This window comes from Lepisosteus platostomus, chromosome 4 (genome assembly GCF_059453375.1).
Source record: "Lepisosteus platostomus isolate fLepPlt1 chromosome 4, fLepPlt1.hap1, whole genome shotgun sequence".
NCBI lineage: Eukaryota > Metazoa > Chordata > Actinopteri > Semionotiformes > Lepisosteidae > Lepisosteus > Lepisosteus platostomus.
In genome coordinates this window covers 8,981,888-9,103,783 of record NC_142614.1, presented here as the reverse complement: position 1 = coordinate 9,103,783, position 121,896 = coordinate 8,981,888, and the positions used below count along the sequence as shown (strand labels likewise).

At 48.9% G+C, this 121,896-nt stretch overlaps 13 protein-coding genes and 1 long non-coding RNA gene across 36 annotated transcripts; 9 read left to right on the top strand and 5 right to left on the bottom strand.

The window, feature by feature from the left end:
* Positions 1-3,093: 3,093 nt before the first annotated feature.
* On the bottom strand, positions 3,094-31,834 carry bcl6b (BCL6B transcription repressor). 4 transcript variants are annotated; one of them, XM_088628208.1, is made up of 13 exons: positions 26,613-26,669; positions 18,871-19,041; positions 16,217-16,293; positions 14,471-14,692; positions 13,686-13,907; positions 12,307-12,522; positions 10,932-11,133; positions 10,171-10,415; positions 9,503-9,639; positions 8,764-8,931; positions 8,071-8,201; positions 7,066-7,203; positions 3,094-6,605 (listed from the first exon to the last, which is right to left on the bottom strand). In XM_088628208.1, the coding sequence occupies exons 4-13, from the start codon at positions 14,683-14,685 to the stop codon at positions 6,465-6,467; spliced, it is 1,815 nt and encodes a 604-aa protein (XP_088484334.1). In that variant the 5' UTR covers positions 14,686-14,692; positions 16,217-16,293; positions 18,871-19,041; positions 26,613-26,669; the 3' UTR covers positions 3,094-6,464. The 4 variants fall into 4 exon arrangements, with proteins under 4 accessions (XP_088484334.1, XP_088484332.1, XP_088484335.1 ...); XM_088628206.1 differs by lacking the exons at positions 18,871-19,041; positions 26,613-26,669 and adding an exon at positions 30,978-31,834; XM_088628209.1 differs by lacking the exon at positions 18,871-19,041 and having other exon boundaries at positions 26,613-26,742.
* trip6 (thyroid hormone receptor interactor 6) lies at positions 25,594-43,916 on the top strand. Of its 13 annotated transcripts, none has more exons than XM_088628218.1 (11): positions 25,594-25,738; positions 29,145-29,194; positions 32,785-32,992; positions 34,300-34,454; positions 35,768-35,881; positions 36,774-37,391; positions 38,074-38,164; positions 38,372-38,541; positions 39,432-39,610; positions 40,141-40,261; positions 40,422-43,916. In XM_088628218.1, the coding sequence occupies exons 3-11, from the start codon at positions 32,788-32,790 to the stop codon at positions 40,551-40,553; spliced, it is 1,785 nt and encodes a 594-aa protein (XP_088484344.1). In that variant the 5' UTR covers positions 25,594-25,738; positions 29,145-29,194; positions 32,785-32,787; the 3' UTR covers positions 40,554-43,916. The 13 variants fall into 13 exon arrangements, with proteins under 13 accessions (XP_088484344.1, XP_088484348.1, XP_088484352.1 ...); XM_088628222.1 differs by lacking the exon at positions 25,594-25,738 and adding an exon at positions 26,991-27,028; XM_088628226.1 differs by lacking the exon at positions 25,594-25,738 and adding an exon at positions 27,004-27,022.
* A 1,329-nt stretch (positions 43,917-45,245) lies between these two features.
* Positions 45,246-47,104, bottom strand: sst5 (somatostatin 5). The gene is made up of 2 exons (XM_088628234.1): positions 46,927-47,104; positions 45,246-45,659 (listed from the first exon to the last, which is right to left on the bottom strand). Exons 1-2 carry the CDS (start codon positions 47,059-47,061, stop codon positions 45,474-45,476), a joined length of 321 nt encoding a protein of 106 aa, XP_088484360.1. The 5' UTR covers positions 47,062-47,104; the 3' UTR covers positions 45,246-45,473.
* Positions 47,105-48,018: 914 nt separating this feature from the next.
* LOC148672470 (uncharacterized) lies at positions 48,019-52,990 on the top strand. Its single transcript, XR_015935786.1, has 3 exons — positions 48,019-48,224; positions 49,870-50,019; positions 50,420-52,990. It is a non-coding gene; the product is annotated as an uncharacterized LOC148672470 (long non-coding RNA).
* Positions 52,991-53,203: 213 nt separating this feature from the next.
* On the top strand, positions 53,204-57,581 carry LOC148672469 (uncharacterized). 2 transcript variants are annotated; one of them, XM_088628205.1, is made up of 3 exons: positions 53,204-54,189; positions 54,378-54,656; positions 56,240-57,581. In XM_088628205.1, the coding sequence occupies exons 1-3, from the start codon at positions 53,679-53,681 to the stop codon at positions 56,857-56,859; spliced, it is 1,410 nt and encodes a 469-aa protein (XP_088484331.1). In that variant the 5' UTR covers positions 53,204-53,678; the 3' UTR covers positions 56,860-57,581. The 2 variants fall into 2 exon arrangements, with proteins under 2 accessions (XP_088484331.1, XP_088484330.1); XM_088628204.1 differs by having other exon boundaries at positions 53,205-54,189; positions 54,375-54,656.
* A 3,402-nt stretch (positions 57,582-60,983) lies between these two features.
* Positions 60,984-64,293, top strand: LOC148672468 (uncharacterized). 2 transcript variants are annotated; one of them, XM_088628202.1, is made up of 3 exons: positions 60,984-61,143; positions 61,975-62,395; positions 63,846-64,293. In XM_088628202.1, exons 2-3 carry the CDS (start codon positions 61,997-61,999, stop codon positions 64,221-64,223), a joined length of 777 nt encoding a protein of 258 aa, XP_088484328.1. In that variant the 5' UTR covers positions 60,984-61,143; positions 61,975-61,996; the 3' UTR covers positions 64,224-64,293. The 2 variants fall into 2 exon arrangements, with proteins under 2 accessions (XP_088484328.1, XP_088484329.1); XM_088628203.1 differs by having other exon boundaries at positions 61,006-61,147; positions 61,979-62,395.
* A 2,648-nt stretch (positions 64,294-66,941) lies between these two features.
* Positions 66,942-69,194, top strand: LOC148672467 (uncharacterized). The gene is made up of 4 exons (XM_088627269.1): positions 66,942-67,100; positions 68,037-68,100; positions 68,658-68,930; positions 69,133-69,194. The coding sequence occupies exons 2-4, from the start codon at positions 68,091-68,093 to the stop codon at positions 69,192-69,194; spliced, it is 345 nt and encodes a 114-aa protein (XP_088483395.1). The 5' UTR covers positions 66,942-67,100; positions 68,037-68,090.
* A 2,749-nt stretch (positions 69,195-71,943) lies between these two features.
* On the bottom strand, positions 71,944-78,258 carry LOC148672466 (uncharacterized). The gene is made up of 4 exons (XM_088628200.1): positions 77,488-78,258; positions 74,597-74,676; positions 73,600-73,749; positions 71,944-73,090 (listed from the first exon to the last, which is right to left on the bottom strand). The coding sequence occupies exons 1-4, from the start codon at positions 77,657-77,659 to the stop codon at positions 72,629-72,631; spliced, it is 864 nt and encodes a 287-aa protein (XP_088484326.1). The 5' UTR covers positions 77,660-78,258; the 3' UTR covers positions 71,944-72,628.
* A 2,098-nt stretch (positions 78,259-80,356) lies between these two features.
* LOC148672465 (bolA-like protein 2) lies at positions 80,357-83,398 on the bottom strand. Its single transcript, XM_088628201.1, has 3 exons — positions 83,170-83,398; positions 81,856-81,953; positions 80,357-80,699 (listed from the first exon to the last, which is right to left on the bottom strand). Exons 1-3 carry the CDS (start codon positions 83,230-83,232, stop codon positions 80,600-80,602), a joined length of 261 nt encoding a protein of 86 aa, XP_088484327.1. The 5' UTR covers positions 83,233-83,398; the 3' UTR covers positions 80,357-80,599.
* A 228-nt stretch (positions 83,399-83,626) lies between these two features.
* Positions 83,627-90,027, top strand: slx1b (structure-specific endonuclease subunit SLX1B). The gene is made up of 7 exons (XM_088628191.1): positions 83,627-83,873; positions 84,655-84,861; positions 85,453-85,504; positions 85,812-86,129; positions 86,972-87,099; positions 87,591-87,678; positions 88,511-90,027. Exons 2-7 carry the CDS (start codon positions 84,689-84,691, stop codon positions 88,538-88,540), a joined length of 789 nt encoding a protein of 262 aa, XP_088484317.1. The 5' UTR covers positions 83,627-83,873; positions 84,655-84,688; the 3' UTR covers positions 88,541-90,027.
* A 1,926-nt stretch (positions 90,028-91,953) lies between these two features.
* On the bottom strand, positions 91,954-100,918 carry LOC148672463 (uncharacterized). Of its 4 annotated transcripts, none has more exons than XM_088628199.1 (7): positions 100,786-100,918; positions 98,943-99,132; positions 97,355-97,465; positions 96,320-96,373; positions 94,340-94,498; positions 92,827-92,949; positions 91,954-92,335 (listed from the first exon to the last, which is right to left on the bottom strand). In XM_088628199.1, the coding sequence occupies exons 2-7, from the start codon at positions 99,060-99,062 to the stop codon at positions 92,261-92,263; spliced, it is 642 nt and encodes a 213-aa protein (XP_088484325.1). In that variant the 5' UTR covers positions 99,063-99,132; positions 100,786-100,918; the 3' UTR covers positions 91,954-92,260. The 4 variants fall into 4 exon arrangements, with proteins under 4 accessions (XP_088484325.1, XP_088484322.1, XP_088484321.1 ...); XM_088628196.1 differs by having other exon boundaries at positions 100,748-100,886; XM_088628195.1 differs by lacking the exon at positions 100,786-100,918 and adding an exon at positions 99,975-100,122.
* A 29-nt stretch (positions 100,919-100,947) lies between these two features.
* LOC148672462 (uncharacterized) lies at positions 100,948-105,281 on the top strand. 3 transcript variants are annotated; one of them, XM_088628192.1, is made up of 7 exons: positions 100,948-101,083; positions 101,869-102,031; positions 102,156-102,263; positions 102,942-102,995; positions 103,525-103,695; positions 104,821-104,943; positions 105,063-105,281. In XM_088628192.1, the coding sequence occupies exons 2-7, from the start codon at positions 101,921-101,923 to the stop codon at positions 105,153-105,155; spliced, it is 660 nt and encodes a 219-aa protein (XP_088484318.1). In that variant the 5' UTR covers positions 100,948-101,083; positions 101,869-101,920; the 3' UTR covers positions 105,156-105,281. The 3 variants fall into 3 exon arrangements, with proteins under 3 accessions (XP_088484318.1, XP_088484319.1, XP_088484320.1); XM_088628193.1 differs by having other exon boundaries at positions 100,952-101,083; positions 101,907-102,031; XM_088628194.1 differs by lacking the exons at positions 100,948-101,083; positions 102,942-102,995 and having other exon boundaries at positions 101,694-102,031.
* A 4,392-nt stretch (positions 105,282-109,673) lies between these two features.
* On the top strand, positions 109,674-111,326 carry LOC148672461 (zona pellucida sperm-binding protein 4-like). The gene is made up of 7 exons (XM_088627268.1): positions 109,674-109,973; positions 110,049-110,236; positions 110,314-110,411; positions 110,486-110,613; positions 110,691-110,880; positions 110,968-111,115; positions 111,192-111,326. Exons 1-7 carry the CDS (start codon positions 109,760-109,762, stop codon positions 111,324-111,326), a joined length of 1,101 nt encoding a protein of 366 aa, XP_088483394.1. The 5' UTR covers positions 109,674-109,759.
* Positions 111,327-113,894: 2,568 nt separating this feature from the next.
* LOC148672460 (zona pellucida sperm-binding protein 3-like) lies at positions 113,895-120,240 on the top strand. Its single transcript, XM_088627267.1, has 9 exons — positions 113,895-113,898; positions 118,264-118,571; positions 118,642-118,760; positions 118,836-118,939; positions 119,038-119,215; positions 119,297-119,414; positions 119,528-119,657; positions 119,913-120,038; positions 120,125-120,240. The coding sequence occupies exons 1-9, from the start codon at positions 113,895-113,897 to the stop codon at positions 120,238-120,240; spliced, it is 1,203 nt and encodes a 400-aa protein (XP_088483393.1).
* Positions 120,241-121,896: the final 1,656 nt, after the last annotated feature.

Genomic DNA, 121,896 nt, shown 5'->3' with positions numbered 1-121,896 from the left:
CTCACACCAGGGACAATCCAGGAGCCCATTAACCTCCCAGCATGTCTTTGGACTGTAGGAGGAAACTGGGAAACCCGGAGCCACCAGAGGAAATCCATGCAAACTAGGGGAGAACATGCAAACTCCACCCAGACAGAACCCCTGTGTGGATGCTGCACATTGGTGGCGGTGGAGGAGAGTCCCCGTTACCTGTAAATAGCTTTGAGAGGAGTGTCCAATAAAGTGCTATATAAGTGTAAGCGATAATTATTATTAACCCCAGGTCTGGAAGTGAACCCAGTGCCCTAACCAGTGCACCACTGTGCCGCTGGTGACTCAACTGTTACTCAGCTCCTACAACGGGCCCAAGCTTGCGTGATCACCTTCCCATCCTGGGGTGTTATTGTACACTTCGGCTTTGTGTCGAGTCTGGTGCGCACTGCTGATCCTGAAGGGATCTCTCACACCTTCTTCGCCTCTGGTCCGAAGAGCTCCCAGGAGAACGTGACGCTACCTGAGAGAACCGTGTCGCAATGGTGGACTAATCTGCTCATTCCTGCGCGGGAGGCTGCTGGCGTACGCCCTGGCCAATAGATTAGGAACCCACACTCCCGCAGTGTGGGTCCCCAGGAGAAAGACTCACCTGGGGAAAACTCCCCCCTCTCCCACTGTTAAACTGTAGACCGCAAACCTAAGCTCATGGGCCAATATATTAGGACCCCCCCAGCCAGACTAGGCTCATGGGACGGGTGTGCTGGGTCAATGAAGAGGCTGGATTTGAGGACCAGAGGCCAGAATTCCTTCCCCAGACAGAACAACCTGCTGGATCTCTATCCCCCTGAAAACGGGGACGACGGGTGGAATCATGCAGTGCACCTCCCTTTATCTGTTCCCAGCAGAAGTTGATCCCCTCGGAAGAATGGATCAGGACTGGGCTGCAAAATGTGCATACTTTAAAACTTTCTCAAAGCGACAAAAGCACGTTGTTCCGTTTGTTCTGTATGGGGGGGTAGGGGGACCCCAATACTTCAACCAGAAGAAAGTGCTTATTCCCATCCAGTGGGAATCAATCTGCACAGAGGACACAGAACCTCTTCCTCCCTTCAGCACAGCTCTGCCAGGAGCAGGAAATCAGCGCACGTTGGGAAACACCAGCGGAAGACAGCACAGCTTTATTGAACGAGTGCATGAGAACAGAGAACAGGCAACAAAGCCAGCTTTGCGTAACTTTCAGTAACCAAAAAACACAAAGTGAAAAAAGCAGCACTTATGAAAGAAGACATACAGTAAACCACATGGCCAGGTGCACCAGGACAGGGCTTTTGACTCCTATACTTCAGTGCAGGTCATGAAATGGGACAGTATGTCAAACAGCCCAGATATTATGTAGCTACGTCTCGCAGAAGCAGAATGTTATTTTTTTTTTTTACAATTTCCTCTTTTCACTTAACTTCCTTAATGAAAGTTTACCACAGTGAATTTGCCTGTTTAACCTGTTTGATTTACCGGCAGTCCATATGTAACCACACTGCTCAGTGCTTTCCATGCTTTTACCAGGATTGTACCACACTTTGATAGGCTTTACTTTGCTTTTACCATGATCTACCACAGTAAACTTTTTAAGGGTTGCCTGACTCAGTTTCCTTGTTCTCCGTTGTCTGTCTTCATGGTGTGTGCCCGAGAGGTGAAAAACACCTGCAGACAGAGCGGTCTTGCACCATGACCAAAGGAAGTGGCGTGGGGAAGAATGTCAAGGTTGCACGGTGTAACACAGATTTGCCTCCCCAGCCCACTACCTTCATTTTCTGAAGTCTGTTGACAAAGACAAACATAACTGAAGAAAAACACAGGAGAATCACACAGGACACAGGTAACCAGGAAGTAATTAAGGAGTAAAGAGTCAAAAGCAAAAGACTCCTTTGAAAGCTAAGAAAATAGAAAAAATAGCTTTTCTAAAACGTACTAAAAATAACAAACTGGCTAAAAGAAAAATCACACCGCCTCTTCACAGGATGATAATACCATAGGAAAGCACAGCAAACCAATGCAAAATGTGGGCTGAACTCACAATAAGCAAAATGATTGACATTTTAGCATAAAATTGTCAGTAGGCTGGGAATCTGTATAATCTGAGTTGCAAAGAATTCCCATTGAGAAACCATTTCCTGAATTTCAATCACGCGAATCAAGGGCATCCTGGCCACATGGTGCCCCACCCAGACAACAGGGAATCGAGCTACGCCAACAGCACGAGGGTGTGACGCCACCCAGCTTTCAAGGGGGTGATGTCATCTCTTGTAAGAGGCGTGTTGCTGAATGAGCCCCATTAGATCAGTTCTCAGAATGAAACACAGAACCAGCTCCTAATAGCACGCAGAACTGGGGGATAGCCAGGCATCTCGAGATGGAGCGGAGCAGGTCAACTTCTCCTAACGAAGCAAATCGAGTCACGAGGTCGAAACACTCCCGAGAGTTTCGTCCCCCGGAACGCGGGGTGAAAGAACACATTCGCGCAGTTACAAATCCCACACGCACCCACAAGCCACTGCACAGCCACACTGCCGACAATGGCAAATCATCGCAGGTCTCACACACAATTTGTTTTTTACGAGTTGTACTCTCACAGATATCAAAGATACCTTGTCTTTGGCCAGCAAAATATTTTTCCCCCATCCATGTACAGTATATATTATTTTTAAATCATTTATACTGAAGCTAACAGCATTGCTTTCAAAGCATGTTACCTTTAAAATAATATTTATATATTTGTATAAAAAGGTTGGACTCCTAACCCTTTCTGCCTTGAAGGTACTGAAAGAAAGAAGCCCGTGGCGCAGCCCGCTCCAAGTGTTTTAAACACAGATTGGAGGGATTTCAGGTTGAGCTACAAGAGTTCATCAACGTCTTCTGGGTAGACATGCTCAAGGGATCCCGGATCCAATTTCGCCACAGTTAATATGACCTTTTGGATTAAAGACGTTTTGCTAAAACGTTTGCGGGAAAATGGGAGCAGCTTTACACAAAGGGCGGCGGGGGTCGGGAACAAGCCGGACAGCCAATACCCTGGCTTCTTTCGAAAACAGCCTGATGGAATGCTGGGACCAGACAAACATGCAACAGGAATGTTTGTGACTCCATTTTTCCCATTTCATTCTTTCAGCTTTAGCTCTCCGGCGTGTAACACTCGATGCTGGCTCACATTTTCTACGCAAGCTTTAAAATCGATCAAAATCTCGCTCTAGGATGCCAGAGCCGACAATTTCTTCAGTCGCCTCTCTGAGAATTGCGTCATGTTCTGACCCAGCACAGTAGCAATGATTGGTTTGGGTTTTCTGTTTCCCACCCCCGCCCGGCGGTTTTGCCCCAGTTACACTGTCCCAAGAAAGGTTCTTCCCGCTGTGTTTTTTTTCTGGGCTTAGCACGGAAAGCTGGAGAAAAAGAAGAAGAGAAGGGAGAGCAGTCTGAACAGAGTGGGTGCTTTCCCTCCACGGTGATTTTCTCTCGGTTCCACAGGCAGACAAGGGGTAGGAATGTCTATTTACATCACAATGTACAGCAATATCGTAGAGGGCTCCAACAGTGGCCACCTGGCTCCACAGTGCTGGTAATGTTGACATGTCTCTTCCTGCAGGAGTGATCATGCTGGCCACTGAGCCAAGTCCTCCAGCCCTTCCCGAATAAGGGGGGACTGCAGTCCCAACTGACCAGACCACTTATTCACTCTCAGTAACAAAACAAACTAATTGAAATGCTGATTCTTTCCAGCCCTGAAATATAACCAGAGCGTCGCGGCTCCCTTTCAGCAGTGCGACCTTGTTCGTTGGCCTCGCTGACGATGGCTGGAGCAATTTAGCAGCTGGAGCTGATCGGAGAGACTGACTCGTTCTGTCAAGGAGGGGTTGAGTGCAGTGGGGGGTGGGCAAGGAAGGGAATCGATGTGGGATGGATCTTTATAGCAAGGGAGCTCACAAAAACAACCATAACAGATTAATTCAAATAAAAAGTGAAAAAAAAAACAGTAAAACTACAAGTGGAGTAGGAGGTTCCCAGCCAAGTGCCTTACCACTTACTTTTAAGAGTGTTAGGAAACCAGGGGGAGACTAGAATGATACCCTGTTTGTTGTGAATGGCCTTTCGTCAAGAAATGAGTCGTCTCATTTAACAGGTTAACAGGTCGGGCAGTTTCTGGGTAAGGGGCCGTTTGTGCGACAAGCAGCTTTTCTCAAAAGGGTTGTAGGGCCCCAGTTTTTGCTGCCAGAGCAATGGCCGATCCATCCCAGCATGCCGGGCAGGTCAGAGGTCGCCAGGCTCACTCGGTCTTCAGCCACGAGCAATTTTGAAACAGGCCAAAAAAAAGAAATGGAAGCCATCGTGACATAAATAATGATTCCATGGGGTGATTCCAGACAGGAATGGTGCTGGAAAGAGTAAGAAGGGGGGTGGCCCAGGGTTTGAGGAAGTTAAACACTGGTATATGGGTTTCCTTCTGCAGTGATCTGGGGTCCCTTTTGCACGGTGGGGGGTGGAAATAAGTAATTGTGAGTCTAGGGAAGAAACTAAAAGAAAAGTGATTTTAAAATATCATCATAGACGTAAACAAATATCATCATCATTTGAAAAGGGGACCTAGGAACTAGGGTGAAAAAGACACTTCTGTGACAAAAAAAAAACTGACCTGTGTGGATCTTGAGAGCTAGAGTTAGGACCCCCCTCCTGCAGTAACATGTGAAGTATTGTAGCTTTGGGGCGCATTCCACCACCCCTCAAACCTCGGAAACTCAGGATAGTGGAGCCAGGTGCCGACTGATCTCGGAGTCTGTGTGTGTGTGTCCTGGGGGGCAGAGAGTAGGCAGTATATCGGGGGCGTGGCTTCTTATCTAGGCTCCGCCTGCGGAGTGTGATGTCACCCAGAGATAACCGCCTCCCTCCCCCCAGGCTTCTAACAGCTTGTCCCCCTTTCCGCTGGCCTGCTGGCCTGCGCTCTCTGTTGGCATCTCCCCTTCAGAAGATCCAGAAGGCCTTGTTGCCCCTCCTGTGAGGTTGGGAATTTCTCGAAAGCATAATGCGGAGAAAGACCCGCAGAGATCAGCACAGGGGAGGGAGCATCAGGGGACAGAGATGAGAGGAAAGCACAGACTGCGATTCCTGATCTGACCCCGTGACCTCAGGAACCCCCATGACACACACACACACAGCAGTAAGCTTACACCAGAACAAAATTCAGTCTAGACAGTATAAAATTTCTCCCACACTGAAGACTCCAGCCACAGATCCCAGGGACTCTTCACTCAGCGCTTCAAGGATCTCTACAGGCAGGGAGACCTTCCTGCCTTACAGATCAGATCAGTGGTCAAGACTTATGGCAGTCAGTCACTCACAAAAAAAAAGCACTCGGGTGGCACTGTGCAGATTTTGTGGGCAATGAACTATGATAAATCGTGCAATTATTAATTATTGGACTTCCCAGCCTGAGTGAAGCCCCTGGGCTTCTGTCTGTCTCTCCAGCACTCAGTACTATGAACCCATGACCCAAAAACCCTTCTGCGGCAGAGAGAGAAGCCTTTGTTCTGACCCCTATTCCCCTGCTGTTTGCAGGCCCGCCCCCTCGGGGGCTGTCCTTACCCCCTGGCCCGCCCACCTGGGGCCGGGCTCCCCAGCGCCTGACCGGAGGGAGAGTGCTGATGGGTGGAGCCGCGCGTCCTGCGCTGACATCACCACCCAGGAAGTGGGCAGAGAGCCAGGCCTTGTTGCCTGCCAGCTGTCGCCCGGGGAATCCTGCTCACAGGCGGCCGTGGTGTGACTCCGGGTTCCATCTTGCGTTGTCAGGGGCGTTGAGCACAACCTGAAGATTCTGTTTTCTGATCGGTCGCCGAGCAGCCGGGGAATGATGGATTGTACAGTTTCCCACTCCCACTCCGATGTCCTGGTTCCCTTCACATGGAATAAACTATTCCAGGTTTCAGCTATATCAATAGCTCTCTTCCAGGTTCTTCTCACACAGTCTTCCTCCAGCTTTTCTTCCTTTACGACGGTTCCATTTAAATTCCTCATCCCATACACAGCTGTGTTCCACCACCTGTGTCTAGACTAACTGTATATTCACCTTCTGATCTGAACAGTGCAGTGACGCCAGGTCTCATCTATAGTTCCTTCCCAATCCAGTTTTATTCCAGCTCCTTCCCTCGGAATAGGGCTGCATTCCCACTCTGGAACAGCTCCCTTCTGGCTCCTGTCCCTGTCGGGAATCCAAACCATTCTTCCCATTTCCCCCCTTTAACACTGAACAATATAGCAAAGGGTCCATCTCCTCACCGAGGAGCGGGGGAACACTAGGGGACAGTCCTGCGCGGGTTGGGACACCTTGACCTCTGACCCTGCCCGAGCGTGGCAATGATCACCTGTGCAAACCAGGTTGGGGAAGGAGCGGGAGGTCGGGCCCGTGTGTCCGTGGGGGCTCAGGGGTCAGAGGGTCGCGGCGCCGGGGATCAGCAGGTCTCCAGGATGGTGCGGTAGGGGTCGGAGAGGACCTTGTAGCGGATCTTAGTGTTGGTGACAGCCCCGTGTTTCTGCCGCAGGTGGAGACGCAGCTGGCTCTTGTGCCGGAAGTGCAGGTCGCATTTTTCACACTGCGAGGCAAAGGAAAAACACACACACACACACACACACACACACACACACACACACACACACACACACACACAGGGGCTGTAATTAGTATGCAGGGTCATCAGAGCATGAGCACAAAGTGAAGTCTGTTGGTGTGTATGTGTCAATATAACACCTACTGGCATCTCTAGTTAAGCTCTCTGCTGCCCAGTCCCTCAGAGGTGGTCTGCATGTTTGCATGGACTTGAAAACATGTACAGTATGTTCTAGGATGGTTGATGAAGATGAAGAGACACCCACAGAAAATGTCTAAAATGTAATTGATGGGGAAATGATCTGAGTGACTGCTTACAGACCCTGGCATTGGCTGTGTGGGGAATAACACCCTCGCTCCCACCCCCAGTTGGGAATGGAGTGGCCCACCTCTCATGGACCAGAGTTCTTCGCCAGGCAAAGGTCAAAGGTGAAGGGCAGGCTCACCGTGTAGGGCTTCTCTCCCGTGTGGATGCGGATGTGGCTCTTCAGGGTCTGCAGGTGCCGGAAGCGCGTGCCGCAGGTCTCACAGGGGTACGGCTTCTCCCCAGTGTGGATGAGGACGTGGGCCCGCAGGTGCGCCACCTGGATCGACACAGCGCACCTGGCATGAGATATGCATGACCCACATACACAGACGAGCACCTACACATACTGTACACTATACACATGCGCACACACACATACACACAACATATGCACACGCATACCACACGTGCACCTGTGCGCACAACACACGCACACACACACAGACAGACACGTACACACATGCACTCACAAAGCCCCCCTTAATCAGCGTGTGCCCGTGTCTGCTCCTGGGACGGGTGCAGCCCCGCTCTGCCCCAGCGAGGATGTCATGACAGTCACTCGAGGGGTCAGAGCTCTACAGACAGGTTTCCAGGAGGCCCCCTTCTTTAACGTGATCGCTCCTGCTGAGCCCTGTCACAACCAGCAATTCTCCAATCTGCCAGCAGGATCTCTCTCCTGCTCGTATGTGACAAAAGGTTCTTCTGAAATGCTCGGCAGATCACGTGCACTGGTGAAGCCCAGCTGTTGCAGGCCATGGGAGGGGGGGAGGGTGGTATCTACTGCGATAGGAACGATCACGGATGGGCTAGGTGGCATCTACTGTGCCAATCAATCGTCTGGCAGGTGCAGCAGGTCCCACCCGGCCCATTCCAGTCCACCACCCTCACACTGATGACCAATGGTCTGAGTACGAACACATCGCCTGGCAGTGCAGAGAGCCCTCCTTCCAGGACAGAATGGAGAGGGAGTGAGCCACTGGTTTAATTTCTGAGGGCAGGTACATACAGATCTGGTAAGAGGGTTGTGGCGAGCAGGCACCGGTTAACAGCTGGTAAAGATCAAGGGAAGGGCAGGGCTCAGTAATGCCAAGAGTCACTGTCATTGACAGCGGGCTAGGAACTCTCACGCCACAGCGCCTCCTACCTGCACGAAGCGGGCACCGCAGGTGTCGCAGCGGTAGGGCTTCTCCCCGGAGTGGATGCGTGAGTGGGTCTTCAGGTTGGCCGGCCGGTTGAACTGAGCCCCGCACACACTGCAGCGATACGGCTTCTCTCCTGCGGGGGGGCGTAATCACAGCACCAGTCAGCACTGTTACACTGGAGTGACCCTGCTCGGTTTCTCCACTCTTTGTTGTCTGACCCACGGAGCTTCTGAGACAACGCCGGGAATCTACCCATGATGCACTGCCTATAGGGTGGCAGCCCCAGTGCAGCAGGAAATTGCTTCCCCAGCGCACTTCCTTACTGTTCTCTTTCAAAACTTGTTCCCTGGTGCAACACTTAGTGGATTTTCTGCAGAATATCAGAGAGTATCCTAACGAACACTAAACCAGTAAGCAAGGAAACAGTTCAAGCACACTAATGCAATTAATGATGCTCTTTAAGCAGATAATAAATGAGTAATTAACAAATCATTATTTATCTGCCTGAAGACATGTTTTTAACAATGCTATAATTCCTTGTCGCTGTTTCTGCTTCTGGAAGAGATTAATAAAACCCACACACTGCTGTGGGGTGCATGAATGAAGCAACACATAACACCAAACACCGTTGCTGTACCCAGTCAGTTCACGGCTCTTGACTTTGCAACAGAAGACGGCAACCGGCGCATTCCTACCTGTGTGGATGGATTTGGCCCCGCCCAGGTTGCCTCGGTAACGGAATCCTGAGCAGCAACACTTGTTCTCCTGCCTGTCGTCACCGTGGTAACGCAAGGGATGCCCCGGGCTGGCCTGGTCCAGGGGGCAGGGCCGGTGACACAGGGAGCAAGAGTTGGCTCCTCCCACTGGGCGTGGCAGAAAGACAGTAATCAGAACAATGGCAGTATACATTTGCACCAGGGTCTGTAAATCTTGTTACACTATAAATTAATCAAGCACTACTTTGTTGAAAGAGAACACAGTCTTCAGGTGTTATTTGCATTTGGAGTTTCTCGATTCCTGCTTTGGCACCCAAAGAATCTGAGTCTCTATGTACCTCTTAAGGTATATAACAAATGTTACTTAAAGGAGATTATTAGAAAATTTCCAAAATATGTACAACCTGTTTATCAGCTCCTAAATGAGGCTGTTCTCTACTTGCCGTTCCCCCTGTATTCCATTTCCTCCTCTTTTCTGTTATTTCAGAAGCCAATTATGATGAAGGCAGAGGACATCTCTTTAACATTCCTCATTAAGACTTTTAATCTTTACCAATTAGCTAAGCAGGTACGTGGCATCAACATGGTGATCTCACGGCAAAGCAGCACAAACACCGAGGGAACGCAGAGCGTACGGAAATCCTCGATTCCATGCGCTCCTGCGGGCGAGAGACCCAATGGTACTGCCGTGCTGGACCGGACAGGCCCGGGCGCCTACCTTGGGTGCCCTCCGGCAGCAGCGGGGGGGGCACCGGCAGATCCTCTCCGGGGTGGCTGCCCAGCATGTGGCGGCACAGATGGGCGAGGCTCTGGAAACTCTGCTGGCACACCTGGCACCGGGGGCACGCCGCCAGCCTGGAACAGCCACACAAACACCCACACGCGTCAGCGCAACCACTTTCCCACGCCAGGAGCACAGCGCAGAGCTGGTCTTTGCTCGATGGGAGCCAATCCCCTCCGCTACCTGTGGATCACAGCTTGTCGCTCCAGGATGAGACAAACACGCTCTCTAGTGGGGAAATCAAGTGTCTGCTCTTCTGGAGTCGGTCCGCAGAAGAGCGACCAGGCAGATTGCAGTTCTCAAAGGTCAATGACAATGTCAACCCAGTGGAGCTCTTGAGGACCGACAGTGAAGCCTGATTGACTAACCAGTGGACACAAGTCGAAACAAGGAAGTCCATATAAACAGCGAGGACAGGAGGCAGTGTTTTATTCACACTAAGGGTTTTGGGTGCATAGGAGAAGCTGCCCAGCCAAGCTGTTGAAACTGGTGACCTGACTGTCTTCAGGAGCTACTGAATAAGATAATGAACTGAAAGAGCTGAAACGGCATCTCGTTTGCAACCTTTCCTAAGTTCTGGTTATTTCCACGTGTCTTTCCCCTACCTGTCCGGCTGCACCCCCTCTTCCATTTTCCCCGCCTCCTGGGCGGGACTGTCAGAGGACGTCGTCCTATCAGGGCTAGTGGGGGTGTGGCTGTAAGGTTCCGCCCCCTCCTTCACCCCCGCCTCCTCTTCGGGCTCCTCCTCTTTGACGGCGGTTCTTGTACAAAGTGGGTTGAGAACAATGAACTTGTATTTCTTCCAGTTGCAGGCCTTGGGGTCTGGGTTGGGCCTGGAGTCCGACTGGGCCTAACAGCAGACCACAGGACACAGGGGTTAGCGCACTAGAACCTCAATCAAGGCCATTGGAGAAAATTATAAACTGATATCCTCCAAAACCCGTCAGAGTAGGAACAACATTCCTTATCATTGATGTCACGATATCAGCATGCTACTAATGCATATAATATAACAAAAAAAAAGCTAAATTAAAGAAGGTAGAGCCGCACAGTAAACTGTAAACGACTCTTTACGAGTGTGGTGCTGGTCATCTTCACTAAACGGAGGGATCATTGTGCTGTACTGTACATATTCACAGAAGAGCCTGTGCAATACCACAGGGGCTATTTTTGAGATTTTGATGATAGTGAAATCAGATATTTTCATTAGGAAAGGGTTGATGGCAAAAAGCTATCCAAACACCACGCCTCCGTTCCTCTGGAATCTGTTTCCCTTACGGAAGCAGCAGGTCCCGAAGTGTCAACCCCCTGCCAGCGGACTATGGGAAAGGGTGGTGTGGAGAAACGGACAGGTGGCCACACTCACTGCGAGGGGGGGGTGGGGGGTCTGGCTCCCACAGCCGCTAGCCTCTGACGGAGAATTGGGGTGACAGCTGGACCGCGCAGGACTGTCCGGAGCCGGGGAAGGGGACCCCGACGACTCCGCCTCCATCTTGACTCCCTCGGGCCTGGGCTCGGAATTCAGGCAAGACCCCGGGCCTCTCGGGGCCCAGCTGTCGCAGAGGCCTCTGGGAACATAAGTAACAGAGAAGCACAACGTCAAAACCCCACTCTTCTGGCAAAAGTGTCGCAAGCAGCACATGGAAATATCAGCCACTTTCACTTTCCCCTCTGGCTTGAATTGTCAAAATGCTAAATTATTCCTCTGTTACCGACTTCCCAACAAAGCAATAACTGAAAATGTCAAACCAATTCAGTTCAAGCTTTATTATCCTGTAGCAGAAGTTTGCTTAAAAGCACAGCAATACATCAAGGAAGGCAAACATTACCAACAGAGCAGACGGTAGGATAGTGTTGAAGGAGATTAATAATAATAATAATAATTAATAATAATAATTGCTTACACTTATATAGCGCTTTTCTGGACACTCCACTCAAAGCGCTTTACAGGTAATGGGGACTCCCCTCCACCACCACCAATGTGCAGCATCCACCTGGATGATGCGACGGCAGCCATAGTGCGCCAGAACGCTCACCACACATCAGCTATCAGTGGGGAGGAGAGCAGAGTAATGTAGCCAATTCATAGAGGGGGATTATTAGGAGGCCATGATTAGTAAGGGCCAATTGGAAATTTGGCCAGGACACCGGGGTTACACCCCTACTCTTTTCGAGAAGCGCCCTGGGATTTTTAATGACCACAGAGAGTCAGGACCTCGGTTTTACGTCTCATCCGAAGGACGGCGCCTGTTTACAGTATAGTGTCCCCGTCACTATACTGGGGCATTAGGACCCACATGGACCGCAGGGTGAGATAAGAGAGTTTCGTTGCATTGCTTTAGAGAGATTATATGTAAGATATACGGAATATATTTTTGTACATTTTGTAACTATTTATGTAAATATCTTATGATTGTGTCTTTATTGCAAATGTCTGTTGATTTTTGTTTATGTTAATTGCATTTGTTTTGCTTTGGCGACACTGATGGTACTCACCGGTCATGCCAATAAAGCACCTTGGATTGAACTGAGCTGATTATACAGCAGAGGATTGTGACTTTTACACCTTTCACAGTGCAAATTCACAATGGAGGGGGTGAGACACACTGCATGAGAAGCTAGGCTTGACCGGGCCGGTCAGCATGCCAATTCAATGCACATGATCAAGAAGTAGGTTCCATCAGTGTCCGTTAGACATCCCTTCGGTACCACACACTCCTGCCACACGCAGTCGCGCTCACCTTGGTATATCCTTGTGCTGGCCTAGAGGTGCTCCCTCTTGTGGCTGGGAGGACAGCGTGTGCTGGGCTGAGCTTGGCGCCGGCACACCGTTGGCCTGAGCGGCCAGTCCCATGCCTCTGCCTGAGGCGCTACAGGGATGTGCGCCGCCGGCGGGCACCTGCAGGGCCCCAGAGGAGTCCAGCCCAGGGGATCTGGGGTGCATGGCCATGTTCTCGCTGCAGGAGGTCAAGCACAGAAACGGCGCGTCAGAGAAAGGGCTGTCTGCAAACACAACATCCATTCATGACCAGAAAGCCAACCACTCATCATTCTTCGGGGGCAATCCCAATCCAGGCACGGAAATACAGCGAGCAGAGCAGGGCTCCGCACTGGACGGGACACCAGCTCATCGCGGGACAATGCACACAGGGCCACCACAGAGGGATCCCTCTTCGATAACGAAGCACTAACGATCAGAGCTCCTGCCTGTCGATTCATTCCCAGCAGCCTTGCAAACGAAGCGACGTCTCCTGACAAGGTGGCATACTTTGCGGACGGGACGAGAAACACTTGGAGTTACTCGTTTTTATTTCTGTTAATTAAATGGTATCAGCCGAGAGGGGGCGGTCACTGACTTCGTCATACGTCTGATTCAACGCAACCCCTTTCATCTTCGACATCCCAGAGCCACGCAGAGGGAATAAACAGGCCACTCAATGCGAACCCCAGTCGATCCACCCTGTGGCAAGCCCTTGTGACAACCAGCACCTTCACTGCTGTACCTCCTGTGCTGGAAGGCAAAGGCTGGCTCTGCTCTGGGGCTGAGGCTTGACCCCCTGGAGCTGGTGGCGGAGAGAAGATTGCTGGCCAAGCTCACAGCCATCATGAACAACGCCTCTCATCCACTACATGGGACTGTTATCAGGTAGTGGAGCACTTTCAGGAACAGACTGCTCCAGCTACGGTGTTCAAGGGAACGTTTCTGCGGGTCCTTCCTCCCGACGGCTATCAGGATGTACAACACTGCCCTAGGCTAGGACTGCTAGCCCTTCATTAATATACTGCTTATACTGTGGTACTTTCAATCTGTATATACCTATGCGCATTCTGCACATATTTTATTGTTTAACAGTGACTCTTAGCATATTTTGCACACATCTAACTCTATTTATTTTACTTTGTCTTGCTGTACTTATTTTAATTCTTAGTCTCTTCGATGTCTGTTTTTGCTCGTCTTGGGCCGGGCTGCTGTAACACCTCAATTTCCCTTCGGGATCAATTAAGGCTTATCTATCCATCTGTTATCAATTAAGCAATTAGGGAGCTGCCTGTCCCACGGGTGTGCAAGGAAACGGACCGGCGGTGAGTCGTGAGTCATGGGCGGTCCCCTGCCCGATACCTTGCGAGGATGAATGCGCGGCAGGTGTCCGCCACGTGCTCCATCTGCAGGTAGGTGGCGGCGGTGAGCACGGCCCCCACCGTGTGCCGGGACAGGGGGAGGCGGGAGGTGTACATGAAGTCCAGGAGCAGCGAGACGGCCCCCACGTCCAGCGTGGCGGGGAGGGTCAGCACGCTGAGCTCCGCCGAGCCCCGCCGGGAGAACAGGGAGTAGAAGAAGCCACTACAAGGGGGACGAGAGAGAGAGAGAGAGAGAGAGAGAGGAGTCATTACCGCGGTTGCCATCATCTGCCCTGGTGCTCCTCATTCCTCAAGAGCCGCCCAGACTATCTCAAAACTAAGTTTAAATGAGCTAAATCTGTAGGGGGGAATAAAAGGAGGTCATGTAGAAACGTTGAGAACAACAGGTGCTTCTCTACCCTAAGAGTGGTAGGAGACTTGAACGGGCTGCCCAGCCTTGCTGTCATAGTCGATCTACTTTCCCTGTTCCAGGATGCCCTGGAACCCATGGAGAAACAGTGGGATAAATTCCTCGGATTAACCAGCGATTTGCTGCTGAACAAGTTTGTTCCTGTGTTTGTAAAGACCATGTTTGCTCTTTTAGTCTGCCAGATGTAAAGCCAATGGAAAGCCAATCCTGTAACCCTATCTGTAGATGGTTCTGTGCTTGAGCTCTAGTCTAAATTGAAAACCCCTGGGGTGATATTTGATTCAGCCTTAACATTTGACCCACATGTGCAGCATATTAGTAAAAGGGGGTGGGGTGGTGGGGGGGGCCGCCCTCACCTGCAGGCGATCAGCACGGCGCAGTGTGCCCGCAGTTTCATGGTGCCCACCACCAGGGTGGCGTCTGTGAGGATCTGCCGGTGCCGGAGCTCGTTCAGGTTGAGCAGGACGTCGTTGGAGTGCCGGGTGAACTCCTTCACGTATCCCTCCGCCCCAGCGCTGCCGGAGCACTGCTCCTCCGTCCCGTATCCTTCCGCCGCTGACCTGGAACTCATTTCTGTGCTGGGAGGCACAGAGAGAGAGAGAGCGAGAGAGTTTTACTTTTGTGTTTTGTTCATGGGTTAATGTTATTATTTTTCTTTGCTTTGGCAACACTGATTTTACCCATCGGTCATGCTAATAAAGCACACTGAATTGAAATTGAATTGAATTGAGAGAGAGAGAGAGAGAGAGAGAGAGAGAGAGAGAGAGAGAGAGAGAGAGAGAGAGACCCTGACGAAGACCCTGACGAAGTACAGGCTCAGTGACCACAGCCTGGCCATAGAAACTGGGTGACACAGGCAGACCTGGCTGCCCAGAGAGGACAGGCTGTGCTCCCACCGCCAGCGGGGAGAAATAGAGACAGAGGTGCACTTCCTACTGCACTGTGACAGATACTCTGGGATTAGAGAAACATTCTTCCCCGAATTCAGAAATCTAATCCCAGAGTTCCCACACCTGCCAAAACCACAACAGGTCCCAATCCTACTGGGAGAGGGAGGAGGGAACTCAGTTGATCTGGCAGCCCAGTATGTGATCTCCTGTCACAGCCTGAGGAACAGTGAGTCTGTCTCCCAATAATGCTCCAGCCGCCTACAGTATATGTAAATATTTTATGATATGTCTCCGTTGTAAATGTCTGTAATATGTCTGTAGATTTTATTTTACTTTTATTTTTTGTTTTGTTCCATGTTAATTTTATTATTTTTATTTGCTTTGGCAACACTGATTGTACCCATCGGTCATGCTAATAAAACACCTTGAATTGAATTGACTTCAGAGAGAGTGTTACTGAGCATAGAAGGGAGTAACATCTAAGACAGGGGTTCCCAGTCCTGGTCCTGGTGACCCACAAACCCGCTGGCTTTCAGTCCCTCCCCCCTTCATTAGATAACTGAAGCCTCAACTGATCAAATATGTTGCTTCAATAATAATGCAGTTGCTTCTTTATAAGCATTTCATTGCACTTGTAATGCTGAATGCATTTTATTTCTAGACACAAGTTTGGGATTTTATTTCATTTTCAGAATACAACAGTTAAAGCAGGTCCATGTCTCAGAGTGGTTCCGATGAATCTTCTGATTATTAAGTCAAGGAAGGGTTTGATGGCGTAGCCGAGCGACGACTCGGCTGGAACAAAACCCAGCAGGTGTGTGGGAACCACTGCTGTAAGACACAGGTAGCGCAAGCACCCCCTTCAACCCGCCACGCCCCCACTTAGAACCCATGTGGGTAAGGGCAAAGGCGCGGGCATGGGTATTCGCTCCAGATCGCCCCCTTGCCATAAAGCGTTGCATTGCGATATATGATATTACCTTCTGCAATCAAAGCTCATCATAACACCTTCTGGCAGGCTTAAGAAAGGCAGAGGGTGCTCCCCTGCAGCTTGACGGGACTGGATGGGGAGTTTCCCCGATCACAGTGATGTCAGACCCTGGATCCTCCCCAGCTCTGCTGGCAGGGGTACGACAGCAGTGCAGAACGGAGCTGCTGAACGCAATCGATCAGCAAGCGCGATCTGACCGCCGCCGGGCGGGGCCGACTCACCTGCGCTTGGGCTGGCACTGCAGGGGGCAAGCGGCCGGCGGCGTCCGCCGGGTGAGACCAGCTCCCGGGAATCGTACCTAGGGGGCGACAGCGGGCACACGCACTTGTCAGAGCCCCTCACTGGACAGGCACGCGCTCCTGACCCGGTCCCAAGACGCAGGTCAAGACACTGGCTTAATCAATCACGCTCCAGCTTCTGCATATGTGAAGAGACGCAAGGACGTCCAGACACCTCACCCTGCAAACAGCCTCCTTTAACACTGCTTTTCATTAAACATCTAAAGCAAAGGAAGAAATCATATTTAGCATAGGAGTGTTTTAAGACCCTGCTAAATATACAGTACTAAATATACAGTACGCTACTTAAATATTTTGAATGAACCCCTTTAAATTGTAATGTGGGTGAGAGAAACACCATGGACCTTCCTAGAGTAAAACCCCACTTGAACACACGGAAAGCACACTTCCTGACACACTCCTTGGTGAGAGCGTCATTGCACAGTTGCGACATCGATCAGCCAGCCTCAGCTGAAACCCCGGTCTCGAGCACATGTGTGCTGATTCTGCACTTTTATCTTTCCATTGCATTAGAAAACCATCACGGGTCCTCGACTGTCTTAAAATCTAGAGCAGGATAGGAGCCATTCTTCCATTTGAGACCTCAGGAACTCCCGATCCACTTCACTCAGCTCAGGGCTTGCCTCTGCAGCCCTCTGTCCCAGCGCAGAGGGAGAGAGCAGGGACACCGTGTGACGGGGTTGGGTTTTCAGTGCACAGCAGCCCGGTCTGGCATCGCCACTTGCTCTGTCTGTGAAGATCTCGGATCGAGCCAAACGGACACGCCCCCCACCCCCCTGGTTTGTCACACCAGGTGTTCCACGCCAGACAGAGGGGGAAGCACTGATTGGAGGAACCACATGCGTCTCTCTCTCTCCTTGACATTGCTACAGGCTGGCAGGTGCCTCAGCGGTTCACAGGAGCTGCTGGCCAAACCCGAACTCCTGCCTGTGACTGATCAGAGAGCAGTAGACCTGGGGGTGGCCCCAGTGACTGTCCCCCAGTAACTGACTCCAATCTCAGACTGGCTGATTCCCGGGATACAAGGCTCACTGCCCAGACCACGGTGGCCCAACCTGCAGACCTGGATAGCGTGGTGTGTCTGAAAGTTTTCGTTCCAGTTCAGTTCCTCATGACCTTAACGCGCTCGTTACCACCTAACCTGGAGCTCAGAAGGGACCCTGAATGCCAGCAGACACATTCAGGACCTGCAGGACTGGTTAACCCAACACAGAGGGAGGGATTCCGCTGGGGACAGGACACAGCTCCGTGTCCCACGATCCCTCCTGCAGCTGTGCGGGCACGGTGGGCATGCCGGGTGCTTCCCATGACAGCCCCTGCTTTCTTTACACCACAGTCGCCCTCCTCCACCCTTCTTAACCCCAGCAGATACACCCGACAGCTGGGCACTGCAGGACGGAAAACTGGCATTCTGGTGCCTTGGGTGGGGCCGGGGGGCAGATGACCTAATTGTGAAGTCTCCTTTCTTCCAGACACTCAGGACCTTCACAGACACAGATAGTGCAGCAGCACAGAACAGACCCCACAGGTTAAACCGCGACGCTGAGCAAAACTAAAGAACAATAAAAGTCCCGAAACTTGTTCAGGACTGTGCTCCCTGTCTGCTGGGGTCAAGTGAGACCCCCCCCCCCCGCCACTGACCTGTCTGCTGCCGGCCGTCACAGGCACAGCCTTGGTACGAACAGTGCTCACCCACTGCACAGATACTGTTCATCCTGCAACTCACACACACACACAGGCTCACAAAGACACATATTCACCCCAGGAACACACACACACACACACACACGGACAGGCTCACCCCAAGACACACACACACACACACACACACACACACACACACACACAGGCTCACCCCATGAAGAGCTCCACACCGAGAAGCCAGAAACGGCGCCAGAGGCAGGCGACTCTCCCTTCCCCACCCCACCTCCCAGCCTCCTGCCAAGCTCACGCTGCGGGGGAGCACGGGGGCACGGGCCGAGCTCGTCCTGGGACACCTCTCACTACGACCGAGAACAGCTGAACACGCAGCACCAGCGTTTGACGCCACAGTCGCTTCATTCTGCTTCACCCTTCCAGCTGCGGACCTGGACGGCTCACCTCCGAGAGGGAGGACATGCCCAGGCTGGAGAGCGAGCCTGCCAGCCACCAATCCTCGAACCCGACACATCTGCCCATCAATAACGACGATCACCCCTTTCACCCCGAGAGCCCTGGGTGGGGGGCTGGGGGGTGGATGACCTACAGCGCTGAGCAGGACCTCGCTTGACCACGGCACGCAGGGCGGTTCAGCTCCCGGTTCGGAGGGGACTCGCGCGCTGGTGGTCCCTTCGGGTGCTCTCACCAGCACCTTCGGCTTAGCCCTCACTCCGCCGGAGCCCCCCTCCGCCCGGAGCACGTCCCGCCTGGCCATCGGACTGGCCCGCCACCCCCAGACCTACAGCAGCCTCAGCGCAGGACCCCTGGAGCAGGGGACAGGAGGCTCGCAGCCCATCCCGGCTCAGCAGGGTCCTCCGAGGGTCCCCCCCGTCCCGCAGCCCGCCTGCCCTCACGCGGGAGAACGGCCCACCACTCACCCCGACCAGCAGGGACGAAGCGGAGACCCGCCCGTCCTCCGGACCGGGCCGCGCTGAGCGAGATCCAGCCGCCCGCTGGCCTGTGCCGAGACCCGATTCCCAGGATCAGGAGCTGGACCAGCCTCCTCGAGTGCCTGCCTCGACTGTCCGTCTCTCTCTCTCGCCCTCGCTCTTTGGAAGAGGGAAGAGGGGCGGCAGGGAGCGGGGAGGAGGGACAAGGGGAGGGGGGGGGACTCTATATAACGTCGCACAGGAAGCGCAGGGCAGCCAGGACCTCTCGTTTCCCCTTCCCTCGCGGCCCACGCAGGGGCAGGAAGCTCAGCAGGAAAGATCCAGGCCCCTGAGCCTCTTGTATTTTTAGGTCTCCTTGTTTTTTTTTTATACGTGTGTGTGTGTGTTGCAGCAATGGCAGGAAAACAGTTCTCTGTTTTTCTTTCGAAAAAAATATCCCCTGCTCAGGAAAGCTACCGGCCCACTCCTTACCCTCTCCCGCCCGGCCCGTGGTGAGGAAGGGGAAGCCTGCTGAAGTGGGAGCACCTGGATTTCCACTAGGGCCTGGGGGAGAGGGGGCGGTGCTGGTGACAGCACACACTCCTCTCTCGGTAGCGACTGCTTTTCAGAAAACACAACACCGGCTTTTGCGTGCTCGCTTCCATAGCAGCCTTAGGTTTTCAAGTGAAACCGGAATAATGTCTACAATTTTGGTCACCCTATTACAGAGCTGACATTGCTGCTCTGGGATCAGCCCAGAGAAGAGCAACCGGATACGCCCTGGGGCTCGAGGGAAGGACTTGGATTGTCAGGCTGAAGGGACTGGATCTCTTTAGTCTTGAGCAGAGAAGACTACAAGGGGACCTGATACACGTATTCAAACTTCTCAAAGATAAGGACAAACTCTCAATGGCAACCTTTAGAAAGAACAGTGAAACACACACACACACAAAAGTGGAAACTACTGTATGTGGAAGTGCATTTAAGACTGAGAACAGGAGGCACTTCTTTACACAGAGGGTGGTGGGAGTGTGGAACAAGCTGCCCAGCCATGTTGTTGAAGCTGATACCTTGGCTTCTCTCAAGACACAGAGGGATGAGGTCCTCCAGTCAGGACAGCGGGCACTTCTTTACACACAAAGTGGTGGGAGTGCAGAACACGCTGCCCAGCAATGTTGTTGGAGAGAAGCCAGGGTATCGGCTTAAGACACAGCGGGATGAGATCCTCCAGCCAGGACAGGAGGCGCTTCTTTACACAAAGGGTGGTGGGAGTGTGGAACAAGCAGCCCAGTTATGTTATTAAACTTGATACCAAAAAACATTTGGATAATGAGATTCTCGGCTCAATGAGCTGCAAACGGGCCAGACGAGCAGAACGGTCTCCTCGATACAGCAGCGGAATGACAGGTTTAGAGACTCGGCCTGTCTGTCAGGCACAGTTCCGCTCCGACCTGCTGGTGTGATGAAGCCTCCAGTGTTTTTACGGTTCCTTCTGTCTGGAGCTCCGCCTGGTTTCCGGGACGGAAGGTGGACCAGGAGCACAGGGGCTGACCGGGACTGTGGGGGGGTGGAAGGGGGGTTTGCAGTAGGGCGGAAAAAAATAAAATCACAGGAACTCTGGACGGGAAAACAAGACTGAACCGCAGCCCTCCCACCCCCCCCCCTCGCAAGAAGTACAGACGAAGACAGATGTGCCGGAACAATGGGAACCCCCAGCACGCCCCCAGAATCCGGCGGGCGCTGGAATCACCCGGGCTGCTCGCAGAAAGGACGCGTCAAGCCCTGATCCTGGCTTCCTGGTGGCGCTAGCCTCGGTGACAGGAGGCTTCAGAGCTTCCAGGGGGAAATCGGGAAAATCCTTCGGTCAATGTCCCACCACCCAGACTAACGCAGCTCCGTTCTCATAAAGTCGCAGAAAAGGCGTCAGACTGCGTTCAGCGAGGTCAAATCTCGCGTTCGTGTTTCTCCATCCTCTGCACCAGAGAGTATCACCCTGCAACTCCCAGCTGGCAGCCCCACTGGAGCTCAGCAGGAGTGAGCCTGGCCAGTACCTAGATGGGAGACTCCTGGGAAAGCTAAGGCTGCTGCTGGAAGAGGTGTTAGTGGGGCCAGTAGGGGGCGCTCACCCCGTGGTCTGTGTGGGTCCTAATAACCCTAGAATAGTCATGGGGACACTATACTGTAAAAAGCTGCTGTCCTTCAGATGAGATGTAAAACAGAGGTCCTGACTTGCTGTGGTCATTAAAAATCCCAGGGCTGGATCAATCTGTTCTTCTCCCCACTGAGAGCTGGTGTGGGGTGAGTGTACTGGTGCACTCTGGCTGCTGTTGCATCAGCTGTACATTGGTAGTTGTGGAAGGGAGTCCCCAGTACCTGGAAACTGCTCTGAGTGGAATGTCCAGAAATGTGCTGTATAAGTGTAAGGAATTATTATTATTGCTTAGATGGGTGGCTGCGTCAGCATGCGTAGGCTGCAAAGGAACAAGTAATAGGTTTAATCCATGCTGAAAAAAAAGAAGAAGAAAGAGAACACAATGTTTCGGCCGTGGAACCTTCTTCAGGTGTGAGAGAGACAGGGCAGTAGGCAAAGGGAAAGCGTTTACACTTTCCCTTTGGAATGGAATGGAATAAACCTATTACTTGTTCCATTATTATTGCTTAGTCTTGCAGATTCAAATTTAGATGCTTTCTAAATCCTGGGAGTGATCTTGGTCACAGCTCATCTTGAAATTCTCTTAACTGAATGCAGCACCTGTTTAACTGGTCACGATGATGACGCTGCATGTCTTCAGAAGTGAGTGATTGAAAGTGGGCTAATAATCCTTGCAGGACTGGGACTGAGACACCTGCTCTGATTGATCTCACTTGTCCAATCACGCTCTGTCTGAGCACGGTATGCTGTCTTTATTGGGCTAAATCTGCAAAAGCAGCTAAAGATGAAAAGTTAGTTGTGGTCTTTGAGCCTTATAAGTTAGTTATTAGTCACTTCAGGGTGTCTCCCTCTGGGATAAATCTAGAGAGATTTTGAGCATTTCTAGTGCTTTTACAAATACTAATAATAATTCCTCACACTTATAAAGTACTCTTCTGGACACTCCACTCAAAGTGCTTTACAATTAATGGGGACTCCCCTCCACCACCATCAGTGTGTAGCCCCACCTGGATGATGCACCAGTACTCTCCCCACACACCAGCTCTCAGTGGGGAGGAGAACAGAGTGATGAAGCCAGTTCAGAGAGGGGGGTTATTAGGTGGCCGAGATTGGTAAAGAACAGGGGGGAATATGGCCAGGACACCGGGGTAACCCCAACTCTTTTCGAGAAACACCCTGGGATTTTTAATGACCACAGAGAGTCAGAACCTCGGTTTTATGTCACATCCGAAGGACGGCGCCTGTTTACAATATAGTGTCCCCATCACTATACTGGGGCATTAGGACCCACATAGACCACAGGGTGAGCCCCCCTTGCTGGCCCCACTAACACCTCTTCCAGCAGCAACCTCAGCTTTCCCAGGAAGTCTCCCATCCAGGTACTGACCAGGCTCACACCTGCTGAGCTCCAGTGGGGCTGCCAGTCGTGAGTTGCAGGGTGATGCAGCTGCTAGCTAAGGTTTTCTGGCACTTACATGGAATTGCACACATTAAAAATAGAGATCCAGCCTAGGAATGAAAGGCAAACGTACTGTATGACCCACGCAGAAAAAAACCTCTTACAGTAAACAGCATGTGCGCTATGTTTGCAGGAGAGCGTGTGGAATTACTTTTCAATTCTTTTATGGAAGGAGAAAAAGAAACAAACACAGCAGGTCTAGGCAGCTTCCAGGCATTGTGAGCACAGGAACCGGAGGAGGAGAGCGAGAGGGAGAGGGAGAGAGAGAAGGGAGAACGAGACAGGAAGAGTGAGAGGGTGGGAGTGCTGGGACCCGAACTAAAGGTGAAAGGTCATGGTGCCGGCTGGCCCTTTGCTGGGGAGAATCCCAGTTAGAGCTGGACAGTCCGGTCTATCAGACCCGAGGTCAATTTTGGGAAGTGTGTTCTTTTATAGCATCCATCATTTAAATGCCCGACCTGACCAAGGCCATGGACACGGAGCTCATGATCACAAACGACCAGGTCAAATGGTCTCCTCTGACACACCCACCAATCAGAGCTGTTTGCGCTGCGCCGCACTATGACCTAGAACTGGCACTCAGGTGACACCTTCCCGATGCCAGTGTGAGCTCACAGGCCTATGTCCTGTACCCCTTCTCTCTACACTGTCCCGTGTGGACACAGTTGATAAGGAGGAGAAACCAGCTGTTTTTCTGATAGGGATAAATCTGGGGGGGGGGGGGGGGGGTTCTTTGACTGCATGTCTTTGGAAGATTGGAGCTCTATGCCACCACCCCCCCCCCAAACCTCCAACACAAATCTAGCAAGAACATGCAGGCTCCACACAGAAGGGTGGCCTGGGCACTTGTACCCAGAACCTTGCAGGTGTGAAAGGGTGCCATTAACCATCCTGCCACTCTGTGACCTGACATTACAGCCATGCATGTGGAGGACACACAACATGCCACATATCCAGAGTCGAATCTTCTGACCCCTTTGCCCACCAGGGCTGACTGCGGACCACCACAGCCCGAGCCAGACCGCCTGAGCCCAGCGTAGGTCTCTTCCAGGATTTCAGCTACAACCGGAGCAAAGCACTCGGATAAACAAACCAAATAAGCAGAATTTCCCTTTACACGGCTTCCTGATCTGGATTTTGTACTTATAAGGCGAGACGGGGAAGCGATTCCACAAGGGAGAAAGGGGAAAGGGGAGGAGGAGAGGACGGAGATCTACTTTTGTTTCGGAAAAATGGAAAAAAAAAACAAAAACAAAACATTCGCAAAAAAACACGAACGCGACTCTTCCTTGGCAACGGCATCCGTCCTCTGCATGAAAGACAGGAAAGTCATCTCCTCCTGAGTCACTTCCTCAGCAGGTGGCACAGGGAGAGAGCACTGGCCAGCAGGGCTGGAGAGGCGCAGAGGCGGAGACTGGGAAGGAAAGGAGGGAGAGCAGGTCTGCAGAGCAGGCTGAAGCTGGACTGGGAGTGAGGCACTGGGGGTCAGAGCTGAGGGACTGGGAGTGAAGCAGTGGGGGTCAGAGCTGAGGGACTGGGAGTGAGGCAGTGGGGGTCAGAGCTGAGGGACTGGGAGTGAGGCACTGGGGGTCAGAGCTGAGGGACTGGGAGTGAAGCAGTGGGGGTCAGAGCTGAGGGACTGGGAGTGAGGCAGTGGGGTCAGAGCTTAGGGACTGGGAGTGTGCCAGGCTGCATTGTATTCAGTGTCGCAGTGTCAGAGTGCTGGGCTGCAGTGTGTTCAGTGTATCAGTGCCGGGCTGCAGTGTGTTCAGTGTATCAGTGTCAGAATGCCGAGCTGCAGTGTGTTTGTCTCAGTGCTGGGCTGCAATGTGTTCAGTGTCTCAGTGCCGGGCTGCAATGTGTTCAGTGTCGCAGTGTCCGAGTGCCAGGCTGCAGTGTATTCAGTGTCTCAGTCTCAGAATGCCTGGCTGCAGTGTGTTCAGTGTAACAGTATCAGAGTGCTGGGCTGAAGTGTGTTCAGTGTCTCAGTGCTGGGCTGCAATGTGTTCAGTGACACAGTGTCAGAGTGCCAGGCTGCAGTGTGTTCAGTGTCTCAGTGCGAGAGTGCCAGGCTGCAGTGTGTTCAGTGTCTCAGTGTCAGAGTGCCGGGCTGCAGTGTATTCAGTGTCACAGTATGAGAGTGCCGGGCTGCAGTGTGTTCAGTGTCAGAGTGCCAGGCTTCAGTGTGTTCAGTGTCTCGGTGCCGGGCTGCAGTGTGTTCAGTGTCTCAGTGCCGGGCTGCAGTGTGTTCAGTGTCTCAGTGCTGGGCTGCAATGTGTTCAGTGTCTCAGTGCTGGGCTGCAATGTGTTCAGTGTCGCAGTGTCCGAGTGCCAGGCTGCAGTGTATTCAGTGTCTCAGTCTCAGAGTGCCGGGCTGCAGTGTGTTCAGTGGTACAGTATCAGAGTGCTGGGCTGCAGTGTGTTCAGTGTCTCAGTGCTGGGCTGCAATGTGTTCAGTGTCACAGTGTCAGAGTGCCAGGCTGCAGTGTGTTCAGTGTCTCAGTGTCAGAGTGCCGGGCTGCAGTGTATTCAGTGTCACAGTATGAGAGTGCCGGGCTGCAGTGTGTTCAGTGTCAGAGTGCCAGGCTTCAGTGTGTTCAGTGTCTCGGTGTCAGAGTGCCGTGCCGCAGTGTGTTCAGTGTCTCAGTGTGAGAGTGCCACGCCGCAGTGTATTCAGTGTCAGAGTGCCAGGCTGCAGTGTGTTCAGTATCTCAGTGACAGAGTGCCAGGCTGCAGTGTGTTCAGTATCACAGTGCCGGGCTGCAGTGTGTTCAGTGTCACAGTGTGAGAGTGCCGCGCCACAGTGTGAGAGTGCCGGGCTGCAGTGTGTTCAGTGTTAGGGTGCCAGGCTACAGTGTGTTCAGTGGCACAGTGCGAGAGCGCCGGGCTGCAGTGTGTTCAGTAGTTCAGTGGTTAATTCAGTTTTAAAGATTCAGCAGCTGCTGCATATTTTGCGACTGCTGGACTGCAGTGTGGGAGTAAACTCCAAGACGAGTGGGGGGGGGGGAAGACCAATTACACCGAGCCGTGGCGAAGTTACACTGCCAAAAATAAAGATTTTGTTTTTGTAACACGGCTTGTCAGTTCAGTGGCGTCGTTTCCAGTAGCTCCGTGGTTTTTTCAGTGCGCGATCGGCAGTCTGCGGTACAAAAGATACAAGCGCCTCCTCACACTCTCCGCTACAATCTCACAAGGAGGCCGGGCGCTCCGGCGCGCTTGGCGGTCTTCCAGATCGGAGAGACGCGGCTGTGCAAAGAGTATCTGAGGTCAGTGCGCTTTCGCAATGTCGTCTGATTGCTGTAAATACCGTGAGCAACGCGAGCAGAGAGGGACCGAGACAGGGATAAAGTCGCACAGACGATTAGCTCGGAGCAACCTTACGGTCTCGACTCAAGGCAGGTAAACGGGAACGATTTGTGAAAAAGATATAGGACTAAGTAAACACAGACTCCTCGCTCATCTTAGAAGCCCGGACATAAGAAAGAAAAAAAGAATAAAACGTTTCGTATGTCAATGCCCTCGGAAAGGTGTAAACAAGTCTATGTTTATGTACAGGGCCACCCTTTCTGTTGAAAAACGCATCAAAGCCCAGTAATCTAAATATATAAATCACCCAGGCAGACATGCACCTGACTCTACTGTATTCCTCTTGCAAAGACCACATCTTGCATGGACGTCCAAAAGCGTCACTGAAAACGTAACAAGCGTTTCGCCAAAAAATTACACAACGTCAGTATGACAAAAATGACAAAAAAAATTAAAAATAAGTTCTGTGTATTTCTCAGCGGCAGCCAGAATATTTTAGGTAAAAACAATTAATGAAGGACACCCGCCTTCTCACATTTAACCACTCGAGATTAGCAACAGAAACAAGTCGGGTAACAAACTTGCGAGTTGTGACGCTTTCTAAACCGCCGGATTCCCCACAAACACACAGCAGCATCATTAACAAAAAAAGTAAGAGACATTCAAATAAACTTCGAAAAACTGATTTCAATTCTGTCCTCTCCAATAGTTGGAACTGTAACAAAAAAAATGCTCCCCAGTTCAGCTCGTTGCGTTCTCCCAAGATGTGTTTTTCAAGGACTACAGCAAAGCGACAGGGCATGTTATATAGACAGAGACGGAGTGATACATCACCTGGTTAAACAGCGTGGCCTAAATTCCTAGAACCAGCTGCCTCGCCGGCTTTTGAGGAAATAATATTCCAAGAAACAGCAAGAGCTCAATTCTGAGAATCCAAGTAGCGGCGCGTCACACTCTCGCCAGCCGTAGGGGTGCCCCTACTTTCTTGTCACGGCAGATCAGCGTTAAAGTGTTTCTGTTTTTCATTTTCACCCAAAGTTTGTAATAATAGCTGAATTGAAAGCGACTCACGCCTATCGGCAAAAGACAAGTATATTTCGGGGAAAGTTTCTTAATCCCCTTCACCCTTAAGCACCCCTCTCTTCACTTTGTGTAGTACAACCTGCTTAAAATGAATGTCACATGTCCCTGTCCGGGTAAACACGCTGATCTCAGCGCAATTTCTCAGAAGCGTGTTGGCAGAGGTTGATGTAATTTTAAACTCTCAGTGCTTTTATTCGGGGGTCGGCTGGCGTTTCTCGTACAGTTCGGGGGTCTTTCGGGGAAATTTCGGATCTTGGTACTACGGGACTTGGGTGTCAGTGTATTTTTAGTGACGCGTGGGTTGTGTGTGTGTGCGCTCGGCATGGGGAAGGTGAAAGTAAGCAGATAGATTTCTCTTCTTGTTCTCGTAATGACTAGTCAACCGGCGTGTGCGGCTACCAGCAATATCATCGAAATTTAATTTCACCTGGATTCACCTGGTTGGTATCCACACATGATATCCAAAAGACGCCTTTTTCCCCCATAAGAAGAAGTAAACAGATTTTAAGCAAAACCCTTGGTTTTTAGTACTATAAATTAGAAACAAACTCCTGACAGTGCTAATTCACAATCGTGAAGGATCAAGGGATTTAGAAGAACAAGGGTTCTCTTGCAAAACGTTTAGAAATACTGAGCCATATTGCAGTTGACGGAACTGTCAATGGCGCATTTTCAAAGCTGTAATATTCAAGTTCTGTAACAGGTGCTAATTCATCCACCTTTTCTGTAAAACACACACACAGTTAATTTGGGGTTCAGCGGTTCGATCTTGTGAGGTTCAGACCTATTTTAATGAGGTGATATTGCAGATGGTTTCGCGTTTATTTCATGGTGACAATGGAGTAAACGAGTCGTCAGCGGCTGGGTTGCTGGTGCTCCCAGGACTGTTTATATCAGAGAATATACGTAGATCACAATCTGTCTTTGAAAATACATGTTAACTATACTTGCGATAAAGTACAACAGCAAATTTACTTGCTCCACAGTTTGCAATTTGTTATTGTACCAGTTGTCAGATTTTGTGTGAACAGAGTGTGTCGAATAATCGTCTGGTATAACAGTCGGTCTGTGCAACAAAAGGCGGAGATGTCCAGACTTGGCAGGACGTGCTCTCAGTCAGCAGGGCGGCCCCGAGAGCAGAGCTCTGGAGCTGCTTACACCCGGGGTGCACAGGGACCGGCTGCTGGGGTCTCCTCTGACCCCTCGCTTGTTCTGCATGAAGAGTCCCGCCTCCCTCACTGCAGGCCTAACGAAATGAGCCATGCCTTTTCCCCACATTCAGAGGACTCGATCAATAACGGAGCGTTGGTCTTTGGGCGAGTGCGATGAGTGGTGTGTGCTCAGTGAGGAGGGAGTGTGCAGTTATCGAGGCTCAGGGTGATTATGGGCCAGGAAGCTGACAGGTTCTCGTAAGCTTTGCAAAATCCGGTGGGAAGGACGTGTAATGACTGATGTATGGGTTGACGTCTTTTATGTCATGTTATATTGATTTTTCGTGTAGTGTTTGTATGTTTTTTGTAAGCCTCTGTGTCTGTAAAACATCCCATGCCTTCAAAACAATTTTCTGATAAATCGGGCAATAAAGTATCATCGTATATAGCTATTCAGTTCGGTTTAACACCCTATATGGCTTCGGTTATATCCTTCATGATGCTACAAAAAAAAACTTAAGCCTGTTTATGAATTTCTTTCTTCTATGTAAAGCTCATTTTTGGCGCACGGGGCAGCTACACCCTCGGCCTGTCAGTGTCCACAGTAGCAACCCATCTCGACCACAGAACCACGTCTCAGGGCGGTGACGCAATTGGAAAACGGTGACGAAATAGGCCTGGAAAGTAGAGGCAGGATCCTTAAAAAACTTTCAAAGTCGGGGTAGAAAAAAAAGTAGAGAAGTTTTATTTATATCGTTTATATTGTAAGCCCTGCGGTTGAAAAACGATAAGACGGAGTAGGTGTCGGGTTAGTGTCTGGAGAACGTTTAGTGAAACGTGCCGGGGAAAATAAAACTCGTTTTAGAATTGGCGTTTAGTAAGTTGCTGATCTTAACTTGTCATGTGGGGGGAAATCGCTCTTTTTTAAAAAAAAATCCAACATTTAGTCTTGGTCAGTTATGAATAAACAATGCACTTCAAAAACTAAATCAGTTTATTGGAATCGGGCAATGCAAATGCAAACTAGCTGATCCAAAAACACCGAATAACTGCCCTATTGAAAGCTTTTTCATGTTGACCCAAATGATTGAAAGACAGAGGAGGCAATATCGTGTATATCTTTCTTTTGCAGAGAAATAATAAAGAAGTCGGAGAACGAAAAGGAGGGACTTGTTTTTTAAGGTAAGACTTTCAAAATGATTAACTGTTGTTACGGCTGGTTAGCAGAAACGCTTCCCGTTGCTGCTAAAAAAAAATAATTTATTGACAGAAGACGTGGACTAGATGCATAGACCCAGTCACGTAGTCGTGTGCCTTTACGACGCGCAAGAAAGTGTAAATATTGTAACGAAAAACAGCCCCGGCGGGTCAGAGCGCAACTGGTTGAATCAATTTGAAAAACACTGGTAATCGAGCGCAGCCTTGGGCTCGACTCTTTATTACAATCACATCGATATTTTCTCCCTTGTCAGCTGTGCCCGAAGAGGCGGTTTCTATGTTTGTATGCTTAACTCATTTTCAAAGCAAGTTTAGTATTATTAATGCTTTGAACTTAACTCGCCTTTTACATAATGAGATTGCGTTGGGCCTAGCTGACGCCGGGCTCGAGTGTGCCTGCGTGGTCGGTGTCTGCGTGTGGTCGGGCGGCGTGGCGAGCCTGCTTGGCTGTAGCGATTCACATTTCCTGATATTACTAAAAGGGCAGTGAGGCGCTGATATTATATTTAGGAACCGTTGGTTTTCATCATAAACACGTTTCTGACTGAATCGTAGACCTTAGTGGAGTGAAGTGCTGAGATTATATTTAGGGCACATAGGTTTTAGGATAAACAAGTTTCTGATTTTAAACGTAGACTTTAGTGGAGACGGCCGTGGGAGTAGTTTACACATTTTCAGTCTAGTAAGATGGGAATTTCCTTCGCTATTGTCGGTTTATAAACTTGATAGATTCGCCATATAGTAATCTCCCGATTTGGTTAAAGAAATTAAGCACTGACAGCTTTGTGTTCATTTTGATATCTGGGGAAGTCTATTTAATTAGTAACCTTTTGTTCACCTGTTGGTAATGTTTACTGCATGCTAATCTTAACTAATGTTAAGTCATCTTACAAAAGAACATGGATTCTTGTAAAAGAAACTTATCCTTTCATATACTTTAATACTGTTAATTAAATGCCACATTTGACTGTGCTGTAGACACTGCTAGAGCCACTGCTGTCCCTCTGCTCTCACACTCACCCTGAATTCACCAGCACACACACACACTGTCACACCTGACTGTACTGGAGACACTGCTAGAGCCACTGCTGTCCCTCTCCTCTCACACTCACCCTGAATTCACCAGCACACACACACACTGTCACACCTGACTGTACTGTAGACACTGCTAGAGCCACTGCTGTCCCTCTCCTCTCACACTCACCCTGAATTCACCAGCGCACACACACTGTCACACCTGACAATTCCCACATTTTGGCAGAATTCTCTTCTTGTTTTAACCTCATTAAGGTTAACAAGGCACACTTTTAAATTGGCACTCAATTCTGTAGAAATCTCACCAGCAAGGTCAAACACCAAAGCAAGTGCTGACAAAGTACAGCTCCTGTTGGCTGCTGAGATGCTCAGGTGGGTGATGTACTGCAGTAAACAAAACTGCCTTTCAGGCTCATTGTCTGCCCATAACAGCAGCAATCACACAATCAGACCTACTTCTCAAACTGTGTCCATCCTGATCCACTGCATTGCATAGCTGTAGTGCAACTAGTCCTTAATTGTCAAATTCTTGCTGCACATTATAAAAACACTGAGTACCAGTTGGCAGTAAATTCCTGTAATGATGCACATTGGAGGAGCCACATTATGTGACTGACACTGATATTGTGAATCCTGTACCCGTTGTCAGATTTAGGTACTGCTTACACGTGGTATGCTCTGCCAGAAGCACTGCTAAGACCTAATCCCTTACCTTAGAGGCAGAGTGAAGACAGGCAGAGGGCGAGAGATCAGATTGCAAGGTGCCCTCTCTCTGAATGCGCTCGTCACACAGGACTGCATTAACGCTCATGTCGGCCTGGAGAGAGATGGAGAGGGCATCGCAGGGAAGGTGTAAGCCGATCGGGCCTGGAAATAGATTTGCTAGGGGCCGTCCGCTCAGAAACTGTGTTCCCTTTAGAGGCCTGTTGCTTGGAAACTGGGGTAATGAGGCTTTGGGGGCAGGAGTCCTCGAGCACCCAGGGAGGGATCCCAGCAGGAAGGGCAGGGGAGTGCAGTGGGCACAGCTAAGGGACTGCGCGCCTGCCGACTTGCAGCTCCGAGTTGCTCTTGAGAAGCCGGCTTCGTGTGCAGGAGGGCGCACTGTCTGTGCTCTGACGGGGAAAAAAAAAGTCATCAGGCGGGACTGACAGTCGAGGCGCCGGTGGCAGTGGCAGAGGGAGGGGAAGCCTGTCCTGAACCGGGCCTGACCCCTCAGATTTTCCCCGAACCCTCCTCCCCAGAGGAAGAGGTGTGGACAGCCACACCATCCACCATCCCTCCTTCCAAACAGTGCTGACGAGGCAGTTCTTATTGTTGTGAGGTCTCTCTGACTGGCCCTTTGAAGCTCAGTTGTGGTGGATGATGCCTTAGAAGAGCCACAGAAGCAGAGCTACTCAGTGCCCCCCGCTTCCCCCCCACCTCCCACCTCGCCCTGGTTCCCAGACTTCAGGACCAGGGGGACGAGAGCCACGATGTTCAGCCTATATCCAGCGGAGCGTCTTGTTGGTAGGGATGAAGAGGGAGGGAGACCGTGAATTTCCCCTTGTGCAAAAATGGACCCGATCCAGTATTTTCACGGGGTGGACACGGTGATCCCTGTTGCTAGCGGAGACGCCAAGGTAACCAGTCTTCCCCGCCGACGAGGTGTCAGAGTCGATGGTTTAGTGGGATGCGCCCACGGAGCTGGTTACTGGTCCTATGGCAGCCTGCTATGGATCTGCTGTGTTTGTGCTGTATCTGTACCTCGTGTCCTGCAAAAGGGTTTGATTGAAATGCGCGGATGCTCCCATGCGGTCTCGCGGTAGAAGCGCAGGAAAACGAGGAGGGGTTGTGGTGGGCTCCCGCGGCCGCGGGTGGATGGGCGCTGACTCAGCGCTGGCGCTGTTGCTGTTGTCCCGTCAGTCCGAAGTCTGAGGCGATATCGCAGCCGAGCGTGGAGCCGTCCAAGGTCGCTGCTCTGGCGCGCCGCCGGTTTGCCGGGGGGGTTCCTGGCGCTGGTCTCGGGGTCGCCTGGCCGGCATGGGACGCCGGGTGGGGGGGGAGGGGGACGAGGGTGGCACTGTCCAGCGCTTGGACGCTCAGCTGTGTCCAAAGGAGTGCAGAAGCGACTTCATCGCATCTAAAAATCGCAATGAAGACACAAGAAACACTGCAGTTCGAAAAACCCTGAGACAGACCTTCGTTCTTGTTTTTTGTAACACTGCTCTATATCGGTGCCACCTTAAGATATTCGAGACGGTCTGTGTAACAACAATGAACGCTGAGCTCCTTTGTCCGTCGCTTGTAGTTTAAAGCAGAGCTGACCACCCTTTCTGAACGGGGGTCCATTTCCAGTGCTACTGTGTCCCCCCAGAAAGTGACCATTACTCCTTAGGTTTTGGACAGGATTCTGAAGCAGAGTGTTGATTTTGGATGAACCCACAGTATTTTCCCCTGTGATTTAACCTCTGATAAGAGAAAACGGTTTTAAAGAAAAAAAGTTTTTTGTGAAAACAAAACTCTTCCTTCCTCGTTAACAGTGGATGATGTCAGGGCCCACTTGGCTGCCCCCGAGGACTCTGGCAAGCCCAGAGCGGCCAATCGCCTCTGTCTCCAGCGCCAGTCCGGCCTTCTACAGACCGCCCAAAAAGGTTGCCGCGGAAACCAATTCCAAATACGGCCACTTCGACCAGAACAGTGGAGGGGGAGTCGGCATGGCAACCAGATACATGGCGACGGGGCCTACAGGTGAGCTAGATCTTTCATTCCTTTCATAAGGTATGTAGCACCGTCAGACAATGAGAAGCTCCACAAATTAAAAGTGATATACAGTACCATCTGAAGCAGCCATGAGAAGAAGCAGTATCTTCCTTTTATTTCAGTAGACCCTAATTTCGATATCCAGACTATCAACTTGGCTCAGTGCTACACTGATAATACACCTGCAGAAAATGGCCAAACACGAACCAGACCACGGATTTAAAATGGAAAACAGGAGGAATACCTTTACACAGAGGGTGGTGGGAGTATGGAACAAACTATCCAGACATGTAGTTTAAAGCCAGTACACTTACTTCTTTGTACAAGCAGCTGGATGATGAGATCCTTTGATTGATTAGTAAGGAACTACCAAGAGAGCTGGGTGGGCCAGATGGCTTCCTCTCATTTGTAAATGAAAAAGTTTTTTGCCTATATCGTGTGGACTCTGCAGCGTCAGGCTGTTGCTCCTTTGAAAAGTGGGAGCCCTGCTCTCGCTGACGGCACTGCGGGGTTCCAGGGGTCCCCCTGCAAGCAGAGCGAGGTCCTGTCAGAGTTCAGTTTCAAATGCTTTCTGTTCAGATTTGTTTTTCCAACCACCTGCCATTTTATAAATAGGGATTAGAAGTCAATGAGTCTCCCTTGGGTCAATTTATAGTAAAAGGTGTTGGCTGCCTGCTGCGTTTAGGAGAATTTTGGTCACTTTGCGCTTTAATGATCGTAAAAGTGTGATTATTGCGCACTACTTTATCCCCTTTCTGTTGAAAAGAATATTTGTCCAGATGTGTTGTTTAAATCCTAGCTTAAACAAACCCTCCACTGTTTAAACAATGCTGATATGGGAACTGTTTCAGAGGCTGTGTTGCTGTGATCAGCATCACCTTCAAACTCTGCTTTAGGGCTGAAGAGCCTAGACGTCGGTAAGCTTCTTCTAGCTCAGCACAGGAACTGGCTTTTTGCTGAGTTTCAAGGGATTGCTCCATATCTCCAAAATCCACAAGAAACCAAAGCGCTCTGTGCTTGGGGAACTGTTTTCTCGACATGTTAGTAAAACAGGTTTATATGGGAGCGATACCCTATGATCCAGGACACAGTGTGCGACTACACGTCTCTTTGTGGTACCCAGCTGGGATCCAGCCCACTGCAGAGAGCAGGGCGATCTCTCCTGCTTGGGTACGAGCTCACTTGCTTCCAGTCTTGTTCCGGAAAGCACTGTTGACAAGGATGCGGAGCACACTTTGTCATCTGGGAAATTTCACCAATGGTGCCGTGAGGGACGTGTGGGTGTGTCTCGGCAGGTGGGATGATGCCTCACAAGCACCAGGAGGACCCTGGGCCAACGGCCTTCTGCCCACTCTCCCCCCAGTCAGGAGACCACTACTACCCATCATCCTCTGCAGGCAAAGAGGAGAGGCCTTCTTGGAGCTCCCAGATGAGTGCTTTTGACCTTCAGGTAGGAGACAAAGCAGTTTGGACATGGAGGTAAATGGGGAGAGATGTGTCAAAGCAGTACTGTACTTATTGTCAATATATGCACTGCTGTGGAAAGTCTTGGGCATGTTGGACACAATTAGGCATCTTACATCTGTGTGATATGCATATGAATAATCTTCTCAAAACGTCCATATGTGATTTCTGCTATTACTGTTGTTGTTTTTACTTGGACTGTTAAAAGTAGAGCTTGTTGTGGGTTGCAAGAGACCAAGTTTGTCATTTAGCAATCTGTTGTTCACATTGATCAGTGCCTTTTTTGAGTTCTCCCAAACGTCATCACAGTAGCTCAAGGTGCACGAGCAGCCAATGTGAAGTGTTCTAGCTAGTCAAATCACTTTTGCCAATCCAATACGATTGACTTACTGTCCGGTGCTTACCATTAACGTCACAGGTTCCAACACACATCTGTAAAGATGTAACATTTTTGTAATACACGCTAACCCTTTCTGAAGATCATCACAGAATTGTTTCTGCCATAAGAAGAAAATGTATTGAGTGGAAAGAGCTGAACAGTGCGGAATGTCTCAGACTTTTGCGCTACAAGGTTTGGTTTTCTTCTTCTGTGTGTCTCCATTCCACACTTAAAAGAGCTATTTTTATGTTGGGTACGAAGCACATATTTCTAGTAACATGTTTTTTTTTAATCTGGTCGGTCTAGCTCAATCTGTCTACCTTGTACAGGTGTGTCAGGAGGAATGGGCAAACATTGCTGTATCTAGGCCTGCTACATCGGTATAGACCTCTCCTGGCAGAATTATGGCTGTAACTCATGGAAAAGATGCTTCCAGCTATGTACTAACTTGGGAGTGTGTACAATTATCCCGCCCTTTTCTGTAGGTTTTTGTCTGCAGCGCAGTTTCAGAATATTTCAGCTTTTGTTTTTCACCCAGAGGGGGTGTGTTATGATGTTTAAATAAAGGTAAATAAATCCTTTTTTTCAGGCAGTTAGGCCACAAACTGTGTTACTTTGGAAAAGTTTAGTGTAGACATTCTGTAGACACTATACCTTATTGAAAGATAAGCTTATATTGCCCATATTTGTGTTATTAATATATAATCACTTTCAAGTTAAACATCAGAACTTCAGAATTTAGTTTGCAAATCTGTTATTACAAATATATGTAAATATATATAATAACTTAGGTTTGTGAAAGCATTAAACAGGTTGGTGAGTAAAATGACTAAACTGCTATTTAAAGTCCAGTGTAACGGGGTCTTGACGACACATCTCAAAGCAGATCTGAAAGAAAATCTCGCTCTTGCATCCTGCAGTCACGTGCCTCCGACAGACAGGGGGCGCCACTGTCCAGCATCGACGCAGAGATCGACTCTCTCACCAGCATGCTGGTCAACATGGAGAGTCACCCCCAGACCTCCCGGTCACAGGTGAATGAGCCCCCTCCCTCTCATCAGTGAATGGTTCACATTCATGCGACCACAAGAGGGCGCTGGAGTCACTGACCATGTGTTATAATGTGTAAATAAAGACACAGGCTGGGGCAGAAGTGACTTCTAGATATGAATTGGAACTAGGCTGGTGTCTCACCACAATAATGCCATGCTTGAAAAATTTAAAGGATAAAAGTAATTTGAGCATCACCATAAATGGACTGACTAATGATATTTATTTTTGTAATTAGCCAAATTAAGTAGTGAAAACCTGGGAAATTTAAGTTTGTGAAGGCATTAAACAAGCTGAGGAGTAGAAAGATCTACTCACCAAACGCCCTGTTGGCTTAACTAAGAGCTCAGAGTGATCGCCTGTCTGCATTTACACCTGAAGGGAGAGAGTGATCACCTGTGCACGATTTCCTTTCAAAACCGTGAGTGCAAATCCGGTCAGTAAAATAAAAAGGCTTGTTGATACGCGGTATCAACAAGCCAGTGACTCAGACGGTAGTTCCGCCAGTGACTCAGTGGGCGTCACCCTGGGAAAACGGCAGAAACACATTCCTATTGGTTTGGTGCTTGGAAAACTTCTCTGCGAAACCGGTTGGTTTGAAGGTGTAGTTAGAAACAGCAAGGGATTGCAAAACGAACAAATAGTAATTAGAGCACTAGGCCAAAAAAGGAGAGGTAAACTCAGCTGATGCACTGCACATGGGTGGAGACTGTGGGGAAGGGTTGTAAATACTGAGAACGGGACACGCAGAGGGGTGAGGGAGTCTGGAACAAGCTGGAGCGTCTTCAGTGAAACGGCCAGGTGAGATTGTTGGATCAGTAAGCGACAGAGCTGCGTGTCCTGCCCCTGTTCTCATGATCTGCGTTTCCGTTGCAGGTGTACGACAACATGCCTTACGCCAAGCAGCAGGCAGACCGCTACAAGCCCACAATGCAGCCAGGCACCTCTGCGCAGGGCAAGCCGACACCTGCCTACCACCACGCTTCGGCGCAGTACCACCGCGGGCCCCAGTATGCCAGCGGCTCGCCTGTCTCTTCCAGCCAGTCCCCCCAGTCCTCCCAGTACAGCCCTGGCAGTGCCCAGCAGGCCTACCCTTACTCCTCTCAGGGCGCGAAGCCGTACCCCCAGCCCGTGCCGGCCTCCTACACCACCGCCTCCACCCCCACGGGGCCCCGATTCAGCATCCAGGTCAAGACCGCGCAGCCCGTCAGCACCTATTCCCAGACTGGTCGGCAGGCCGAGCAGGCCTATGCCCCTTCCCCGCCCCGGCAGCCGGCCTCCCGCCCGCTGCAGGAGCGCAATCCTGGCTATCCTGACCCGGGACAGGCCTGGTACCGCCCCCCACCACCGCTGCAGCCCCGGGACGAGCAGGAGAGTGGCTACAGAGGGGGGGCGCCCTCAGCCGCCGTCCCTCGAGCCAGTCAGACCAGCCTGCCCACGAGAAGCCCAGAGGCCCTGCCCCCAGCCCCAAATCAGGGCTACCAGCAGCACAAGGTAGGATGATAATAATAGTTAATAATAATATTACACTTCTACAGCGCTTTTCTGGACACTCCACTCAGAGTGCTTTACAGGTAATGGGGAATCCCACTGTCACCACCAGTGTGCAGCCCCACCTGGATGATGCGCCAGTACTCTCCCCACACACCAGCTCTCAGTGGGGAGGAGAACAGAGTGATGAAGCCAGTTCAGAGAGGGGGATTATTAGGAGGCCATGATTGATAAAGGCCAGGGGGAAATTTGGCTAGGATGTCGGAATAACACCCCTACTGTTTTCAAGAAAAGCCCTGGGATTTTTAATGACCACCGAAGGTCAGGGCCTTGGTTTTACGTCTCATCTGAAGGACTGCGCAGTTCCTATACTGGGGCATTTGGAGCCACACAGACCGCAGGGTGACCGCCCCCTACTGGTCCCACTAACACTTCTTCCAGCAGCAGCCTCAGCTTTCCCAGGAGGTCTCCCATCCAGGTACTGGACAGGCTCTCACATGCTGAGCTTCATTGGGGCTGCCAGGTTTAGGGTGATATAGCTGCTGCCTAAACAAAGGACACGTGTTCAGGGTCTGAGGAGGGGAGAAGTGACTTCTGCAAGTGTGTCACCTTGTCCTGCCTTTGTATAATCACACCGTCTGGCGGTGATGGCGGCTTTCTTTTCAATCTCTATCCTCTCCACCAGGGGGCGATAACCCGGCCAGAGGAGGAGCTGGACCGGCTGACCAAGAAGCTGGTATACGATATGAATCACCCTCCAGCGGAGGAGTACTTCGGTAGGGTACCGTGACAGGCCAGGAGAGAGGCATGGGGGCAGTGGGGAGGGGGCCATTATTTAAATCGTGATATATAATCGTGACCAATCCCGCCACAGCCCCCCGTGCGCAGCTGTGCGTACCTGACGGGAACGGGAACTGGCTCCTAATTCTGTCTTTCTCTCTCTCTCTCTCTGGCCCCGGCCGCCTCACTGTCGCCCCCTGCAGGCCGCTGCGCGCGCTGCGGGGAGAACGTGCTGGGAGACGGCACGGGCTGCGTGGCCATGGAGCAGGTGTTCCACGTGGACTGCTTCAGCTGCATCACCTGCCACACCCGCCTGAGGGGGCAGCCCTTCTACGCCGTGGACAAGAAGAGCTACTGCGAGAGCTGCTACATCGTGAGTGCGGCGCCAATCGGTCCATCAAGGTTTATTCATCAGTGCACGAACAGTACGGCGGACAGCGGTGTTGTCCGCGAGCTGGTTCAGAGGGATAGAAGAGTAGAAGGACAGGAATTTATAGGGATTAGATGGACGGAAAGGAAACAAAATGAGGATGCGCTAAATTGCACAATTGCAATTTACAGTACAGTTACAGATTGTGCGAAAGTAACACAAGGATAGGAGGTATTTAGTGCTGTTCATATGTGTCCTGAGAGTGCAAGTGGCAGAAGGGCGCCGGTGCACCTGTCAGTTCAAGGAGGTAATTGCAGGCATCTGCTGTGGTTGGCTGTTTAGCAGTCTTACTGCCTCCACTAGCGAACCGCAGGAGTGGAACAACAAGATAACAAGAGCTGCCTCCCATCCCCTACACTCCCAGTCTGATGATTCAGATGTAACATTCCTGCTGTTACTCTTTTAAACTCTGATGTACAGGCCCCTTCAGAGCATTGCATTGACAGCATGCCCTGTGCATGCACACAGCTCACCCCCGGGTCTGTTACACTGTATTGTATGGTATTGTTCCTTGTAGTACATTGATTGTATAGACCTGTAAAATCCACTGGATGTTGATAATAATTCCTGACGCTTATATAGCACTTCTATGGACATTCTGCTCAGTGCTTTATACGTAATGAGGACTCCCCTCCACCACCACCAGTGTGTAGCCCCCCCCTGGATGATCCACCAGCTCTCAGTGGGGAGGAGAACAGAGTGGGGAAGCCAGTTCAGAGAGGGGGATTATTAGGAGGCCTTGTCTCGGTGATGCCGGTGGGAAGTGTCTGCTGTGTGCGGACGGTACAGTGGATTCTGACTCTGCCTCTCTCCTCTGCTCCCCGGCTGAGCAGAGCACGCTGGAGCGCTGCTCCAAGTGCCTCCAGCCCGTCCTGGACCGGATCCTGCGGGCCATGGGCAAGGCCTACCACCCCCGCTGCTTCACCTGCGTGGTCTGCGGCCGCTGCCTGGACGGCGTGCCCTTCACCGTGGACGCCACCTCGCAGATCCACTGCATCGAGGACTTCCACCGGTCAGTGACCCCCACGTAGCACCCTAAACAAGCTCGGCGGCGGCTTAATGGCACCAGTCTAACAGCTTCTCTCAGGCGCCAGCACTTGGAGACTTGGAAAACCTGCAGATCCACCTGCCCTCCGGGAGCCGGATCTCTGCTTTGAGGCCAGGAGTTAATCGGGTTATGAAAGTGTGGTAGAGCTCCCCCCAGTGGTCAGCCAGGGTCAGCACAAACTCTGATTCGGTTGTGGAGTGCTGTAGCTTCAGTACCTTAATGACTTTTTCACACTCAGCCCAGTCATGAGGTTGCTGTTCTGCTGATGTCGTCACAGATGAGGTCACTTATTGAAGATGCATGTGCTCTCTCTGAACTTGCATTGACCACTCTGATGGTCTAGATCCTCCCCCTTTTCTTTGTACTTGTAGTTTCTTTTATTGAGCGAGCTGTCCTGTTTGATTTACACCTCACTTCGTCTGTGCTCCTTCTGCTCCTTTCCTATCTTAACCTCTTTCTTTCTCTTAACCATCTCTCTCCTCCATCTCGTTCAGGAAGTTTGCCCCGCGCTGCTCGGTGTGCAACCAGGCCATCATGCCTGAGCCGGGCCAGGAGGAGACGGTGCGGATCGTGGCTCTGGACCGCAGCTTCCACGTGAACTGCTACACGTGCGAGGTGAGGGCGTGTCCGGGTCCCGGGGAGAGCGCTCGGATCGGCGTGGGCTCGATGCACCAAGAGGCAGGGGGGATGGGGGGGGTGGCCAAGCTCCTTGTTCAGGAGTGCCCCAGATCTGTATGTTACTGACAGGGGGCCTCCCTCTGTGCTTCTCTCACAGGAGTGTGGTCTGCTGCTGTCGTCCGAGGGGGAGGGGCGTGGCTGTTACCCCCTGGACGGGCACATCCTGTGCAAGAGCTGCAGCGCGCGCCGGATTCAGGACCTGTCTGCCAAAATATCCACCGACTGCTGACCCCCCACTATCATCCTCCCCACCCCACCCCACCCCACCCCCCCACAACGGCAGAGTCGTGGCCACATGGATCAGGACCCCAGTCGTCCCCCAGCCCCCGCCCCCTGAAACTGCACAGCCGAACCGGGCTCATCTCCAGACGCGACACGTGTGCCATGTGCAGGGATCTGCCGGATCCTGTGGCGAGGCTGCGGATTCTCAGGAGAGAGCCACCTCTGCAGACTCCTGGTAGAAGCTCTGTGATCGGATAAGTGGCGCTGGCTGTGTCCCGTGTGAGGCTCTTACACCGGCATTTCTCTGTGTCCTACAACTGTCCCCCCCCACCGGGGCATGTTAATAACCCCCTGCCGCTTTTCCCTACCATATGGAAAGGGGGGATCGAAAACATTTCGCCTCCCCCGGCGTTCGACAGACTGTGTGCCAGGAGGCTGAGCTCTCATCCCGGCGCTGCTCCCTGGAGCCGGGCATCTCGCGGCAGGGCCTCGGAGCCGCGGGATCTTCTTTCCGGTTTTCTTTCTGGCCTGACCTCGGAACGAGCTGGATCATTCCTGATCTGAACCAGGCTTCACCACCACCGCTGTTCTCAGCCCTCTTGTACCTGAGCAGGGCTGTGGCAGGCCAGGAGCCCTGGAAACCCTGCTGTCGCCCCTCCTCTCCGATCCCGGAGCAGCGTGGCAGGTCGGGTGCACTCGTGGGACGTCCTGAGCTGCTGATGGGGATTTGGAGGGGGGCAGCAGAGGGGAGGAAAGGCAGACCAGGAGAGTCCACTGCCCTGGGTGACTTCTGTTAACGGGATAGTAGAGTATGGGGGAGACTGGGTGAGTGGTGTTGGCTGGGGGTGGACGCCTTACTTTTCTGCTTGGATCTGGATCGGGACTCTCCTGACAGGGCAGGAGGCTCCTCTGGCTGTCAGATGGGCAATGCCCTGTTCCGGAAGCAGTCGGCCGTGGAGCGAGAGAGCTTCGAGAAGGGCCCAGGTCCCCGATCCCCGTCTTCCTGCCTGCCTGTCCGACCCTCCGTCCGTCCATCCATCCTTCCACCTCCGAACCTGTGGGGCCTGGGGTCCCCATCGCACGCGGCAGGCAGCCCGAAGACGGTGAAGCTCTGCCCCACGCCTGCTGCCTCCTGGACGAAATGACTGGTCCCCGCAAGGGGCCGTGTACCCTGAAAGGCGCTCGGGGTGGGTGTGGGGGGTTTTGTGAAGGTACGACGGCAGCGAATAGGTACCGATTTGTTTTATAGCTCGCCCGGGGCATATTCTCTTATAGTCAACCACAGCTGCATGGAATTTAACAAGGTACTGTACGGTCGGTTAATTATCTCTTATACAGCATGTCATGCTATATCGATTGGGGACAGTGGGTGCATTTACGATAAGGGATGTTTTTCTTTTCTAATTTGATTTAACCTGCTAGAAATGCATTAGAAGATGGATCTTAACTGAAGGATTTTGCTCAGCCATCTGCTGGGTGGTGGATGGTGGGTGGAAAAACAGGTCAATTTCTTAATATGTTTTTATTCCTTGTACTCTGAATAGCTGGTGATCTGAGCTGGTTTCAGCTTGGCATTGGAAGTGCCATCATCCCCATCTGATGGCAATGGTAAAGTTGACAAGTAAGAGCCAGTCTGATTTAAGATGTTACATTAGATAGAGGCCTGCTAACGGTGAAGACAGGTTGTGTGCAAATAGCCAAGACTTAGGCAGTATTGTTTCACCTCATGTACTATTGAATGTATAATGAAGTAGGAGACTGAACAGCTTTATCACACAATGCTGGTCAAGCCTGGGGGTTGCAGGTTCAAGTCCAGGGGATGCCAGTAGGCCTGTGGGGTTCTCAAGATGCTGTGAAGGTATTGGAAATATCTCAGCACTTGGTTTCTCTCCTTTAAAGTGTTACGTAGATCAAACTGAACCACTGTCACTGATGTTCCTGGGAAAACTTCACGGATGATGTTTAACGTTACAGAAGCACAATTAATTTAAAGAGTAATGGAGCCTATCTTGCAAATATTAACATTAAAGGGGGGGCAAAAGCCCTTTTTAAAAAACAAAAAATGGTGTGGTGTTGGTCATCGAACAGTGGATGCAGCTGTGTTCTTGGTCATATGGGATTTAGCAATTCTGTAGTAAAGTCAGAGCTGCAGGTAGGACTCCAGTCCAGCTAGGCTGCAGTTCAGCAGGCTCTATTGGTCTCTTAAAATTGACCCTACCCTATTGTATTTTCTCAGTTTTATTCAGTCTTTTCTTAAGTGATCCATTTAATTGTTTAAGGTCATTAATTCATTGTTTTTATTGTCCTAAACTGTGAAAGGAGCTCACCATTTCCACCAAAAATTAAGTCTCATGTCCCTCATGAGGACCAGAACCTCTGAGGTCTTACTTGAAAACATTGGGGAAGGATAGAATTGGTTCTGTCAGTCCATTAATTAGTTTAGCCATGTAAGTAATTATGGAAACTGGGTATTTCACTTCTTCTGTCCCACTTTGAGCTCTTAATTCCCTTATTTGAATTACTCAATTAGTGCCTGGGACCATTACACCCGGTCCTTCATGCCAGTGGTGAGGTCTAGCTGAATACTGAGCCTTGCGATATGATCTAGTAGTCAAGGTTCAGTTATATGCTGTCCAAGCAAAACATTAGAGAATAGTGTGCTTTAGAAGAGAGACCAGGGCCCTTCAGAGTAGTAGGAACGGCCCAGTATGCTTGATTTGTAGGGGCTGTGAAATGGTATTAAATCTGGTCTTTTTCACCCCTGTGCACTGCACTCTTGGACAGATGGCTAATACAAGTTGCTTCACCCTAAAACTTGGCGCACATGCCGCTGGTGGGTAGATGAAGGCAACAGCAGACCTGGCTAATATGTCAATTCAGATACGCTCAAGGATTGCAAAATACTTGGTGGTACTGTAACTCCACAGCCAGTTGGAAATGGTGATGCATTACACAGGGCTAGCCAGAGCTTGTGCCTCTGTGGCAGCATGCTGCTTGTGGAGTCCATGCCTCACCATCCTGCCCCTTTGTGGAGGGGTTAGGCACATGGTTACAATGTCAGTCCATCATCTAGTCCAGGAGTGGGAAGCTCCAAGCCTCAGGGTGCCCAGGGTCCTCTGGCTTACTAATCTTATGTCACAGCAATAATCAAGTATACTTACATTTGGATAAGATGTCTGAATCACCTTTTTAAGACCTGAATCAGCTCTAAAATCAAAAGTGCCTGTAGAACCTGCGGGATTCCTGCCAGCAGGGACTGGAGCAGGTGGCCTTGATCAGAAACAGGCATGTGATGCTAAGAGGGGAGCTCCTCATTGGTGTGAAAAGAGCACACAGTTGTGTTGGTTAATAAAGACATGTTTGGCAGTCACCGAGTTTTCTCTGTGTGTGTGTGTGAGCTTTCTGTTTGCTTGCTTTCCTCAACAGCATCTGAAGCCCAGAAGGTCCTGTCTGATATGAGGAAGGCCAGCCCCTAAGACGCAGAAAGAGATCAGTAACGGCTCTTTGAACAGCAGGCGGTTGCTAAAAGGGGATCACCCATTCTCCTTGCAACCAAGCTAGAAGTTGTCTAAGGCTCACAGAAAAGACTGCGTTATAGTACTGACTTTCGCACCTGCTTCTCCAAGATTCTTTGTTTTCTAGGTTTGGTTCCCACTGTACTCTTAATCAGTTAGGCTCATCGATCACTAGCTGAGTAAGCCCTTTTTTCAGGGATCAAGAAGCTAGACAGGATTTCCATGAAAGATAGTCTTTGAGCCTGTTTCTACTTCTGCAAAAGAGTTAGGAGTTCCTGTCGATGTATCATTTATACCTTTGGTGAAAGTGGATCAAAGTCAGCGATTAAATGACCTGTTAATTTAATCCTCATTTACAGCCACTGGTACGTTTAGCTTCCTGTATTTACATTTAATTTAAAAAATCTGAAGCTGCCTTCAATTTAAATCTCCCCCTGCTCTCTTAATAAAGAAAGACAAGAATTTAAGAACTTCTAGAATTCACCTGCTGTCCCTCTAGTCCACTGGTTCCCAGTCCTGGTGACCCATACACACCTGCTGAAGAAGATGCATCAATTGAATATTTGCGTTTTGTTTATAGGCACAAGTTTGGGATTTTATTTCACTTACGAAACACAACAGTTAAAGCTCTGACATGGGAACAAAAAGTTCACATTAATCTTATGATTATTAGGTCAATGAAGGATTTGATGGGATTTCAGTGAGGGCACGGCTAGAACAAAATCCAACAGGTGTGTGGGTCACCTGGACCAGGATTGGGAACCACTGCTGTAGGAAAATACACCCCGCAATCCGTACCCCCCAGTGTGAATACAGGAAATTAAACTGAGGGATGAACAATTTGATACCCTTAAAGAAGACTGAGGCAGACGTTCTCCTGCCTCTGGAAGTCCTCTAGTCCTCCATCATCCTTTCCCAATCCTGTCCTCCCATAATGTCATCGCCTGCTCTGTCCTAACCTATATTGTCCTGTACTTTCCCACCCCACCTTGTTCAATCCTGTCTGTCCTTCTCCACCCTATCCTGTGGAGGCAGCCACTATCCCTAATTTCGCCAAGATCTCCTACTTTATGTTCCAGTTCCCCCGTGGCAAATCCGTGGAATGGCCGGCGGAGCGACTCCATTGCAGGGGTGGGGGGTGAGACGCAACAGGGAAGGGTTTGCAATGAAAAGAGACGCACTGGCACGGAACAGCAGAGCCACAGCCGGGTTTTAATCGAAAGATGGGGTCCAACAGGTTCAGGAGGCTGTCCTCTGCACGTGGTGTCGGGATCCATTCCCGTTTGTGCATGGGTAAGAGGTATAACACACGTCTACATCTACAGGTACAATTTACTGGCCGCCTAAGCCAAGGAGCGAGGTGGGAAGGAGCGGTCCTGCAGAGATGGGTGGGGGATGTGCACACAGAGGGGTCAACACGAGGTGAAGGTCTTCCAGAAGAAATTTCGGCAGCCGGCTTTCCGCTCGCGCTGCGCCAGGGGCAGCTGCCGGGGCACATCGCTCCGGATCCCGGCGTCTTCGGCCGAGCCGGGCGGGATTTCGTTCTCGGCTCTGAGGAGGTCTGAGAAGATCTTCAGGAGCAGCATCCGGGAGAGGTCCTGGGGAGTGAGAACGGAGGGATAAGCAATCGGGGCAGGAAAAGCTGGTTCGTTTCAAGGCTGGGTTGTCAATGTCTAAGAATGTGCAGAATTATAACATCTGTTCTTGGCCAAACTCAGAGGTGAATAAGGCAATCACAAACCCCAACTACTAGCCCTGTATCTGCAGAGGATTGCCTCCAGTTCTCATTCTGAAGCACTGCTGTGTCTGCAGACTTTCAATCCAGCCGAGAACTTTACAATCTAGACGAGCTCTTTATTGGCTTAGCCAACATGAGAACGTCACTTAATACACACTGGCCCTCCAGCACTCGAACTGGAGATTCCAGGCAGTGGGTAGTTTGTAGTTTCCCCGATTACTGCAACTCTAAAAAAGGATGGAGAGCCTGCATGATGACCTGCTGTATGTAAAGACAGCCAGTGTAAAAGTGAAAACATGGAGACGGATCTCCACCACTAAGCATGCATGTACAGGGCATGTCAGAGAGTCGGGGAGAATGAGAATCAAACAATCAAGGTTTATTTATCAATGCACGAACAGAGCATACAGCGGTGTTGTCGGCAATGAAATGTTTTATCCATGAGCTGGTTAAGAGGAATAGAAGATTAGAAGGACAGAAGTTTTTAGGGATTAGGTTGGGATTACGATACAATAGATTATACAATTGCTATTTACAATACAATTAAAGATTGTGCGAAAGTAACACCAGGATAGGAGGTATTTAGCGCTGTTCATGTGTGTCCTGAGAGTGCAAAGTGACAGGAGGGCACCGGTGCACCTGTCAGTTCAAGTAAGTTGCCTATTTGCCAGTGGCCAGAGAGAAAGGAGAGATCATGCATCTGTGCATGCAGATGGTCTTACAGACCAAGCAGGATCTTGCACGCTCAGAGTACAGGCACTGTACAGCTAGCATCCCGGCACAAGAGAGCCACTCACACACAAACAGAGGAAGCCTTAACAGTGCCAGATTCTCATCGGATTCACCTTAAGAAAGAGTTGATGAAGGGATAACCAGGTGATGCTACTGTTAAAACAGGTTTAAGTGCCAGTGGATTCCCGATTCAACCCCGTCTTGCTATTGTGTCTACTGTGTGCCACCTGGTACCAGAGATAGCAAACTTTTTATGGAAGCCGTCGCAGAAATTTGCATGGTAGATGTTGAGTTTTCCAGTGACGGACGGACCCGAGCATGCACTACACTTGATCTTAGCCAAAAGACCAAGAAGCGATCGACCGAAAGACCCAGGCGAGCATATAGACACCTACCTCCTTTCCTTCAGGAACCTCTGCTCGGAGCAGGTCAGCCAGCCTGTCCCTCTGCGGCACTCCACTGACCCGGGCCAGCAAGACGGAAACAGAGAGAGCCACCAGGAGCACCTGCAGCTGAGAGCACAGCATCATCTCCTCTAAGTGCTGAGGGTCTTGCAGTGAGATGGTTGATATAAACCCTGAAGGAAAATCAATGAACTGAGGCTGGGTGATCTGTGCAAGATATTTATCCCCTATTCCAGGTGTGGAACTAAGGGTGATTGAAGGACTGTTGAGGCAGCCAATCGGAACCTGTGGGTGTGGCTTAGAGCAGGATGATGTCATTGAGCTCCACCCCCCATCAATTCACAAACTCAGCTCCACGTTCTAGTTGTAACAGGGAGAGTAAAACACGGGACAGGGCAAATATTCTATTTTACTTCAACTGTTAGTCCTTTTCTTTTCATCCCCAACTGGTTTCAGTATAGTCCTGCTCTGCTGCAGGGGTGGATATATCACCCTGCAACTCACCAGCAGCCATATCACCCTGCAACTCACAACTGGCAACCCACTGAAGCTAAGCAGGTGTGAGCCTGGTCAGTACCTGGATGGGAGACCTCCTGGGAAAAACTAAGGTTGCTGCTGGAAGAGGTGTTAGTGGGGCCAGCGGGGGGCGCTCACCCTGCAGTCCATGTGGGTCCTAATGCCCCAGTATAGTGACGGGGACACTATACTGTAAACAGGCGCCGTCCTTTGGATGAGACGTAAAACCGAGGTCCTGACTCTCTGTGGTCATTAAAAATCCCAGGGCGCTTCTCGAAAAGAGTAGGGGTGTAACCCCGGTGTCCTGGCCAAATTTCCAATTGGCCCTTACCAATCATGGCCTCCTAATAATCCCCATCTATGAATTGGCTACATTACTCTGCTCTCCTCCCCACTGATAGCTGATGTGTGGTGAGCGTTCTGGCGCACTATGGCTGCCGTCGCATCATCCAGGTGGATGCTGCACATTGGTGGTGGTGGAGGGGAGTCCCCATTACCTGTAAAGCGCTTTGAGTGGAGTGTCCAGAAAAGCGCTATATAAGTGTAAGCAATTATTATTATTACCTGAAAGACCCCTGCAAACTATTTCCATCACTCAGGGAGAGGGCTGTGGAGATATGGGATCAAGCTGCCAACTATGTTTGCTGAAACTGATTACTTCAAGAAGCTGGTAGATGAGAGCCTGCTAACACAACTCCTCCATCTTATTAGTACCTCAATAATACTGTACAGCTGTGACCATAATTCTGGAATTCTTTTCACATGCATTCCAGGTAAGGCATTAGATCATGGGATTTTTTTTTATTGTCTAGCAGTTTATTTCATTTTTGGTTTTGCTCTCTGCAGACTTATGTTTCAAACCCATGCTTAGTGAATAGGTAACCATATGTTGCCTGCATGTACTTGGGAAGTTGCTGATCAAAGTAAAACTGATGAAGTCAGCCCATTGGTGCTTTTGGTGCAGTTAGAACAGGCTACGCCTGAAGTACTTCAAATTGCAGTCTTGTTTACACCCCTGTGTACCTGCATGCATCAGTTAGCCTATCTGCACTGACTCCTTGTCTTGAAACTTCTCTGCTGTGCTGTGCTCTGAAGTCCATTCCAATCAGAGGCTATGGCAGATGGGTTGTAATTAAGTCTAACAGGTTTGTGTGGTGGAATAGCTGCCTCTCAGTGGGTGTGACCTTTCGCTGTCCCCCTGTGTCCAAGATGAGAAGTGACTCAAATGTTAATTAGCCAGCCCCCTCCCCCGTCTCTTCCCCCAAATTTCCGGATTTGCTCTCTTGTGACATGACTGTTTAGAGGAGGAGAGTGCACTGACTAGCCTTGATCTGAAGGCAGGAGGGGGGGCACTGATCAGCCCTGATCTGTAGGCAGGAGGAGAGTGCACTGACTAGCCCTTGTCTGAAAGCAGGAGGAGAGTGCACTGACTAGCCCTTGTCTGAAGGCAGGAGGAAAGGGCACTGACCAGCCCTTATCTGGAGACAGAAACAGAACAGCCTTGTTCAGAAACAGTTTTTTAAAAGGTCGCTATAACTTCACCACGTTGCTCTTTCCTGACCCCCAAGACACTGTGTTAAAGTGAAGTGTCTCCTGTTTCCAAACCTAAATGCACCTGATCCTAATGTCTGTTGGCAGACTCCGGCCAGTATTGTCTGGTCTATAGCACAGCTCAGCCTGTACTTTGTGTCCTGACCCAGTTGAGTCACAGTAGCCTCAGTTACCTGCCAGCTCATTGGATTCTGAATGGTTCCAACATTAGACTTGCAGTGCAGGCCTCTGTTCTAAAACATCGCTGGAGTTTCAATAATGCACATATCTCTCGTCTAAACTCCCTACATATGTGGGTCCTTCAGTGCCAGGGTTGTACCCCTGGGGTACCACACAAGGGACTCGGTTCTCCGCAGTGCAGTTCAGAGTGAGAGGACCCCCCCTCACTTCCCCACCACCGTCTACCTCACTCTCAGGAAGAGCTAAGCTTGCTCTTTGTTCCAGTGAGTTATTAATCGCGGGGCTTCATGCCGCCTTGGGCTGCGATTAACATTTTAATGAGAGACGAGCTGTCAGACCGGGTGCCATGCTGGGCGCCCAGAAATCGGCCATGTCCGGGGGCGCGGGCACCCACATCCTGCCCCCGGTAAAGGTCACTCATCTCACTGCAGCTGCTGGAGGAGGGTTTGGTGCCAGGAGCCCTGCAGCAGCTGCAGCTGATCTGTTCCATTTGGACCTACTGCACGTCCCAGTCCGGGGTGTCCAGGGAAGTTCCCCATAGCTCTGCACTTAGAAAGCTAGATGTTGACCTGACTGGCTGAGAGTAGGCGGGGGGAATGAAGTCCAGCAGAGACAAGAACACACAGAACAAGAAGGAGAAGCACAAAAGGGTGCCATTTTTTAAGTGTTTGTTTCCTACGGATTCAGGGCAACAGAGGGAAGCGCATGAAGTCTGGCTTCCAGTTCATCAACATCGTGAAAGGCGCTACCCCAGGCCATCAGTGAACTTCTCCAAGGACAGCGTCCACACAAAGACATGGGGACAATCGATCCAGGAACACCCAGGACAGAATAGGGGTAACATTGCTTCAAGCACCCATCGAATCCAGACTCTACACCTTCTTCTCCAGAAAGGCTTTTACTTAATTGATGTCTGTGTCTACCCCCATTGAATCTTCTACTGCATTCTAAACCCTTGTTTTTAATTATTAACAGAGTTATGACACTGTTATCTCCTCATATTGTTCTTTTGCTATTGTCAAACTGTTTGAGAATCTACTTTCAAAGGTGCTGTATAAATAAAGTGTATTATTATTATGCAAAGGAAATTGGGCTAATAGGTTTTACAAGTAATAGTAATAGCAAACACAACGTTTCAGCTGTGAAGCCTTCTTCAGGTGTGAATGTGAACCGAAACGTTGTGTTTTCTCTCTTCTCTTTTCAGCATGGAATAAACCTGTTACTTGTTCCTTTGCAGACTACGTGTGCTGACGCAGCTCCCCACCTGAACTACTTTATTATCAATATTGTTATTAGCATTATCATCATCGTCAACGTCCTACCTTGTGCTGCTGGAAGCCCTGATTTGGGGCTGGGGCTGGGGGCAGGCTGGGCTGACTGGCTCAAGGGATGGCGGCAGAGGGCACCCCCCCCTGTGTACCCACTATCCTGCTTGTCCCGGAGCTGCAGGCTGGTCCTGGGTCAGGATAGCCAGGGCTTGATTGGGATGGACAGGCAAACTGCTGGCTTTATTATTATTATTATACAGAAAACTGCAGGATTTCAGAACCACATGCATTGCCAACCAGGTGAAACTGACGTTTTGGGACTTGATAAGGACCTCCTGGACCATTTATTTCATTTAAAAATGCAGTATGTTCTCTGAGAATGTAGAAACTACAAGTCTGCAAATGGATGCAAAGGCATGGTAACTTCGTCTTATGCCCCTTGTAGGGCCTGATGCAGATGCTCAAGCAGAATGTTGTATCTACACACGGTGGCACTGTGGCTTAAGATCAGTGCCTGTGGCTGGAAGGTTGCCGGTTCAAATTCCATGGCCGGCAGAGGAATCCTACTCCGTTGGGCCCCCGAGCAAGGACCTGAACCCCAACTGCTCCAGGGGTGCCGTATAAATGGCTGACCCTGCTCTCTGACCCCAAGCTTCTCTCTCCCTGTCTGTATCTCTCATGGAGAGCAAGCTGGGGTATGTGAAAAGACAAATTCCTAATGCAAGAAATTGTATATGGCTAATCTTATATTATCTTACCCAGTGCTCATGGGAAAATTCCACTCGTTCGGGGGCCGGGGGTGGGAGCTGGATTGGTCCAGCAACAGGGGTGGGTTCCTTCCGTTATCTTGTCACATCTATTCAGCTTGCAAAGTTTTTTTGGAAGCAGTTTTATTTCTCCACTGGAATGTTAGCGCCCCCCAAAAAAGTGAGCCGAATAAACTGGGGGAGAGTGTCTAACAGGCTGTCTGGTGAAGTTACGCTAATAAGAAAGCTCCTTTAAGGTCGGGAACTCGTCAGCCCAAAACGAAAGCAGTGAACTAGTCATGCTAATTAAAAACAAATTAATTAAGATCGACAAGGCTGTGGCTGATGACATTTAGACCCCAGCAGGTGATGGCTGCTCTCACAATAGCTAAGCGTGTTGCTCACTGATCTTTTAATTATCCCACCCATGTAAGTGTAAGAGAGGAGGAATATACCAATTCTATAGACAGCCAAGGGGCTTGCCACAGTGTATCTGGAGGGTGCTTTAAACCAAAATACCAGACCTTTCCCTGGTTAAAAAGTTAAGTATTAAGTGTTAAGTGTTGTGGTCATGTTTTAGTTGAACCAGGCTACATAACACACCACCACTCATCCATTTTCAGACTTTGAAAGGAGGGAGCTGGAGTCTATCCTGGTAAGCAATGAGAGAAAGGCAGGGTACACCCCGGAAGGGACACCAGTCCATCACAGGGCACACGGACACAAACGTATGCGCTCCAACCTAGGGCCAATTTTCCCAGAAGCCAATTAACTCATCGGCATGTCTGGACTGTGAGAGGAAAGTGTAGCACCAAGGAGGATTTTTTTTTTAAGTTTTTGTTTTTGTTGTTATTGCTGATGTTCTGTGTCTCTGTTTTTGGTGATTCCTTCAATGTCTTTGTATTGGAGCATACATGCAAATAAGCATTTCATTGCACTTCTGCATAGGACAATAAACTGAACTGAACTCCACATGCACACGGGGAAAACATGCAAACTCCACACAGACAGCACCCCAGGTCCAGAATTGAACCCAGGGCCCCAGCACTGCAAGGCAGCGATGCTAACCCCCTTCACCACTGTGCAATCCTCTCACATTCGTAAATACTTAATAAAAACTGCACAACATGAGATAATATGTTACATCAATTTGTACTATTGATACATCCTCTACTGACTCGTAGACCATTATGCATATGTGTCTAGGGAACCAAATTTAATTCAATGTTTTTACATCTTGTCACCACTGGCGATGTTTTTTTAAAGCCGGACAGTCTCGCTTCATCTCAGCATCGTCTAGACGCCTAATGCACACCAGCTGCCCAATGGACGCTAAACAACAAACAAGAAATAAAGTCAGAAACAGATGCCAAAACGTGCAATTCGGCATTAACAATTTATCCTGTGCATTCATTAGAACGAAGTCGTTTTGGGATTTAACCGGTTAAGACACCAGTCCACTCAGACGGTTTTTACAGATAATGTTCACGCAACTCTGGATGTTGATAGGTTGGTCTTCAAACGCTGACCAATCACTTTTGAAAACTGCCTGCCTATGACGTTTTGTCCAGCCCACCCCGATTGGCTGGCTGATTTGGTTTATGGCCAACCATGAGTCACTCTCCGATAAAGTTGCACGTATCTTAAAGAGGATGAAGTTGGTGTTTCAATGTTTTTTTCCCACGATTTAAGGTTGATTCTAAGCTTTCTAGGTATGGAATTAAAAGAAACGTTTCAAAATTCCCTGTGATATTAGCTCATTTAGAAACACACACCTTCAGGAAGGCATGAGAAATTTTCCTGTCACATCTAAATTTACAGTAAGAACATAAATTAGCAATCGACGCAACTTTGAATTTGTTTCATTTGAAATCAACTAAAATTAGAATCAAACATTGCATATTTGAGTTATCTTGTACATTTTATCCCAGCTCATGGTTATTTTCTGCACAGTACATTTCGGGCTTTCGGGTGTGATGAACTCTGAGAAAGTGAACCAGTCGGCCAATTCAATCTATAAAGAGGAAACAGGAAGTTAGAGAGCCATCCCCGAGTGTTTTGAAAAACAAGCGATTCGTTTCTTCTGTCCCACAAATCAAATACCTAGAGTTTTAAAAGAAAAAAAATCTTTATTTTATATATTTTAACAAGTGTATTAATCAGGGTTGCTCATGTCGTTCTCACCAAGCATGTAACGGAACTCTGACGGGTTCTTTTTATCAGTCTTGGTGTTTCTCGGAGTTAAACTTGTTAACCCGACCGATTTGGTCGGCTTTTGTAATAGTTTTATTTTCACTGGATCGAATTTGTACTCGATTCTCGGGTCATTTCCGATTAAAACCCGTTCTCTCCATTTGTAGGAGCCGTAAGTAAAGGAGATACATTTTCAAACGGATCGCGCGTGTGAATGCCGATACGTGGCCGCTGGATGAGACGACTCTTCTTGTGAAAGGCAGCTTCGCTGGAATCGATCGGAAAAGACATGAAGCCGGTCCCCAATACACCCCAAAAAACGGCCGTAGGCGTCTCGCATGCCCTGCAGGACGAACTGGCCGCCACCATCGAGAACGCCTTCAAGGTGGCCGTGGAAATAGCCGTCTTCGAGATCACCAAGCTGGTGGGCACCGTGCTCGGGGACGTCCGGGACCAGATGGACGAAACCCTGCAGGAGAACCAGTCCCTCAAGCTGAGGCTGGAAATCTCCGAGCGGGAGCTCAAACTGACCCGTGCCTCGCTGGGAAGTCAGCGGCGCCCAAGGGTCAACCCGCGCAAGTCCGGGGCGCAGAGAAAGCGAGCCGGCAAGGCGATCGCAGACGAGGACCGAAACGACCTGTTGGCCCCGGACGAGCCTCCTCCTCCATCCCGCTGCCAGAGACCCGCGGCTGCCGATCTGTCTGAAGGTGGCGACGATGGCCGAGCCGGCTCCCCCGAAGGCGATGGCACCTGTGGGGAAGACGCGCACGGGAGACAGCCTGGAGAATCGGCTGCGGCAGGTTCGTTATAGCTTAGAGATCAGTTTCTAGCCCCGATCCGGGAACAATTGTGTCTTCTGGATTTCATTCGTCTGAGCAATGATTCATTGAGTGTGCCTGTGTCTGTGTGTGCCGTGTATATATGCAAACTTTTGCACGGTGGTCCTGTGTGCCTGACGCATGCTTCTTGATCCTGTGCTCCCTAGAAGGCGCGGACGAGATCTCCATCATCCCGGACTCGCCGGCGGAGCCCGCCGACGGACAAGAGGCGAGCGGACGGAGCCCCCCGGGCCGGGAGGAGCTCGACGACGTCTCCGACGTGGAGTACGTGATCGTCAAGGAGGAGGGCTCGGACCCGGAGCCCGTCGCCGAGGAGCTGGCGCGCCTGCAGTCCCGGCTGCTGGAGGAGTGGAGACCGGAGCCCCTGCCCCTGCCCCTGCCGGGCCGCGACGCCGACGGATTCGGTCCTTCCTCGGGCCGCCCGCTGTGTGAGTAACGGCTGAGATCCGGTAGAAAGTGGGGACGAGTTTCTTTCAGTTCCCCGGCTCTGGTGCAAAAGGCTGGGAAAAATGCCTTTGCGGGCATTGGGCTTTCCCCAGTGTTTCTTCCTGTGGGATTCTGGAAGTTCCCAGGCTCAGGTAGCAGAGTGCAGCAGCAACAAACGTCAACGTTTTGGGGGAAAAAAAGCCCAAAGAGTTCTGTTCTCGCACCTGTGTTTTTATGCATACTTATCCTTTTGCTCCTTTGACATTATCCGTTTCCCCAAAAAGGACTATACTCTTTTATTTTCTTTCTGAAATTCATTGCAGGTTCATTTAAAGTGGAGAACAAGAGGCATGTCTTTACACAAAGAGTTGCAGGAGCCTGGAACAAGCTGACCAGCCATGTTTTTAAAGCTGATCTCTAGGTTTCTTTCCAGTAACGGCTGTTGAGAACCCTGGATCAATCAAACGGCCCAGGTGGGCTGAATGGCCTCCTCTTGTTTATGACTGTTATCATGTTCACGGAAGTTTCTTTCTTTTATCAGCGAGGCGGCACTTCCCCCATCTCTAGGAGCCCCGTCTAGATCATCCTAAAGCAGAGCAAAACCTTCTCTAATTCGAAATCTGTTTGCGTTTTGTCTTCCTTGATACATGCACAGAGATGCAAGAAGTCGCTGCTCAGCTCAGCGTTGTGCTGAAACAAGTTTGTTGCGATGAGTCGTCCAGAGAGCAGAGCAGGGCCTCGTCCTTCTCGGAGATCAGCTCTGGACATTCCTGCTCGCTCTGCTACTGAGACACGGCATGAATAGCCGCTTGTGTTTCTTATGGCGGAGCGGTGGCTCTGTGGCTAAGGATCTGGGCCTGTGGCTGGAAGGTTGCCGGTTCAAATCCCGCAGCCGGCAGAGGAATCGTTAGTTGGGCCCCTGAGCAAGGCCTTTAACCCCAACTGCTCCAGAGGCACTGTACAATGGCAGACCCTGCGCTCTGACCCCAAGCTTCTCTCCCTGTCTGTGTGTCTGTCATCCATGGAGAGCAAGTTGGGGTATGCGACAAGATGAATTCCTAATGCAAGAAATTGTATATGGGCAGTAAAGTGATGTTGATGTTGTTGTTGGAGAACAGGCACAGCGCTTAGGTATATGTAAGGTGCAGATGGAGTTCATTACACTATTAATATACGTCATATGTGCTGTTGGAAGATTTTTTCAATGTTATCTATGAATATATGTGAACATGTAGCGGTGCAGCAGGTACAGTAACAGCAATAACTCAGTTGCGTATGTTAACTTTTATTTGGGTTATTTTTTTAACAGGGCATTGTGTGAGAAGGGGTTATTTTATTGTGCAATACTAAGCCGCACTCTTTCTTTAAAAAAAATAATCCCCAGCAGAAAAACACTAAAGTCTTCTCTTAATACTTTTTTACTTAGTGCTTGTATTGGTGGAACCTGTAACATAATTAAACAAATAGGCAGCATTGGGGAATATAATATTCCACCTTGAATTTGTATAAGAAGGTGAATGTTTTTTAGACTGCATCTGAAATTGCAGGAAAAACCTGACTGGATCTTTTCCTTCTTCCGAAACAGTTGGCGAAGACCCTCACGCCTTCTCCCAGACTCCTGAGCCCATGCCCCTGGAGACCCTGCAGGGCGCACAGGAAGAAGGCCGGGTGCCCGATCCCAGCGCCCTCCCTGCGTCCGGCTCCATCGGGGCATCCTTGCCCACCCTTCATCCCCCTGGTCATCCAGACCTCTCCGGAGAGCCCTGGGCCGGATCTTCCAGCGGCGGCGGCGGCGGCGGCGGCGGCGGTGGCGGTGGCGCCTCGCTCCAGCCCGGGAAGGAGGGCAGCTACCCCTGCAAGACCTGCGGCGAGCAATTCCAGCTGCCGGGCGAGCTGCGCAGGCACCGGCGCGCCCACGCCGGCGAGCGCGGCCCGTACCGCTGCCAGCAGTGCGGCAAGGACTTCAACCGGCTGGAGAACCTGAAGACCCACCAGCGCATCCACACCGGCGAGAGGCCCTACTGCTGCTCCGAGTGCGGCGTGCGCTTCCGCCACTCGGGGGCGCTCAAGCGCCACTTCCGCATCCACACGGGGGAGAAGCCCTACCCCTGCCTGCACTGCGGCAAGGCCTTCCGCAACTGCGGGGGGCTGAAGTTCCACATGCGCATCCACATGCGCGAGGCCCTGCTCCTGCAGCTGGACTGATCGGCGGCCCCGCGGGGGCTGTTGATGCCGGAGCCAGGTGCCGCCGTCGGTCGGCCTGTGCAGAGCAGAGCCGCTGGCTTGGCGGGCTGATCAGCACTGTGCAAGACCACCGGTTGTTATTGTCATGATGGCAGCAATTCGGGGGGGCTAAACCGATGACCTGTAGCAAAGCCCTTTTGCCTTATCTGTAGGCTCATCAAGGCTTTCTTCTGAAATAGGAAACACATGTGAATCTTGATACACTACCTGCAGCAGCCCCAATGTAAAGCTGCCCCAGATGTCGAATTCCCGTGCCGAGCTGTCAGGCTGGGCAGTCATACTAACGGATAGGAGATCTGGGTGAGAGATCAGCTGCAGCTCAGTTTGACCCATTCCAGGGTTTGCCAGCCTGTGGGGTTAATGAGCGAGAGGTCACTTTTTTTCTGCGTCACTGAGAGATCTTGGCTCGCTTGTTGACTCCGGTGTGGATCAGACTGTTCTTTGGTGGGAGTCTCTGGTTCTACCTCCGACATTCCTCGTGTGTTATAAGTCTGAACAGTAAAATGGGCTTACCTGGTCAGTTCTGTGACCAGAGTGATTCTGGAGTGGGGTTTCCGAATAAGAATGTATTCCTAACACCTGTCAGTCACACCACTGGAAACGCGGTATAGAAAATGTTCCTGATGTGCAAGAGTCTTTAACCAAACCTTAATAATAATAAAAAAAAATAATAATAACAATAATTCCTTACACTTGTTTTGCCTTTCTGGACACTCCACTCAAAGAGCTTTACAGATAATGGGGACTCCCCTCCACCACCACCAATGTGGATGATGCGATGGCAGCCAGAATGCACCGGTATGCTCACCACACATCAGAGTGATGAAGCCAGTTTATAAATGGGGATTATTAGGAAGCCTTGATAGGTAAAGGCCAGGGGGAAATTTGACCAAGACATGAACTTTAGAAGATGCACAAGAGATAATGTATGTGCAAGTCTGGTCCAAAAAAGCCCTGCTGTGTTAGCAGAGACTGCAGGGTTTGAGCTGCTGGTGCTGAGAATGAAAATCCAAACATGGGGATTTTTACCTCGGTGATTGCTGGTGATGGGCTTTTCTTATGAATCTGGTAAATGATGGGGAGTTGGATCACAGGGAAAGTTTCTTCCAAAGGAAGAATGCAAGATATAAATATACTGAGAAATCCAGTATATTTAAAGCAACTTTCCACAGAGGTGCTGAATAAAGAGCTCCTGTGTGAAACAACCAAGCTAAAGCCAGCCAGCCTGTGTGTGCTCTTCCTGTGGCAGCGCCAGTTTCTGTTCCGGCTGCAGCTCTGTGGTCACCGCGGGAGCCTGCGGGTGTATCGTTGCTGAGATCGGCGTGCAAGCTGTGACTGAAAGCTGACTTTTGCGGTCGAGGGCGTTTTCTCCGCTGGTGGCTCTTTGATGGACTGAGCCAACCGCAGCGGAAGAAACTGGGTTTGGCTTTGATGTGTTGGCATCCAAGTTGCAACCCAGGTGTCTGAAAGGGATCATTAAAGCTCTAGACCAGGGCTGTCCGATTGGAGTCCTGGAGGACCTGGTGAGTCTGCACAATCTCTTTAAAGCAGCAGCATCTGAAGAGCTGGGAGAACCAGTGAAACTGGTCCAACGAAATACCGAGGTGATTGATTAGCTGAGTGGGAACAAATACTGCAGACACACCGACACTGCAGGACCAGGACTGGACAGTAGCAGATTGGAAGCATGAAGAAAATAAGAGGAGGTCATTCAGACCATTTGGCTTGTATGGTACTTAGTAGCTTAATGATCCAAAGATCTTCAAAAAAACAGCCGGTGCCAATTTTGAGAACATACCTGGATTGCCTTTTCCATACTCTCACAGCTCTTGGTGAAAAGAAGAGCCTCCTGTTCTCAGTCTTAAATGTTCTTCCATGTAGTTTCCACTTGCGCCCTGTGGTTGTGTGTTCCACAGTTCACTCTGAAGAAAGTGAAGATTTTGAAAGTGCTTGTATCAAATCTAACCCGTAGTCTTCAGTTTCTTCAGGTGGTCAGTGTAGGCCCGGAGATCCTGAATTCTGGTTAATGAGCAAAAGTAACATGTACTCACCCGTAAGAGACCTGGGAGAAAGCATCTACATCATTTACATTACCAGAAGGGCTTATACTCAAAAGTAAGTGGGGAATAATAATTTCAAAAGCGTATCATTGATCGGAGTGGAAAACTGCTTCTGTAATGACCCCACCAACCCCCAACAACAAGAGCACACAGGCCCTCACCGCACTGAAGTGTCTTCCGCCTACTGTCGCACTCCAGCACCGGGGGTCTGCTGCCCTATATAGAAATTTGGTTCTTGTGGGCTCCCATTACACGGGATATCAGAAACAGACAAGACGTGCAGAACTGTCCTCTTGACAAGAAACACTCCTATCTTTCACGTCTCCCGTCTGCACTATGGTCCGACCACACGGCCTAGCTGAACGGCTCAGAGCTGAGAGAATGCATCATCCTCGCTCTGAGCCGACTGCTTTATTATTCCCTCCCAGAGCATCATTATTCAACCACAGTCAGATAAACAGGCACAGGCACCCTTCACCTGAAACCGCCATCTAGTAGTTGTTCGGAGATTAGGGTCTTTGAACTAACGCAGACTAATACTCGTGTGCAGAGATACTGAGTCTGAGGTTTCTACCACTGCCTTCCTGCCTGCTCTGCTTCTGAAGTGGCTTCTTACCAAGCAGCCTCTGAATTAGAGGAGAGAAGGACAAAAGGACTGAACTGAAATATCTAATCTGGAAAAGGTCCAGGAACGTCATCTCTTAGTAAAAGGATAAGGTTGTTAGCACACCATAGGCAAAATTGCAATGACTTTACACTGTTTCCCTCTATCATCCTGAATGTGCTGTTGTCTTTTTACCTCTGATTTCATCTAGAGAAGAACAAAACAGGAACTTGTTTCTGTTTCTACGAGTCTGCCAGGTCTCCATTAACTCCCAGTCGTGACACAGAGAGTGCGGTATGTTATTATCTTTATGTGTAGCAATGCACCCTAGAAGTGTAACTTTCACATACCATATAAGACAAAACATTATATAATAGGTTACGGATGACAGGAGGTCCTTAAATTTCCCTGCAATTTCCCTCACGGGATCAATAAAGTATCTATCTGAACCTGTCAAACTCATTTGGTTTCTAGTAGATAATCTCGTCCTGTCATTTCTTTGAGGTATGTAGCACATCAGCTTTATGATGATATTGATAATTGTATAGCTCTGTATTGCTTGAACTGTAAGCAGTTCAGAGAGAAGCAAAAAGGGCAATTCTTGGCCTTAGATGGGCTGTCTTAAATAGTTAAGGGAAGTAAAAGTAACTTACTGTCTTCAGTCCTCCACAAGGACAATTACAAGGAGACATGTAACTGATAGATGTAACAGTAATTAAAGGTTTAAAGGTTGTTGACAAGACCAAACTGAAAGACTGTGCTACAGGACTAACAGTGAAGCAATGAAAACAAGGGGAGAATGCGTTAGATTGTATTCAGGAATGAAAGCAAGACCACAACAGGACAGGAGTTCTTTACACCAAGAAAGGTGGAGGATGGGAGCAGTCCAAGCTCTGCAGCTAATTTCCTGGGGGTGACATCCTGCATTTGAACAGCTGCTGAGCAAGATATGTCAATGTCCTAATTTGTCCCTGTTATAATTTTAAAGTTTATATTTAATTTATAGAGAGTTTAGTTAGTTTGGGAATTAATCTGAGTAGAGAAAATCTTTAGGGAACCAGTAACGGACCGATACAAAACAAAGAGGTTATATGCCTCTACTTTCACAGAGCATAGTCAACATACAGTCCCAGAGAACGGTACTAACACCACCCTGTGTGACTTCAGTAAATTCACCTGGAATTTCAACTCATTAGGATGTGCCAGATGCAGGGCAGTTTCAAATGAAAGGGGCCGAGAATTTACAGCTGTACAGGTAATCCTTGATGAGAGATGTGTCAATGGAAAAAAGATGTGGAAAAGATAAAGATCTTGCAGGGGTATTTCTATATTAGTTTGTGGTCAGAGCTGTGTCTCTTGTGCAGAGGTGCAGAACAATCTGGTCTATTCTTAGTACTGTGAGTGCTGTGGGCTGTCAGCCTGCGTCACTCTGGGAGTGCACAGGAAAGCGAGCAGCATAAAACTAAGAGCCGCAGACTCTCGAGACTGGAGAGTGAAGGCGGACGAGTGGCAGACCCCACCCTGAAGACCCTCTGTGGACAGCAGCCCTCCTCTGTCAGCACTGACCGAAGACGAGACCAGGCAAGTACTGCACCTGCTGGCCAGGGGTCTGCCGGTATACCCCTGGAAAGCCAAGGTGTCTGTCGGTGATCGGACTGGGTCGTCCGGTTTGGCTCATGAGGAGACACTTAAGGACTGTGGCTCTCCAGGAGCCAGGCTGTGTTGCTGCTAAACCAGCTGGCTTAGAAAGACATAATGTTTTCTGTCCTTAGTATTTTTGCAGACTTACTGTGGTTCCACCATAGTTTTCTTTCATCACCCTTAATGTGAGCTTTGTACTACGGTGGGAGTCCTGCAGGGAATGTGGCTTGAAAACACATGGCAGTTTATATACCATTGCCATGCTCCAGTGTGGTCAAGCTAAGCAGAAGTGCAGAAAACAGAAAAGGTAAATCCACAGTAAGTCTCCACAACACTATGGAAAAACATAAGCCATTCATAACGGCTATAGTGTAGCTGTAAGAGTGACTGCACTGCAGCAAACACCCTGTAGATTAAAGCAAGCAAGGTCATGGTTTGTAAATAGCGAAATATCTGCATTCTTCAAGATGAAGCTGATTTTTTTTTACTTTGAAGCAATAGCTTGATATACCATCTTGAGTTAATATCCATAGCTGTAAAGACACTACTCTGCAGACACCAGCTAAAAGCATGCCATCCGAAACTGACATGAACAGAACTTCCCAGGTCATAAGACTTAATTTCATTTCAGGTTCAGTGGTATTCTGTGGTAGGAGTGAGGTGTGGAACGTAACCAAACTGATTATGCTATACCGTGTACACTGGAAACTATTCCCAACCAAATATGTATTTCTATATTTTTACACGCTCTCCTTTTCATTCTGTCTACAGATAGTGTGCAGATCCGGAGACGATGATGACGACGGTGTTGAAGATGCCTCTGTGGCTCACCTGTTTGCTCCTGCCACTCTCCAGCTGCCAGTTCCTGGAGAGCTCCTCTGTGCCTCGGTCCTGCGTCTACCTGCACCCCTCGGAGCCTGGGACTCGCCTGCCGCTGCCTCCCCAGAGAGGAGAAGGGGGAGAGGGGCAGATTCGTCCGGGCTCTGCTGGGTTCCTCAGCTCCTTCACTGTAGCACAGGGCTGCGTGCTCACGCTGTGGGGGGGCAAGGCACTGGAAGGACCTCGCTCCTTCCCCAGTGGGACGTACTTCCATGTGTCCCTGGGGCTGGGGGAGGAGTGGGACCCCACCGACTTCCACTGCAGCTGTGAGGACCAGCAAGGAGACGAGGAGAGCAATGATCAGCACGGTTTGGTAAGATGGCACACTGACACACTAATATTAAACATCGTGCTCTCTGATCTTGAAACAGCATGTGTTCTCTTGGGTAGTACTATAGAACAGTGGACTCTACACACTGCTTTGACCAAGTTACTTTACTCCAAGTGCTGCATTTCACTAGGAATGACAACACCCAAGATGAAAGCGTCATAAAAGGATTATGGAGCTAAGTTTTTGGCTTAACCCGCTTGGCTGACTTTGCAGCCATGGGACCCCCATGCGGGGTACCAAGGGGTAGCTGCAGAGCTGGAGATGGGCTGGAGGTAGGATGCAAGAGACATCTCGTAGGTGTTCTTAGCGTTTTGGGAGAGGAACGGATGTTGGGAGCGATTGCTAATTACTTACAGCTGAGGCTGATACAGCTTGGTTGTTGTCATCCCTCCTGAACTTTCGTTAGAAATTCCATTAAATCCTCTGCTGCAGGTAAGTGATCATTGCAGATGGGAACTCACAATTGATTCATCTAGTTAAATAAAAGATTCAACTAGAAAAAAACAGAAGGATAGAATACAAGACAATACGATAATACCTCAGTGTTTGATTTCTCCAAAATTTGTTTTGCATCCAGACAGCTATGCTTTACACACAAAGAAACTTACAAAAAAACATATAAATAGTACAAATAAACATTACATTAAGAACAAAGCTTTACATTGTTCTTAAAACATTACATAAAATATATCAATCTATACATAATCATACATACAGTACAATTCCTTCAGGAATCTACACAGCTACACCTGAACCTGTAAGTTTACTCCCCTATATGGGGAGTGTGCCACCCTGTATACTGTAAGTCTTGTGTATTTTGTAAGTGTTAGGGTAGGGGGGGGAACATTTGTAAGTGTTAAAGGCTGACATTTATAGTACAGGATTCTGCAGAATCAGTTTGTCTGGGTAATGCTTCTGTCCATCTCATCTGGGATGTTCCCAGCCAGTGATTTGCTATGCAACTCAATCTGGCCTCCCTAAAGTATCCTGAATTAAACTGGTGAACCAATTTCTCTCTTCTCTGCGCCTGCTGTGTGCCGCTGCATACTGGCTGTCATGTGTGGCCGAGGTGGGAGCTGTATTTCAGTGGTGGATGAAGGGGATTCTCTCCTGTATGTAAAACACTTCAGGTTCCTTTAGAAGAAAAAGCACCGTACACTTATTAACAGTGCTGTGAGTGTCTGACTGTTGCTTCATCATTTGAGACTGTGGCATGAGTTTTTGAAAGAATTCTGTGCATTATAATATATGTGTTAATTATGATAATTGAAATAATATGTTAATTATATCTCCTAAATCCCAGTGCCTCATAGGTGGGGCTTGGGAGTGCTAACTGTGGAAAGTGACAGGCAAGCCCAAGCTCATAGCTCAAATGAAATAAAAGAGGTTCAGTGCTAAGCACATATTTTGTCTGCTTGCCTCACTGCGACAGCCTCCGAGGGAGAACCCATACAAGAAGTTTGTGAGGCAGCATGTGGACAACTCAGTTCAGAAAGGCGACATCAATTACTGTAAAAGGAAAATGAAGGAGATCAAAACACCGCAGGGCACATGCAAGCAGAAAAACACCTTCATCCACGCCGACGAAAGTCAGGTCAAAAAAGTCTGCACTGAGAATCCTCAGAAGGATCCCAGAAAACACAAGAGCAGCAAGCCCTTCCCCCTTACCGTCTGTGAGCGGGAGGGACAAACTTGCAACTACAAGGCGACAAACACGAAGAACCACATCCTGATCACCTGCAACAAAGAAAACCAGCCCGTGCATTTCGACAAGCTACTGGCCAGCATGGGGAGCACTGATATTTTCTAATTCCTTAAGAGTGGCAATATTTTTGGCGTGCCATGAAGCATTCTAATAAAAATGCTCTAAAAGAAAAGAACTGCAGCTTTCTGGTTTTTATTTCATCCTGCAAGAGGTATTCAAGATGTTGTGGCGAGTCGGCTACGTAAGGCCAGATACCGTGTATCAGATTGCTCAGTCTTTAACCTACTCATCCACTCATCTACAGGACAGGGTAAAGATGTCGGGTGCACCGAAATATTATTAATAATAATAATAATAATAATAATAATAATAATAATAAGTAGTAGTAGTAGTAGTTCAGGTGGGGAGCTGCATCAGCATGCGTAGTCTGCAAAGGAACAAGTAATAGGTTTATTCCTGTCCTGAAAAGAGAAGAGAGAAAACACAAAGTTTCCGCTGTGGAGCCTTCTTCAGGTGTGAGCCTTCTTCAGGTGTAATAATAATAATAGTTTACACTTACATAACACTTTTCTGTGCCCTCCACTGGCCCCACTGACACCTCTTCCAGCAGCAGCCTTAGCTTTCCCAGGAGTCTCCCATCCAGGTACTGGCCAGGATCACACCTGCTGAGCTCCAGCAATCTACCAGGTGTGAGTTACAGGGTGGAGTAAGGAGGTGGGGTACATGGTGGAGTAAAACGGTGGGGTGCAGGGTGGAGTAAAGAGGTGGGGTACAGCTCATTTCCTCAAGGTCAACCACAATGGGACAGTTTAATATAACAGTCAAACATTTTTCAAAATGTGAAAAAAAAAAACCTACATGCACACAGACCAGACAACCATTCGAACCCAGGACTCAGCTGTATTGACTGTCATATCACTATGCTAACCTTAACTAGTTCCATATTGCTAATGAAAACACCACTTTAAGTTTGTTTTTATTGAGAAACAGCATTACATTGTTAGAGTAACGTAATTCATGTAATTCATAGCGGGGCTATGGGACTGTATATACTGGGACGGAGGCTGGGAGACAGTCTCTTCCCTTCGTGTCTGTGTTAGTGTAGTTGCAGCGCTGAAATCCCTGCTCCTGTGTGTGTACTTTCCCCCTGATCAGGTTAATAAATGTGTTGTTCAGCCCTTTCTCCTGAGCCCAACGCCTGCTCCATTCCGTACCGAACCCCGTGGTCTTTACATTATTCTTCACTCCTTGGTGTCTGGCTGGGCGCAGTGACACTGATCTTACAGCCCGGATCTTCCACATGACCAGTGACCATGCTTTCACTGTGACTCGCTAGGACTGTAACTCCGTTCTCTGCAGCTGCCCCCTTGACTGCCCCAGCCCCGTTTCTCCATGGTGAGAATTAAAATCGTCACTCCCTGGTGCCTTGGTGCAGTGACACCGATCTGACAGCCGGGGCTTGCATGAGCCCTGGCAGGGGGGTTCTGCTGCCCCCTGCCGGTTAGGGTGCGCCCCGCTGTCTTGAGTCGGCTGATAAAACCGCGCTAATCCAGCAGTCACGGGGATCGCTCATTTCTTTTTACACTCCGGTGCAAAAAGCGTGACGTTTCAGCCAATGCTCTGGTGCAGGTGGGCTTGAGGCTTCCATTATCTGAGCCCTGAGGCGGCTGGGGGGGCTCAGAGCCAGGTGTTGATAATGGGGGGGTGCAAACTGAGCTGCAGGATAATGTGGCTCGGTCTGCAGTGAGCAGCGGAGGTGGAGCCAGTCGATGAAGCCTCAGAACAAATAAAAAACTATTTATGCCCCCCCGCGCTGCTTTGATCCGATTTTCCATGTGATTAGTGAAGCTGGTATATCTGCTTAGCGCATTTTCTGCATTGCTCCGGTGGCAGTGGGAAGCCAGGGCAAATCAGACACAACAGCAATCAAGCGCTGTCCATCTGAGCCAAGTGATCACATCAAGGAGATCCAAGAACTGAATTGTTGTAGCCTCAGGAGTGAAATGCAAACCAGGAGGATGCAAAGGGAAACAAAGGGACGTGTATTTAAGAGCTGAGAAAAGGGGGTACCTCTTAACACAAAGAGTTGTGGGAGTATGGAACAAATGACCCACTCATACGGCTTTTTCTTGTTTGTTGCAAGAAGCGGCTGGATGAGATCAAGTAGCTGCTGAAACACAGACATGCCTGATGGGCCAAAAGGCCTTCCTGTCGTTTGCCAACCTTATATTCTCACGTGATCAGCTGGGAAAGAGCAAGTTTAACTGCGTGTTAATAAATCTGAAAACTAAACTGCAAAACAGGAAAGGGGTGAAGCTATTAAATGCGGTGAACAAGTAAACGGTCATTGATGTTTTTAGCAGGTCACACCCATCCTTAAATGCCCCACCACATGTACTGTAATATTCTGGGTTTTTTTTCAGGAAACAGAAAAGCAGCAAAGTTAGAGGTGAATGGGAAAAGTTCACAATCTGTACTGGTGTCATCTTGAATTTCGCCTTCAAGCCCAGAGAGAATAGCCTGAAAGGTAAGGAGATGTCTTGTTGATTGAATTTTGTCAGGTTTTGATTCGATTTGCAAGCCCAGCTTGAATTGAAAGCGAGATCAGCCCAGGATGTTGCTCGGCTTGCACCATCCTCAGCCCGCCGTGTGTTGTTAAAACCGATCTGTCTGCAAGATGCTTAACCTTTCACTCTTGATCTGAGCATTTGTGGTTTGCTTGCCCATTTGAGATTTGTTGACTTCTGGGAAATCCCCAGTTCAATAATTGGAGGCTTACCAGATGGATTGGCACTGCCAAACCTCATGAAAATCCTTTCTCCGTGTTTTCGCTGCCTCCCTCTCTCGGTCTACTCACCCAGGAAAGTGGGGCTGTCCAATAAGAGAAGGAGGAGAAAATTCAAACCTGCTGAGACTCCGACAGAGACTTGTGCCAACACAGAACTACCCCACAACAGGCAACAACCACCGTCGTTCCTGCAGGTAAGAAGCCATTTTTGACATGTAATTTCTTAAAGCACGAGACCACATAATGAATGTGGGCTGCCCTTGCGCCAGAACTGTGGTTTTCATTTCTATTTCTGGCAACTAGATGAAAAAAAGATGACAAAGGCTCCATTCCCGGAAGAAATTGCCCTATCCTTCTGGCACAGTGAACAATGTTTAACTTGTTATGGAGCACTTAGAAAACCACAGCCTGTCTCAGCCCTGTTTAAATGGCCCTGTGGATGTGGGCTGTTAAGGTTAATTAGGAGTATTAATCAGTTCAAGCCCTTCTTCCGATAAGAGGGAAGACATCTTGTGTTTGTTTGCCGAGAGTGGTCTCCCTGCCCTGATCCTGGAGGAACACCACAAGATCAGGAGAGGCTCAACTCAGCTGTGTGCATTCACCTGTGCCAAAGCACTTCTGAAACGAAAACGCGAGGAAGGCTCCGTGTGATCTATTCGAGCAAACAGATCAATGAAAGCGATCGGGTAATGCAATTAGAAGCCCAGCAGGCATGAAAACAGAAGAACGCTGGGTTATTTCTGGACCAGGGCCGAGATCCACTGGCTTAAAGCATTCTGGGAAGGAGACGTTGAGTGAGCGATGCTTTCATTTTTGAAAACATTGCCTGACGTCTGACAACAGGCGAGTTCTCCTGATGGGAGTTCCCCAGCCCCCATCAGAGCCCAGGCACAGCAGCTTTGTTAGAAAGGGTGTCGAGTAACTCTGGTCTCTCCAGCCACCCTGCAGAAACAGACGACAGTAAACCTGCAGTCTGCATTTGCTGCAACAATCTTCTGTCCAGCAGCTGTGGTCGATGTGCATGTCTTTCAGCAGGCTGTGGTGCTGAGTTTTAAGTCAAAGTTTTTTTAGCCTGGAGAGTTCATCTGTCGGCATCCCCTCACTTTCATTTTAATCCTTTTTGTTTCAAGGGGAGCAGACGCCCCGTTTACTGAGTGGACTCTGAGAGGGCAGCGATCTGGGTGATGGCCAGCAGTAAGTGAATTTGAGGGCATATCTATGAGCTGCCCTTCCCCAAACAACATCAACCACAAGAAGGAAACTGACCGAAGATCATTTTTTGTTGCATTAAATTTAGTTAATTAAATACATATGCATTTCACCACACCACCCTATACAGAATAGCTTCAAGTTCACAAAATAGTTCATGAGCTGATCTTAAATGTTATTGTTACTCATAGTAGTAAAGCAGCAGTAGCAGTACGACAGTGGTAACAGTGTTAGTAGTCCAGTTTAGTGAGAGTTATATACAGTAAGTAGCAGCAGTATTACAGTAGTAATACTGTAGCATTAGAGGTAGTTTTAGTAGGAGTACAGTTGTAACAGTATCAGAGGGAGTGGTATTACTGCTCTACTAATTAATAAGCCCCTTAGTGTTATTTATTGCAACATGTAAATGCACAACTTCTGACATCATGTTAAACACTGTTTCACACAGGTCATGCCAGTGATTTATAAAAAAACCCAAGTGTGGTGTTGCAAGGTCCCACAGTTTATCCAATCTTCCCTCTTTGTCCTTCTCCCTCTCCAAGCGATTCGGGAAAGGGACTGGTGCCTGGCTCTGTCCAACATCCTGGAGGAGCTCCTGGAGAGGGAGTACAAGAAGCTGCTCCTGCTGCTGGGTGCGATCCCGGCCGGAGTGAAGGAGAAGACTGGGAGGGAGGACATGCCCCAGGTCATCGTCTCTCACTACGGCCTGGAGGGCTCCGTGAGGGTCATCCAGAGAGCCATGAGGGCCATCCCCCGGAACGACTCCAGGGTGCAGGGCCTGCTGGCGCCCTTCACTGCGGCAATCCAGCTGACAGGTAGGTGTGATTGTGCCACGCGTCCTTCCCCATTGCTTAAGACATTCATTGCCATCGTAGCATTTAAATTCCAACTAGTTTGGATTCGCCAATTGTGGCTTTACGTTGTGGCTCACAAAGACCCCTCCACCCCCCCCCCCCCCCACCGCACGGGGAGAATGTCATTGGGCGGATGAGCTCCTCTGACCCTCCTACCCCTAAGGAGCCATCCAATCTGAGACCCTGCCAGCTCTGCACCACCACAGCAGCCGAAGGGGAGAGTGAATGTCGACAGGACATAACTTCAGTAGCGGAATTAACCTGGATTGGAATAGAGGTGTGGCTCTCCAGAATGCATGGCAAGCTCACAGGCATCCCTGCAATGCATTGAAACATGATTTGTTCACATTTTCTTTTTAAATAGACTTGCTAGCGATTTCTTTGTTTTTACACTCCTGAAAGCAGCTGGAATCTCCCCTAAGACCTTTATGACCTGCTTCAAGGTGTTAGTGGCCTGACCTCCCAGTAAGAAATTGACTGCATCAAAGTCTAGCCTTTTTGTCATTTGTTCCCCTCTAGTGAAAAAAAGCACTGGGCCTCAGACTGTACCAAAACCAAGTCAGGACCAACCGGGCTTTCCCTTCCTCCAGTGTGAGTGTGTCTTTGCACAATTCCTCCAGGGTGTCTTCCGAACAGAGGCCTTGGATCAGAGTATGAATGTCCAAACCAGAATTATTTTGTTTTCTATTATGGTACTTCAGCAACTAAAGCTGATTTTTAGGAATTGGAAAAAATAATGAAACATTTTTTAAAATAGTTCAATCACAAGTAGCATATTGGCCCAGTAATTAGCATTGCTGCCTCACTGTGCTGGGACCCAAGATTCAGCTCTGGAGTACCATCTGTGTGAGGTTAGCTTGTGCTCCCTGTGTTAATGTAGATTTCTTCTGGGTCCTCCAAGTTTCCTCTCCAGTCCAAAAACATGCTAGTGAGTCTATTGGCCTCTTGCAAAATTGACCCTGGTATGAGTGTGTCCTCGTCTGCCCTGTGATGGACTGGAGTCCCGTCCAGGGTGTATCATGCCTTGTGCCCATTGCATGCTGGGATGGGCTCCGGCTTCCCCGTGACACCGTACTGGATAAAGGGGTTAGAAAATGGGTGGATGGATAGTGTAATCATTTTCTACAGCAAACAAAGCGGACCCCTGCTTCTCTTTTTGGTTCGCCGAACTGAAGCTGCCACAGTACCGAGTGTTCGTTCTGAACTGCAGGCGAGTTCTACCTGAAAACAATGGCGGATTTCGCTGGCGCTCCCGAGCGACAGGACCGGCTCATCGCGCGGCTGTCCTTGACGACCGCAGAGCTGCGGGAGAAGGGGGCGGAGCTGAAGGGGAGGAGACTGGCGGAGCAGCTGGACCTGAACGTGACGGAAGCGAGGGAGCTGGCGTCTCGCGTGGACCCTTACTTGTACCAGGGGAAAGCGTTCCCTTGGCACTACGTCATCCAGATGCTGCTGCTCTCTGACACGGGGCCTGAACGTCAGGACAACGCTGCTGGTCTTTTCCCACAGCAAACGGTCCTGAAGCACAGGGCAAGGAGCTCACCAGCGAGGCCACATCACTCCACAAAGAGAGGCCGGAAGAAGGGAGCTGTACTGGATGAGAGCGGTCAGCGGGACTCGGCAGAAGGCCTCCATCAAGGTGGTCATTGGACACAACCAGATAGTTCCAGGGCTATATTCCGTGTGGGACCAAGAGAGGAGGAGGAAGCTCGGGCTGTTGCATCTGAACATGGTCGGTATTTCACCCGAACATGGAAAAAGCGTTATCTAAACACAAACCACCTTTCTGAAGAACAGAGCACTGTGGACTTAAGGAAGGGGTCTGAGGTCAAAGATCAGATCCATAAGCCTACTGACTTTAGTCCCATCAGGTTAAAGGCGTCGGTTCCTGATGAGCTCTTGGATGATGAACAAGAAAGTCCACTGATCCAACAGGTTGAACTTTCTGACCTCCAAAGGTTGATGTCCGGCCTTTCTCTGGATGAGGACATCCCTCACAGCTCCATCAGCCTGGGCTTGAATCCCACCGCTGACACCAAATGCCAAGACAAGAGCGCTGATGAAACCGAATCCCTGAGCCGGTGGGTGAGCTGGAAGGCAGACAAGGAAGGCGTGAGTGAGGAGGAGGTAGGGCGTCAGGTAGTGAAAGAGACCAAGAGGCAGCACAGTATGTATCGGTGCCTGAGCGCACATAACTGCACCGTCTACCGCAGTGGGTGTGAGGTCCGCCTGTTGTGCACTGGGCGGAGGAAGAGCGAGTGCCTGACACACAGTGGTGAGCCCAGGGTGAAGTTCAAGTTCGAACTGCAGTACAACATGTGGACAATGGGAGACATCTGCGTTACAGACGTGGTCTTCCTTGACGACGCCTCCATCCGGAGTTACAGGTACAACCTGCTCTGGTTCAAAAACTTCTACCAGACTTTCCACCTTTTCCTTGGCAAGATGCTCTTTCCGTTCCTGGCACTGTACAAAAAAGCTCAGGAAGAAAAGGTGCATCAAGTAACAGAATAATTGGAGAAAAATAGAATAATTATTGGTGAATAATTAAAACTTTGAATTGCAACTCACCATGAAAAAATACAACAAAGAGGACAACTCCGGCATCCCTCTCTGGAACTAATATAGTTGTGCACTAATACTTTCCTCGTGCAGGCTTTGCTTTTCTGCTCCAAAACATTAGCATCTTGTTTACTTAGAAAACACTGGTGAATTCTGGTGCTCGTGAGGCCACTCTGGGAACTGCTATATGTAGTCATCCGTAATTGTGTGCTATACTGTATGTGATGTTCTACCACCTTTAAAAGTAGACTTGTTTTCATGCTCCTGTATTTCTGCTGAATTCTTCCTTGTGCACAAAAACTCTTTTTTAAAAAATAATTATTTCAGGAGATAACAATCAAAGCCAAAAGAAAGGACACAACAAATTATGATGCAGCAAATGTGTGCCGAGACTGGAGAATGACAGAGAGAATGATGGGCCGATCAGAGTCCGGTTTATTGGGAACTTTCATGCTGTATTTTGGCTTTTGTATCCTGAGTCCTTGTGCATCTTCATTATCCTCATACATGGCTCTGTTAAATGTGCTGCTAGGTAGTAACATTCATATGCTTCTCAGTGCATGATCTGCAGTCCCTGTCATCATTGATGCCCCAACTTTGCATTGCAAAGTTGAACAGATTTTAAATAAAAATAGAAATATTAGAGTATTGAAAGTCATTCTGTCTGTTCTTCAGTCAGCCATGATTGTGCTTACATTGCTTACTTCACTGTACCAGTGTTATATCTACGAAACAACTGTCTTTACTTGCTAGGACATCAGCCAAAAGACTCATTACAGAATGGTAACATGACAGTGATTTTTGGAAGTGAAACCGAGACCCAAGCAGGTTAATCTTTGAGTAATATTTAGACAGAAAGAAGTCAGATTAAGTAATCTCAAGTGCATAAAAAACACAAGTCTTATTAAGAATGTACACTTCATTTGAATTAAATCAACCCCCAGTGATCAGATAAAGCATTCATGTTTTGATTAAAAATATTCAATTTAAAAAATGTGTGTGCATCATTTATAATTCATCAAAACAGGATGTCACTGAAAGCAAGGCACTGTGTGTATTCCAATGTAGAAAAGTAACTCAGCTGCCTAATGCTGGCGCTACTTGGGCATCTGGGTGAAGAATGTCTGTCTCTTAGCTCTGGGTTTCTTGCACATTAAGGAAAAGTACAAATCTTCATCCTTTCGGCAAATTCTGCTTCTCTCCAAGCAGATGAAGCAGAAGCTGTGCCTGCAGCTCTGGCACCTGACATATTTGCAGTCTTTTACGTGCATGAGGAGGCTGTGGCACCGTGGACAGGAGCGGAAGATCGGGCACCCGTACACCTTGCTGCTGAAGTCGGTGACCGTCGGGCAGGTCAGGAGGGTGGCCACGAGCTCGCAGGAGGAGTTGGCACATTGCCCGGGGCTGGCGCACTCGGGGACGGGCCAGCGGCTGTGGCACGACCAGCAGAAGAGATGGGGCTTGCCCTGTTTCTGGGAGCACAGTGGGCACTTGACGTAGGGGCAGGGCGTCCCAAAGGTATCTACGGCCCTCTTCAGGATGTGGTCACAGGTCGGGCACTGGAGAAGATGGCACAGTAAAGAAAGATTGAGAACACACTGCAGTCCCTGGCTTCGGTAGCATGACTTCCCAGCATGCCCCTCTATTCCCTGCATGCCCCACTGTTCCCAGCATGCCCCACTATTTGCTGTTTGCAGTTGCCTGGTTTCATGCATTCCGGGACCTCTTTGATACTTATCTATACTCCGTCAGAACACACTTAAAAGCTACTCTAGCAGGTATTTTTGATCTAACCATATGTTATTTTCCACGTTTTTATTAACCATTTCAATATACTTTTTCTGGTAATCCTTAACAGTAAGATACATGTTCAAAATATGTTCTCAGGAATATATTCCGTTTCCTTAATCAGTGTTCCAGGAAGTTCCCCTCCTGTTTTTAAAGGTCTGTTTTGTTCCCTATATAACTACACCCTCTGCATTACACACAGTGAGCTGCCATCTCTATTTATTGGGAGTAATGTCAGAAATCGTTAAAAAACACCCAGAAAGATCTTGTGTCCACTCACCTTCTTGTAAAGATGGGAAGAATCCAGAAGGATCTGGTTCACTTTCTCCTCCAGAGGCTTGAGCTCCGATTCCGGCAGCTCCGCCAGATTCCGCACCTCCCTCCATTCCCATTGTGTCTCACAAACTGGGCAGCCGAACTCCAGCCTCTTCTACAGCAAGAGACAGACGTGCACCCATATTACCCCCTCTCTAATTGCCTCAGTGGTTTTGCCCTGCACAGGGTCTTCAAGAAAGCACAGATCACATGATTTAACCTGTCATGATTCACAGAGCTTCCCCAACACCTGTGGAGCGGGCAACAGTGGAACAGTGAATTCTGGGAGTTTGTTTGTTCTGCCCTGCCCATGTTATTGAGTAGCGGGTTGCTTAGTTTTGAAGATGACATTAGTGCTGATCTCGGCATCAAACTCTGGAGAGTGTCGCTGCTATCCAGGGGGCCTGTCCCTCAAGTATAGGGCGCAAAGGAAAGGAAGCCAGTCTATTGGAAGAAGTGTTAGTGAGGCCGGTCCTAATGTCCCCGTATAGTGCCGTCCTTCAGATGAGACATAAAACCGAGGTCCTGACTCATTAAAAATCCCAGGGCGTTTCTTGAAAAGAGTAGGGGTGTTACCCCAATGTCCTGGCCAAATTCCCCCCGGGCCTTTACCAATCATGGCCTCCTAATAATCCCCATCTCTGAACTCTGTTCTCCTCCCCACTGAGAGCTGGTGTGTGGGAGAGTACTGGTGTATCATGCAGGTGGGGCTGCACACTGGTGGTGGCGGAGGGGAGTCCCCCTTTGAGTGGTGTGTCCAGAAAAGCACTACATAAGTATAAGGAATTATTATTATTGGTAGACATGTGGGCAACCTACATACCCCCACCAAGACCCATGGGGCAACATGCAAACTCCACATAGAAGGTGTCCCATCCCAGAATCAAACCCAAGACCCAAGAACTGCAATGCAGCATCACAGCTGCTGCTGGTAACACCCATTAACAGGAAAGCAAGCTCACTTGATTCAGGCACTTCTTGATTAAGCTGATGACCTCTCTGCGGCTGACTCTGTGTCCACAGGGAGTCTGCATGTCCTTACCTGGGAGGAAAGGGACAAGGGAACGGCTCTGTCAGAGAGGCACACAGCACAGCCCAGATTCAACAGCTTCTTCACATGTGACCGTCGCGGTTCCGCGCGGTCTCGTGCCCTCGCCGCTCCACCCCGCCGGATCGTCCCGCAACACCCGAGACGCGAACCCGGGTCTCCGGCGTAACGCAACAGGGAACCACCGGAGTGAGCTAAAGGTACCCAGACGGGTGAGGTGCCCGCTATTCACAGGGAGGGCGATGACGTCACCGTGCCGAACTAGCTCCGCTAGACACGCAACAGGACGAATCAGAATCACTGCAATGAGTCACTCATTTACAAACGCACACTAGAGCTCTAACAAAACTGGGTATATTATTGTGGTAGTAATACAGTATTGGCTACTCTTTATCAGAGTAACCAATGTAACATAACCCAGAGCGGAGTATATATCTGACTGTTAGACTGATGGTCAGTTTCCATTTGAAAAAATGTCACTGTGGTAAAATTGCATTTTAGAAGAAGCTAATATGTAACTAAACTGAGGAACGGCATCTCCTTAACTGAAACAGAGGTGCTTGTATTTATGAGCTCTGATCTTCGGTGCACTGTTTCACATTCAGCAAATAGACACAGTCCGGGAGACATGGACATGGAGAATTTAGAGCTGGACGATTGCGCACAGAAAATAAGCAGCTTCACACAGTGAGTCTTGCATGCAGCATCGTCTGAAAACAAAGAGCTGGCATTCTTCAGGAAGGGGCTATGTATCCTCGGATTACAACCGTATAAGGGATCAGCCAAACGAGATCAACAGGCCTTCCAGGTGAATATTGCAGAAACCCTGCAGGACCGTCTCTTGGTGAATCACTGTCTCCACCTTGTGGGCATTTTTAGATATAACAGCCCACAGAGCTATCCATCTTCACAACAGGGACGACCGGTCCTGGTGCCCGTGTGCGGTAAAACAGTGGGTTTTGGAGTTCGTCATTAAATCGTAGATTTCTAAAGATTGAGAAATATCATCAATCTAGCAGTAGATCTGTCAAAGCTGGTAAATTAGAGATCATTTGCAATGTAGACTCATTGTCTTTTCAGGACCAACTGCCTTCATTAATTAAATTACAAATGACTGGATCAATTGACGTGTGTTTCTAGTACCTAGAACTGGGATTCTTTTCTCTCTAGTATTTAGCATAAGACTGACTGGCTTGGACTGACTTATAAGGCTGATCCAAAACAGCCATTCTCAGCCACGCGAGTCCTCTGGGTATCATTCCACTCGGGCTCTTAATCAGAGTAATCGATTACTTTAATTGAACTGCTTCAAACAGGCTTCCTAACCAGATTGTTGGCTTTTTATTCCATTTCTGTTCCAAGAGTCCTCAACAGGCGACCCACACCAGGTAGGAAAAACCCCTTTGATTGGAAACACCTGACGCTCTGCCCGGGATCTTTATCAGCGTGCAATCGAAACCAGTTTCGGAAGTGCTCAGCGCTGGATGGCTAGCGAATTTTCTCACGCATGTAGTACAATGGCGAAACGGATTCGGGGCTGACAACAACACACATTGATCGTAGCTGCTCTCTCTAGTTTTCGTGGTGTGAATGACCGTATCAATCTCAGCTAAGCGGTACATTGGAAGCGCCCGACGAGCTCTTAGTGTGAGGCTCTTTTAAAATAACGGTTGGAAAAAAAAACCACGTTGGGTTGTTACAACTATTAATAAGAACTAATTAACATCGAGAAAAACTCCGTTGTCGAACTGTTAAGAGTCGGAACGGAAGCCGATACAGACCTGCTCGTAAATTAAAACGCCAGTTTCACATACGGTAGTTATTAGTTTTGATTGATGTTGCCTAAATAACACACGTAACGTGCATTAAAACAACTCCTGGGAGACTTCAACAATAGTCAGAGAGCCTTCGCCTACTTTCCTACGCCCCCTTATCTCGTAATTACGAGAAAATAATTCTCCCGTACTTTACGTGATCACGCGATAGCCTAATTGTCATGTAATACCTATATCGCTACGTGCGGACTTACAGTTTTAAGCAGTGGAGCCGATTGCAGGTCTAACTGTTCATAAGGGAGCCATCATTACTTTGATCTCTAAATCCCAAATCTAAAACCGGTCCTCATGCTTATAACGATTCCGTTCATATTTGCTCAAAATTGCAAGATTTCATTATGACTAAACTCTAGTCGAAAGTAAAATCGTACAAATTCTGCAGCGCTGGACAGGGACACTTAACCTAAAGTTTCAGCCAAGTTCACGGCAGCTTCTAGATGCGTTCAGTGCACAACGTTAACAGGTTGTACATACACTGGAGTAAGCACTGCTATCTCGTAATTATTTGTTTTCCCTTGGTGGCAGCAATGCGTGTCCGTACTTTCCATATTATAAACGAACACATCAGTAGAGACCCTCCCGAAATACCGACGTTACTCTGCGGTTTCTGAATCCAGACGTTGTCTGGGGGGCATCCGATTTAAGTACCGAACGGTACTTAAAATTGAAGTGTCTTCCTTAAACTTCGCTTGTCTCGATGCCCGGAAGTATGACGGTATCTCACCGCCTTAACCTGAGTCAGCAGGTATTTTAATTCTCATCTATGGTGCTCTATAGTCTAAACAACTACACAGAACTGTACAATCACACATAAAACGCAAGGATCATTTCTTATTCTGACGCATTATACACTATACACAGTACAGTACATGTATTTATTTGGATATTGAACAGTAATAGCGTAAGAATTACTGAAGCCTGACGCATCAAGCGAGTCATTCCGTCTGGATGTTCTGCGGACTTGACGTACCGATCCCTGTGCGGGCCGGGCTGCGCTCTGGTTCCGATCCGCCTGCCTTCTTCTCGCCCGAAGCTTTATACCAGCGTCTGGCTCCCGCGCCCTCCCGGCGGACCCCTCGTTTTTTTCTTCCCCTGGGTTTCGTTTTCTCCTCGCTGTGCGTTGCCGTCTTCTTCCTGGGCATCTCCTCCTCCTCCGTGCAGTAGAAGGGCGAGGCGGGCGTCACTGTCCGTCGGGCTCTAGAGCCGAGCGGTACCCGAACAGCCCAGAGTTACGTTCACGGGTAACGCGGACCTGTGCCCTGTACCGCCCAGGAAAGCCCCGGTCAGTGCACTTGTGTAACAAAAACAACTGTACAAATGGTTTCACTTTCTTCTCCCGCTGTATTGTGAGGAATTTCCACGAACCGCGCAGACAGTGTGGGAGGTAAATAGCGCTTTTCATCTCAAAACACTTTACACGTTACAGAAGGGGAGCCCTCTTCAACTCCCGTGAATTACTGCCCCGCACCTGGACGATACGTAGGGGCCGTTCTGCACCAGCAGCCTGGCTGTATCAGTAGCAGACTCTGTAAGGAAGTGAGAAATTGCTTCACCGATCTTACCACAGGGGAATTTTTAGGCTTGTAGAAGTCTAGAGCAGAACAGTGTCATGGGATTTTAAATGACCAAGAGGTCAGGATTGCAATATCGCATCCAAAGGATGACACCTCCTCCAGTACTGTCCCCAGTCACCATACTGGAAATTCAGGTTTGGAGGGAAGAGCGCCACCTACTGGGCTACCCACAGCACTTACAGCAGCCAGTGCTTGAATCCAGCGACTGTCGCTTGGATAACTGATTCAGACTGGGAGAAAGGGACAAAAACGGGCCACAGCACTCGCATCGGATGCAGTCCAGAACTTTTCAGAATGTATCGTGGGTCGATTCTGAAAATCAAAAAGGCATTTTTTTTTTAAAACACCTTTTACCTGGTCTTTTCCAAGATTATTCATTTCTCTCTCCCCCCTCTTCTGCCAGTGAATAGCACCTTTCCCAGGAAAATCACCCAGGTCTCACCACTACCAGGAGCACAGGATTGCAAGTTAGTAAAAAGGCTGTCTTTAAATCAGAAATGTGGGAACACAGATGTTTGTGTGTGGTGGGAATCCTTTTTAATGGACTTATTGCAAACTGGTAAAAGTCTCTATACTGGCAACGAACAACTTCACATTTTAAAGATCAGAGTGCTTGATGGGTTTTATTTCCACTTTATCTCTTAATGACTTAAATGTTTAATTGGACCAATTTAAAAAGCTTCTGATGATTTATACCAGGGTCGTCAGGCCTGATTCCTTCCGAGTTCTGTTCCATCCTGAGTCATCAATTACCCAAGAACCTAATTACATTCCGAGCACGTTTCTCTGGTCTTTTACAGTTGATTACTCAAATGCACTTAAAGGGGAACTGCAGTCCCAATTTCTCATACCGGCTATTAAATCTCTGGAACAAAATAAACTCACTGATGTTATAGAAAAAAAATTACAAATTGAGAATTAAGCACAAAATGGTGAACTTGGTGACAGTTCTGTAAGTCACCATTTTGTAGCAAACCCCTGGTTTCACCATGGGCGAGAGCGCGTGTTCCCACGAATCGTGACGCGATGCAACACTTCCTGTTCACTAGTCCCTGTAATGAAGAATGTACTGTTTTTTTACAAGCGAATCAGTACAGGTTGTGCAGCAGAAATTTCACTGCAGAAATGTTCCAACGTGATCTGCAGGCAGAGCTAACAAGTTGTATTTGTCAGCAAAAGCCTCTCAGGATCAAAAGGTAGATTTCCTATTGGATTAAAGAGATGTACTCACGAGCCTGCTTGTTTACACTGTGATAGGGCAGGCAATAGTCACTGGAAGTTTTGTTGCCTTGTTCTGAATCACAGAATATGGGGCTGCGCAGACCTGGAAATTTTGTCCATTTGGTGATGTAAATTGGAGGTTTTACAAGTTACCGTGTACTTTTGACTTTTATTGTGGTTTGAAAGGCCCTCGTCAATGCTGATTCTTCTCAAACCCCAAACTATGAAATTAGCTTTGCAGTTCCCCCTTTAAATAAAGAGGCGGGTGCTTACAAGACACCTCAGGGCCAGGACAGGAGTATCACACTCGTGCAGTTAAGTTTGTAACTGCTCACTCAGGTGGACCACAAACCAGAAGACACTCGCCCCTCCAGGAACTGAGCTTCACACCCCCGATTTAAAAAGACTTCACTTCTTGGACAGTAGCCCCTCCCCAGAGCTCTACCACAGTTAATCAAGCTGCAGCTCCTTCAAAGCACCCCACTGCAGCTGGCTCCTTAATTGCCATATTAATTCTGCTAACTACTCATTTAAAACCCAATAAAAGTGGACTCATGGCAGATCCTCCTGCTGACCAGCCTTGGAGTATGCCAGCAGTCATCTCTTCGCGGTGAGGACTCCCAGGCCATCATGATCCCGAAGGAATCATCCAGGCAAAGATGAATGCTAATTGGGAATAAGTTCAGACTCTGCGCAATTAAAAGCATGCTTCCCCCATGAAAAGCAGAAGCTTAATTCTCTCTCCCACCCCCCTTCACTTTAGATAGGCGAAGACACCAGAGTAGGACATGTAGCTTCATGCTGTGCTCTGCCCCAGGGTACTGGTGTGCTCAAGCCACTGACACCCCTATTTGAATAATCCAGGAACTAATGAAACCCATTCTTTGGGTTATCCCCCCAGGATCAGGTCTGCATACACCTGGACTCTACCTTTTTCTTTTCTCACTCTCGAACTCAAGACAATACAAAGTGCTGATTACTCCTCTGTTAGTATTGTGAGGGGCACACTGCAGACGTGGTCCAAACTCAAAGGAAGACAGAGGCTAGAAACAGAAATAACTTTTACCATGTTGGCAAAAATGTGTTACATCTCCCCATTACGACCTCCAACACATACACACCCAGAATCTAGTCCAAGCTGATGGGGCAAAAACACAGCAAAGATACGAGGGGCTGGAGTGGACCTGTGATTGTTCACTCTGACTGAGCGCTTAAGCACAGCGCCCCCTCCAGGCGAGGAAAAGCATTGCACTGCAATGTCGGGCTGGTCTGAGGCTCGGTCTTCCACTACTGAGCATTCTGCTTCTCCCACTGCTCCGGCGTCAGCGTCTTCTGCTCAAAGGCATGGATCTCCTTCAGCTCCTCAGCCAGACAGGAGTTGACCATCCTGGAAATGGGCAGCAGATCATAGTTGGTCACTTGAGACAACGTCATCGGGGAAGGGGGCTTGCTCTTTCTGCTGCTACCTCTCATCACTATTCAGTTGTAGGACTGCACAACTGAGATTTAATCCAGAATCGGTGTGTGGTTGTTAGAGACTGATAAATAAAATGCTTGTTTATCAGCATGGAATTCTGCAGGTGATCTTCAATATTTCAGAGTCAATCAGCTCGGCCTGTGTCATTCTAAGCCTTGGGTTTTTATAAAACTCACTTGGTCAAGAAACTCATTTGTTTGCGTAATAAACGGCACCGATCTCTTTGTCTTTGTGTAATAAGTGGGTGCTCTGACTCCCTCCCACAGTCCAAATACATACTTATAGGTTAATTGGCTTCTGGGGAAATTGGCCCCGGTTCGTGTGTTTGAGTCTGTGTGTGCCCTGTGATAGACTGGCGTCCTATCCAGGGCGTACCCTGCCTTACTCCCGTTGCTTTGCCAGTATAGACTCTGGCTCCCCTGTGGCCCTGAATTGGATAAAGTGGTTAGGAAACAGATGGATTAATAATAATAATTAATTCCTTACACTCATTGAGCGCTTTTCTGGATACCCCACTCAAAGTGCTTTACAGGTAATGGGGACTCCCCTCCACCACCACCAATGTGCAGTCCCACCTGGATGATGCACCAGTACTCTCCCCACACACCAGCTCTCAGTGGGGAGGAGAACAGAGTGATGACACCAGTTCAGAGAGGGGGATTAGGACACTGGGCCAGAACACTGGGGTAACACCCCTTCTCTTTGCAAGAAAGGCCCAGGGATTTTTAATAACAGCAGAAGATCAGCACCTCGGTTATTTCTCAGCTGAAGGATGGCACCTTTTTACAGTATAGTGTCACAATCACTATTCTGGGGCATTAGGACCCACACAGACTGCAGGGTGAGCGCCCCCTGCTGGCCCCACTAACACCTCTTCCAGCAGCAACCTTAGCTTTCCCAGGAGGTCTCCCATCCAGGTACTGACCGGGCTCACACCTGCTGAGCTTCAGTGGGCTGCCAAGTTGTGAGAGGCCAGGTGATAGAGCCGCTGGCAAATGCAGTATATATTGGATACTGGGGAAATATTGGGATTTCCCCAGCCCCCAGTCGCCAGTTTGCTCTGTACCTGTGTCTCTGCAGCAGCGTCTTGCCCTCGAACTGCGGCGACACCACCAGCACCTTGAAGCTCGCCGCACACCTATTGGGGGACGTGTCCTCCACTTCCTGCGGGAGAAGAAGAGGGGCTCTGAGTCCTGGGACTGGGGACCCACAGTCCAGCTGCCTGTACAGCGGTGGTGCGGTAAAAAGCTACGACACTAATGGTCCAGTAGGGAAAAAAGAGCAAGGCGTTCAAACCACTCAACTTGGTAGCTTAAGCAGTTCAATAAAATAAAGATCGTCTGGAATAAAACCCCAGGGGCCTGCTGGGACAGGAGATTTGCTGCCCAATTCTTACCATCATGCTCAATGTACACATACCTTGTCTGCACTGGCATCAAACCTAATGTTAAAGTTTCTAAATGGTGTAAATAGCTTCTGATAAGTGCATCTGCTAAGCAGATGAGTTATAACAAAGACAACGCAGTACAGAATGCTTGCGTGAATCCAGTATCCTAATTTTTAGGGGTTCCCCAGTCCTGGTGGCCCTCTCACCTGCTGGTGTGTGCTCCAGCCCAGCTCTGTTCCACAAATTCCATTCTTGATTGACTTAATAACAGACTTCATCTGGGCTGTCTGACTTTTCAGCTCTCAAACGTGAGTTTCTAATGATCGCATGGTGCAAATAAAAAAATAATCTCTCGAGTAGACAGAATGAACTTGCCACTATTCCAGTCAAGCAATGGGTTAATTCATTAAGGTGGGCTGGAAGGAAAAGCAGGTGTGCAGACATATACCGGGCCTGAGTCCTCTTTGAGTAGAGACGTGGGACAGTGCTAATATAACCAATTACACCAATTACAAGAACAACTGATTCCAATCCAGTCATTGAGAGACCGGGGGCTGGATAAAAACCAGGAGATCAGCCGCCACCTCCCCTGGACCAGTCGTGATGATCAGCGGTCTAGGCCTGCCGGGTCCGTCTCCTCTATAGCCATCTGATTTAGTTCAGACTGTCCAAATGTCTTCGTTGCCTGAGGATGACGGGCTGTAATCGCAATCTCTAGTGTTTTTTGTTTGCGGTTTGTTTTCCCGCAACAAGGAGGACGGAAGGACTTTCACAACGAGACGCAGTGCGTTTGTTTGTTCATGAACAGGCAAGAACTGCGTATTACGTCGGATAATGTATTGAAGAAAAAAAAAATAAAGCCCTTGTCTTTGGAAGCTTGACATGTTAAACAGAACATCAGAAACCCCTGTCGTTACCGTTTATAGTATTTAAGGCTGTTTCAAAGGGGATTATTTCAATTATTTTTCCCGCTGGCCAATCATACTAACTTACCACATGCGCTGCACCGATTTCCGCGGTCAGCTTCTCGCGAATGTGCTCAGCGGTGATCGCCATGGCATTACAGCCGGAGAAGGAGGAAACTGACAAATTAAATAAAACTTTTTTTTTAATTTCCCGAACGAATTGGTGTGCGAGCACAATTTTATTCTGCCTACATCAAGTAAGGAAACCTAATAGACCTATTCCCCTTACCGGTTTTGTGCAGGGAGGAGTCACGAAAGAAACCCCGCCTCTTTGTATATGTCCACCTATAGTAGGCGAAGTAGGCAATAAAGGCGGGACTATCTTCCAATAGCCACCAATGAGCTCTTTTCTTTTACAAGCAGGGAGGAGAAAGCATGGAGTTAAGGGGCTTGAAGGATACGACCAATCACAGTGGTTTTCGGATAGGGGGACTCTTTAGCTGTCCTTCGTAAACGCCTGAGCTAAATACAAAATATCAATGGGAGAAAAACGAATCGTTGTTTCCAAGACATTTGAAAGCAGTATGTGATAACATGGAAATGCTTTTATTTCTAATATATTTTATCGTTTTAGTTTATAAAGTAACAAGAGGAGGAGAAATAAAATATCAGGCGAGAATGTCGACAGCTTTAGACAGGGTAGTTGATTTTTTTTAAAACACCCCTCTTGAGCAGTTCAGCGGTGTTCAATAATTCAAAATGGCATAATTTATTGTGACTTTTTGTGCTGAGGTGAGTCTGCAATTCATTATAGCGATATGTTGAGCATAAGAACATATTTAATTAGTTTCTGTAATGCAGCCCATCGGTGCGTTGCTAGTAGCTTATTGACCCAAGCATTTCATCCAACAGTTTCTGTAGACCAGCAAGTCTCAGTTCTGTATCGGCTTCTAAAGCACGGTTGGGTACATTTTCCAGACTTCCACAGCCGTCTGAGTGAAACGGTTCTCGGTTTTAAGTGCCCTTCGCCGTAGTTTGGATTTGTGTCCAGTTGGTGTCTTTTTATGCCTTCCGTAGTCTCCTTTGTTCAAGACAAAACGTCTTCAGTTCTTTAGCTTCGGTATTTGGTCGCTTTTCCCTGGACTGATTACAGAGCGGTACTATATATATATAATAACGTGGTGGCCTACATTATACACAATATTCTAAACGAGGTCTTGTTCGTACATTGTGCACTGTAACCTCTTTATCTATTCTAATGTATATGATTCATTCATTGAACGGGCCCGGACAATTTATTATACATAATAATGATATTAAGTCATTTGTTCTGCTTGAGAGCTATATTAATAATGAAGACGAAATAGTCATATTAATTGGAGATTTTGTGAATGTTTTTGAGTGAGTTCTCTATTTGGATCATCATGACGTGAACGTTAAGATCCTTTAGACTTTAAAAGGTCTAAAAGGTCTAAAAAGTCTGCTTTGGAAGTTGACTACACTTTAATTGTTTGGTACATATTTTACATCTTGATGACAACAATTCGCATCATCACGTGGTTTCCTCTTCCAGGCCTGTGATACTGGTGCCCTCTGGTGGTGGCAGGATGGTGGTGGAGGTAGAGAACTTTTTTGGGGTGTACATGCTCTACTGCACCAACCCCAAGTTCAAAGGCCGCATCTATATCGGGTTCACAGTGAATCCAGAGCGCCGGATTGGTCAGCACAATGGTGGGCGGCAGAGGGGCGGAGCCAAGAGGACGAGTGGGCGTGGTCCATGGTGAGAGGACGTGGGGGTTGGTGGCCTGGGGGTTGGGGGGCGTGTCTTTGCCATTGGAACAGATGGTCTTGTTAATCTGCTTAATCAGTTTGTCTTTCTGTTTCTGTGTGCCACCTTTTAGGCAGTAAGTGCTCCTTCTGCCTATATTTATCTGTCAGCTATCTGTCCTCATCTCTCCATTGACTGGTTTTCCCATGTATCCATCCATCCATCCACAGTCAGGGGGAGAGCATGGAGTGCTAAAGGAGTTCTCACACCACAGTCACTGTCATCTGTGTCAAGGAAAGGTGACCTTCTCACTCCTGTGAACCACAAATACTCCGGTGGCGTATGAGGGGGCACGTCCATCCTGACACGCCCATCACACTCATTTCCCAGAATGCTCTCCCAGTTCCCCTTGTGTTCGGCCTTGAGGGCCTTGCCTGGTGCTTAGCCTTGTGCCTAACAGAGATCACTTGCTCGAGGGTTTCTAGTCTAGTCTAGTCTAGAAAAATGAAAAAGCTGCCCGTGCCACAAGCCGCTCTGCAATCGAATGCTCTTTGGTGTTGTGGTTGCCTCTCAGTCTCCTGGTGTCGTCTTTCTTCCATTCAGGGAGATGATCTTGATAATTCATGGCTTCCCTTCGGACATTGCGGCTCTGCGGGTGAGTCCTTCATGACGACCGGTTCCGTATAGTATTTAGAAATACTTCTCACCCTGTCAGCAGGGTGAATCCTTATCGGATGTAAGCAATGAGGTGTCCAAATATAATGAATAGAAATAAGGATACGTTTGTGCTGCCAGATATGCTGGATAACTTGGTTTTCTGATCCATTAGAATTTGTCCAGTCCTGAGAATGTGAAGTTTTAACAAACCAGCCACACAAAGGGATTCTTATCCCCCAGAACCAGATTTATAACTGTGGGAACACGGACACCCCCCTCACTAACCCCTCCCTCCCCCCTCACAGTTCGAGTGGGCGTGGCAGCACCCGCACTCTTCCCGCCGCCTGGCCCACGTGGCTCGCAAGTCCCGCCGCGAGTCCAGCCTGGAGTTCCACTGGCGCGTGGTCTCCCACATGCTGCGGGTGGCGCCCTGGAGCCGGCTGCCCCTGACCGCCCGCTGGCTCAAGCAGGAGTACCGGCTGGACTTCGAACCCGCCCTCCAGCCCCCCCTGCACGTGCCCATCTCCTTCGGGAGTGTCCGCGCCAAGAAGACCAGCGGGCGGGAGCCGGGCACACTCGCCACGGGCACAGAGAAGTGCGTGTTGTGTCGGGAGTCCATCGAGGTACGGCTGCCTGAGCGGCATCTCTCTTCCTCTTCCTCTCTCTGGTCAACCCAGTTCTTGGAGAGCCTCAGTCCAGTAGGGTTTGCGGCTCTCTTTCAACCTATAGCACCTGAAGAGCTGTTGATCTGCCCCAGTTAGGTCAGCGGCTAGTTCAACAGCCTCCTTAATGCCAGATTTCAAGACCTGTTGCATCTGGTTCCACTGCCTCTTGCGTGAATACCACACAATAACTCCTTGGCAGACACGCTACATGCGCTGCCAGTGCAGATTGTGGCCTGGGCTACAATGGGAACAGCAGATGGGAGTGAGATGCGCCTGGGGGTGGTTGGGAACCCACGGCTGGTGTCGATTAGCCTGAAGATCTGAAAGGAACGACCGCAGGCACCACGGACACTCCCAGCTCAACCTCTGCTCTGAGCGAATACCTTCTCTGCAGGCATCGCCAACCCTGCATGTAGAAAACTCCAGTTTTATAGCTAGGTATTGAAACAGTATTTCCTCAAGGATTGGAAAAATGTACTCATCAGTAATTGCTACTTATTTGTTATATGAAGTTACAGGTCTTTTGGAGCCAAGATCCTGAGCCCTTGAGGACTTTGGTTGCTTAAATTAGACAGTTAATAAATGGCAAGTGTTCCCACATTTAGAAATGAGTGGTTTAGGGGTACCTTTAAGACTGGGGTCCTGCTGGACCAGGGAGGTAGACCTTTGGTTTACCGGTTGAGCCACATGGGAACCTTTCTGTCTCCCCCTCATCTCCCACACTTTTCTACCCCATTCCACGTTCTTCTCTCCACCTCCCTTTCAGAGCCTGATTTCCAGCCTTCCTTCTGTCCTTCCAGTTGTCTGAAGACCTGCTCTGCTGTTTCCACCCCTCTTGTCACATGACCAGTCACGTGACCTGCTTGGCCAAGCACTTCCTCCAGGCAGAGCCTGCCCACCTGCTTCCTGTGGAGGGGATTTGTCCTGGGTGAGTCACAGTCCGGCACAAATGCGAACCTGTCTCTTTTCATCTCGAGGGATGTTCAAGTTCAGTCCAAAAAATCAGAATTCCCAAAGGTACCATTTCACTAAACATTCATTTAGGGCATAGAAGAGGCGGCAGTTTGTTACAAAAAGGGCAGGAGGAGTCTGGAATAAGCTGAGCAGACATGCTGTTGAAGCCGATACCCACACACTTACAGTAGAAATGACCATTAAACACAAAGACGATCAAATATCTACACCTGGATGGGCCCAATTGGGCATTCTCACATATTTAATCTTTTTCTGTTTAAATGAACTCTGCGGTTAAACTGGAACTTACTTCTAGTCTCTAAAATGTCATTTCCATTTTACTCCATCAGGACACTGTGCAATATAGAACACCTGTGTTATATTAAATATTATTTAGATTTTTTTGAAGATACAAGGAAGATACAAGGTTTTACTCATGCAATCTTTTCTTGTGCTTCTTTCCAGGTGTGAATCCCCAGTGCTCTGGGGCAGTCTGATCCGCTACAAGAAGGGTTGCTATGGAGACTTAGAAGAAATTAGCGCTTCTTCCCAGGTGGGCAACCAGCATCGAGAGACAGAAGGATTTTTTTTTTTTATTTTGCTTTGGAAGGAAGCTTAGTTGACCTGGTACACAGTCGGACAGGGCAAGCAGCAGCAACATCTGGGACCTGCTGTCCACAAATGGGCTTTTGGAGCCTAGTTCACAGTGTTTTTTTCCTTTAGTGTGCTGAAGATGTATTACTAGTTGTGTAAAATTGTCCCTCTTTCTTTTCCCCTTGCGGAGTCAAGGGTGAAGGGTGGGTGCCTGCGTTTATTAAGGTCTCCTGCTCTTGGAGAACCAAAACCCGGCTTGTTTGATCTGGAACTCAACTCCTTCAATGTCAAATAAGACCGGTTAGGACAGTAACTGATTTACTTAGGTCATTAAGAGCTCAGGTAGGAAAACAAAACAGAAGACCTTGTTGGTTCTGAAGACTCAGGAGTGAAGAGATTGGCATTAAGCACTTGAGACTGACAGTGCTCCTGCCAGTCTCTGGCTGGAACTAGACTTCACCTAAGTCAATCAAAAGGAAGAGTCAGAAAAGCTTTAGAATTAGCCTGGTATTGGGAGTGTTAAGCACATGATACTGTGTATCTTCCTTCACTGCAGATTCTCATGCTAGAGTTACATCTTTACATTTCAGCACTTCCTAAAATGCTGGGAAGACTGTTTTACCCCATGGCCCACAAGACTCTGTCGGGTTTCTTTAAAAGCTGTTCAAGAGGCGGTTTTCTAGAAAAATATGCTTCTTGTCTAGTACTGCAATGGTAATTTTGCCTTTTTTACCCCAAAAAGCACGCCTGCATTTATTTCAGCACGTCTGCACATTTGTTTTGCTCTACAGAGCCACTGGGCAGACGAGCTGCAGCTGTGATTGGAACCATGATGCCACATCTGGACAGGAAGTGTCTACACAGCTGAGAGCCGCAGCCAATGAGCATGGAGAACACAGCTGCTGTTTCCAAAGGAGAGAGCAGCCTCTCTGCAGGCCTGACCACAAGATTTCTGGTTAGCGCACCTTGACCGCTCCAGCTGTTTTGCGGATTTTGGAAATGGATTATCTCTTTTTCCTCCAGCCGTGGTACGATGGGCGATTTGTAAAATGCACTGGCTTGTCGCCGGTACAGGACCTGGAAAGCAGTTTGAGACCTGGAAAGATCTGTGCAATATTTCCCTTTGATCAAGAGCTGATCTCTGTAGCCTGCAGGTTTTGTAGGCCTTCTAAAAAAATGGCAGTACAGGACCTCACACAAGTGATTATGTTAGATAAGGCTTGATTGAATCAGTGTACCCTTCCTGCACACTTCCTGCAGCTACCCAGTCCTGGTCTGGGTTACCACAGCATCTCTTAGTCTTGCTAGGCTTGTAGGCGTTCAGCTGGTGTCTCGATTGAATTAATTACTTGAGTAACTACTCTTTTTAATTATTTCCTCCATTTCAATTATGATGCTTCCAGATTACTTGTGATTCTTTTTTTTCCAAATACACAATAAAACTGCTGACATTTCCAGAACAGGAATTCAGAAAGGTCTAATTAGTGAAGAGTTAGTTGAAGCTGGGGGCTCAATGAAATAATTGGTTGGAATGAAACCAGCAGGCACCGTCAGTCATAAGAACCTGGATTAGGAAACCAGCAACACCTCCTGGAGTATTGACATGAAGTTAACCAAGAGCCCTGGGTGTCAGGAGCTTCTGTTTTGTAATTTTAGGCCTGCTGTGTTCAAGATGAAATATCTGAATCCCCTGTCTAAACTCCACTAATTCAAACTCGTTTTTTGCTGCTTGCTAGGACGAATCTGGTCTCAGTGAACTTCAAATACAGATCATCGATAAGCAAGTATAGTTCTGTAAACAACATTTACTAGATGTAGCTGTGAACCTGTTTCACATGAAAGCTGTTGACACTGAGGTGCGCGCCTGAGTGCATCAGTGCTCAGTGTAGACTGCTTAAGCTTTGTTTCATCTCCCTGTGCAGCCTCTTGGGCAAAGATGATGAATGACTGGAAACCAGCAGCTCCATTTTCATAGTGAGGCTGGATCAAGCGGGTAATCACATCTGATAAACAGCCGCAAGAATTCCCCCCCAAAAAAATTTTAATGGCATTATACTATGTACAGCCGACTTTTTAAAAATGTTTGTAGAACCCATGCAATAAATCTTTTTTAAAGCTATTTAAACACATAGCTGTATACGTTGATGTCAATGTAAGTAGATTTGGATCATAATGTGAGCTGTTATTAAAAAAAAAAATCAGTATATAGAGTAAATGTGATAATGACTGATATGATTATGATGTTGTAAAATCATATAGGAGGGTACGATCATAAATAGAGAATGACAATAAACAACAGTTTTCTTTTCCTGTTTGTACTGGGCACCAGAAACCTCTCTGGACTCATTGTAGGACAGGGCTGCAACACCTGGGTTTTGCTGAAATGTACTATAGCCAGCTCCTTAACTGGCTGATTGGCAATGAGCAGGCTGAATTTGACAGTGAAGGTGCTGGGTGTCCCATGGACTGAACGGCAGTGGTTTGGAAGGGCGGTGGGGCTCATATTTTTCCCAGCCTGCCCTGGGAGAAGCTGACCGAAGGATGTCATGAATATGTTTGTGGAGGCCATGGCCTGGCTGTGCTGCTGGCCAGTGAGAAAAGGCATTTAAATGCTGTGCGCCGTTGTGCTTTTGTTTGGCTCAAGTCCTTTCGCAAGAACATTTCACAGGTAGGTTCCAGTTAGCAAGATTGAAGGCCAGAAACGAGGCGATTCGGCTTCTGGTCCAAATAATTAATTCAATTAAGCAATTAAGATCAGAGGTGCAGCGAGAACTGATGTGGCCTGGAGTTGCCAGATCCTGCTCGAGGTTTTTGGAATCCAGACCCCCTTTCTTCTGCCCTTGCGGTGTTGAGGTGGCCTTCGCCTCGCTCCGGCACCTGGGTGGCAGATGCGTTCCCGAAAACGCACCCTAAAACGGGGAGGTCTCCTTCAGAAAGTATCCGCCACACTGGTGAGCAGGCCGGTGTGCCCTGCTTCCCGAAAGTCTTGTCTGAGGCCTTGCGGCAGTGTGGGGCCGCCCCTACGTAACGGCCCTGGGTTGGTGGCCGTGGCTGCCCAGCTGGCTGAATTCAGGGTGCAGAAAGGGCGTCTCCCCACAATGGACCCCCTAGGGCTCCTTGACGTTGCCCAGGCAACAATGAAATTTGCTTTCAGGCCTTAAAATCCTCTTCATAAGGGACACCATCTCCAGCTGTAAGCAGCGACATGCTGCAGGCCTCAGTTGGGATCTATGGCTCTTTCCCCGATCCTGATCAATGATTTAGATTCTGATACAGCAGCTTCACAGGTTCACTTTACTTGCGAGGCAGAAGTGGGGAGCGAGTGACGCACAGAAACAGCCGCAAGGAAATCACAGAGAGAATTAGGGACACGTGAAATGTCCCCACCATTAGTGCAATGTGATCCAGGCAGGAAGCAGAAAACTACATGCAGAATGGAGTTGTCTGAGCTACAGGTATATGCATGAAAGGGGTCTTGGTATTTACTAGATATACACCTCAAGACAATGTGGGTAAGAAAAAAGCAGACAGTGCTTGGATGTACAGCCACGAGTGTGCAATTAAATTAGGGTAAGATCTCCTCTAGCTTTACAAGGCACTGGTGAGGCCTCATTTAGAATGTCATTGTGAGATTTGGTCACCAAACCACAAGTACGCTACTGCTGGCTAGGAAAAAGTTCAAAGAGAGTTCAGAGAAGGAAAAAAAAAAGTGATGCTTTGTGTCTCGGGGAGTTGTCATGTATGAAGAGGGCAGAAGTCCTTAATCCTTTCAGTCTAGATAAAAGGAGCTTGAAAGGATTCAAGGACAAAATTCCTTCACATCAAAAGATCAAAAGAGGGGGCTGTTTCACGAGTCACAAGTAGGAGCTAAAAGGATTTTGTTTGTTTATTTAGGATTGGTTGTCCACCAACAGACAGGGTTGCCTCAGAATGTCAGAAGTACTAATTCATTTTAGGCAAATAGAGCATTAAAATGGACTATGACAGCCTGTCCTGCACTTAGGCACATTTGACATGCTGTGTTCTGCTGTTCTCAACCCTTCAGTGTCTGGATCCTTGGCAGACATTTGACCAGAGGTCTCAGTGTTAGCACAGCTCGTCTTTTGGCCACACCAGGGATTGCTGCTGACACAACTTTAAGAGCATGCTGCCTTTGGCGTTGGGAGAGCACTGGAGTCAGTACAGTGCATCAGGGGGGACACAGACGGATATAACACAATATAGGATCATAACATAAGTAGCCACAGGAAAATCTTTATGGTTCAAGCCCAGTCCTGTTGGTTGAAGCCTAGTCATGTGGGATATTTATAACATATTTATAGTATACCTCAGACTAAGGCAGCTACTGAGTAATACAGAGCTCTGGAGCTCTTAGAGTAATAAACCTGTTAGTGCATCAATGTTGTTAGAGAGACACTTATTTCACAGAGGTTCGTTGACAGGAGAGCTGATTACAGGAAGACACTGTGAGGGGAAGAGCAGGTCAGTGGGAATGGAGCCTCGGAGCTGCTGTGCGGCATGTGGAGCTGTAGGAGGGGGAGTCACTGGCCAGCCTCTTGCCAAACCTCCTCGCTGCTCTGGCTGGGCGGTGGTGGGCTGTTCACCGTGATCACTGGCTGCACAACAGGAAAGAGGCAACAGACAAGAGAAGGGTTTAAAGAGAGGAACACGGCGCTGCGGTCAAACTGTCAGTTTCAGTGTGACTCTCCACCAATTACCTGGCTCCTGCTCGATTTGAGGATTTTAGGTTTGTACCTTGGGTTAAGGTAATAACTAAGACTAATTGAAGACTCAGACTTTGGCTAAGACTCTGAGACTGGATTTAATGAGACAGAAGTCTGGTTTGCAGACACACTCAGTAAACCACCCCCGTAAAAACGAAAGCGAGCGAGTTTCCCCATGGAATATCGCCAACCCCTCGCGACACATCTCAAAGGACCGCTCTGATCTTGATCTCATTTTCGGCACCGTCTATATTGCACCCCCCCCCGTAGTAACGCACAGGCCGTAGCACTGTGAATGAGGCTCAACGCGTCAAGGAAAAATGAGTTGAGTAACGAACCCCCCCTTCCACCCGCCCTCTCCCAACACTCCCAGCATCCTTTACCATGCGGGATCCCTGGCCGCAGCACTGGATGGCCTTGCCGCTGTAGACGGCCAGAGTCATGCACACGGCTATGAGCGCCACCTGCACCAGCTCCCCCTCGGCACTGATGCGTCCGTACACCGCCTGTCGGAGAGAGCGGGGAAAGGCGTGAGAGACCGGGAGAGCTGCAGCAAGGAGAGGCCAGCCCTGGCTCTTTCAGCTCAGTCCAGGGTACGACTGATGGTCCTTCCGGTGCATTACCAACTCGGGTTGGTACCTCAAGTGATCATTACGGATTGACGCAGGAGGCATGATTTGAAATGGAAAGGAACAGAAAGGAAGTTTTGGTTGTTGACGCCCAGCGTACTGGTCGACCAATAAACACCTACGTGATCTGTCAGATGTGCGTGACCAGCAGCCTGTGTAAATGGGATCACCATGGAGGAACAAAAGACCACTTTCATGAGAGGAACACGCCATCCAGGGCCTACATGTTTGCCATTTCTCTCTCTCCATTGAAGGAGCTCACAGTCTGTCGGTGAGAGAAGCTCCACACTCCTCCAGTTGGGACCCCCCCTCCTGTCTGGCGCTGGGGGGCTCACAGTGTGTCAGTGAGAAACACCCCACTCCTCCAGGCAGCACCCCCTCTCCTGTCAGGTGCAGGGGAGCACACAGTGTCAAAGGAGCTTGTCTGCATGCCCCAGTCTCCCCCGGTTGGCAGTCAGCACAAAGGCTGAGGCCTTAAAACTCAGTTCCACACTGGGCATTCATATAACTACAGAAATGCTTGGCAATTTTAACTTTTCCAGGTATTGCTGACAGTCCAATAATTCTAATGCATGTGCTCCCCGAGAACATCCTAAAATCTTAATCGACTGTCCTCATTTTCTTTGCCTGGGAAGGAGGAAGGAGGCTCCAGAAATGCGATGCAAGAATCTTTTCTGTGGGGCTGACCATCTTCCGACAGGGACAAATCAACTCGATTCCACAACAGACATCTTACAATGAGCACACACTCCAACAAGTCATGCAATCTCTACTATAATACAAAAGTTCTGAAAAGGGTGATTGTCCTTCTTCAATCCGAGCAAGTGGATGCCGGGGCTGGATTTGCACCGTAAAGGAGTCCCTCCAAGCCCTACCACTCGCTTTTGGCCATGCCCTTTTCCCTGTCGCGGCTCTGAAACTGCAGTCGTCCAGTCCTCCGCATGAGCTCAGGGAACAGGGCTTTCCTCCTTAGTCTCCGTACAGTCTTCTTCCGATCAGTTCAGTTTATTGTCAGATGCTCAAGTGCAATCAAATGCCTGTTTGCACATGTGCCCCAATACAAAGACATTAAAGGAATCACCAAACACAGAACAGCTGCAGAAACAACACCAAATTAAATAACATACAAAAACCTCAGTGTGAGCCAGCGGTAGGGGTCGAGTTCAGTAATCTGACAGCGTGTGGGAAGAAACCGTCTCTGAATCTGGAAGTCCCTGCCTTTATGCTCCTGTAGCTCATACCGTGAGGAAGAGGAGAGTGAGCTCACCTGGAAGCTGTCGCACAAGGTGGTTCTGGCTTCTGTCATGTTGCTCTCAGTCCAGCACAACTGGTACGAAAAGACGACGTTTATGGTGCCCAGGTGCAGGGGCCACACGACGACGAGGAGAGCGCCGCCGATGATCTGCAGAGCCAGGCAGGCTTTGAGCTGCAGGGAGGACAGACAGACTGCGATGGGTATCAACCAGCTCGCTCGTTTCCTCTTCACTGCACGTTTGGCATGCTCGGGCCCCATTTTCAAGGCACAGATCGAGCTCTTTTTGGAAAAATAGGATAGCTCTTTTTTTCTAAAGAAGTTGGGATAACATGGGACAGACCTTTAAGTGTGGAACTGCCCCGGGCAATAGTAGGACGTAGGTCACTCCTAATATTTTTAGAGATTCCTCTTGTCGTTTCTTAATATTCTAATATACCTTGCTCTAACACTTTAGACCCAGTTATATGCTGCTATACGTTTGTACTTGCCAAGAAGGAACTATTGCTTTGGTGCCATTGTGTGGGATGTTTCTTAAAAGTGAATGTTAAAAACGTCCCAGATTACAGCAATAGGTGTTGGTGTTATTTTCTGGCATTTTCTTAAAGGCTGTCCCTAACAGTATGGTACATGCGTGCAAAAAACGCAAGGGGAATTCAGGTTATTATCCTACTAGATCTCATGGGCTCTTGTTTTGTAAGCATGGCTGCATTCATATTGTTTTTCCCAGGAGGCCCAGTTGTTGCAAAGAGGTTAAATTATAGTGGGATTGTTTTGTCGTCGTTGTTGTTTACAAGACAATGTAATTGTGACAAAGTTGCAGCCAGACACGACAAGAAAGACTCAAAACAGTGATCCTTGCTCCAGCTCTGCAGAGCCACAGGATCTCCAGGTTTTCAGCCAACCTGCACTCCTAATGATTCATGGAATCAGTTATTGGCTTAATTGGGCTGAACTGAAATGGTTTCCAGGTCTGTAGCCATGGAGAAGTTTGTGTTCCCTGTCGAGTCCTGCACAGGCCAGGACCAGGAGTGTGGAGAACTTTGCAGCAGTGAAAATACAGGCATTACAATTTTTTGTTTAACAAAGTTTGAAGTAGTGAACTGCAGGAAGAAAATCGGAGTTAAATAGTCAAGTGAAAGATATTTGGAGACTATGAGGTGTGTGTGTGTGCGTGCGCACTCTCAATGTTATCTGTAAAAATCCAGATAAGGCAAACCTGAATCAATGCTCCATGAGGCTAAAGAGAATAAGTTGGCTTCAACTGAGGCAAGACCTAGCAGGCATCCGCAAGGAGTTTATAGTGTGACCTTTCCCCAGTCTGGATCGCTACATTCCGAGATCCACACGAGAGCAGGACTGCAGGCTTTCTATCTCACACATGAGCAGCGTGCATTCTCACAGGTGGTTGGAAATGTGCAGGGGGCGCACAATGAGAAAACGGAGTCTAAGCTGCACGGCAGTGAACCACAGTCACTCTATGGCCTAGAAAACCAACAGCATCAACATCAGACATAACTGTAACCTGTACTGTAAACTGAGAAAACTGCAGGGTTGTAACTGGATGCCTCACATGATGTCATCACATTGTCCCCTTTACAATTAACAAAAAAAAAAGAGAAAAAAGAACATAAGTCTGGCGTGCAGCAGGTTGTGACAGGCCGGATAAAGAAAGGGCTGTAATTATGGCTATTTGGCCACTAGAGGTCGCTACAAGGCCGCTGACGTACATGTTTCTAGCTACAGTGGGGATTAATTAGGCAATTAAGAGTTAATTGGTAATGGGTTTAGGAAATCACATTTTCATATGGAAGCAATTAAGCTTTATTTTGAGCATTAGGACCCTTGAGACAGCCCTGGTAGGGTCTATTACTCAGGTATAGTAGTGGGATAAAATTTAGTTGAATGGGCAGTATTTTCAGCTAGACAATGACTAACTTATTCCACACATGCAGTCTAGCTCATTCTAATGTGGGAGTCTTTTAATTCTCTTACCTTTGGCAGATGGAGGTCTTGGGCAGAAATCGATATGCTCCCAGCTGCAATTGTCTGAACCAACCATGAGAACAGAATTAGTCCACTGGCAAAACCTTCTGTCTGCTGGCAGCTTACTGTCAGTTTGATTTGTGGACGGACTATAAAATATGTACACATTATGTCTATCCAACACATTCTACATTCTATCAAAAAAAAAAACTTTCACAAGAACAACCAGGTGTCAGCTGGTTCAAAAACTACATTAGGAAGAAGACTCCAGAATCAGAACTGTCAAGAATAATTTAGAGAAGCCTCTATAAGCATGATATACTGTCTCTGACTGCTGCAAAGCAGAACTGTCTCAACAGGTTTCTAATTCCATTTCACATAAATAAAGTCGATGGTAATGACAATAATAATAATTGTCTCACCTTTAGAAAAAAAAAATATTTTAATAAATGGCCAACATCATGTATAGTTGGTTATGCCATGCTGGTGACCCCTAATAAGGACAAAACAGCTGTCTGTGGCAGCTCACATAAGCATTATCATTATCAATGGGCGTTTCTCGAAAAGAGTAGGGGTGTAACCCCGGCGTCCTGGCCAAATTTCCCATTGGCCCTTACCAATCATGGCCTCCTAATAATCCCCCTCTATGAATTGGCTTCATTACTCTGCTCTCCTCCCCACTGAGAGCTGGTGTGTGGGGAGAGAACTGGTGCACTATGGCTGCCGTCGCATCATCCAGGTGGGGCTGCACATTGGTGGTGGTGGAGGGGAGACCCCATTACCTGTAAAGCGCTTTGAGTGGAGTGTCCAGAAAAGCGCTATACAAGTGTAAGCAATTATTATTATTATTATTATTATACTGTACTTCTATGCTGAAAGGTAAAGAAATTAAACAACATTTTAGCTGTGCAGCCTTCTTCAGGTCTACAGTACATAGATGGCTCTGCTTTCTAGAGTTCTAAGAAGGCTAGTGCTTGGTAAATGTTCCTCTTCCCATACTTCATATCTCTCTGGTGTTCTGTTACTCTTCCTGGAAATACTTACGCAAAGGCTAACGAAAATGGATGCCAGTTCCACCTTGCAATTGTGCTGGACAGTCAAACACCCGATGGTAGACATTCCGATGTTGAATAAACTGAGCATGATCTGAGCAACCTGCAACACACAGAGGTTCCATTTCAGCCCAGCATGCCTGGGAAAGCAGAGGGCATGAGGAATCTTTAAAAGACTTGAGAACTGGAGTGGTTTACATCGCATTTAAGGTATCATTGTATCTTGAGGCACATACAGTATCTCTGGTCAACATTTACATGGGCTGTTCTGTGGGCTTTGTATTGTACTTCATGTACCGTTGAATTGGTCAAGAGTAAATTTCTCCAGGTATTGCTTGGCTATGAAGAGTCTCTACACTATAAAGGAATTCTCAGCAGGGGCGTGAGAGGGAGTGGTGTCAGGAATAATATCACTGCTGCACATCTGCGCAACGCTAATATGCCTCCTTCTCTCGGGTCCTGGCAGAGAAAGTAAATTCAAAGAGTTTTCTAGAACAAGATACTCAGCCCCCTTGATTTTCTGTCATGCTTCCTATGATGAGGTGCGGGCTACAGAACAAGCACTGGAGAAATGAGAAATCAGGGTATGAAGACCATGGAGCCCGCAGGAAATATACATTTTCCACACAAAAAAAGAAAGGGAAATGCGGCTGCAGAATTTCCTGTATCCAAAGGGAGCTGGATCGAAATGACAACGGGACAGGGGATCGGAATAAGAAGAGTGGACGGTGAGTATCCCAGGCCTTGATTCGTGGGGGTGGGGGGGTTCTCTGGGGAGGGGCGCTGTTTTGTTCTGAAAAGCAGGTGGTGGCTGAGATTCAGTCTCGTCAGGGGACAGAACTGGCTGTCACGGATGTCGGAAGGGACGAGCCGTGGAATGGCAGGAGAGCAGAAAAAGACCCTATGCGTAGCGGCGGGACGAGGGATAGCGCAAGGCTCAGCTGTTCAGGAAATGCCGTATAGAAACCTAAGCCCTCAGGCCATGGACAGGAGTGCGGCCTGGTGCTAGGCAGGTCTCAGGACACCTGAACCTCAATGCTGAGCGAGGAGCAGAGCAGACACAGGAAGTAAAAAGGCTCCACAACAAGACACACCAGAAAGACATGAATAATCACAGGAGAGGTAGGAACAGGACAGAGCTAGAGCGCCCTCTAGGTGTACTGGGCGTGACACTGACCTCCTTACCGATGCAGTATTTAAAACCGCACAAGGCCAAAGCCCAGCTTCCGCCAGGGCTGGTCCACTGGGCTCCCCGGCAGCTGAGGGATCCCCAGAATTTCATCCCGCTACTGATCTCCCCACTCGCTGTAACTCGACTCAAGCACCAGGTTTAAAAGGGCACGCTGGGAAATTTTCTCCAACGTTTGCTTCAGGAATTTTATTTTAATATGCCGTCCCTGTAAATAGTTGTATTTTTAAGGTATGGATAAGAAGGGTTTATTATCATTCAAGTTAATTCAATTTAGCGAGGGCGGCTCAGACAGCTTTCTCCAGGAAGCCGGTCTGACTGCCCTGTGCTGTAGGTTACTACAAGCGCTGGGAACCTCTGTCCAAGAGATTACTCGCACAGAAAACCTCACCCCCAAGATTTTGGGATCAGCCTCCAGGAACTTCCTCTTGCGGTCTGGGTCTTTCTCGAAGGTCAGGGAGACCAGGGGAGTTTTCCCAGGAGACGGCTCGGTGCTGACAGGAGACTCCATCACTTGTGTTTTATCGGACCGTCTTGCGACAGCGGCCGGGAGAAACGCACTAATTGGAAGACTCTGTTGTCTAAAAACACAAAAAAGAAAGAAGCACATTTAAGACACGAGTTTTTGAGGCTGTCGGGAGAGCAGAGATGCATAAATATGAAATGCAATAAGGCTGATTAAGGCTCTTCAATAACGTTTTTAAAGGGTAATTTTTAACAGCTATGTGGTGGTAGACATGCACAACCGGCAAAACACGCGTTGAAATATTAGGCGTCTGAAATACTTATTGCACAGCAAATATGTGAAACTTTTATATGCAACAGATTCCCGTGTAATGGACACGCAATTCCAATTACAGTAAATTATCTGTAAAAACGTTCTGCAGTTCAGTTGTAGCACACCTAGTGAACTACATCACAATTGCAAGACTGTGAAGTATTATTGCCTCTGTGCAAAAAATAAAAGTTACGGCACTGCATTTTTCCAAATACGTTTCAAATATCCAAGGACTTATTTTTAACGAGTACAACCCACATGCAGTATGAAAATTACTACCGCGAGGCTGTGAAACAATTCCTGCTGCCGTTCATAAATTCCTAAAAACATGGAGACGGTGTAGAAATGTAGAGCCTCAGTAGTTGCCGGAGGAGGGCAAGTCATTTTATAAACGCAAGGAAACTTGCCAATAAAAGTCTTCTGCAGTCAACGAAATGCGCTCGCGTTTAGCTAAACGCCCTGACAACGGTAAGACCTGAGGGAGTAACATTTATTTTTTTACTGTAAATTAAAACTCCAGTCCGTTAGTAGGAACAGACAAGACAGAACAACAACACCGAGACGAACACAGATCGTTAGGTTTTTAAAGTCGGCATTTTCAAAACACAGAAACAGACAATACCAGCGTTCTTTTGGCACAGTTACCTATTCCAAAACAGCGATTGAATCTTTTTTTTCTACTGAAGATCTGGTGGAAATAAAAAAAAACTTCCAATAGTTTTATCAAGAATATCCGATAGGAGGAGAGTTGCTCTCACGCGTTCTTTTTCTGTGGAAAGAACAGATTTATGTTCGTTTAGCTCTAGGAGGCGGGATTCTGCCGCGTCTGGTTTAACGCTGAGCAAACGCTGGAATCTATCCAGAGATTCGACTATCGTCCCTTCTGAAAAATAAAATGGTTTGTAATTTCGGACACCGCGGGTCGGGCTGCGCAGTCAATTTGTGTGTATGTACTGTACAGTTCACAGTTTTCTGTACAATAAAGGGCTTTTTCAGCCATCTTTTTTTTAATGTGTGACTGAACTGGGGGACCGTGTGCGTTAGGAAATACATTCTCTGCCCTGTTCAGGATATTGCTAAATTTCAAAAGCGTCTCCTCCTCTGGGGGGCCGAAAACATGACGACTGAAAAGGTTGAACACTTTTGTTTTAACGAACGGTACAGCGGGACCACAACGTTTTGCTACATTCACAAAAATGAACGCGGTAGAGTAAACCGTCACTGTGTTTTGAAACAGTAAAGCACTTTGTCCACACAAAACAGTGAACAGAGCACGGTGGCACGGCGTAGTTATTCCTTGAAATAATATCGGAAAATGTTGATGCTGTTCGAAGCTAAAACGTACGGAATGTTTGTTTGTATTAATGCGATGTTTGAATCATATAAAGTTATCATGTTAATGCAACCCGTCTTCTCACAGTAAGTAATTCAACTTGTGCGCCGTCGTTCCACACACAATGCAAACTCGTGGCGGCTCTCAGCTCTCCGAGATCTTCCACAGCCGTTCAGTCTGAAGAAGCGCCTCCTGCCGCCGGGAGCGACTCGCCTCTCCTCCCACCCCCGCCACCGCGCAGCTCCAGGATGCTGGAGAAGTTTTTTTTGGCAGAAGACCTCGGTTCAATGATTTCCAGAGGGAACCTCTGCTGCGATAGAGGAGGGGTCGCTGGCCGTGGAAAGATAAAAACAAAGCCGTGGCCGCGTTTCCAGAGGGGTAGGAGGTCGCTGCTGGAAAACTTTCACTGACCGCACTTCAGGTAAAACACTCCCAGAATGTTTTCTTTCCTGAGAAGGGCCAGTCGCGTACAGAAAAATTAATCCGATTTTTCTTTCTGTCGTCGGTCTCCAAGCAAGAAAAACCCTACAGAAATGATCACTCTTTTCTGCTGCCTGCTGAACTTGTTTTTTTTCTTCTCGGTCGATAAATCGTGTCTTTTCGCAAACCTCGAATATACGTCATATAGTGTATTTCAGTCATTTGCTACGGTATTTATTTGTAACTAACGGGAAAGTTTCACCAGCCAGTCCACAGTTCGACGTACTAAAATGTTTGCGTCGGCAGGCTACAAGGTTCTGGAATTAGGTAGAAGAACAGTATTTGATGGCTGAATTACTTAAAGGCTGTGCTGTATTTTGACGGAAAAAAACACTCTTCTATTAGTTGCGTTTTTGCATGTAATCGGGAGATAATCCTAAAATAACAAAGATTAATTTTCTGAAGAAAATGCACGAAGATCCAATTGAATTTTCCTAGAAATCTTTGATGCTGTTGGAGTCCAGTTAAGAAGCTGTTGTGTCCATTCCAGGTTTTACAAACACCGGATATTCGACGGAGCTCAGCAGGAAGTCAGAAAGTCGACAATATTTGAACTCCTTGCACCCCTGCCCACACTTGATAAGGAAACCCGTGAACTTGTGTGCACACGGGGTTGAGTGTAGGGGGTAAAACCTGGAATGGATCTGTCGGTGGTGCACCGGGAGTCTGATTGCTACCTGTGTCTTTATAAGTGTGCAGTCCTTCTGCTCTCCCTCCCTGCATCAGGGGCTCAGAAGGATCCTCTGTGTGAGTCTGTCTCCTAGGAAGAGAGCGAGAGATGGAGTCGGCCATACGCCCAGAGAGCGAAGGGCTCCTTCTGTCTCTGTCCTTCCAGAAGGACCCGGAGCAGAAGAAGAAGTTCCTGGACAGTCAGCCCAAGGCCCTGGGGGTGAGGAGTTTTAGGGGTGTCAGCAGTCTGGTGGCACATTGGCACTGCAGTGTTGCGCTGTTTCCTTGGCCTGCTGGTTCCCCGAATGCTCCTGGCTTTCAGTGTCCTTTACGATGTGTTCCAGGTGACCCAGATCACGGTGAGCTTGTTCACGTTGAGCATGGGCATCGTCCTGGTGAAGAAGGACATCAGCAGGCCTGAAGAAATCTTGTGCATCGTCGTGACCCTCATCGTAAGTGTGCACGGCCTCAGACGTGCTCTGCTTGGGTGCCCATCTTTGTCCCAGTGTCCAGCTGGGGCACTGGAATCCTCCAGAATGAAAACAGGTGGCGCCTCTTGCACCAGGGATGGGGTCTGGTATTACTGGCTGAACCAGGCATGTAGAGACTCTGGGTTAAATCTGATGAATAAGAGCCTGTCAGCCGTGCAAGAAAGGGCTAATGGCCTCTTTGTCTCTATAACCTTTCTGGTTAACAGGCCAGATTGTAAATGTAGTGCATTTGAAGTGAAGTCAAAGGTATTAATTTGCCTCACAGTCTGATGCCCTCCACACCCCCCTTTCCTTTCGGACACATGTCCCCTGGAAGAGCTCTGCTGCAGTGAGCTCAGGGGGTATGGAGATGGCCTCCTGGCTGCAGATTCTGAAGGGTTAGCATGAGCAGGGCAAGACATTTTGAAGATGGCTGAACACTTCCAAGTGTGCGGTCCCTTAAAGAAAATTGTTTAGCCAAGCCACAGATGTTTCCCTTGCGATTTTGCACTTGAAAGTCAAGGAGAAGTGTGAAAGAGTGTCATTTTATAAAGCCCAGTCCTGGCTGGAGGAATGTGAAGCTTGTGTCTCTAGTACAGGTGTACTGTTGTCCCCCCCGCCCCCCAACTTTAACAGTGCTGTTCCCTCGTATTGTTCCAGAGCGCGATTGCTGGGGGTCTGGCGATAGCAGCGGTCAGCCTTCACCTGCCCACTGTAGGTCTCCCAGGTTGGCTGTGGTCAGCCTGCTCGGTCTGTTTTGGGAGAAGGGGAGGGAAAGTGCATGAGCCTTTTGTAAGGGGCTTTGAAGAGAGAGGGAGAGAGGGGCATTATCTGTAGACAGATGGGTCTGGGGCTCAGGTCTCCTCACAGGTGATGTACTGTTGCAGCTCAGAGCAAAGGTTTCTTGACTGGCTGGATGAGATTCACGGCTTAATTAACTACTAACTAGCAAATGGATTAAATGAGCAGAGTGGCTGCTTTCATCTGTCCCCTTTCTTCTGTTCTTCGAAGTTATGGTTACACTGTTAGCTATGGGGGCTTTGACCTGTGAGCCACTTGGCCATTGCCCACAGTCACATCTTGGAGTTCAGACCCCCCTGCGCCTGTCGGGTCTCTGGGGGAGAGCATGTGATACAACACTCCACTAGAGGGAGCCATCAGATGCTGAGGAGTCACGATCAGCTTGTGCCTTCCTGCTATGAGTTGCAGATTCCTGATGAGCCTCCTTTCTCTCCCTCTGCAGATGAAAGCCTGCCTGGTGATGGAGATCATCAGCAGCATCTGTACAGGCCTGGGCTTCTTCATCTTCTTCGCCTACCAATTCATACTCAGGATTGTTGTCTCTGACTTCAACTTTTGCTGGAGATTTGAAAACTCCACGCAACCCGAGCTCCGTATCTGTAGACAGTTTTTTGTAAGTTGCATCTTCTTTTCCCGGGTCAGGTTCTTTTTTACTTCTTCTGGGATGAACAGGAAGAGAACCCAGTAATTTCTTCTGTCGCATAACGCAAAGATCAAGGCGAGGAACAGGAATCGTTACAGCCCTATCGGGCTGTCAGTAAATGCAACAGGAGCCATGCAATGTAGTTGAACAGCGTGCGCCAATGGCTGCAATGGTCATTGCTGTGTAGGATCCATGTGCTGGGTGTGGAGGAGGAGGTCAGCGATAATAATAATAATAATAATAATAGCTTACACTTATATAGTGCTTTTCTGGACACTCCACTCAAAGCGTTTACAGGTAATGGGGACTCCCCTCCACCACCACCAATGTGCAGTATCCACCTGGATGATGCGACAGCAGCCATAGTGCACCAGAACGCTCACCACACACCAGCTATCAGTGGGGAGGAGAGCAGAGTAATGAAGCCAGTTCAAAGATGGGGATTATTAGGAGTCCATGATTATTAAGGGCCAATGGGAAATTTGGCCAGGGCGCCGGGGTTACACCCCTACTATTTTCGAGAAACACCCTGGGATTTTTAATGACCACAAAAAGTCAAGACCTCAGTTTTACGTCTCATCCAAAGGATGGCGCCTGTTTACGGTATAGCGTCCCCGTCACTATACTGGGGCATTAGGACCCACATGGACCGCAGGCTGAGTGCCCCCTGCTGGCCCCACTAACACCTCTTCCAGAAGCAACCTTAGTTTTTCCCAGGAGGTCTCCCATTGAGGTACTGACCAGGCTCACACCTGCTTAGCTTCAGTGGGTTGCCAGTTGTGAGTTGCAGGGTGATATGGCTGCTGGCTATATGGTGCATATGGTGCGATGGTGCAGTCCTGATGATTGTAGGGATCTAGAAGGAGGACCAGTGACATTCACAATCCTCAGTGTCCCAGCTGCCTGCTTTCTAATGACATGCATTCGGCAGTAAGTATCTTTGCTCATTTGTGGTCTCCTGGTCCAACTCTGGACCACTTAGCGTGACTCTACCAAGAATCAGGTGTGGTTAGACAGTAGCATTGGTCCAGTCTGTCAGTAGGGGAGAGAATTCACTGATTGACCTGGGTGTGTGGGCTTTGTTCTGGCCAACAGGAGCTGAGTATGTTCTTCCACAACGAGCAATGCCTGATGCTTGCTTTGAACTTCACCCTGGGCATCACCATCTGCTCCTATTGCTGCAAGGCCATTCGGTGCTGTGGGCCGGCCTCCTCCATGGTAAAGAGCAACTCCCAGCCTCTCCACTCTGGAGCCTCCTGCTTGCCTTTGAATCTGCCCTTTGGCTCCGTAAAGCTCTGCTTAAACTCCTCCTTCCGCCTCCTTTTCCTGTTTCACAGCCGGTGATCGTGCTGAACGCCCCCTCCGCTCCCCTCTCCGGCCCGAGCCGCGGCGCCGACGCCCCGCAGGGAATCCCCATGGAGGAGCCCTGACTCTCGCCTCTCCCGCCTCCACTGTGCCGAGACTCCAGCGCCCAGGCCTGTCCTGCTCCTGACCAGCAGCAGCTTCCCTGCAACTGTAGCTCTTAAGCTTTGTTATAAAAGTTGATTTTTCTCTTCTTTCCTGGGTCCCGACTGTCATTTTTCCTGATCTCCAGAATATTGAGCAGCCGCGGTCGTTTGAGAATAAGCGCACTGCCCTGTGGGATTGCTGTCCGGTCCGCCACTCACTGCTCCGACCTCTGACCCCTACAGCCCAGACAGCCTCAGTAGGTCTCCTCCTGTCACTGGCTTCCCTGTCCAGACGCAGGTACATGCCTGCCAGCACAGCAGCCGGGGCAGGGTGGGCAATAGAGACTCAGGGCTCCCCTGTCTACCGTGAGTGTACTGTTACAATCACAAGATAGACTGGTCAGCCAACACACCTCCACCAGAGGCTGCATGTGGAGCTGCGTAGAAGTGCTTTTAAAACGGGAGCAGGAGGCACTTGTTTACACAAAGGGTGGCGGGAGCGTGGAACAGGCTGGCCAGCCATGTTGCTGAAGCCGACTCCCTGGTTCCCGGATGGGGGCTGGATGAGATCCAGGGTTCAATTAATGGTATTTAACAGACGTTCGAGTGGAAAGCCAATTCTATTCTTGTTTGCACATGAAAGCTCCCTGCCAGGACACGGAGCTGCCCGTCTTTTCTAGCGCCCCTCCCTGCACCCCAACATCTCTGTTGCAGCAGTTCCACCTGGCTCTTCCCTCAGGGGTGAGTGAAGATGTGACGGCACTGTCCTGTCCTCGGTCAGGAGGGACAAAGCCAAAATGTTAATTGTTTTCTCTCTTAATATCCACCGGCCTGAGCTCTGGTTTGCGTGTATCTGTGAGAAATACAGAGGCAGTACCGAACTCTTTGCGCCAACTAACCCCATTGCACCCCTTCTCATACAGCTTGCTTCAGTCGTGTTCCCTTAAGGCATGAGCAGGAAGCAGGATCACTTCCAGCAGCTGGAGGAGAAGGGGAAAGAATTTCCAGCTGTTCTGGACTCCTGGGGCACTAAAAAAGAAAAGTAATAAAAGTTGTAATTTCTGAGAGGACATAGGGATGGGAGGGGGATTGCACAAGGAGGAAACACATGGACCTGAGGTGAAAAGGTCCATACAGCTCCTCCGATCTGAAGCTCTAACAGCTGGGTGCCGTAGCTGTGGAGTTCAAGAGTTACTGCATGTCCAGCAGCTCTGCAGCTCGATTAAACACGATGTGGCTGTGGGGCAGGCAGCTTACCCCAGAGGAACTGCTTTCTGCAGTCACACAGAGACTCACACATAGACATGTACACGGAGACACAACACAGACACGGAGACGCACCAACACGCACAGATAGAAATACGTTATCACACAGACACACAGAGACACGCACGAGAAAAGACACACATATACACACAGACACAGAGGCAAACACACACACACTTACACACATAGAGGCACAGACTCATGGAACAATATGTCTCTGTGAGAGACACAGAAGATCCATTCAGCTCTTCTGCTTCCTGAGGGGTGGGGGAGGACCACAGAGTGGGTGAATTAAAAACCGGAGTGCCAGAGTGCTGATCATCACAAAATGAAGAGCACCTCTTCCACTGACGGGGGGGATCTCCTCACATCACTCGGGCAGCGTTTCTGAAGCCGAGCCCAGGTCGCCCTGAGCACCACTCCCGCCCCCTGATTGGCTAGTGGTAGTGGAGGGGGAGGGGCCTTGCTGGACTCTCCTGGATGGTAAGGAAAATGGGGTGGAGCCGTTCTCACTTCCAAGAAAAACCATCACTATTCCTCTGGGTTAGCTGAAGCGGCCTGGGTAACATCCAAAAGGATACAGTAGCTATACCCATCTGGGATTCGAACCCGAGACCACAGCAAGTACTGCCTATGTTTCTGGGGCAGCAGCTGAAGGTGGTGCCTATATATTGTATGGGATACGGAATTAGGTCTTGTTACTTAATTGTGTGGCTTTAATATTATACCACTTGTAGCGGTTATGCCCGTAACATTATTCAGCAAAAATAAACACCCAAGGCTCCGGCTCTCGGTAAGATATGGAAAAACTGAAGCGGAAAGTGAAATAGGTCGAAGGCGTCAAAGGGAGAAAAACAGATTTGCTGGCGTAGGTCTCGCAAACTCGAATTTCCGGGAAAATAAATCTACTCCCTTTAATCTAGTTGGAAAAAAAACGGAATTAGTTACATAACACGTCTTGCAGCCAGCTTTTGGACGTGCAAAAGATCAACAATATTTTGAGGTAGCCTCCTCAGAGAGGAGGAAGACAGCAGTGGGCTGAGGCGCGTCAGAGCTGAACAATTCGTGTGCTCAAAAAGCTGAACACGTCGGGCCGCAGACTGGGGTGTTCCAGCCGTTTGGGGGGAGCGTGATCCCTCTCGGGCTCCGCGAGCGCTGCTGTAGTAATTGTTCTCCTTACTGCTCGTGCCGTTTGCCCGGGTGGAAGACGACACTGTGGAAGGAAACGCTTTAGCACAGGCTGGAGGTGTTGCAATCGGATTGGACACGGAAAGGGCTGCAAAACGTGAAAGGCAACAGAAAGATTTGGGGATGTGGCATTTGAGGCAATGCCGGGTGAATCGTTTAACAAATTCCGCAGCACAGACGAGGTTCGCTTCCAGGCTTACGAAGGCTGCGTTTCAGCTGGACGATTCCTTTTAAATTTTACACTCTCATTTTCAAAGATGTTTCAGGCGAATCTGCCGCAAAGATGTCTGATTTGAAGCACCGTGTATTTTACTAGGGGTTCTGACACAATTTGCTAGGTTCATGTTTATACATCAGACTTTAAAAATAAAATTGTTTTAAAGTCTGACTTGCAACTTTTGAAAAACCTGCCTGGGTCTGTTTAGATCGATGTTGTCCTGGACGTTACTACAGGGCTACGGGACTGGCCACGAGGGGGCGCCAATAGAGGACAAAAGAGCGGAATTGTTAACTCCAAGCGTAACGTATTGAGACGATTGTATTGTAACGCCCACCTGATTCGAGCAAGTCATAGCAGCAGCACCTGAAGACTGAAAGAACCTGTTCAATGAATCCCAAGTCAACAGTGCGCTGCTTGGTGATTGCTTTTTAAGAGCTGGGTTAAAATGAAAACGAGCACCGGCCCCACAGAACCAGGACTGGAGCTCTAGATGTGCACTACGCAGTCAGCTGTCCGATCGCCTCCCCAAGGGAGAAACGCGCTGCAATACTGTATTCTGTCCTGCTCCCGTTCCCAGAGAACTGCCTTTTCCAAAGACACAGTGAGGGTTAGAGTCAGATGTTCACGTGCGGGCTCCTGTGGAGTTCCAGCATATTCGAGTGCCTGGGACATTTTATAAAGTAACTTCCTGGAAAGGTATGTTTAACACTCACACGTACACACCTCCACCCCAGCCTAGGGAGCTGTTGGTGGGGGTGCTCAGCTCCACAGGCTGCCTCTGGACAGGAGATGAGGAGCTGGATCTCCAGGTCACGGCTGTCACCTTCTTCCCAGTTTCAGGATGGATCGGATGCAGTTCTGATTTTCCGAGATGGGAGGGAGAGATCTCTTTCCCCATGCACGTTTTTATATATTAAATGTAATATTTTGATTTATCATTGTATGCTTTTAGGTGGGTAATCTAAGTGGACACCCTGCTCCAGGAAGATTGGCTACATACTGTAGATAATAATACAGCAGGTAAATTAAAAATACTTCAAATTCGGTTGAATTAAACCATTTTATATACAGTAAAGCTGTTGGAGCGATGATAATATCCATCGAGCGACAAACAGCGTGTAGATAAAAAATGGTAGTAACAAATGAATTCCATTGGGCAGTATATCAATATTCATCATAGTGTTGATTATAATACTAATGATAAAAACTAGGTACTCAAGAGTTCCACGATAGAACCCTGACAGCGCGAAGTCCTCGTCTCCTCAGACGTCACACTATTGACCTCCGCCGACAGTACATCACAAGAACCCAGAATCCCCTGGCTCGGGCTTTTGAATCCTGTATACAGTACAGGGTATGTGTCAAGAGCCATCGACAGCCCTCAAAGAAAGATCGTTTTCGGTCGCCAAAGCGGAAAGTCGTGCAGAAAACCGACAACGGCGAAATTATGTTGCCGCTGCACCGATTACTTTCGTATTTTGTGTTTGATCTGTTTTTTCCCCCATAAATGTTTAATATGAAATAGTAGGCAGTCTCTGACGTCATTATTTGTACACGGTCACATTTTACCTGTAGTCGTTTTGTTTAAAAATAAAACATTTAAAAATGTGAATAAACGTATATGTGACCTTTACAGAAAGGGGTGGCGTTCATATCTTGAAATCATTTCTCCGCCCCAGTAAACTAGCCTAGCTGGCACAAGGGCTGCGGAAAACGAGCGTCTCCCTCAACACAGGAGATAATTGTTGTTAATTAGAAAGAGCGTTGATTGACAGTCCTCGTGCGACGCTGTCCACACCGCGTTGCTAAATGAGGAACCGCCCAGTCACATCCGCCGCCCTGGCAGGGCGCGGGAGTATTTAGAGAGCAGAGCAGAGCAAGAACAACGAGCTATTTCTCTCTGCAGTTCGCAATGGAGAAGGCTGGATGTGGAGTGATTGTGTGGGTTTGGATCGCGCTGTTTATCGGAGCGCTTGATATTTCTGTAGCTCAGGTTCAGAAGTGCCTGGTTAATGACAACGACAAGATAACGTGTGGCGATCCGGCTATCGGTAAAAGCGGTTGTGAGGCTGAAAACTGCTGCTTTGATCCGTCCAGCCGAAATCGCTGTTACTATGGGAATGAAGGTGGGTTTTTGGCTCTTGAGCGTCTTCTATGATGAGCTTAACAGGCTTCACCTACCAGCTCTTGCTTTCCTGCAGTGACTGTTCAATGCACCAGGGATGGCCAGTTTGTGGTGGTCGTGTCCAGGAATGCCACCAGCCCTCAGCTGAGCCTGGGTTCAGTCAGCCTGCAGGGGGGCAGGAGTGCCCCCTGTGGCCCTGTTAGCACCACTGCTGGCTTTGCCATGTTCCAGTTCCCAGTCAGTGCCTGTGGCACCAGCATGAAGGTGAGGGGCTTGATCCTTCAGCTGAGGATGTTGTTCCTGTGGTGATTCCTGACCTTGTTCATGTGTCCTTCCTCCAGATTGAAGGTGGTGCTGTGGTGTATGAGAACATGATGTCCTCAACATTTGCTGTGATTGGGGGACCTGCTGGCTCCATCACAAGGGACAGTTTCTACAAGTGAGTGAGCAGCTGCTGCTTCCCAGAGTGCTCTGGTCTTGCTGGATCCCATGACTGCCTGCTTCTCTCTCCAGGCTGTTCTTCCAGTGCAGGTATGCAGATGATGACCTTGTTCCAGTGCGGGCTGTGGTCTACACGGTCTCCCCACCCCTTCCGGCAGTGTCTCCAGGACCTCTCCGTGTGGAGCTCAGGATTGCAAGAGGTAGCTGTCAGGTCTTGGGCTGTGTGAGCCGAGTGTGTGGGGCTTCTGCTGAACCCCGCTGCTGCTCTTGTCCTCAGGAGAGCTGTATGACTCCTACTACAGTGACCTGGACTACCCTGTGACCAAGGTGCTGCGGGATCCTGTGTATGTGGAGGTCCACATCTTGAGCAGGACTGACCCCAACATTGTCCTGACCCTGGGGGACTGCTGGGCCACTTCCACTCCCAGTCCTCTCAGCCAGCCCAGCTGGAGCCTTCTGGTTGCTGGGTAACCTGACCCCTGTGGCTCTGACTGGCTTGTCTCTGTAGTGTCCCCTGGTGGCAGGGCTCACCCTCCCTGTTGCTGTCCTTGCAGGTGTCCCTACGGAGGTGACAACTACCAGACCACCTTGATCCCTGTGGGTGGCTCCTCAGGGCTGCCGTACCCAACGCACTACCATCGCTTCATGATTCAGATGTTCACTTTTGTGGATCCTGCCTCTCGGGTGCCTCTGATGGAGAAGGTAGGGAGCAGCTTGTGGGGAAGGAGGTGGTGGCTGGTCCTGGGCTGTGCAGTGACCCTTGCTGTGCTCTCTCCAGGTGTTCATCCACTGTAGTGCAGCAGTGTGCCAGCCGACTGCTACTGAGCGCTGTGTGCCCACCTGTGGCAGGAGGAGTGAGTTCTCTGGGGACAGGGCGGTTGTGTGCCAGTCAGCTGTGTGTATCCTTTCCTGATGCTGTTGTCCTGTCCTCTTGCAGGAAGAGCTGTTGCTCGAGTGGCAGAGGACTCCTCCAGAGAAACTGTGCTGGTGTCCAGTGGGGAAGTGATCCTAGTTGGATCTGAGCTTCCAGCTCTGGATCAGCTGGATTCCCATGCTGAAGGTGAGGGAGGGGGGATGGAGGCTGAGTGTCTGATCCTGTTCCCTGTGTCTGACCCCTCACTAAAGCTCTTCTCTCCACAGCACCCTGGTTCCTGAGCTATGGGCTGCTGGCAGTTGCTGCCTCCACTGTTCTGGTGTTGATGGCTGTGTGGAGATCTAGACCTCGGTTACAGATGGTCAAACTGTGATTTTGTGTAATAAAGAGGTTCTGTATTCAACTCCAGTCCTTGCTGTCTTTTAAGACTAACTTTGTTTTCCCAGTATCTAAACCCTAAAGCAGAGCTAGCAAGTGTCTAAATGTAATCCCTAGTTTCCCAGGTATATGGACAGGGTGGGTTGCCTTTCTCCTGATCCAGGTGCATGTGGCTCACAGGTAATGGAAGATTCTTTCAGCCAAAGCCCTGGTACAAGTTATCTGGGTTTCCTCTACTACTTTGTGTGAAGCTTGATCAGTGCAAACTACTGCGTCCTGGTTTCCTTGTAGGGTGATGTTTTGAGTGAGGTCTTGTCTCTAAGACAAGTTCCTGTTTGTTGTTACACTCCTACAGGTATATGGTATGATGAAATGCTATTTGGCTAGCTCTTGGATGATAAGTAGTACAAAGGAAAAACAGTACAATTGTGTAACAAAGACAACAGGCAGTGTGCAAAACAACAACAAGGTAATAGATTTGCAAAAAAAAAATGCATCAACAGAAAGATACTTTATTGATCCAGTGAGGGAAATTGCAGTATAACAGCAGCTTTACACAGTCTCAGTGTAACAAATGATACAATAATAGTACAATACAGTCTGTATAGTTAGGGGTGCACTAAGAGTTACTCACAGTCTGGACATACAAAGAACAAACTAGAACAGTATGCAGAAAAATCATATCACACATGAATATAGATATCAATGTATTGCACAAAAAATGATTGTAAATGGGAAAAGAGAACAATGTGTCTAGTCCAGAAACAGGTTGCCTCTGCCCAGATGTGAGGTAGGTGCCTTTTACGGTCTTATGGCAGAAGGCAAGAATGATCTCCTGTAGCGCTCCCTGTCGCACTGTGGTTGGATCAGTCTATTGCTGAATGTGCTCTTCAGTTCTACAAGCCTGTCATAGAGGGGAGGGGAGATGTTGTCCATGATGGCCTCTAGTGTGGACACCATTCTCCTCTCACCCACTACCTCCAAGGGGTCCAGGTCAGACCCAATGACTGAGCTTGTTCAGCCTTTTAGAATCCACTGCTTTAATCGCAGGGCCCCAGCATACCACTGCGTAGAAAATGGTGCTCGCTACCACCGCCTGATGGAACATAGGTAGCATCTTACTACATACATTGAAGGACCTGAGCCTCCTCAAGAAGTAAAGTTGGCTCTGTCCCTTCTTATAGATGGCCTTGATGCTCTTAGACCATTCCAGTCTATTGTTGATGTGCACCCCCAGGTACTTGTACAAGTCCACCATCTCCATGCCACTTCCATGGATGTAGACGGGAGTAGGTTTGACCTTTTTCCTCCCAAACTCTACCACCAGTTCCTTTGTCTTTGTTACATTCAGTTCTAAGTGGTTCACTCCACAAAGCTGCTGACCAGTCCTCTGTACTCCTCCTCCTGCTCACCCTTGATACATCCCACAATTGCAGAGTCATCTGAGAACTTCTGCAGGTGGCATGACTTTGTTGTACTTAAAGTCCGAAGTATAGAGGGTGAAGAGGAATGGAGAAAGAACTGTCCCTTGAGGTGCCCCTGTGTTATTCACTACCTGTTCAGACACAGTTCTGAAGTCTCACAGACTGTCTGCCTGTCAGGTAGTCAGTGATCCACAAGGTCATGGAGGCATCGACTTGCATTTCCTCCAGCTTCCTCCTTAGAAGTAAGGGGTGGATGGTATTGAAGGCACTGGAGAAGTCGAAAAACATGATCCTTACAGTGTTGCCAGCCCTGTTCAGGTGTGCATAGGCCGTTTGCAGCATGTAGATGATTGCATCCTCCACACCAACACAGGGCTGGTAGGCGAACTGTAGGGTGTCCAGTGATGAGCTGACCAGGGGTCTCAGGTGGGATAAGACCAGCCTCTCCAGTGTCTTCATGACGTGAGAAGTCAATGCAACTGGTCTGTAGTCGTTTAGGACAGAGGGGTGCCCTTTCTTTGGTACTGGGACCAGGCATGATGTCTTCCAGAGGACTCTCTCCAAGCGCAGGCTCAGGTTGAACAGTCGCTGGAGCACTCCGCTCAGCTGATCAGCACAGGCCCTCAGAACTCTGGGACAGATGTTATCTGGTCCTGTGGCCTTACCCTGGTGTAGGCTCTTCAGCTCCTTCTTCACCTGGTCAGCCGTGATGGTCAGCCTGGCCTGGGGGATGGTGCTCATAGCGCTTTCAGTGCTGCAGGTGTTAATGGCGGAGGTGTTGGAGAGTGGCAGCTGTGGGGGATGGATGGGTGAGTAGTTGTCGGGAGTTGTAGCTGTAGGCGGCCATGGTTGTGGGGGGATAGAGGAGGTGTTGGGCAGTTGCAGCTGTGAAGGGTTAGGGAGCGTGTGGCTGTGGGGGGATGGGTGTTGAGCCACAGAGGACCCAGAATCAAACCTGTTAAAGAACTAGTTCAACTTGTTGGCCATCTCCAGGTTCCCCTCTGTTGCACCCCCAGCCTGTTAGAAGCCAGTGATCTCTCTCATGCTCCTCCATACATCTCTCACCCTATTCCTTTGCAGCTTGTCCTCTACCTTCCTCCTGTAGGCGTCCTTGCTCTCTCTTAACTTCTGCTTTAGCTCCCTCTGTACACGCTTGACCTCTTCCTTATCCCCCCTCCTAAAGGCTCTCTTCTTGTCATTCAGAAGAGCCTTCAGGTCGCTGGTGATCCAGGGTTTGTTATTGGAAAAGCAGTGTACGTCTTTGGTGGGGATGGTGTTGTCTACGCAGAAGTTAATGTGGTCAGTGACACAGCCCACCATGCTGTCTATGTCGTCCCCATGTGGTTCGCAAAGCACATCCCAGTCGGTGGCCTCCAAAGCACCACATAGATCCTCCATAGCCTCCAGAGACCATCTCCTCACAGTCCTCATGGTCGCAGGTTGGCGCTGGACAATAGGAGTGGGGAGTGAGCTTTTTGACATGTAAGGCAGAGGTAGATTTCAATGTGTGTTTGAGTCTTTAGTAAGAAAGAAGGTACTGTGAGGTTCAGATCATAGGTGAGAGGTGAGAGAGGCTGGGAGTTTAATAGTTTGATGAAATGCTATTTCAGCCTGAGGTCTGCCTCAGAAAGTCCCAAATCCAGTTGCAGAGGGTGGTGTTGAGACCCCGTGCACTGAGTTTCTTGACTAGCTTCTCTGGAATGATAGTGTTAAAAGCTGAGCCGAAGTCGATGAATAGTCTTGCGTATGTGTTATTTTTGTCCAGATGGGATAGGGCAGTGTGTATGGCAGTGGAGATTGCGTCATCTGTGGATCTGTTGGGCCAGTAGGCAAACTGGTACGGGTCCAGTGTGTTTGGAATGGTGTCCTTAATGTGCTTCATGACCAGCCTCTCAAAGCACTTCATGACGACAGATGTTAGTGCCACTGGTCGGTAGTCATTAAGACATGTCACTGTGGTTTTCTTTGGTATTGGGATGATGGTGGTAGTCTTGAAGCAGGTGGGGACTACGGCTTGGGCCAGAGACATGGTGAAAATGTCTGTGAATACCCCCGCCAGTTGATTGGCGCAGGCTCTGAGGACACGACTGGGTCCTTTTTAGCAGAAATCTCCTCACCTCATCTGCAGACAGTGAGAGCAGCTGGTCAGCTGCGAAGGGTGCAGCTCATTTGGCTGGTTCTGTGTTGGCTTCAAACCGAGCATAGACGGTGTTGAGCTCGTTAGGCAGGGAGGCATCATGGGCAGATGCACAGATGTTCTTCCTCTTGTAGTTTGTGAGGGCCTGTATACCTTGCCACATACACCTTGGGTCATTAGTGGTGAAGTGTTTCTCTAATTCCTGTTTGAGCGTGTTTTTTCCATGTTTAATACCATTGTTTAGATTGATCCTGGCTGGCCTTAGTTCTGATTTATTGCTCGATTTGAATGCTGCATCCCTTGCTTTGATTTTAAGCTTCATTTCTCATCCAATATCTGAAAGACAACCTGTGTGTAAGCCCAAGGTTAATTCTGTGCATTTCACACTTGGACACAACTGCCTTCCCTTCATAGGATCTTCCTGGGCTCTATGCCCAATTTCACCTAGGTAGATAATTCAGTGTTTACATGCACACTCCTCTGTTTAACCAGTTTGTAATCAAAATGCCTGTATTTCCTTGCTACTGAAATGTATCAACATTGACAGGCGCATACATAGGAGTATCTGGTTCTTGTCAAACTGTAGCTTGCTGGGGTGTGCTCCCACCCCTGCTTCCAGCTGTATTGTTTTGCCTGTCTGGTATTATTGGTTGTCCAGTAGATGATGGGTCTGTCAATCTGTAATGACTTGTTTGTTTAGTGCCTGCTCACAAATTGAGTCACAAGAGCGACGGTCTCGTAGTGAATTACTACTGGCAGTAGTGATAGCCAGAAGTGGGCTGCTGTCTAATTAACTGGTTGGCTTTTTATACTGAGAAAGTGGACCTAGATTAATGCCCCCTGCTACAACAATACAGGACTCAGATTAGTTCCCTCACTCCATCACCTTAAACCAGTGGTTCTCAAAGTTCTTTGACCAAGTACCACCCCTCATCAAACCAAAGCATCCAGCTACCCCCCATGAGTCATTTACTCATAGGAACCACAAATCTCAAAGACCAACATAAGCGCATGTTCACATGCGTGTGTAATATAAACAGCACTGGGCATGTACTGTTGCAGTGAGAGGGGTGAGCCAAAGCAGATGTGATTTCGTTGGGTTGAGCCTTGATACAGTTCACAACTGTCGAACTGTCTGCCTGTTATCGCTCTAGCACTGTCTGTGCAAACTCCAATGCATTTTTTCCAGTCGATGCCATTCTCTTCGATAAATTCATTCAGAATTGAAATATTTACTCTCCTATAGTTCTTGTTGGTAGCAGCTCATAGAACAGAAAGTCCTCATGGGCTGTGCCCTCAAACTCATGTCTATCATGAACGAGCAAATTGGCCAAACCAACAGCATCTACAGACTAAATATTTTTCTGTTGCTTATCACGCTCTCCTGTGCTCACAAGATCGGCAGTGTTCCAAAAAGTGTCCGCACATTCTCCTCTCTCCCTATTTGCTGGACATATTGTTTTTTATATACAATTGGTCACTTCCGTTCGAAGCACGCATTCCTATACAATGGCATAGAATTACAGAGTCGCTCCTGTGTCCATTCAAGTATTGGAGTGCGTTGTATCGCAGTACGTAGGCTCTGTATTTGACACATAAAAAGTTTGAGAACCACGGTGATGAACGCTGGGGGCACAAAGTTCTGTGCATCACTTCCAACAATCATTGTTGTCGGTGGTATCGGAAATTCATTGTTTCATCGGACTATTTACAAAAAACAAGCACTTCCTTCCAATATTTAGTACAATAGACTGGTGTCCCATCATGGGTGTACCCTACTCTGGGCCTCGATGGATTATCTATGGATGGATTAACCAATTCCTATTATGCTACAAATGTATCTTTTGTGTGTAAAATACAGGCTTAAGCAAGTAAAGTTGGAGATTCACAGTTCAGTTTGACAAGAAAAGCTGTGTTTACCCAGCTCTCCAAACACAGAGCCCAATAGAGAGTGGAGACCAGCCGGTTCCTATCCCGACACACAATGGACCATCAGACGTGCGGGGGGAAGTTAGTTCAGCCGGTTCACCGTGACAGCACGTACAGTATTTAGACGGTGGGGTGAAAATGGAGAGCTTGCAAACTCCCCCAGAAGAAACCCCACGACCAATAGAACCCAGGACCCCAGAGCTGCAACAAATCAATGCTAACAGAGAAGCATGCGTGCAGCCCGTTTTTAATCTGTTCTAAACGATCAAGCGCAGCTGCTAATGTAAAGAGCAGCAACGCCAGGCGCCTGTTTCACTCCTGAATCGGAAGGTGTGAGAACAGTTGTCTGCGCTCCGCGCGCGTCCGACATGTTCGCTGGGACAAAGCGTGTCTGCACTGCACACAGATCCGGAGAAGGAAATATCACGACGAGTTTCTCTTTTCACCGCAGGGACATAGTTAAAACACGAAAGATGTCGTTTTAGGCTTTTAATTCTTGAAATCGTTCACCCAGCGCTTTTCCTCCAAATTGACCGGCGAAGCAGAAGAACATTCGAACGAAAATAAAGAAGGAGTTTTATCATTTACAAGACTGTAACTATACAATGTTCATTTTGGCAGAAGGAGACAGTCAAGTTTTAATTCAATAATAATCTTATGATTTATGTGAATTCAGATGTTTCGGGACTAGCTCTTATCGTATTTATTTTTTACATCTTGTCAGAGCCAACAGCTGTAACAGGAAATATTAGATACCTTGACCGCAAAATATAGCGAAGATCTTAGTTTATAATATTCATTGTAAACAATCAGCAGTCTAGTCAGGAGAAATTAGTCTCCGCGATCTTCCTCCGCTTTAACTACACTGGCTTTTCCACGGGGTGGATTCAATATCCTGTCCTCCTGCGTGTGAGCTGACAGAGTTCGGGTCCTCGTGAAAATCTTCACTCTGCGAACCTGAACGTCATCACGTGCGAAAGTCTCGGTGGCTTTAAAGAGAAGGAGCTCGCAAACAGCAGGCATCGTGGTTTTGCGAGTTGTTTTCATTTCAAGATGTGCTTTTCTAGTGGTCTTGCCTTTCGGCTGTTGACCTTGCTGTTCCTCGCAGTTGTGTGTGATGCTGCGCAATGGCGCGCCCGCGCTAACGTCCAATCCGGCATCAGGCGCAAGGGGGTCGCCTTTCTGGACTCGCCTCTGCTGCCACGGCAGCAGAAGCAGCAGGTTATCCGGGCTGTGTCGGCGCAGTGCGGGGAGAGTACGATCGTGGTGCAGGTCAAGACAGACCTGTTCGGCACCGGGCAGCTGATCAACGCTTCGGATCTCAGCCTGGGAGACTGTGCGGTCACCCGGCAGGACACCGCGGCGCAGCTCCTGATCTTCGAGGCTGAGCTGCAGGCGTGTCGCAGTGTGCTGAGTGTAAGTGGTTCTGCCGTTGGGCAGCTTCGGGTTCTCGGCAGTTGGGTGACTGGATCTGTGATCTGTCTAGACCGTGGACGAGCAACTGGTGTACAGCTTCTCTCTCAACTACACCCCGAAGCCGCTGGCCAACACCCCCATAGTGAGAACGAATGGCGCTGTTGTGGGTATCGAGTGTCACTACATGAGGTGAGTCCTGGAGGAGCAGCAGGGCTGCCTGCCTGGAGCTTGACTCCCTGCTGACGCCTGCCTCCTGTCTGCTAGGCTCCACAATGTGAGCAGCAATGCCCTGAAGCCCACCTGGGTCCCCTACACCTCCACCAAGTCTGCTGAGGATCTGCTGGACTTCTCCCTGAGCCTCATGAGTGGTAGGTCTCCCCTGAGATGAAGCACGGTGTGACTGTACAGCCAGTGCAGTTGGATCAATGGGATCTGTGCTTGAGATTGGGGTTCCCTTCTCATCCAGATGACTGGAGCTCCCAGAGGTCCTCCAATGTGTTCTACCTGGGGGACGTCCTGAACATCGAAGCCTCCGTCACCCAGGCCAACCACCAGCCTCTGCGGCTCTTTGTGGACAGCTGCGTGGCCACCTTGGTCCCTGACCAGACCTCCACCCCCAGCTACTCCTTCATTGAGAACAAAGGGTGGGTGTGACCTCGGGTGGCTTGAGCTAGTGAACACTGCCTGCCGTCTCTCCAGTTCTACACTGCCTTCTCTCCTTTCAGGTGCCTGACTGATGCCAAATCCACAGGCTCCAGCTCGCAGTTCATGCCAAGAACCCAGGACACCAAGCTGCAGATGAAGCTGGATGCCTTCAGGTTCTATCAGGATGCCAGGAGCTCAGTGAGTACTTGATCCTGATACCCATGAAAGCAGAAGGTTCTTAAAACAGCATGTCCATTACAAGCCCAAGATGGAGGCCTGGGTGTAGCTTGATCCACTCGTGCTCTTGGCAGATCTACATCACCTGCCACCTGAAGGTGACTCCTGCTTCCCAGAGTGTGGACTCCCTGAACAAGGACTGCTACACTGAGGGCAGCAGGTCAGTGAGGAGGCAGGGGGCTGCTGTGTCCAGCTGGTGCTCAGGTGAGGGAGCTGCTCTGACCCTGTGTCCCTGCTGTAGGTGGAGATCAGTGGATGGGAGTGACCAGGTCTGCAGCTGCTGTGACTCCAGCTGTGTGCCAAGTGTACGATCCAGGTATTGGGGTGGCAGGAGCAGGAGGGACCTGGCTTCTACAGGGGGTAAGGCACCCTTCCTCTGCCACTCATGGCATGGATCTCCTCAGGGTAGTGGGGGTCAAGAAGTGGTCTACAGCCAGGCTTGTCCTGCTCTTGTTGCAGCTCCTGAGTGGGAAGCTGATGCCACTGTTGGTCCCGTGTTTGTGCTGCAAGAGCAGGTTGCTGAGAGGCCAGTGGAGGCAGAAGGCCGCAGCTCCCAGCTAAGAGCAGAGGAGGACAAAGCCACAGGTACTGGCAGGAGGTGCTGTCATGTCAGCTGGCCCCTCTCTGTAGCAGTGCCCACTTGCTGAGGCTCCTCTGTGCTTTCTTTCCAGGCCTGCCTGTGGAGGCTGTGATCCTGGCTGGTGTGGTGACTGCTGTGGGGCTAGTCTGTGCTGCTCTGCTGGGGACAGTCCTGCACAGGAGAAAGCAACACAAACCCATGAACTGACTTGATGTGAATGAGGAATAAACTGGTTTGCAAAGTGTCTCTTGTACGGAGCTGCTTCTTTCCTAAGGGGAGTTGTGTGGGTTGGGTGTGAATGCAGTACTGTCTAGGATGCCTGCTTCTGCACACGGAGGGTGCTCAGCTGCTCAAGCAAGCAGTTGAGTAGAAAGTGTCAGTTCGGTATTGCTTCTCCCAGACTGTAGCATAGCAACTGAAATCAATAGTAAAAATACACTGGGAGTGACCGAGTCCAGCGTCTGCGTTCTTCCCGGGAAAAGCAGGGCTCTCTTCAGGAAACGGGAGCAGCCTGAGCTGTGACGTATCGGATCGTACAGGTTTTAAAACGGCGCCACAGGCAGGAGTTCTTTGATGTCGGCTGCCAGAACGAGAGCCCCTCCATGCCTTTAAGGCAATGGATGAATTGCTCAACTCTCGCATCTCCCAAGGTCCCCTATTCCGCGAAGAGGAGAAACGGGCACCGCCAATCCTTCGTTGGGAAAGCAGTATGTGAACTCGACGTAAAAGGCTTCAGCATATGTACCCAGCATCCTAAATCAAACGTGTTGTACTTGCGCTGTACGTTAGTTAGACACGAATCCTATTTTAAAGATGACCAGGTTTATAGGCTTTGAAAACAGCCAAGGAAAAGATTACAGTATCTAAACACGTGAATTATTAGTCCACCACACCATGGCCTTTTCCCTATTGCCGTAATTAACGGTGCCCTTTAATGAAGTTTGGTCTTTTCTTCGACGTGTTTGTTTAACGCGCAAAATGTCTGGTTTTTCTTGCTCAACATAACGGTCCAAAAGGGCCGCATCACCGGCTTTACGGCAAAGGCCGATTAGCAATACTGTGTTTAAAACAATCTGAAAGTACTGCTATTCTAAAGCGCCTCATAAAAGTGAATACAGACATTAATCGCAAACTAGACATGTGATGCTCCATGTGGACGGAATCGCTCAAACCAAAATGTGCTCCGTTCACTTGAAATTGATCATTTGAAGCTGCTGTCCACCACAATAGTTTTTGAGTAGAACATTCGTTTATATTTTTGTTAGCAAAAATATTCATTAACATATTGTAATTGATCAAACGTGAACGCTAACGTAGTGTATTAACGGCACATATTTATCAGCTAGACTTCTGCTCTTTTAGGGGGAAATTGCAAAACTTCGCTGGTTTCAGTGTTTAGGGAAAAACTGTAGAACACGAATGCCACTAGGCAGAAAAACGCAACTGTACAGAACAGCTCGTCTGTCTCGGTCACAATCTCCGTAACTCGCTCATTTGAACGTGCCAGCAAAATGTTTTTGGAGTGTAATGCATCTGCCTCTGCGTGCTTGTTTTTCCAAGACAATGCAAGAGACTCCTCGTTTGGATGACTGTAAGAGCAGCTGTATGCCCCTTTTATTATTTAAATCTGCACATGAATATCACTGCCAACGATGAAGCCAGTGTGTAGTACCTGTGGGTCAGTGTTATTATACCCAGCAATTCACAATGTACAAATAAATGCTTTTCTTGCAGCATGTTATGGTGTACGGAAACATGTTGACAGCATTGGTATTTCTATCAGTTAAAAACTGAAAACCGGATTTGTGGGGGCATATAGCCAGAAAGTGAACCAACCTAAAATATCCCAAACTGCACATCTCT

Bases quoted from the DNA above. Each gene is read 5' to 3' on its own strand.
- LOC148672467 (XM_088627269.1), top strand. The intron at 68,931-69,132 runs GTAGGTGTGATT...CCTACCCCTAAG, and splicing joins TGCGGCAATCCAGCTGACAG to GAGCCATCCAATCTGAGACC.
- LOC148672466 (XM_088628200.1), bottom strand. From the start codon at position 77,659: ATGCCCAGGAAGAAGACGGCAACGCACAGCGAGGAGAAAACGAAACCC. The intron at 73,750-74,596 runs GTGAGCTTGCTT...CTCTTGCTGTAG, and splicing joins TCAAGAAGTGCCTGAATCAA to AAGAGGCTGGAGTTCGGCTG. The intron at 73,091-73,599 runs GTGAGTGGACAC...CATCTTCTCCAG, and splicing joins CTTCCCATCTTTACAAGAAG to TGCCCGACCTGTGACCACAT.
- slx1b (XM_088628191.1), top strand. From the start codon at position 84,689: ATGGTGGTGGAGGTAGAGAACTTTTTTGGGGTGTACATGCTCTACTGC. The intron at 84,862-85,452 runs GTGAGAGGACGT...TCTTCCATTCAG, and splicing joins ACGAGTGGGCGTGGTCCATG to GGAGATGATCTTGATAATTC. The intron at 87,679-88,510 runs GTGGGCAACCAG...TTTGCTCTACAG, and splicing joins AAATTAGCGCTTCTTCCCAG to AGCCACTGGGCAGACGAGCT.
- LOC148672461 (XM_088627268.1), top strand. From the start codon at position 109,760: ATGGAGAAGGCTGGATGTGGAGTGATTGTGTGGGTTTGGATCGCGCTG. The intron at 110,614-110,690 runs GTAGCTGTCAGG...TCTTGTCCTCAG, and splicing joins GGAGCTCAGGATTGCAAGAG to GAGAGCTGTATGACTCCTAC. The intron at 111,116-111,191 runs GTAGGGAGCAGC...TGCTCTCTCCAG, and splicing joins GGGTGCCTCTGATGGAGAAG to GTGTTCATCCACTGTAGTGC.
- bcl6b (XM_088628206.1), bottom strand. From the start codon at position 31,400: ATGACTTTTTTTTTCCCCGTCAGAGCACAGACAGTGCGCCCTCCTGCA. The intron at 14,693-16,216 runs GTGAGTCGGCCC...TGTGCCTCCCAG, and splicing joins CAGTGCCAGCCCAAGCGCAG to CACAGAAATGAGTTCCAGGT. The intron at 8,932-9,502 runs GTAGGCGCCCGG...TGCCACGCCCAG, and splicing joins GCTGCCGGAGGGCACCCAAG to TGGGAGGAGCCAACTCTTGC.
- LOC148672463 (XM_088628199.1), bottom strand. From the start codon at position 99,062: ATGGAGTCTCCTGTCAGCACCGAGCCGTCTCCTGGGAAAACTCCCCTG. The intron at 96,374-97,354 runs GTAAGTATTTCC...TGGTTGGTTCAG, and splicing joins CCATTTTCGTTAGCCTTTGC to ACAATTGCAGCTGGGAGCAT. The intron at 92,336-92,826 runs GTAAAGGATGCT...CCTGTTGTGCAG, and splicing joins GCGGCCAGGGATCCCGCATG to CCAGTGATCACGGTGAACAG.
- sst5 (XM_088628234.1), bottom strand. From the start codon at position 47,061: ATGATGCTGTGCTCTCAGCTGCAGGTGCTCCTGGTGGCTCTCTCTGTT. The intron at 45,660-46,926 runs GTAGGTGTCTAT...CTCACTCCCCAG, and splicing joins AGGTTCCTGAAGGAAAGGAG to GACCTCTCCCGGATGCTGCT.
- LOC148672469 (XM_088628204.1), top strand. From the start codon at position 53,679: ATGAAGCCGGTCCCCAATACACCCCAAAAAACGGCCGTAGGCGTCTCG. The intron at 54,190-54,374 runs GTTCGTTATAGC...TGTGCTCCCTAG, and splicing joins TGGAGAATCGGCTGCGGCAG to AAGGCGCGGACGAGATCTCC. The intron at 54,657-56,239 runs GTGAGTAACGGC...CTTCCGAAACAG, and splicing joins TTCCTCGGGCCGCCCGCTGT to TTGGCGAAGACCCTCACGCC.
- LOC148672465 (XM_088628201.1), bottom strand. From the start codon at position 83,232: ATGGCGATCACCGCTGAGCACATTCGCGAGAAGCTGACCGCGGAAATC. The intron at 81,954-83,169 runs GTAAGTTAGTAT...CTTCTCCCGCAG, and splicing joins AAATCGGTGCAGCGCATGTG to GAAGTGGAGGACACGTCCCC. The intron at 80,700-81,855 runs GTACAGAGCAAA...GCCCATTTCCAG, and splicing joins ACGCTGCTGCAGAGACACAG to GATGGTCAACTCCTGTCTGG.
- LOC148672460 (XM_088627267.1), top strand. The intron at 118,572-118,641 runs GTAAGTGGTTCT...TGATCTGTCTAG, and splicing joins CGTGTCGCAGTGTGCTGAGT to ACCGTGGACGAGCAACTGGT. The intron at 119,658-119,912 runs GTGAGGGAGCTG...CTCTTGTTGCAG, and splicing joins TGTGTCCAGCTGGTGCTCAG to CTCCTGAGTGGGAAGCTGAT.
- LOC148672468 (XM_088628202.1), top strand. From the start codon at position 61,997: ATGATGACGACGGTGTTGAAGATGCCTCTGTGGCTCACCTGTTTGCTC. The intron at 62,396-63,845 runs GTAAGATGGCAC...TCACTGCGACAG, and splicing joins GCAATGATCAGCACGGTTTG to CCTCCGAGGGAGAACCCATA.
- trip6 (XM_088628218.1), top strand. From the start codon at position 32,788: ATGATGTCAGGGCCCACTTGGCTGCCCCCGAGGACTCTGGCAAGCCCA. The intron at 38,542-39,431 runs GTGAGTGCGGCG...CCGGCTGAGCAG, and splicing joins ACTGCGAGAGCTGCTACATC to AGCACGCTGGAGCGCTGCTC. The intron at 39,611-40,140 runs GTCAGTGACCCC...CATCTCGTTCAG, and splicing joins TGCATCGAGGACTTCCACCG to GAAGTTTGCCCCGCGCTGCT.
- LOC148672462 (XM_088628192.1), top strand. From the start codon at position 101,921: ATGGAGTCGGCCATACGCCCAGAGAGCGAAGGGCTCCTTCTGTCTCTG. The intron at 102,996-103,524 runs GTAGGTCTCCCA...CTCCCTCTGCAG, and splicing joins TCAGCCTTCACCTGCCCACT to ATGAAAGCCTGCCTGGTGAT. The intron at 104,944-105,062 runs GTAAAGAGCAAC...CCTGTTTCACAG, and splicing joins GTGGGCCGGCCTCCTCCATG to CCGGTGATCGTGCTGAACGC.